This window comes from Oryctolagus cuniculus, chromosome 1, assembly GCF_051225735.1.
Source record: "Oryctolagus cuniculus isolate XC-2025 breed Fujian yellow rabbit chromosome 1, ASM5122573v1, whole genome shotgun sequence".
Classification (NCBI taxonomy): domain Eukaryota; kingdom Metazoa; phylum Chordata; class Mammalia; order Lagomorpha; family Leporidae; genus Oryctolagus; species Oryctolagus cuniculus.
The window spans coordinates 29,386,220-29,498,150 of record NC_142867.1 but is presented as its reverse complement, the minus strand read 5'-3'; the positions used below and the strand labels follow the sequence as shown (position 1 = coordinate 29,498,150).

At 40.7% G+C, this 111,931-nt stretch overlaps 3 protein-coding genes across 10 annotated transcripts; 2 read left to right on the top strand and 1 right to left on the bottom strand.

Annotated features, from left to right (window-relative positions):
- Positions 1-9,634: 9,634 nt before the first annotated feature.
- On the top strand, positions 9,635-23,000 carry RAG1 (recombination activating 1). 2 transcript variants are annotated; one of them, XM_008268573.5, is made up of 2 exons: positions 9,635-9,790; positions 16,489-23,000. In XM_008268573.5, the coding sequence occupies exon 2, from the start codon at positions 16,503-16,505 to the stop codon at positions 19,629-19,631; it is 3,129 nt and encodes a 1,042-aa protein (XP_008266795.3). In that variant the 5' UTR covers positions 9,635-9,790; positions 16,489-16,502; the 3' UTR covers positions 19,632-23,000.
- A 6,500-nt stretch (positions 23,001-29,500) lies between these two features.
- RAG2 (recombination activating 2) lies at positions 29,501-35,245 on the bottom strand. 2 transcript variants are annotated; one of them, XM_089336470.1, is made up of 2 exons: positions 35,108-35,245; positions 29,501-31,257 (listed from the first exon to the last, which is right to left on the bottom strand). In XM_089336470.1, exon 2 carries the CDS (start codon positions 31,227-31,229, stop codon positions 29,646-29,648), a length of 1,584 nt encoding a protein of 527 aa, XP_089192596.1. In that variant the 5' UTR covers positions 31,230-31,257; positions 35,108-35,245; the 3' UTR covers positions 29,501-29,645.
- On the top strand, positions 31,537-111,046 carry IFTAP (intraflagellar transport associated protein). 6 transcript variants are annotated; one of them, XM_089309528.1, is made up of 9 exons: positions 31,558-31,683; positions 33,465-33,646; positions 38,076-38,172; positions 48,174-48,323; positions 75,447-75,601; positions 77,332-77,403; positions 79,857-79,923; positions 92,227-92,348; positions 110,769-111,046. In XM_089309528.1, the coding sequence occupies exons 4-9, from the start codon at positions 48,191-48,193 to the stop codon at positions 110,964-110,966; spliced, it is 747 nt and encodes a 248-aa protein (XP_089165654.1). In that variant the 5' UTR covers positions 31,558-31,683; positions 33,465-33,646; positions 38,076-38,172; positions 48,174-48,190; the 3' UTR covers positions 110,967-111,046. The 6 variants fall into 6 exon arrangements, with proteins under 6 accessions (XP_008268051.2, XP_008268048.2, XP_089165658.1 ...); XM_008269829.5 differs by lacking the exon at positions 33,465-33,646 and having other exon boundaries at positions 31,537-31,683; XM_089309537.1 differs by lacking the exon at positions 92,227-92,348.
- The last annotated feature ends 885 nt before the right edge of the window (positions 111,047-111,931 follow it).

Here is a 111,931-nt window from a genome sequence, read left to right as displayed (position 1 = left end):
AGTGAGTTCTTGGCTTCTGGTTTGGGCCTGGCCCATCTCTTGTGTTGTGGGCATTTAGATAGTGACTCAGAGGATAGAAGATCTGTCCCTATGCCTACATTTCAGATAAAAGTGGAACTGAAAAAAGAGCTTCTTAAATCATAGGGAGGAGAATTATTAACACAGACTGACAAGAGGAAGGTAGTGTGACCATTGAGACACAGATTGGAGTGATGTGGTCATTCTGATGGAATGCAAGACGTATAATTCTAGAGGCTGAAGAAAGTAAGGAAATAATTCTGCTCTGGAACCTTCCAAAATTCAAAAGATCCCAGTGGATTCTAGGAGTTTCCCCCCATGGGGCCGGCACTGTGGCATAGTGGGTAAAGCTGCTGCCTGCAGTGCTGGCATCCCATATAGTCACTGGTTTGAGTCCTGACTGCTCCACTTTCAGTCCAGCTCTCTGCTACGGCCTGGGAAATCAGTGGAAGATGGTCCAAGTCCTTGGGCCCTTACACCTGCATGGGAGACCTGAAAGAAGCAACTGGCTCCTGACTTTGGATCAGCCCTGCTCTGTCCATTGCAGCCATCTGGGGAGGGAACCAGCGAATGGAAGACCTCTTTCTCTCTCTCTCTCTCTTTCTCTCTCTCTCTCTCTATTTCTGACACTGCCTCTCTGTAACTCTGCCCTTAAAATAATCTTAAATAAAAAGAGTTTCTCCCCAGTCCAGTTCCCTTTTCTGAATGTAACCAGTGATACTAGATTCTTAGGTATCTTTCCAAGGATATTTGATGCACATACAAGCAAAATATGTATTTATGTATTCTCCCTCTGTTTTCATAGATGGTATTCTTTACCTACTTTTTGCTTACTAACAAAAACTCTTGAAGACTGTTCCATATAAGTAATTTCCTTTTTCTTTTTTAAATTTAGTATTTAAAAAATTTGAGAGGTGGGGATTGAGAGAGAGAGCAAGCAAGAGGGCAAGAGAGAACTCTCAACTTCTTGCTTTTCCACCAAATACTTGCAACAACCAGAGAGGGCAAAGCCAGCAGCCAGGAACTCAATCCAGATCTCTTCACATGGGTGGCAGAAATCTAATCCTCTCACCCATCACCACCTCTGAGTGTCTGCTTTGTGGGAAGCAGGATTCAGGATCCAAAGCCCAGAGTCAAACCCTGGTACTCCAATTTGGTTTGTGGGCATCCTAACCAGTGTCTTAATCACTAGCCCAAAAGTCCACCCTGTCTTATTCTTCTTTAGGGTTGCATTATATTCCATCGAAAAGATGAATTATAATTTATTTATCTAATGATGACTTTTATTGTTCTCTATATTTTGTCATTATAAATATATAAAAGGGGCTTCAGTGAATAATCTTGTACAATTGTAATTTGTATTAAAATCTATTTGAATATACTTGGGATAAATTAGCAGATGTAGATTTTCTAAATCCAATGGTGAATGCATGGACTGAATTCGGTCTTCCCAAAGTCCATATGTTGAAGCCTTAAACCTCCACTGTGACTGCATTTTGAGAGAGAGTCTTTGAAGAGGTGATTAAGTTTAAATAAGGTCGTCAGTGAAGGCCTTCTACTAATAGAAGTGGTGTCCTTATAAGAAGAGGAAGAATCAGAAGGAGAGCAGGTGCATAGAGAAAAGACCACATGAGTACACAGTGAGAAGGTGGCCAGCTGGCTGCAAGCCAGGGAGAGTGGTCTCACCAAAATCCAACCTGCTGACATCTTGATCTTGAACTTCCAGCTTCCAGAACTGTAAGAAAATCAACTCTGTTGTTTACGTCACCCAGTCTGTGGTGTTTTGTTATGACATCCCTAGAAAACTAATACATCACACATGTAGTTTTGACAATTACTGCAAATTGCTGTCCATACAAGTCAAATAACTTTTCACTTTTCCCAGCCCCTGTTCTGATTATTTGGTTATTTTCAACTATTTATGTTAAGCAGTGCTACAAGGAGCATTACAGACTTTTCAAACAATTATTTTTGCTTTCTAGTTAATAGTGGTACATCTGTTCAAAGACAGATACTTGCTTTAATTAAATACTCAAATTTGATCCATCTTAAGGAAAAAAAAACCACAACAAACTTGTTTAGAGCATCAGGGGTGGCTCTAAAGTTCCACACATGCTATGGATTGAACAAAACTTTTCCTTCTGCTATTGCCTCAAATTCCCAAGAAATGATCATTTCTTCTTCTTTTTTTTGACAGGCAGAGTGGACAGTGAGAGAGAGAGACAGAGAGAAAGGTCTTCCTTTGCTGTTGGTTCACCCTCCAATGGCCGCTGCGGCTGGCGCACTGCGGCCGGCGCACCGTGCTGATCTGATGGCAGGAGCCAGGTACTTCTCCTGGTCTCCCATGGGGTGCAGGGCCCAAGCACTTGGGCCATCCTCCACTGCACTCCCTGGCCACAGCAGAGAGCTGGCCTGGAAGAGGGGCAACCGGGACAGAATCCGGCGCCCCGACTGGGACTAGAACCCTGTGTGCCGGCGCCGCAAGGCGGAGGATTAGCCTAAGGAGCCGTGGCACTGGCCAGATCATTTCTTTTTAATATTTTTTTTTGACAGGCAGAGTTAGACAGTGAGAGAGAGAGACAGAGAGAAAGGTTTCCTTCCGAAGAAACAATCATTTCTAAGGAAGATTCACAATGATGGAAGAACAGAGCTTGGCAATGACTAACCATAACTAAGGGATAGAAATTCAACCTAGCTTTAGCAGAAAATGGAATTTGTTGGCTTTTAGAACTGAAAAGTCTGTGATGTTGGAATTTACTTCAGATATAGCTGGGTGTCACAAGTTTTGCCCTATCATCTCTCTCCTCCTTTTGTCCAGCTGAACTTCACTCTCTTGCAGATTTTAGTCATGAGATAGCCCAGTGCTGTTGTGTAGCTCTAGGTTTATGAGATCCATTAGAGAACAGCCTGGAGAGGAGGTAAGTTCTCTTTCTCTCCGTTGTTCCTTCAAATCCCCCTGAAGTACTCTGCCTACTTGGGTAATGAGGACAACGCTGGACTCATCACCATGTCTAAGGGACTGGGGAACTTTGATTGGCTAGCCTTGGTTCAGTGAGGGGTATAGGGCTAGGGAACTGGCAGCAAGGTCAGATTTATTATGAAAAGATGTTGTCAGGTGACAAAAGTATTGGACAGATGGACTAGTAACTGATATCAATCGTGTGGTTGAAACTGTAGTCAGAATGCTGCTTAATGAGAATGTAACCAAAAAAAGGATTTAGTGGGATGATTAAAAAATGTAATGAGTTCAGACAGTGATGTACCCACTTCAGTGACAGGAAAGTAGCAGTTGTGGGGTCAATAACTCCCTTTCTTTGGTGCATGTATGTGTATATCAGAAGGCTTTTCAGACTCCAATTTTCTATTCCATTAATAACTACTTTAGTTTGAAAGGTTTACACAACAAAGTAGCATAAGATAGATTAAACAAGAAAAAATTATTTCCTCACAATTCTAGAAGCTCTGGCCATTGCAGCCATCTGGGGAGTGAGTCAGCAGATAGAAGACCTCTCTCTCTCTCTGCTTCTTCTTCTCTGTAACTCTGCCTTTCAAATAAAAATAAATAAATAAATCCTTTATCAGTTTCATATTTTGTAACTATTTTCTCCTATTTTGTTGGTTGCCTCCTAACTTTGCTGAGTGTTTCTTTTGCAGCGCAGAAGCTTCTCAGCTTGATGTCATCCCATTTGTCTTTTTTGGCTTTGATTGCCTGTGCTTCTGGCATCTTTTCCAAGAAGTCTTTTACTATGCCAGTGTGTTTCAGAGTTTCCCCAATATTCTACCCTAATAATTTGATAGTATCAAGTCATAGATTTAGATCCTTAAGGCAGGTGTCTTGCTTCATACTTCTGCATGTAGAGATCCAATTTTCCCAGCACCATTTGTTGAAGAGACTGTCCTTTTTCCAGGGATTGATTTTAGTTCTTTTGTCAAAGATTAGTTGGTTGTAGATGTGTGGATTGATTTCTGGAGTTTATATTCTGTTCTGTTAACTCATAGCCTGCAAGTAATTTTATAAAATATTTTAAATATTTTTTGCATGAAATAATGTTTCACGGTATGGAATTTTCCATGTATGGTATTATGTCATTGATCAAAATATATTGAATTTGGAGCATTTTGGATTGCTGTTTTTATATTAGTGATGCTTAACTTGTACTACTGGAAATCAAGATACATATTTTTCTCATTCCTATAATGACAATGGCTTGCAGATGGCAACCTTCTCACTATATCATCAACTGGCATTTCACCTGTACATGTATACCCTTGGTGCTTTATCTGCATTTGGAGGTGTATTATTTGAATGGGAAGAATATCCCAGAAAAATTTTATAATAAGATAATCATTTAAATTATATAAACTATTTTTTGAAAAACTTGTTAAAGTGATCATTTTTGCACAAAATAACCAAAAGTTGATCTTACCTTTCTGTTTCTCTTAAGCATCACTCCTCATAAGTTGATAGAGAATATAGTTTTCAATTCAATTTTATTAAAAACTTAGCAATTGTTCTCATTTGATAGAAAATAAATATCATAATAAGTATCAATAGAAACATTTTAATTAAATTCAGTTAAAGCTCTATTTTTCAAAACATTACTCTTTTCCTACCAAAACATCATTATGAAACTTTGAGAGCAGGAATCTGTAGAGCTTGGGGCACTTGCCCAGTATGGTGTTTTATCAAAACATCTATTGTTGTCTACAATTAGGCTCAGGTCTTTACAATCACTCTAGTCCTGAGAAAGCTCATCCCCCTAGCCTGAAGACTAGCTCAGAGAAATTTAGGTCAAGTTCATTCCACATGACATTGAAATTCTTTCATGGAAACGACACAGCTAAATATGGCAAGAGGCAAAGAAATGCCTTTCTATTGTTGGGTTTGAAATGGGACAGATATCTCTAAATCAGCAGATTTGTTCAATAGAGTCTTATTTCCTGGCTATCACTTGTTAATTCCCCCAAATTCCCTCATGAAGACATCTTTCTTTCATCTTAATTTGAAGAATAATGCTAGGCATTTATTATATATATTCTGGATCCATTCAACAATGAGCTGGAGTTCCATGTTGGACCCTTAACTTTGGTGGAAGATAGAGTTAACTGGCAGGCTGGGTGTTCCTGGGAAAATTACTTTGACTTTATAGTGGGAGAGAGAATCTGTCATCTGTTGGTTTATTCCACAAATGCTCACAACAGCCAGAGCTGCACCAGGCTGAAGCCAGGAGCTGGGAACTCCATCTGGTCTCCCAACTGGGTGGCAGGGGTTGAAGTACTTGAGCCACCACTGCAAGGGGCACATTAGCAAGAAGCTGTAATGAGAATGGAGCCAGGACTTGGACCCAGGCATTCCAATATGGAGATGCTAGCTTCCCAAGTGGTGACTTAACTGCTGCATGAAACACCCAAGCCAAGTTTGACTGTTTAAGCTTTTGGCACTGCTTCCTAATTTACAGGAATTTGGATGAGGAAAATTCCTACAGAGATAGTCAATGGATAGAGACAGGGATAAGAGAAGAAAAAAAGAGAAAAGAAGCAAACTCATGATTCCTTCTCAAATAGTTCACGGATTGACTTAACTTCTTGAAAATTTTTCTAATAGTTTCTTGTGATCCTTTAAGGATGTAGATTTTTGCCCACATGGTGGCAGTAGTTGTTTAGAAAACAGCTCAACTAATCTCAGCAAGGTGTCTGCGGTACTCTAGAATGCGTGGGGAATGAGCAATTAATAATGCATTAGCAAATTTACTAATAATGATAATTCACATTGAATTAATTAGAGAGCAATTTTAAAACTTGGAATGTGTGGGGAGGCGGAGAAACAGGCACCTGAACTTACTGTCTCTTCACAGCCGGAGCCGTATGACAGGTTTGCATGGTTACCCAAGGGTCTCATCTGGCAATGACCTGTTAAGATTCTGCTCTGTTGCCAACTTGAGTTTCATTTGGGCTAAGAGAAGCAAGATGGCATAGGGGCTGGGAGAGGGGAGGGTGTTCCCTTTTTAGTGTAGTGGCAGGAACCTTGTCCTGGGACCCAGGAGACCATGCTTAAAGTGACTTTCTGCTACCAGTTCCCTCCTGTGACATTGAACAGGACATTTTACCTTTCAGGGGCTGTTTCCTGCCTGTAAGATGTATTCATTGGGCCAGATAACCTCCAAGTTCCTAATTCTGGCTTTGGATTTGGTGATGTTGGAAGACAAGAGTTTTGCTAGTTGGAGATCTCCAGATACATGGTTATGTATATAATCACAATGCCAGTAAACAGCATCTGCTGGATTATGATAAGAGCACAAAACACTGTGTTCATACTTAGGCTTAGGCTGCAGGAATAGCTTTTGATTGACATCACAACTAGAGCGCATTGCTTTCTGGGAAGAAACTGAATTTGAAAAGGTCTCTGAGAAGTAAGTGAGACAACCTGCTAAGCAGGGTCTAGGGCTTGGAGTGGGGGAGGGGTCAGGCAGCAGGGACACATGTGTGTGAAGAAGCCCAGCTGGTGAAGGGCCATGGGCTCTTCCAGGACGAACCACAGCTAATCACTCAGCTGGGAAGTCTGTGCCCACGCCTGGAACCTGGCATTGAATCATTGAGGCTCCAGTTTGTTCTTTTTTTTTTATTTTTTTTATTTATTTTTTTATTTTTTGAGAGGCAGAGTGGACAGTGAGAGAGAGAGAGACAGAGAGAAAGGTCTTCCTTTGCTGTTGGTTCACCCTCCAATGGCTGCCGCGGCCGGCGCGCTGATCCGATGGCAGGAGCCAGGTGCTTCTCCTGGTCTCCCATGGGGTGCAGGGCCCAAGCACTTGGGCCATCCTCCACTGCACTCCCGGGCCACAGCAGAGAGCTGGCCTGGAAGAGGGGCAACCGGGACAGAATCCGGCGCCCCAACCGGGACTAGAAGCTGGTGTGCCGGCGCCGCAAGGCGGAGGATTAGCCTAGTGAGCCGCGGCGTCGGCTTCCAGTTTGTTCTTTTCATTCTTTGCCTTCTTTAAATTTGGTCACCTGTCAGCAGTGTTCTATTTTTAATTTGCAAATCTTGTAGTTGCTTTTCCTGTTTATAAAAGTATTATACAGCTGATGTAAAATTAAGCAGTACATAGTCCTATGGTAAATATGGTAAACAGAGAGAGGAAGAGAAAGGGAGAGAGAGAGAGATCCTCTTGTCAGCTCTGAGCTTTGTACTCCTGTTCGCCAAGAGCCAAATACATATTCTTTGATGTGTCTATGGATTTTTGACCAGGTATCTTCCCCAAGAAAAATAGAGAAGGTTTTCACTGATGAACTTCTGAGCACAGAGAAGTCTTGCAACTTTGGTTTAGGACTGATGCATGACCAACTGACCCTGGTGTTATGGGCGAAGCAGTGGTGGTGAAAAGATGACCTCAGTTCTTTGTCTTTCATGGCAGAATTTCCAAGTGGACAAGCAAAGAGAAAAACAAAATGTCTTTAAAAGCAAGATTTCGTTAAGTCAGAGACCTCTAGCCAGAGTGACCTGGGAAGGGGATTGCAAGAGAGGCAAAACCTGAAGGAGCTGTTAGTAATGGGGCTTTAAAGCACAATTTTGGAAAGAGGAAAAAAAAAACCCTCCCATCAGTACAGGACGGGGACAAACCCTTCAAAAGACCTGATCTGCAATCTTTTTACCCTGTCTGGCTTGCTCATGATAAAACAAAAGAGCCATCAGAAGGGTGGGATACCTAATTTGTTTTACCTTAAACTGGGAGCTCAGAAAGGTGGAGTCACCACTCCCTTGCTAGTCCCTTGATAAGACTGAAAGGTCCTAAGGAGTGGGGCAGGTGCTTTGACCTTGCTGAAGATAACTTCTGGGGAAAGAAAACATTTTGTGCCCTAAATTTCCACTGGAACCATACTGACTGCCTATTAACCCATCTGACCCCTCACACTGGCCTTGGATTTTCAATGCTAAACCCAGGGAAGTCCAGAGCTAACCAGGTTCATTGCTGCTGTTAGTTTTGCTCAGTTTGGAAGTGGACCTGGAATACTGATGCCTGATCCTTGCAAGCCAGGACTTTGTTCTAGCTCTTGAGATGCTGCTGCTTTCTTTCTTCCCTCAAGGTGAAGCAAGGGCGTCTGACTCTTTCTTTCCTTTCTGTGAGTCCAGGGAGATGCACGGTTTTGAAGACTTGGAAGAGGGATAAAAAGGGCCCTTCATCTGCGTAAGGCATGCTGTGATGCCTCTCTGCCTGACTCCATGGTGGAAGATCATCAGGGTCATAGTGTCTGCTTCTTAGTGGCCCTAAACATGAAGATAGCATGAACACCCTCTTTAGGAAGTGTTCAGTCTTCGCTTGCCAGTCTCACAACGCCTCCTCAAATAAGAACCTCAGGTGGACACTCCCTTCCCTCAGGCACAAACACTGTGATGCTCTCCCAGCCTCCTCTCCCTTCCGATATTACCCCAATTGTTCTGGCCCTTTCTTAGCTTATTAGGAACATGACTGCTGTGCGGTTGGACAGGCCCATGTACAGAACAGCAGGGATATAAAAGAAGCGTCTAACGAGGGCAGCACAGCACAGGGAAACCCTTGCACCTGTTCCATGGCAGTTTCTGCTGAGGATCCAGTGAGCAAGCTAATCCATCATATAGTAGCTGATCATACAGGTCCTTTGAGGATAAAGTTGGTCTAAGAATTATAAAAGGGACTTGAAACGGAGACACTGCTGGGTGCACTGAAATTTATTCTTGAGTAATCCTCAGACTACTGTTAATGAAGTGGCTTTCATTCTTCTCCTTTAACAGGAGTAATAGTGGAGTAATTAGGAACATGGGCTTTGGAATCCCACTCTACCTTTACTATTTAGTGTCTGGGTGACCATGAACAACTTAAATTAGTCCATTGCTCTAAACTTCTGTTGCTTCTGTCTAGAGATATTAATAGCAAATGCATATAATTCTTGGGAGAATTAGGTAATCTGTCATGTATTTAAAAACCTGGCCCACTGCTCTCAATAATGGGAGCTGATATGATTGATCTTAGGTTGTAGATGAGGAGATAAAGGCACATAAAGTCTAGGTCATGTTCCAAAGGCTGAAATCGAAATTCAAATCCAGGTCTGTTGACTCCAACACTGTAGGAATTTTTAAACAGTGAGCTTTCAGTGAGCACCCACCTTCCCAAGAGCTGAGCAGGTAGAAGTGTCCTGGGACTGCCAGAATACCATTTCAAATCCATAGTAAAAAACTTATCATAGTAAAAAACTTATACTGTTATATTTGATAAGCCTCTACTAAACATTAGGTACCTTTCCAAACATTTTTCTGTAATTCTCCCTGTATAGCCTCATGGACTCTTTCAAGGATTTAGTAAGAATATTTCTATTTTGCAGATGTGAAAACCGAGGTGCAGAGCTGCAGAAGCCTGGCAGAAGCCAGAACTTCTTTTGCAAGCCCTTTTCCAACCTAAGCATTCTTGGGGAGTGAGTGAGCCAGCAGCCAGGACTTCAGCATATACCAGTGCATTGTTGTACACTCAGATCCCCCAGCAAAGCTTCCTGAAGAGCCAGATGTCGGCTGGAGCTGAGGGCTCCTGGCCTGTGATTGGCTGCCATCCTCTGTGGTTAGCCCTCCATGGTGGGGGAGGCTGGGAGGGACAGTGCACACTGATAAATAACACAGCAGTCTGCTCTGAGGGACAAGAGAGCCAGGAGGGAGAAGAGATCACACTTTGCTTTCTCTCTGGTGTGCAGCAATATCAACCAAATTGCAGACATTGCAACAACACTGTGGCCAGGCAGCCTGCTGAGCAAGGTAACTCTTGTACTTTTCATGCCTTGAGCCAAAATATTTATTACATTTTTATGTTTCTAATCAGACATACTTGGGCTTTTTCCCTTGCAGGTGATGAGGGGGAGAAAGTTAGGGAAGCTGACATCAATTTGGCTTTTCTTTCTTTCTTTTTTTTTTAAGATTTATTTATTTATTTGAAAGTCAGAGTTACGCAGAAAGAGAAGGAAAAGCATTGGGCGGGGCGGGGTTGGGGGGGGGTCCTCACATGTGCTGGTTCACTCCCCAGATGGCCGCAACAGCTGGAGCTGCGCCAATCCGAAGCCAGGAGCCAGGAGCCTCCTCCGGGTCTCTCACACAGGTTTAGCAGCCCCAGGACTTGGGTCATCTTCCACTGCTTTCCCAGGCCATTGCAGAGAGCTGGATTGGAAGTGGAGCAGCTGGGACTCGAACCAGTGCCCACATTAGATGCTGGCACTGCAGGAGGCAGCCTTACCCTCTGCACCACAGTGCCGGCCCCAATTTGGTTTTTCTTCCTAGTGTATGAAAATTAAAAAAGGAGTAAGAGATAAAGATCTGAGACATCAAAGATTCATAGAAAAGATGCAAAATTTCTGAATTGCCGTTAGTGAATTCTGTTGGCAGAGGAAGGGTGTAAGCAAATCTGCAAAAGGCAAGTTGTGAGACTCTTGGAAAGAAATTCCACTAGTCCTGTCAAGAAAGGTAATTGAGAGGAAACAAATTCTAGGATAGAAAGAAATGCATAGTTTCCCTGGTACTGCCAAATATCACCAGGCGTTTCCTGAACTTGTTGGACTAAATGGGAGACCAGTGTTTCTTCGAATGTGTCCTGTGGGGTACTCATATCAGGATCACTGGGATGCTTGTTTAAAAATATACTTTCTGGACTCCATCCTGGACAAACTATCAATCTCTCTGGTACCTGATGATCTGCATTTCTTTTCTTTTTCTTTCTTTCTTTCTTTTTTTTTTTTTTGACAGGCAGAGTGGACAGTGAGAGAGAGAGAGAGAGAAAGGTGTTCCTTTTGCTGTTGGTTCACCCTCCAATGGCCGCCGCTGCCGGCGCGCTGCGGCCAGCGCACTGCGCTGATCCAATGGCAGGAGCCAGGTACTTATCCTGGTCTCCCATGGGGTGCAGGGCCCAAGAACTTGGGCCGTCCTCCACTGCACTCCCTGGCCGCAGCAGAGAGCTGGCCTGGAAGAGGGGCAACCAGGACAGAATCCGGCGCCCCGACTGGGACTAGAACCCGGTGTGCCGGTGCCGTAAGGCGGAGGATTAGCCTGTTGAGCCACGGCGCCGGCTGATCTGCATTTCTTAATGAAATGATCTCCCTAGTGATTCTGATTCATGTTAATTTTAAGAATTCCCACAGTAAAGGCCCTAGTTTGAAGTTCTGTTCTTGAGCCAGGCTTCCAGAGCAGGGGTTGTGGCAGTACATTTCTCTTGATGACACAGTTAAAGCAAGAAGTTGTCTGGAGGAAGGATGAGAATCTTAGGGTCATTGGTCTGAGACTTATAGGAAGGCTTTGGATGGTGTCAGCCTTTTAATGGCAAATAGTAGACAATGTATCTGTGGGGTGAATGAATGAATGAATGAGAAGGATAGGTGCGACAGTAAGCATCCCCTTTCTACATGTTTACCAGAAGAGAAAGATAAACTAAGGATGGCAGTCAGACTTGAGACACAGTGGGGACACTTGGGACCAAATCAATGATGTCAAGAGGGGAGATGGTGGGTTGAGTACTAGAAGGTGTGTGTGTTCAGGGGGTGGCTAGAATGGGAATGGGGCTGGTGCTGCTACAGTGGCCCATCCTTCTGAAGTAACAAATGGGCACACTCAACACCAATGTCAGCTTCTGCCTCATCCAAAGCGCTGCAGACAGATTGTTAGAAAGAACCGGTACCCTGTGGAGGGTGGGACCCCTGTGGCACTGATGGCAGTTTGGAGATGGCAGTGTCTGATGGGTTGAGGGCTTACCCAGCATGAGCCCCTCAGCCTTTCAGATTCTGAGGTTGATCTACTGCTGAGACATTTGTCACAGGAGAGGAGAGCAAACATTTGCCAGGTTTCTCAGTGTCAAAAAATGACTACACGATAACTCTCTCAAAATCTTAACTTCATGCTGTGTACAGGTCCATGTCCGAGTTCCTTTTCTATGTGTTTACCAGAAAACAAAGAACATTCAAAGATGCTAATCAGATTTAAGAGTTAGTCAGGTCTCGAATTTTTGTACTAGAAATTTAGAAAAAATGTGGAAGAGCAACTATGGGCATATATAAACCCAGTGTTTAAAATGGTTTTCTATGAAGTGAATTGGTCAAAAATTTCACGTTTGCTGCAAAAAATTCAAAGGACACAAAAATGAGTGAATTTTTTTAAAAATGAAAGAGACCCCTTACCAGTGTCAATTCTATTTTCTGGAGATAAAGTGCTTTTAAGGTCTTGGTGCAGATCCCTCCAGATCCAAGCATACGTCCATGCACACAGGATAGGGGTATACGTGCACACAGGGTCTACTCTGCTTGCTGTTCTACTCTCTGCTTTTTCATGTGGACATCTTTACATATCATCGATGCATTACAAATCACAGCTAGATATCAATGTCAATAGAAAAATTTAATTGTCTGTGTTATTTCCATTGTCTGTTGGCTTATTTTATAATGCCTTTTTTGGTAATTAGATTGTTTCCTATTTGTCCAAAGTAACAAACAATCTTTTAAACAAATCTCTTTCTCTATATTCATATAAATATCACTGTACACCAGTGGGAATGTTTTTACAAAATAACCATGGAATGGTTTTCTAAAAGGAGATTTATTGCACCAAAGATAATGTATTTAAACTTTTAAAAAGATGTTGCTAAATTGTCCACTAGACATTTTATACCAATTTATATTCTGTGCCTTCTTTCATGCTGAGTGATATCAGTAGTTTTAATCTTTACTAATCAGATAGATAAAAAATATGCCACTAGATCTGGTTCTTAAAAGTCATATCTTCTTTGAAAAGTAATGGGTATTTATTTTGAAGAGTGAACACCACAGGTAATGATAAAAAAATCTAAACTTATATACCTCCAACGACAACACCCTTGGCATCTTGGTGCATATTCCCTTTAAAAACAAGAATAACGCATTCCTTCCATGTCTTTCTTGTTTACAGTTTGGATAAACATTTAGCAGCTGAGTTGAGAAAGAATATAATGAACCCATTTGACTTGAATGTCAATAGCTGATAATTGCTTGGTGATGACACTTTCTCATGGCAATATTTCAATGTATTTTGGCAAAATATTTCAGGCCACTGAACATCAGAGGAGGAATGTGTAAGGAGGGGAGTTAGTTCTAGCTGTCTTGTCAACATGCCCTATGGTTTACTTACTCAATGTGAATATTTATATTTTAGTTGGTGAGCTCCGGAGATAGTCATACACTTAAAAAAAAAAAGATTTTATTTATTTATTTGAGAAGTAGAATTACAGGCAGTGAGAGGGAGAGACAGAAAGGTTTTCCTTCCGTTGGTTCACTCCCCAAATGGCCACAATGGTAGGAGCTGCACCGATCCAAAGCCAGGAGCCAAGAGCTTCTTCCTGGTCTCCCTTGTGGGTGCAAGGTCCAAAGGACTTGGGCCATCTTCTACTGCTTTCCCAGGCCATAGTAGAAAGCGGGACTGGAAGAGGAACAGCTGGGACTCGAACCGGTGCTCATATGGGATGCTGGTGCTGCAGGCGGAGGGTTAACTTACTGCACCATGGCACCGGCCCCCTCTTTCTTTCTTCTTCTTCTTTTTTTTAAATCAAGAACTACTCAAAATTTTATCTTGGAATGCCAAGGAATAAGTGCATTAGAAAAAGGCTGGGAAGTGAAACAGTTAAGTAATTAAAAGTCATTTGGGGTTGAGTTCAAGGCTTAGGGCAGAAAAGACAGGGAAAGTCCTAGCACCAGCCTGAGTAGAGAATTAAGGAACATAATCAAGTTGCAAGCATCTCTGATGGTTTTGTTGGGCTGCAGTTGAAATAAGTTTTGAGGGGGCCGGTGCCGTGGCTCACTTGGTTAATCCTCCACCTGCGGCGCCGGCATCCCATATGGGCACCGGGTTCTAGTCCTGGTTGGGGTGCTGGATTCTGTCCAGGCAGCTCCTCTTCCAGGCCAGCTCTCTGCTGTGGCCCAGGAGTGCAGTGGAGGATGGCCCAAGTGCTTGGGCCCTGCACCCGCATGGGAAACCAGGATAAGTACCTGGCTCCTGGCTTCGGATCGGCGCAGCGCCGGCTGTGGCGGCCATTTGGGGGGTGAACCAACGGAAGGAAGACCTTTCTCTCTGTCTCTCTCTGTCTCTCTCTGTCTCTCTCTGTCTCTCTCTCTCTCTCTCTCACACACACACACACACACTATCTATAACTCTACCAGTCAAGTAAGTTAAAAAAAAAAAAAAAAAAAGAAATAGTTTTGAAACTACTGAGACCTTTGAAATGGTTTGGAATTGTGTAACTCTCTCTCTCTCTCTTTTTTTTTTTTTTAAAGATTTTATTTATTTATGTATTTGAAAGAGTTACAGAGCGGTAGAGGCAGAGAGAGTCTTCCATTCACTGGTTCACTCTCCAATTGGCCACAATGGCCAGAGCTGTGCCAATCTGAAACCAGGAGCCAGGAGCTTCTTCTGGGTCTTTCCAGTGAAGGGGCCCAAGCACTTGGACTGTCTTCCACTGCTCTGCCAGGCCATAGCAGAGAGCTGGATCAGAAGTGGAGCAGCCAGGACTAGAACCGGCACCCATATGGGATGCCGGCACTGCAGGTGGCAGCTTTACCTGCCATGCCACAGCACTGGCCCCTTAACTCTTGTACAGTCCTGCTCATGGAATAATGTGAAGCATTTGTCTTTTAACAAAGACTTGGAAATTTGCTTTTCATTTTTATAAAAAATAAACACCCCCCCCCCAAACCATCAGTCTAATGAATAATGCATGCAAGATAGAACAAACTTCACTTGTTTACAGGGACAACCTAAAAAGAAATTTTGCTGATGGTGGTCAGTATTGCTGCCACCACCTTCCTCTTTGCTGCCTCCACTGCCCCAATCCCACCAGTGGTCAGAATGTGTTCATCTGGATATTTTTCTCCATGACTGAAAAAAAATCATCAATTTGGTTAATTAATTGAGAGAATAATATATGCTGCATGATATAATTGGAGATTCCAAATAGGTATCCCAGGCAAAATTGACAGATATAGATAGGCTGATAAGTTTAAAATACAGCTGCTATTTTCCCAATTATATGTACTAAAGGAGTTTTGGCAAGATTAGACTAATTGGGTCCAGTGAGTATCAGATTGCATTGTCAGACTTTTTTCTACATCACTACTGATGCCCACATTACAACCCAGATCAGTAGGGTTCCCCGGCATTTGCAGTTTGTTGTTGTTTTTTTTTTTTTTTTTTTTTTTTTTTTTTTTACCAGAAGAAAGGTGCTCCTCTCACCTCTTCTTATTACAAATGCTCTCAGTTAATGACTCTTGACCAGCAGGGACTCTCAGGATGGCATGTGTGAGTTCTAACTGCAACCACTTGAATTTTTCATCTTAAAAGTCCTTCAGAGTCTTGGCCCAGGCATGCTGTGGTTTGTTGCAGGTTTAGAGCTCAGTACTTTTTGCTTCTCATGTAGACACAGCCTTATAATTTACAGCAGCATTCACTAATTAGAATTGTAAGCATAATTACTATCCATGATACTTATTATTAGTTTGCATCCAGAAAGCTCAAAATTCACTTTATCCTTTCTAGTAAAGAGTAATTAGTTTCCTTGAGTTTGTAGCTCTATCATTCTTTTATGCTCCATTCGGAAGAAAGAAACAACCAAGCTCCCAGAAGTCTTACTTTAAAAAGCTAGAAATATAGTGCCCATGGCGCAGGCGCTGTGGCACAGTGGGTTAATGCCCTGGCCTGAAGTGCTGGCATCCCATATGGGCGCCGGTTCGAGACCCGGCTGCTCCACTTCCTGTCCAGCTCTCTGCTGTGGCCTGGGAAAGCAGTAGAAGGTGGCCCAAGTCCTTGGGACCCTGCACCTGCGTGGGAGATCGGGAAGAAGCTCCTGGCTCCTGGTTTCGGATCGTCACAGCTCCGGCCGTTGCGGCCGTCTGGGGAGTGAACCATCGGGTGGAAGACCTCTCTCTCTGCCTCTGCCTCTGCCTCTCCTCTCTCTGTGTAACTCTGACTTTCAAATAAATAAATAAATAAATCTTTAAAAAAAAAAATATAGTGTCCAGCTAGTGCTATAAGGCTAATACAGTATGGAAAAGCCTGCTTTCTTTTGGTTTCTGTAGCCAGTTTATCATTGCCTTTGCTCAGTATACTAGGAGACTTAGGGACACAAAGATGAATCACTGGAAGGTTCTGTCTTCCAAAGAGGTTTGTGAAGAGAGTAAGACTTCACATACATTCTTCAATATCTATCTGTGTATATATAAACCTACAGAATACCTGTATATGTGATATAAGTGATCATAAGCACTGTCAGAATAGGGAATGCCTCTGTTCTCCGTTCTATGATCAGTATGTAATGTAGTATATTTAAATAGGAGATTTAATAAGTACACCTTGGAAAGAATTTATTAATGAATACTTGAATGCATTGATTTTTATCCAAGATACATCCATGGGATACTGAAATTTTTCCTAACCTTACTTGTTTCCCTTGTACCCAGGTAATTCAGCCATCATGGCTGTGTCTTTGCCACCAACCCTGGGACTCAGCTCTGCCCCAGATGAAATTCAGCATCCACATATTAAATTTTCAGAATGGAAATTTAAGCTATTCAGGGTGCGATCTTTTGAAAAGACCACTGAAGAAAATCAAAAGGAGAAGAATTCCTCTGAGGGGAAGCCCTCCCTTGAGCAATCTCCAGCAGTCCTCGACAAAGCTAGTGGTCAGAAGCCAGAAGTGGCTCCACCAGCATTCAAGGTCCACCCTAAGTTTTCAAAGAAATTCCATGATGATGGGAAAGCGAGAGACAAAGCAATCCACCAAGCCAACCTTCGACATCTTTGCCGCATCTGTGGGAATTCTTTAAAAACTGATGAACACAACAGGAGATACCCTGTCCATGGGCCTGTGGACAGTAAAACCCAAGGCCTTTTACGAAAAAAAGAGAAGAAAGCCACTTCCTGGCCAGACCTCATTGCCAAGGTTTTCCGGATTGATGTGAAGACAGATGTTGACTCGATCCACCCCACTGAGTTCTGCCATAACTGCTGGCGTATCATGCACAGGAAGTTTAGCGGTGCTCCATGTGAGGTTTACTTCCCAAGGAATGCGACCATGGAGTGGCACCCCCATGCACCATCCTGTGACATCTGTTACACTGCCCGTCGGGGTCTCAAGAGGAGGAATCATCAGCCAAATGTGCAGCTTAGCAAAAAACTCAAAACTGTGCTTGACCAAGCGAGACAAGCCCGTCAGCGCAAGAGGAGGGTTCAGGCAAGGATCACCAGCAAGGAGGTCATGAAGAAGATTGCCAACTGCAGTAAGATACATCTTAGTACCAAGCTCCTTGCAGTGGACTTCCCGGCGCACTTTGTGAAATCTATCTCCTGCCAGATTTGTGAGCACATTCTGGCTGATCCTGTGGAGACCAGCTGTAAGCATGTGTTTTGTAGGATCTGCATTCTGAGGTGCCTCAAAGTCATGGGCAGCTATTGCCCTTCTTGTCAATATCCATGCTTCCCTACTGACCTGGAGAGTCCAGTGAAATCCTTTCTGTGTATCTTGAACTCCTTGATAGTGAAATGTTCAGCACCAGAGTGCAATGAGGAGGTCAGCTTGGAAAAATACAATCACCACGTTTCAAGTCACAAAGAATCAAGAGATACTTTTGTGCATATTAATAAAGGGGGCCGGCCCCGTCAACATCTCCTATCGCTGACCCGGAGAGCTCAGAAGCACCGGCTGAGGGAGCTGAAGTTACAAGTCAAGGCTTTTGCTGACAAAGAAGAAGGTGGAGATGTGAAGTCTGTGTGCCTGACCTTGTTCCTTCTGGCCCTGCGGGCAAGGAATGAGCACAGACAAGCTGATGAGCTGGAGGCCATCATGCAGGGTCGGGGATCTGGCCTGCAGCCAGCTGTTTGCTTGGCCATCCGTGTCAACACCTTCCTCAGCTGCAGTCAGTACCACAAGATGTACAGGACTGTGAAAGCCATCACAGGGAGGCAGATTTTTCAGCCCTTGCATGCCCTTCGGAATGCTGAGAAAGTCCTTCTGCCAGGCTACCACCCCTTTGAGTGGCAGCCGCCTCTGAAGAATGTGTCTTCCAGCACTGATGTTGGCATTATCGATGGACTGTCAGGACTCTCCTCCTCTGTGGACGACTACCCGGTGGACACTATTGCAAAGAGGTTCCGCTATGATTCAGCATTGGTGTCAGCTTTGATGGACATGGAAGAAGACATCTTGGAAGGCATGAGGTCCCAAGACCTTGAGGACTACTTGAATGGCCCATTCACCGTGGTGGTGAAAGAGTCTTGTGATGGAATGGGAGACGTGAGTGAGAAGCATGGGAGTGGGCCAGCAGTTCCAGAGAAGGCAGTTCGTTTTTCATTCACAGTCATGAAAATCACCATAGCACACGGCTCACAGAATGTGAAAGTGTTTGAGGAAGCCAAACCTAACTCTGAACTGTGCTGCAAGCCGTTGTGCCTTATGTTGGCAGATGAGTCTGACCATGAGACCCTGACTGCCATCCTGAGCCCTCTGATTGCTGAGCGGGAGGCCATGAAGAGCAGTGAATTGATGCTTGAGATGGGAGGCATTCTCAGGACTTTCAAGTTCATCTTTAGGGGCACTGGATATGATGAAAAACTTGTCCGGGAAGTGGAAGGCCTTGAGGCTTCTGGCTCAGTCTATATTTGTACTCTTTGTGATGCCACCCGCTTGGAAGCCTCTCAAAATCTTGTCTTCCACTCCATAACCAGAAGCCATGCTGAGAATCTGGAACGCTATGAGGTCTGGCGTTCCAACCCCTACCACGAGTCTGTGGAAGAACTGAGGGATCGGGTGAAAGGGGTCTCAGCCAAGCCTTTCATTGAGACAGTCCCTTCCATCGATGCACTCCACTGTGACATTGGCAATGCAGCTGAGTTCTACAAGATTTTCCAGCTAGAGATAGGGGAGGTGTATAAGAATCCCAGTGCTTCCAAGGAGGAAAGGAAAAGATGGCAGGCCACACTGGACAAGCATCTTAGGAAGAAGATGAACCTGAAACCAATCATGAGGATGAATGGCAACTTTGCCAGGAAGCTCATGACCATCGAGACCGTGGAGGCAGTTTGTGAGTTAATTCCTTCCAAGGAGAGGCACGAAGCTCTCCGGGAGCTGATGGAACTATACCTGAAGATGAAACCCGTATGGCGCTCATCATGTCCAGCTAAAGAGTGCCCAGAATCCCTCTGCCAGTACAGTTTCAATTCACAGCGTTTCGCTGAGCTTCTCTCTACCAAGTTCAAGTATAGATATGAGGGCAAAATCACCAATTATTTTCACAAAACCCTGGCGCATGTGCCTGAAATTATTGAGCGGGATGGCTCTATTGGGGCCTGGGCAAGTGAGGGAAATGAGTCAGGCAACAAACTGTTCCGGCGCTTCCGGAAAATGAATGCCAGGCAGTCCAAGTGCTATGAAATGGAAGACGTACTGAAACACCATTGGCTGTACACCTCCAAATACCTCCAGAAGTTTATGAATGCTCACAATGCAGTTAAAAACTCTGGGTTTACCATGAACTCACAAGTGAGCTTAGAAGACCCATTGGGCATAGAGGACTCTCTGGAGAGCCAATATTCAATGGAATTTTAAGGAGGGTTCAACCACTTATGAGTTGGTTTTTACAATTTTCTTTCGGGTTACATTGAGACCTTCTCCTAGCACCCTTCACTACTGTGTGAGGGGCTTTGCCACCCAAGAGGTGGTAGGTTGGAGAGAGAGGTCAAGATGCTGAAACCATGCCAGGAATGGTTAATGATGAGCTGGTTGCTTGGGCTGTTTAGTGAGTTCAGAAAAGCAAAAGGAGATATCAGTTATTTGAAAGCTCACTAACTCAGAGCAGGAGTAGCTGCAGGGGACCAGAGATGAACAAAGATATGTGTGCATGCATGACTGAGTGACATGAAAATCAAAGTCAAGGTTGTCAAACAGCCAGTGAAGCCAGGAAAGGAATTTGTCTTGTGATTTTCATTTTCTTTGCTTGACTTATACATTCTGTATTGTGATATTGTATGTATTTTTATTCCATTTTTGTAGGACTCTTTTTTTTATAAATTTGACATATGCTGGCTTATTCTACAAGACTTAAAAGAGCTTTTTATGATTTTTCTAATAATATCTTACATTTGTATGGCACGAAAACTTTTGCAAGGTGCTCTCAACATATTTTCTCATTTGGTACATTTGTGTAGAAAAATATCCTACACCAAGAAAATTTTTGGAAAAATCAGTCCTTTTCAAAGTTTAAATGATATCTCTGTTGTGACCTTCAGGGTGTAAAAGGACTTTTCTCTCACGGATTTTTTCAATAATGAAGTTAGAAGAATATACTGGTTAGCCACAGCTAGCTAATAAATCTTCTGATAATACTTGTCATGTTTACTTAGTTATTGATAGTAAAATATGATTTTTTTATGTTTACTTTTTAATTTCAAGTAATTTAGAATCTCCAGATTCTTTCCCATACAATCTCAAGGCCACAGAGACTTTTTAAAAATCTGAAATTCTTTTTATAAAATCTGAATTTGTTCACTGCTTATAAACAAATTTAAGAGACTTTCTCTATGTGGAACCTGGGCTGATTTTACTAAACTCAGGTTTCATAGAGTCCTCTCCCTGCAGTGTGTTGTTCTTCCAATTAGGTTGTTTATTTTTTAGCATATTCAGATTTTTGTAGACTTTATTTTATACTGTTTTCTTGCTAAGTTTTGATAGAAACTGCCCAAGGTACAGAGGAAGAGATGACATTTGTACAGTGGTGGTGCTAATTTTTTTGTTTTTTTTGCTTGTTTTGGAGTGTTTTACACTCAATTTAGCCTTTTTTTGCCTCACTATGACTCTGTGGTGTAAGCATTGTTATTATCCCCATTTGAGGAAGAGGTAAAAGATTTTCCCAAAGTCACAGGGATAATAAAAACCTGATTTGGAATTTGAACCATGGCTTTTGGTCTCTAAATTCCATGTTCTTTCTACCACAAAAGCTAATCACTATCTTTGTCTATATGGTTGCATCAGAATTAGTTTAGGATCCGTAATTAGTAACTCCATTCGTAATCTTGGGATTACATTTTTGGGGGGCAGGAGAGGGGTAAGTTTTGAAGTCGTGTGTATGCTGTGGGCCATTGATAGAAGAAAGTAAAGTTAAAGCTGTAAGCAGCCCCCCTAAACTCCTGGTGGCCCCAGTTATTTGGAAACTATTCTCTCTATGTTTAGGAATTTGGGATATGACAGTTGCTGGCACTTTAGAGCAGGCATGGGATTTTATATGCCAGTGAGTCATAATGATATGTTAGTGTTAATTAGTTTTTTTCTTGCTTTGATTTTATTGGCCATAATTGCCACTCTTCATACACAGTATATCAAAGAGCTTTGTAATTTAGTTGTCAAATGCGCATCAGTGACATTATCCTAAGTGTTATGCATTTGGTGCTTTTGCAAGAATTGAACTCAGTAGTTTCCTTTTAAAAATACAGCAATTTCCTTTGCTTTTTATATGCAGAATATCAAAGGCATTTACGATTTAGTCATCTATATATATATTTGAATATCACTTTTTCTTGAAAAAAATCTTAATTTTGCATTTTGAAAAATTAATGGGCTTTTAAGCCACTCCTTCCCTTCATCTCACTTAATCTTTACAGCACGTCTGTGCTCTGCACTAATAAACAGCTTAATTCATATAATCACCCCACTCCTTGAAGTATGCTAGTACTGGTTTGTAGATTCCTCCCTGCCTCCGCCTAGCTCCTTTCCACTTTGTTACTTGATTGGTGGCACTGTACATACTTTCCAGTATTAAATCCCCCTTTTCTAGCATTGTGGGAACTATTTTGAATGCATGGGCCTAAAAGCATGATTTATGGCACAACCTTCCCAATAATCCCTTAATCAGATCACATTCTGACAAATCCCAGGAACATCTGGCCTCAGGAATTTCAATATGTAGAAATGCTGCCTGTGGTTGCTTTCAGCCCTCATTGTTGAGATTGCAATAGCCTAGACCCTGGTTCTATGCTCAAGCTTTATTTTTAACAATGCCCATTGCAAATGCAGCCTAACACCCCAGGGAAATTCACCGCACTGAACAGAGCATTTTTTTTTTGAAGTATGGACTGGGACTTTAGGAGCGCAATGCATTTTTCTCTCGTGAAACCTGATTCTACAAGTTTTCCTGCCAAACCACTGAGGTGCGCTGCAGGGACCAGTGATAATGGCTGATGAAAATTGATGAATGGTTGGTGCGAGGTCAGAAAGCTCCCTGGGATTAATAAACATGCACTGAGAAGTCAGAGCAGGAGGAAAGATGTCTTTTCCTTCCAGGTGAACTGGAATTTAGTTTTGCTTCAATTTGTTTTCAGAAAATATAGATGGAGATAAAGATTTTTTTTTTTTTTTTGCTTGCGAATATGAGTCTCGCATTACATCAAACAGAATTCAAATTCCACACAGCTAGGAGGCAGGATTTGCAAGCCTCAGTGGTGGGTGGGAGAATAAGCCATCATTTGGATACAAGAGGTGTTTGACTGCAGATATGTTTGTGTCTTCAGTTAAGGTATGACAAGAAGTCTGTTTGCTTAATGCTAAGGATTTTAAGTAATGGAGGATACTTTATACACATTTTACTTTTATCTCTTTAAAGCAATCTACATAAATATACCTCAGAATTCATTTTTGATGAGATGTTGCTGTTTGTGGCATTGCACTTCACTTTATTTTCTTACCGAAAAATCTTTATATTTTGTTTCAATGGCTTCCAAGAGCCTTTATTTTTTTTTCTGTTTCAGGGAAAGTTCAGGTACCAGGATGCAATGAATTTATCTGATGCTCAGAGGACCTGTATTTCCATGTCAAACATTTTCAAATTGCAATAATTATCATATTTTAATATTTACACTCATTAATATTATCATTATTGTTAACTTTATGTTTAAGTATTTGAAATAAAAGCTTAAGAACTGAAAATAGTGGGTGTTGTGATTTATATTGTTATACTGTCATTTATCAATAATAGCGAGTGTAGTCCTTGAAAACAAGCATCTGTTTCCTTGCACAATAAATGCGGTGATATTTGGAATAAAGGGCAATAGAATAGGGACATAGAGTATAATTTATCCTAGTTTAGGATGAGACAACTTGTTCCCCTTGGAATAGTAAATGGTAAACCTTTTAATCTGTTTTTTAAAACTCCCTTGTGAATCTGGTGACAATATGGGCCTGTTTTCTAGAAAATTCACACCATTGTATACTTCAGACTGCGGTCAGAATTGTTGACTTGTCCAGGACCACTTAGATAATGGCACATCTGGCTAGAGCCCAGATTCTTTTGTCCAGTGTTTTTAGTAAAAAAAAAAAAAAAATAATAACTACCATTTACTAAGCATGTGTGTGGGGAGCAATCCGGACTAGACTAAGTTACTCGAATTAAGACTTATTCTATGCATCTGCTCTCCCACAATATGGCGCTGGGAGAGAAGTAAACAGCTTCCGCACAGCTGCCTCCAGTTCAACCAATTAACTGTAGGACTTGCTCCTGATTGGAGAGCAGCGTACTCGGCGTGTGGGCAGCCGAGTTGGGATTGGCGGAGGAGGACTATAAAGGAGGAGAGAGACGGCATGCACCGGGAACATCTATGGGGAACATCTAAGGGAACCCGTGCAGCCCCCGAGAAAGCCGGCCGGCGGTGTGCCGCTCCCCTGCGGAAGTGGGGAATGTGGCTAGGGGGAACTGCCCTTCCACGGAGGTGGAAGGGATAGTAGCCAACCCGGGAAGAACCAGCAGCAAACCCGGGGAGGGCCGAGCAGACGAAAGAACAGCGCAGGGTCCTGTGTCGTTCCTCCACGAAGAGGGGGAGCGACATAATGGTGCCGTGACTCGGATATGAAGCCTAGGCAGGGTTTAGTGTCGTTCCTCCACGAAGAGGGGGAGCGACAATGTGTGTGTGGGTGTGGCAAGGTTTTATATGTACTTTCTCATTTAATCCCTCTGGAGTGGGTACTTCCATTTTCCCCAATGTCACTCACGAGCTCATGGAAGCCTCTCTCAATGAGAAAACGATAGATCCACATCTTCACATGTTTCCTTCCAGTCACCTTTGTGTTACTCCTTCACCTCCTCACCATCCACACATTTTCTAGTATCTCAGCCCCTCTTTGCTGGAGGCTTCTGGGCTCCTTTTCAGTGAAGGTTGGGCTTGTCTGACTGAATCACTACAGCTGTAACAATTTGTAAAATACTGAAATCTGCCTGTCCTTGTAGGTAAATAGCCTGCACCCAAGGCCCACATGCCCTTTGCTACACTGGCTGCCCCATCCCATCCTCCAAGAACAAATCCAAAAGGTCAGCTCCTGGCACAGGGAAGAGGACTTTCTGGACCTGGAGTTTTGTCTATTTTAATATTACCCTGCCATTGAGAATGGAGCATCTCATTAGCTTTTAGGGGCAAGCTAAAGTCTGCATCCTTCTCAGTATCCTTTCCAACTACTCCAGCTTCTATTTTAAGCAAATATTAGCAGGGTGCTTTCTATGAGTAGGCACTGGAGACACAGCAATGAACAATATGCTCAAAAGAGCTAGGGAGACATAGACATTAAATCAAGAAACTGTGTAGGTAGGTGTCATGAAGGAAAAACACTATATGTGATCAAAATCCCATAGGTGCACTCTGAAGTACACTAGGACAATAGAATTTAAACTCAGGGGTCAGAGAAAGAAGGAGTATCTGAGTAGAGATGGGTCTCATGACCGGGATGAGGTCAAGTAAGTTCCCCAGGGCGGTAGACCTGGGGCAGATTTAGCCAGTGGGGAGGAGAGCAATTGGTGCTTAGAACAGAAGGAAGCTGGGGCCAATGCTGCGGCATGGTGGGTAAAGTTGCCCCTTGTGGTGCTGACATCTCATGTGGGTGCTTGTTCGTGTCCTGGGTGCTCTACTTCTGACCCAGCTCCCTGCTAAATGTGCTTGGTAAAGCAGCACAGGATAGCCCAAGTGCTTGGGCCTCTTGCATCCATGTGGGAGACACAGAAGAAGCTCCTTTGCTGAAATTATATTTCCAATGTACAGTAAAAAAGATGCATGACATAATGTGAGTTGAGTTATGAAAAAGTGAAGATAGCTTTACTTCTTGTACTTTGGAGTATCTAAGCTAAGACTGTAAGTACTATATTCTAGGAGGGAGAGGGGTTTGGAGAAGGCTTTCTGGAGGAGAGGAAGTATCTAAACAGGAATAGAAAGAATGAATAGGATGGACTAGACTATAAGCAATAGTTTCAAGGTGCAAAAGGGAAGATACTTCCTACAGAAGAGTAGTGAGGCTGAGTGATAACCCAGCAGGGAACAGGTCAAGATGGACCGTATATACTCAAAATGAGTGATTTATCTCTTTGGCAAACGATGTACTTTGTTTTATCAATCTAAAATCTGTCAAAATAGAATAATATCCAAATGATTAAATATCATCTACAAATCTGATCTTACAATTTGACCTTTAACAAAACATGAGATTAAATATCTTTATATCTTCTAAATGAGAATATTTTACTGAGCATTTTTGTAACATTAATTCATGACCTTCTTCCTTTCAACCCATATAGAATATTTTTATGCAGTACTTGGTGATGTTTGGCTTAGAGTCTGTGTTTGTTGCTTGGGATTTATTATATGAAATCTCTGGTAAACAGCAATAAACCCCTCTTCTTAAATAATTGTTACTCAGAGCATCTGGATTTATTTTACAGTGATAGAGAGTAATGAAATGATTTTTTAAAAAATTTTTACTTGTTTGAGAGGTAGGATTACAGACAGAGAGAGGGAGAGACAGAGAGAAAGGTCTCCCATCTGCTAGTTCACTCCCCAAATGGCCGCAACGGCTGGAGTTGGGCTGATCCGAAGCCAGGAGCCAGGAGCTTTCCAGATCTTCTACATAGGTCAAGGGGCCTAAGCACTTGGGCCTTCTACTGTTTTCCCAGGCCATGGCAGAGAGCTGGATTGGAAGTGGAGCAGCCAGAACTCGAACTGGCACCCATATGGGATGCTGGCATTGCAGGCGGAGGCTTTAGCCCACTACACCATAGTACTGGCCCCATGAAATGATTTTAAGCCCATAAATAAAAACTGTATATGTCTATGTTATTTTTTTCCATTTATAGTAATATGTTTGACCCTTATAACTGTTCCCTGAGTGATGCAGAATATGATTTTATTTCACTGGTGAAAAGCTGGTGGCCCTGCCACTTGTCTACTTCCCAGGCTCACGACACCCATATTCCACTCATTTACCATGTTTTAACCAGAGTGGCCTTTCAGTTCCTTAATTTTACAAGTGTCATCTTACCCCAGGGTCTTTGCACTGTTCCTTTTTCATTATTACTTCTCTTCCCCTAAAATCTTAGACTCACCTGTATTTGTGGATGATTGTAGTCTGTTAAAATGATGACCTTAGAAAACCATATACTTTCTCTTGATACTGTTCTTGCACTCCTGTGCCAACAATTTTGGAACTTACCTTTAGAATATATTTATAAGTCATATAAAAAGCAGTTTTTTAGCTTGTACTCATGCTTTGTTCCGACCAAAGATGGTAACATAATACTGAGAGTTATACCCTTCTAAGCTTTGAATGACATTTATTTGTTTCCAGTAATTAAATACTGTAAGGGAGGAAGAGGGACAACTGGTTAACATCTTCACAGAAATAAGCCATAGATTCTGAAGGTGATTGAAACATGAGCCTCTGACAAAAGCAAAATTGTTGGAATAAGTGCTTAGTCTTCTGATGTGACCCATTTGAATATTTGCATGAATGTACAAGAAAAGCAATCTCATGATCTTAGTCACATCTGATGAACTCCCTGGAATGATGACTTAAAAAAAAAGACCTATTTTTTTTTCTGTATTATAAGGTCAGTGTCTTCATTCATTTTCTGTTGCTGTAACAGAAAAGCAGAAAATGGATAGTGTATAGAGAAATTAGATTCATTCTGATTCAAGTTTCTGAGGGCTGGCAGGCTCCTTCACGTACGGCAGAATACAAGGGAGTGATGTGGAAGAGTGCACCTGTGTAGAGAGAATACAGAGATGTCCTGCTCACTTCACAGCCACTCCTCTGTGTTAACCATTTCAGTCCTAAGACAGTGAGAAGGCATTCTTCAGAGCCCTGACTCACTCCCAGGAGAAAAGAAGTAGTTCTTCTTAAAGACCTAACAACCTCTCAAAGACATTACCTCCCAACACTACCACATTGGGGATCAAGTCTCAGCAGAGATTTGGTGGGTCAAATCCTTTTAAAATCCTGGCAGTCAGTAAAGCCATCTCTCTCTCTCTCTCTTTCTCTCTCTCTCTCTCTCACACACACACACAGCTGTGCTTGTAAGATCGGAGTTTGGTTATAAAACTCAGTCATTTCACAATGGAGTCATTTAGGTTACCATATCTTGATCTCACACACACAAAAATATTGGGTGACAATTCTTTTTTTTTATCATTTTTTAAAAACTTTTATTTAGTAAACATAAATTTCCAAAGTACAGTTTATGGATTACAATGGCTCCCCCCCCATAAACATAACTTCCCTCCCACCCACACCCCTCCCATCTCCTGCTCCCTCTCCCATTCCATTCACATCAAGATTCATTTTCAATTATCTTTATATACAGGAGATAGATTTAGTATATATTAAGTAAAGATTTCATCAATTTGCACCCACACAGAACATAAAGTGTCAAATACTGTTTCAGTACAAGTTATAGCATTAATTCACATTGGACAACACATTAAGGACAGAGATCCTATGTGAGGAGTAAGTACACAGTGACTCCTGTTGTTGACTTAACAATTTGACACTCTTGTTTATGACATGAGTAATCTCCCTAGGCTCTAGTCATGAGTTGCCAAGGCTATGGAAGCCTTTTGAGTTTGCTGACTTTGATCTTATTTAGACAAGGTCATAATCAAAGTGGAAGTTCTCTCTTCCCTTCGGGTTACAATTCTTTAGCCACTAAGTCACTGCAGGCAAATCAAGAGAATGCATCTACTTCTCGGGGAAAAATCTCTTTTGGACCCTGTAAAGGATATTTTAGCTCCAATTTAAGCCACTTGCTACTAACAAATAGAAAATAAATCAAAGTGGAGTAAGTCTGAGAAAACTAAATAGGTTGATTCGCCTTTATAGGCAATTCCAAATGTTAATAATTTGAGTAAATCAATATAAACACAAGACTTTATATTTTATTATTTTCTTGTAAGTGATAGAAACAATAAAAATCAAATCTATGTACAACCATTTGTTCAAAAGAAATATTCATCAAGTAACATTATTTAAACATATTAACTGTGATTTAGTTTATTTAAGTTAACTTCATTGTATGGAACACAGCAGTTTTAGCAAAAGAACTTGTACTCCATGGTTTCATCTCTTGAATGGTTCATGTTTCCCTAACCTTGGTAACAGAATCTTACACGTTGTGGGACTCTCAGTAAAGAATGACGAGTAAGAAGCCATGATTGAAGATCTTAGGATAAGGTTAAATGTTTTCCCAAAAAGTCCTCTGGCGGGGGGGGGGGGGGGAGATATTTGTTTCTAAGGTCATCGAATTATCAACTGATGTATTGATGCCTCAAAATTAACAGTCCTTTTAAGAACTCAGCAAGTGTCTAATTGAATGTTGGCAAGTTCACTGATTTTGTAACATTCACTGGCAGCATAACTCCACATTAATGAATACACATACATTTTCCCCATTTAAAATCTCCTGCCTGAATATCTTCTATGAATTTTTAAAAGCTTTTATTATTTTTGGAAATAGTCAATATTATTCTTTTCCGTGAGATTTATTTGATGGTTCCTAGTGCATTGTCACTCATTTCCTTTCTCTAGAGTGCTAAGTTGCAATGGATTTCAGAATCTTTTGGTGACAGTTCTCTCAAATAATTGCACTGGTTTTGGCAAATCATCTGTGCATCACATATTAGGGAGGAGGCAGCTGAAGAAAGTAGATGCATGAAAATGTACTAAACCTCGTATATATTTCTCATTTCTTCCATTCAGTGGATCTATATTTGTATCTGAATCTATCTCCATCTCTATATCTACATTCGCATCACCTGTACATTGGCATAATCCAATGGGATATAGATATATAAAAATCACTAATATGGAATACAATTAATATTAGTTTTAATTTTTTGCAACCACCAACATGCTATACTGTGCAAAATCTGAGTAATTCCTTTGGGGAATTAATTCCTATTGGTTAAATTTGTCTTAACTGTTTCATAGAGTATTTGTTACCAAAAATCATATTAGATATATAAACATAACTTGATTATTACTAATGCTTCTATGTTTAAGATTGCTTGAATGAAAAATTCAGATAAGAAATTTATATTTTGGAAATTTCATATTAAGAGAAATATTTTCAAAATGAATAGGTCCTAGAATGATTATATTTAGCATTGCATTAAAACACTTTTCCTAGAACTAATTCATATAACTAAAAGAAAGCACAGGCATTTCCAATAAACAAAAATACAAATATAATGTTGATCATTGTCAAGGTTTTGAAAGATAGGTTTAAAAGCTTAATGTGCATGGATCTGAAAAGTTTTTGCAAAATTAGTCAAACAATCGTCTAAGAAAGGATTTCTTGGCAGGAGTCAAGATTTTCCCAGAACCTTTCTTGTGGAGGGATTTCATTGGGGGCTTTCTTAAGGGTATGGTTCTTTTGGGAGTTTGTAGCGCTCTTGCTATCTCCACATGCTCATTACAATAATACTTGTTGCTTCCTTCTGACAGATGGATGAGGGTACGTTCTGCCAGATCCATGCACTTGGCATGGACCCAGTGCCCATCTCCATGAGAACAGTAGATCATGGCAGGCTTGTTGAGCTCAGTTGAATAGAATGGCACCCAAGTGTTAATGTCCACATCACAAGTAGGGCAGCAGGTAATCCAGTAGCCTGTCTCAGACTCATCATCTTCATCATCTTCATTATAAGTGTCAAATTCATCATCGCCATCAAAACTATTTGCTTCTGCACTGAAACAAAATTCTTCCGAGTCCTCAAAGGGAGTGGAGTCCCCTGGATCTTCTGTTGATGTCTGACTATTTGTGAAAGTTCTCTGATCTTCATGCACATCATCTTCACTACATTTCAACATATAGAAATAAAATGCTTCTGAAACAATCTGTTTATTGTCTCCTGGGATGCCAAGGAAAACGGATCCATTTCCCATGTTGCTTCCAAACCATATTTTGCTGTGCTTAATATCTGGAGTCCAATCTGGGGTCTCCATCTCTTGAATTTCAATCTTGTTATCCTCTAAAGAGACAATGTTGCAGACCATTCTTTTTTGATTTTCAAGCTGATACCCACCAACGATAACAAATTCATCATTGTTAGTCTGAGTCAGGATTGCACTGGAGACAGAAATTCCTCCTGGCAAAACTGTGCAATTTATGGCTGGGCTACCCAAGGGGAGATCAACCCTGATTCTGTACAGATTGGCAGGGCGGATATTATTGGCAAGAGAATGTCCTCCTAAAATATAAACGGTATCATTTCTGGCAATGGAGACATGAAATGATAGCCCATCCTGAAGCTCTGGAAGAATGTAGGATGTGGCACATCCAAATTCAAAATCCACCAAGAAAACATGGGGCAGGCAATCAGCGACGCTATTCCATTTTTCTGTGGTTCTTTGACTAGAAGGCATGTATGACCGTCCTCCAAAGAGAACTCCCATACTTTTTCCTCGACTGTACACCACATCAAGGGAATGACCATATCTGGCTTCTGGAACATCTCCTACCAAGTCTCTTTCTGTGCAGCGAAAAGTAACTTTTTTGTTGTTTTTGCAAACAACAGACATGACATAAATCTTATCTGAAAGCTCATTGTTTGGTGTTTTCCCTCCGTGGATGATATATTGTTGTTTTTCAGACTCTGAGCTGCCTTGGAATGTGCAAGTGGCTGGGTAACGGAGAGGAGGTAGATAGCAGGAATCCTTAGAGAAAACTGCTGGCTTCAGTTTGAGATGGTTCTGTTTTATATCAAAATGAAAAACTCCAGTGGGGCAGGATCTCTTGGGCCATCCTTTTTGGCCAAAGAAGAAAATTTGCCCATCAAAATTCATCAGTGAGAAGCCTGGTTGAATTAAGGCTATGTTATTCCTGACTGTTATCATCTGCAGCGACATGTTTTCGGATTGTGTGTAGATCTTTTACCTGAAAGATTAACAAAATAAAAAGACTTAGTATCTTTTCATATACATCACTGTGTTTAGATCCCCTCACATGGAGAAATCATGTTAAAAAATAGTGCTCTTCCATGTTTGCAGTGAGCAAAATACAGCTAGTTCGAGGAGCAAAGAGACCCAGAACCTTCCCGCCTAATACAACTTAAGTAGCTGGGACAGGTTTTAGACGTGGACTATCCTCCCTGAGATTTCTGGGAATTGTAGTCTTTTTCCTTAAGGAATCACTACGCATCCGTCGAAAGAACTCCATTTCCCAGGAATCCATTCTCTGTGTGGCTACCATAACTTGTCTTTGTTGCTCCAGGAACGCAGGCTTTTTAGGATGTCTGACTAAAGACGCGAAAAGTGCGAAATGACTAAATGGCAGCCAAGGCGGAAAACTAGGGACTGGGAGGTGAGAGTGACTGACACAGACCGAACGGCCGGGGCACGGGAGGGCTGCCGCACCAGGAGGAGGACGGCCAAACCCTGGCCGGGTGTTGCGGGAGCCCCTCGTGGGGAGCCCTAACAAGGTGACCAAGTAGGCTGCGCGACTGCTGACGGCCGGAGTGCGGTTGCCTGGAAACCGCGCTCTGACCCGACAGCATGGCTGAGGTGTCCGACCTTGGCGCTCAGCTCAGAATTGCTCCCCCGAGGATCCGAGGGCTGCTGGGGCAGGAGGTTGACCGGGCACCGAGGTTACCGAACGTTACAGAGGTTAACGTTGGGTCTCTGAATAGCCAGAGTGCGGCAAGAAATGGCCCGATGATTGATTTTTTTAAACTACTGTATCTAGTAGTTTATCTATCTACAATCTAGACCTTGGCGAGGGACGCTTTATTAACCGTCGTTTCTCCTTTTTTGGATTCTTTTAGGGGAGCAGAGAATGTTCTTAAACACATTTCCCCCTCCTTCTGGTCTTGCTAGGAAAATAGAATTCTTGGTAATTTATTTCAGGCCTCTTTCCAGCCCGAGAACTTAGAGATAATTGGTTAGTAATTCTGTAGTAAGCAGACTCTAAGCAAAGAGGTGCCAGATTCACTCAGGACTTCACGTCTGTATTACAGCATTGAAAAAGGTGTTCATCAGATGAAGTCAGTGTGACAACTGTTTGTTACTTACCAAGTACCCTTCCTGTTTGCAGAGTGAATGACATCTAGGCACAAAGTGTTAAGGGAAGCGAAATAGCACAGATTCCTTGACTCACGAATAGATTGTTAATTTGCTTAAAAGTAGTACAAAACAGCTAAAGAGTGCAAACTGACTAGATTCTGGCTCTCTTACTAACTGCATGTCTTTGGGAAGTTATTTAATCTCTCTGAAGTTGTTTCCTCATCTGTAAAACCATACAATCTTGCCCATCTCATAGATTGATGTTGTTATGATTAGCACTTCAGTATATGGAAACCACTTAGGGCATTGCTCACTGTAAACGCTGGTGATGCGATTATTCTTGAACTTTTCAGAAATAGGGTTTCTGATGCATGATTACCTGCCAGTAGTGGCAGCTGATATTTCTAATGTTAAAGTTGGTTAGAGAGTGTGTTAGGATCTGGGAATAGGACAGTGGGTAAAGAAAGTTAGTCTCTGGAATAATAAGAACTGAATAAATATGTTTACTGACAGTGCTGGAGGGAATTCAGTTTAAATAAGAGGAGCTACCTTGTTCCTCTTGTGATCTGTTCTGTAATCCTTATTACATATGCAGCCCCTAAAATTGGATTCTTTCAATCCAAATCTGGGGCTCTGATAGTGTCACCACCTTGAGCAAATTACTTCCTCTTAGTTCTTTTTTATCTGCAAAATTGGAATAATGCTCGTACCTATCCCTTGGGTTGTTTTGAGTAATAAATGGGATCGTGCATGTAAATCACATAGTATAATGCCTGCCATTTAACAAGTAGTCAATAACTGTTGAGACCATAATTTACTTTAATGCCATCTGAAAAGCTTACATGGTGCATTAAGAATTTGTGGTCTGAGGAGATGGTGGTGGTATTGTTTTTTTCCTTCTGTAGACTAGATGTAATTAATTGCGTAATAATTTCTTGTACTTGTGAGTTTTAGCTTATTTAGAAGAGTCTTCAAAGTGTAATTTTTAAATAATAATCTTATGGATTCTTAAACCAAGTGAGACAGTAATGATTGACAAGGATCATCACTAAAGTCATGCTAGCAAGTCTTTCCCTTCTTCAGACCATGGTAGTCTGTAGGTTCAGCTACTTACCTGCAGTGAAATACTCTGGGAAGATGTTTGTTTGTGGCCTATCCAAATATTCATAAGGGGAGGCATATGAGAAGCTAAGAAAACGTGATCCATAGGAACTGAAAGGAAACAGTGATGAATCTCAGTTCAGTTGGTGGTCACACTCAGCATGGTGAGTGAGCGTGCTCATGATCACCCTGTTTTGGGTGGACAGAGCGCCAAAGCTAAAGCCTGTTTGTTTCAAACATCCACAAAGACCTACAGTGGGCTAAAAATAGGCCATAAAGGGGTAATGGATTCCAAACACAAAGGGGTTATCCAACACTGGCTTTTCAACTGCCAACTTTAAGAAAAAATGTTTTCATTGTAGCCTATTGGCTTCATCTTAAAGTTGGCATAGAGGTTTCAGCTTTTTATCTGTGAAGACATGATTATTGTAGATTAAATAGAAACATTCTTTTGGGCAGGACATAAGAAAGATGGTGTGTTTTTGTAGCTTAGTCCAGATCCATAACTATTTTTAAAATAGAGCTTTGGACCTGTTCTAATGCTCTTTTATCTCATTTTGTAATTTCAGGGCCCTAAATGTGGTGGTAAAGTTTACTAGTGCTGAGATGAGTTACCTCCTCTTGTAACACAGTCTGTGTATTTAATTTTTAGATTATCCTTTTTAACTAGATGTATTATGTATTTAAAGAATAAACAGGAACACTTGTGTTTTCACATTGTTTTGCCATATTTAGTTATTGAAATTTTGTTTTACTGGCTTGAATATGTTTTCAGTGGAACAGCTATTGTATTTGTTCCACGGCTATAATGTGAGCATACTAGTCACATCTTGGTTTTTAAAGAGTTTTTAAAAGATTATCCTAGTCCTAAAATAACCTACTAAAGGGGTTTTCTTTAAATAGACTAGTCAAAGAGTTTTAAAAAATAAGACACTGTTCTTCAGCTCAAGGAAGTTTCAAAGTCAACACATTAAAGATTCTTTTTAAAAGACAGGCATATAGGACCAATAAACTTACACAATTTTCCCAACCCCATGCCAACATCCCTCAGCAGGGAGATTCTCATGTATTCACTCTGAAGCAAGGGCATAGTTGAGAATCAAAAGAGGACTAATGTTGTGAGGGCTGGGTTTGTAGTTTCTTGTGTCTGAACTGACTTCTATTCCCACAGAAAGAGGCTGTACTCTGAAGCCTTGCATCTTACTGATCTGTGTTGCCTATACTTCCAGATTGCTCCAAAAGAGCAAGCAGCCTCATGTAATTGCAGGTATTTAGTGCTTGAATCAACACTGTCTTGCATGGTTAACCAGTTTGGAAGCAAACTAAATTTGATTTTTTTCTGGCATTAAAGCCAGGCCAGGTCTTTCTTCCTACACTTATGTCAGAGAAGAATTTGTGTATGAACATGAATAATACTGTTGTGAAGTCATAGGAATTAATTCCTGGCAGCAGCCTGAGAACAGGAAGCCCCACATTTTCCAAATTCTACATTACCCTTTCCCCATCTAGACACCCAGTCCAGCAGTGACTAGCGCTGCTGAAGTGTGACATCACCGTTCCCTTAAAGTTTACAAACACAGGCTCCCATCTTTTAGCTTTCATAGAAATGAAGGTATTGGACCTACCTGAAGGCCAGAGGGACTGCTCCCCCCTCTCTGAATCTTTGCAGCTAAAGCAGGTATTAAGTATCAGCACTTGGGGAAGATTCACTGAATGCCCACTGTGACTGCAGCAGGCAGAAAGCTGATGGTGAGGAGAGGGTGTGTATGTCTACCAGATGTTCCAGTGAACACTGATCTAATGGGAGTAACTGACTGTGACCTTTTTTTTTTTTTTTTCTCTCACTCTAGATGTTTGAGGGAGATATTCACCGGGGTGTAACCTCAAGGTTTAACCATTTCATTACTTGCAACAATGGAAACACAATTCATTATTTGCAAAGATTAAAAAAAAAAGAGTATGGGTGAGACTTGGTGTATTAAAATTAGAAACATTTTAGAAAAATAGAAAAAATGAAATAATTACCGTGGTTTAAAGAAGCGTTATTGTGACCCTAAAGCAGAGACCACTAATACCAAAGCAGGTCATTTTAACTTTGAATTGCTCTTCTTTGTTCTCATCTTCTTTAATGCTAGACTCAGAAAGAAAGAATTCTGATTATGGGAGGTCTTGTGCTGGCAGCTCCTGTGTATTGATTAAGATCATGAGGTTTGAGGTTTGGTTGACTTGATTTCCTCTGCCAATTCTGCCATTTTCCAGGGATTTTTCTTCACCTGTAAGGCTTTGTTTCTCCGTTTCTGAAATAAGGATAATAGAAATATTTACCTCAAAAGAAGGTTAGGAAAAGATTAAATGAGAAAATATATGGAAAACCCACAGGCAAGGAAGATATCTAGATTGCACAGTGATCATGAGAGCAGAAGTTATCTTTAGGGCCCGGGCTGTGGCATAGTGGGTTAATCTGCTACTTGCAGGGCCGGTATCAGATGTGGGTGCCCATTTGAGTCCCGGATGCTCCACTTCCAATCCAGCTCCATGCTAATGCACCTGGGAAAGCAGCAGAAAGTGGCCCAAGTGCTTGGCCCCTGTACCCAGGTAGGAGATCCAGATGGAGCTCCTGGGTCCTGGCTTTGGTCTGGCCCAGCTGTGGTCATTGCAGCTGTTTGGGGAGTGAACCAGCAGGTGGAAGGCTCTCTCTGCCTCTCCCTCTCTGTAACTCTGCTTTTCAAATAAATAAATAAATCTAAAAAAAGTTATCTTCATAATTTTAATAGTTGTGTGACAATTCACTAAATAAGTGAAGCACAATTTACCTGACCACCCACTATTACTGTTCATTTAATCAGTTTCCATGTGGGCTGAATTATAGTGTGTAGTGATCAGAGGAAAGCAAACTTGGGTTTGAGTCTCAGTTCTGTCACTTACTAGCTGAGTAACCTTTTAAAAAATTATTTGTTCGAAAGGCAGAGAGAGATTGATTGATTGACTTTCTATCTGTTGGTTCAGCCCCAAAAGCTTACAACAGCCAGGGCTGGGCAGGGCTGAAGCTGGGACCTGGGACCTTGATCCAAGTCCCCCACATGGGTGTCAAGGAGCTAACTACTTGAGCCATTATCTGCTGTCTTCCAGAGTGCACATTAGCAGGAAGCAGGAATCAGGAGCAGAGCCAGGCACTCTGATAATGGATGTGGGTGTCCCAAATGGCATCGTAACCGCCGTGCCAAATGCTTACCTCTAGTATAAGTACTGGATATGACATAGCTGGTATATAGTGTTTACATAGCACATCTTGCCTAATGATGCTTTGTGCTTTGGCACCTGTGCTTTATGCCTAATGATGATGCTGTAAACATATTTGTATATGACTACTTTAATGCTGATAAAATTAATTTAAAGTTGACACATTGGATATTTTCAGTCAACATAAAATAAGAAATGCAAAATGGGAACCATAAGTAGGGTTAGGCAAGTGGTTTAGACTTTGGATTTTTTTTTTTTCATTATTTTTTTATTTTTTGACAGGCAGAGTGGACAGTGAGAGAGAGAGACAGAAAGGTCTTCCTTTTTTTCCGTTGGTTCACCCCCCAGTGGCCGCTGTGGCCAGCGCACTGTGGCCAGTGCACTGTGCTGATCTGTAGCCAGGAGCCAGGTGTTTCTCCTGGTCTCCCATGCGGGTGCAGGGCCCAAGCACTTGGGCCATCCTCCACTGCACTCCCGGGCCATAGCAGAGAGCTGGCCTGGAAGAGGACCAACCGGGACAGAATCCAGCGCCCTGACCCGGACTAGAACCTGAGGTGCCGGCGCCGCAGGCGGAGGATTAGCCTATTGAGCCACGGCGCCGGCCTAGACTTTGGATTTTACTAATATCAAAAACCTGGCAACTTGTATATAGAACAATTATTTGCTGAATGGGTTAGTTGTCTTCCCCAGGAGACTGGAAGTTAGGACACTAGTCTCCTGTTATCCATGGCTTCACTTTCAACAGTTCTAGTTATCCTAAGTCATCCGTGTTCTGAAAACATTGCAGTGGGTTGAGTGGAGGCAGAGGAGAAACTGCTCCTGGGGCTCATGACAGTGTGTTTTAAGAGCCACAATGCATGTCTCAAACATTTCCATCTGCATTTAATAAATGGAGGAACCACTTAAGCTTTTCTGTCAATGAGTTAAGTGTTTGGAATAAGGTCAGTGGCAGGTTTTCATAGCATTAGGATAGGCATAAACACTTTATATCCTTTTGATAAGTGGATAATTTTTAAGGAAGTAATGTAGTGTTGGAAAGCAAGGTGTTTGGCTTGTTGAGTGAAGTCCTTAGTAGAAGCCCCAGCTGAAACTGGCAAAGAAGAGAAAAGAGGAAGGAAAAGGAAATAAATAGAAGTAAGCCATCTGCAAGTTAGCATGATGGATTGTCAAGAGAAGAAAATAACACTGACCATTTTCTATATAAAGCAATGAAGTATGGCTCCTGAACAGAATGATTCTTATTTTCCATGCTCTCTGATTTAAGATGGTTTGTTTAAAATAAAATGGAGAAAGGTTTCAGGAGTTTTATAATGTTGTGCTAGGAAAAGTTTACTTACAAATTTTATTTTACAGAAGGAGTGTTTTCTCTCTTTGAGAATAGAAGTTGTATTGGCAAAAAGAAATAATACCAGGGGACTTCAGAAATTTTGTGGGAAAATGGAATTAAAAGGTGAGTCTATTTTGGTGCAAAAAATTTAAATCCATGCATAGTGTCTTAAAAAAGTTCATGGAATGTGCATATTATGAAAGAATTATGATTGGCTCTTAAATTTATTTTTGCACCAAAATAAGGTTGTATATACTGAGGTAAATTGCAAATAAAGTGTTAAGAAAAACTGGAAGCTGGGAAGCACTGTGTTATCTCTTAAAGCCCATTTATTATTCTATAGTCATAGGAATTTAGAATTAAAAATAGATAGGAAACACGTCTCGAATCTTATTTCTTTTAAGAGAATGTCAAATGAAAAGGTCGATTTTATTTGCAAGATCTGACATTTTGAAACACTTAAAAATGAATTCCTATAGGCAGAGTTGATTTAATTCAGTTGGTCTACACCTGCTCCTTACCAGCTGTGTAGGTTTTGCTTTGAAGTAGGCCTTTTGGTTAAAAAAATTTAAAAAAGTTCTGTGCAGTGTGCAGGTGGTTGACATACTCAGGAAGTTGGACAGCAGGGGATAACTTCAGAATGGAAGCCTTTGTTCCATGTTTGTTGCACAATATAGATAAAAAAGCATTAATGGGATATTGCATACCATGTGAAGATGTTATATTTGATCTGATATATCTTGGATGATCAAAATATTATTCTGGGACTCTATGGCTATACACTGCATGCAAAGACCTTACTGCCTGTGGAGTCACAGTTTTATCAAGGCCTTGAGAAAAAGTTCACTGAAATACCGTTATTGTCCATAAATCATCAGTATATTTGGTACATTTCTGACAGGAGATCAGTTTTAAACATGAAGGATACACATGTGTGGTAGATTTTTCTTGATAAATATAATAATCCAGAGGTCCATTAGTATACTTTCAGGAATTTTTTTAGGGGGTGAAGGTATTGTGTTGTGATTATACAAGGCAGTCTTAAAAAAAAAAACTCATAAAATGTGCATTGTCTTTTAGTTCCCCTTTTCCATGAAGCTTTTGAAGTTTACTCACACACAACTCTACATTTCAGAAAAGTAAATGAAGAAACAAGAATGGTGATGATAGGGCAGTTTTCCTGATTTCAGACAGTAAATTTTCTGAGATTTGTTTTATGAATGTATCAACAGATTCACTGTACATAGTTAATTTATTTTTTTAAAATGATAGGCAACAGGTAGAGAGAAAAAGTTCAAATACTTAACTCTTTGCATTTGCCTTTCTTTAATGGGATTTATAACTGTGTAATTGAAAACAATCTAATAGTTAGTTGACCTGCCTTAGTGAGTCAGCACAGACGTCTCTGGATTGACGTAAACAGCTAGGAGGAAGAATATGTTTTGGGGAAATAAAATTGATTTTATGCATTCTGCTGATGAACAGAAAAGCTTAATGAATGATACCCTCAAGAAACCTCATTACAGTAGATTGGATGGATGAACAGGAAAGGGAAGCAAATTTTTGAAGATGAAAATTTTTGCTTAAGCATGTAATTTTTTTTTAGAGCAATGGTGATATAATTGAAAGTATATAGAGATTTTTGTTTCTCAAATACAAATTTTCCTTCTAATATAATAGTTTTTATCAGTAAGTATTGAAATAGCCATATATTCAAATGCAAACAACAGATATTTCTGTATTCCCTATGCTGAGCCCCGTATTGCTCACGTTTGCAAAACTATACATAGCATCAACCTAAGATTATCACCCTGATGCAATTTACATTTTACAATCTTGTTCAGATTTCCACTTTTTTCCATGCTCATTTGTGAGTTTGTGTGGGGCATTCAATTTTATGTGATTTTTCCCCCACATGTGTAGATTGTGTATCCACCACCACAGTCAAAAATACTGAACAGCTCCATCCCAGCAGCCACCCCTCCTGCAAGATCCTAATAATCCTATTCATCTCCCTCCGACAACCCCCACTGCTGTCATGGCGTTTCCAGAAGAGATTAGCATTTGATTCAGGAGACTGACTAAAGGAGATTGCTCTCACCAATGTGGATGGTTATCTTCCGACTGAGGACACACATAGAACAAAAAGATGGAACAAGTGCCAATTTTCTCTTTTTTTTTTTGAGCTGCCTTCCAACACTGGAGCTTTTGATTGTCAGGCCTTTGGAATCTGTAGTTTACAACATTACTCTCTCTCCTGTACTCAGTTCCCCAGTCTCAGAGTTGGCTTCAGGTGGTTATCAGGCCTTTGGACCTGGACTGAGTTGTGCCAACTGCTGACTTGGTTCTCCAGATTATGGGACTTCTCATTTTGTACAATTATGTGAGAAAACTCTCATAGATATCTCTATATGCCTACTGGTTCTATTTTTCTGGGGATCCTTAATGCAGATATTCAAGAATGTAATTTTTTGGAAATGTTGCAAATTATATTGTGTTTTTAATAATTTATTTATTTTCATTTTTATTACATAGAAATGTTAATTGAACTTTTGTGTAGATCATTGTTTGATGCTATCCATAGGTTTATCTAGATTCATTTTTTTCAAATTGAGATAATTCCCCTGTATTCCTATGTTTTAGTAGTAATTTTCTGCACTAGCATTAGTCCCAGCCCCCCGAGCTGTCTGCAGAGGCAAAGCAATCACACAGCTCAGCTCTAATATTCTTGGGAAGTGTGTAGTGATGGTTTTCTCTCCCTAAATCTCTTTTGCCTTGGTTGGCTTGCCCTTCTTCTCCCTTCCCCTTTTTAAACTTCTAATTTGCAGATAATCATAGATTCACCAGAAGTTGCTCAGAAATGTATGCGGAATCCCATCCCATGTGTGCTTCATACAGTCTTCTGCTGTGTTACCATCTTGTGTAACTATAGTAACTATCACAATCGAGAAATTGTTGGTGGTACAATTCATGCAGATGATTAGATTTCCCCAGTTATACTTACGCTCATTAGTGTGTGTCTCAGGTATATCACATATGTAGCCTTGCATAACCATGGGCACAATGGACACACTCACTTATATTCTTTTATATTCATCCCCATCTCCTACCAGTATCTAACCCAGCAACCACTTTAGAATTTTTTTCTTTAAATCACTGAGCGGTATTCCTTGGTGTGATGTACCACAGTTTAACACTTTATCAGTTGAAGGACATTTAGGTGGTTTCCAGATTTCGTTTGTTTTTTTTCTCAATAAAGCTGCAATGAACATTTGTGTACAAGTTCTTGCATGAAAATAAGTCTTTATTTCTCTGGGAAAATATCCAAAAGGGCAATTGTTAGTTCATATATTAAGTCCATATTTGGTTTTAAAAGGAATGTTCAAGCTGTTTTCCAGAGTGGCTGAATCCTTTTACATTCCTGCCAACAATGAATGGGTTATTTAGTTTCTATGCATCCTTGCCAGCATTTGGTGATACCACTGTTTTTCATTATAGCCATTTATATGGTATCTCATTGTGAGTTTAATTTTCATTTCTGTAACATTCAGCATATTTGGTGAAATATCCTGTTTGGTGAAATATTTGTGCCTGTGTTTTGTCCTTTTAAAATTGAATTTGATACTGAGTTTGAGAATTTTTTATAAGTATTCTTGATGCTAGTCTTTTGTTGGATAGGAAATAAATATTTTTCTTTCAGTCTGTAATTTCTATTTTCATCTTTTCATCAGGGTATTTTGTAGAGTAAAATTTTTAAATTTTGACAAAGTTCAGTTTATCAGTTTTTTATGGATCCTGGTTTTTGTGGCAAACTGAACAACTCTACCTAGCCTTGTATACAAAAAATTTTCTGACTTTTTTTTTTTTAAAAATCTTTTATAAAATTCACTATTTTGCCTTCACATTTTAATTTTTTGTTTCTATTCTTTATTTTACAAGGCTTCATTCAATTCCATCTTGTTCTAGTTTTAAACCCTGAAAGATACATCAGAGTCGTTCCTTTATTAAAGTGGAGTCCTGCAGAAGGAATGAGATCTGGTTGTGATATTTGTGTTTGTGGTAATCAAGTCAAGTACTGAACATCCCCCCTGCTTTTTTTTTTTTTTTTTTTTTTTTTTTTTAAGATTTATTTATTTGAAAGGCAGAGTTACAGGGAGGCAGAGTCAGGGAGAGATCTTCCACCTGCTGGTTTACTCTCCAAATGGCTGCAATGGCCAGAGCTGGGCCGATCTGAAGCCAGGAGCTTCTTCTGGGTCTCCCATGTGGTGCAGGGATCTAAGAACTTGGACCATCTTCTGCTGCAAAGACATTGTAGTTCACTTGAGGAAACAGAAATCAGTTCATACTGGGTCTTTTCTTTCATAGAAACAAATCTGGTGGTTACAGTGTAATTTGGTGCATACATATAAAAGGACACCCACTCTGTGAAGGGTTAAGGTTGATGGTTTTGTTTTCTGAGGCAAAGTGAATATTTTGATAAGAAGCAGTAGCTTCTTATTGAGCACTATACCCTTTTGACAAAATGCTGCTTTACTCATGTGTTATTATTTGTTATTTTTAAGTAGAAGTGGTAAACCTCACAATGAAAAAAAAAACCTTGTTGCAGATGTATAATCCTTTGTGCTGTTAAAAAACAGGCATTGGACTTTGAGAGAGGATTCCCATTCATCCCACTCGTGAGTTAGCACTCTTGTCTCTGAAGGTTGAGTTTTATTTGGGTAAATTCATTAGGCAGGAAGCTGAAGAGAAACAGCACAGATGTGTTAAACCAGTGGTGATAATTTCAAATACTATATTTTATAATAATGTCCTTATAGAGAACACAATATTAGCTGGCTTAAGTGGCTGTTGGTTTCATTATTTGATTACAGGAAACAGGACTTGGGAGAGATTATGTGATTTTTTTCTTGCCATTTTTCATTGGCTTAGAGAGGAGAAAACTTGGTTCTTTAACCAGGCTTGGGGTCTTCCAGCAAAGTTTTGTCATCCAAGTAGAGCATGCTCCCTGAATGATTGCGAAGTGTTGCTTATGATTTACGAACAGATACATACATTTTCTTGTCTTTATAATAAGTTCCGGGTCTTTCATGTGGAGCTCAGTGCTTTAAAACATAAAAAGCAAACCAAAACAAAACAAAGAATCTGGTTACCATGGTAAGTGTCCCTCCTCTGCTTTTCTTGTAGAAAAGTACCTCATGATAAAAACACAGAAGCACATGAGTGGTAACTGAAAAGCATTGCTTCCTTTTAGAAAACCACGAGTATTTGCATAACCCACTCTGCTGTCTGGGAAATGATTATCTGCTCTGTCAGCCCCTGAGGACTTTTTTTTTTTTTTTTTTTTTTAAGATTTATTTTATTTGAAAGACAGAGCTAGAAATGGAGAGAGGTTTTCCATCCGCTGGTTTGGAGCTGAGCCAATCTGAAGCCAGGAGCCAGGAGCTTCTTTTGGGTATTCCATGTCGGCACAGAGGCCCGAGAATTTGGGCCATCTTTCTCTGCTTTCCCAGGCCATAAGCAGAGAGCTGGATCAGAAGAGGAGCAGCCAGGACGTGAATCATGTGGGATGCCAGCGCTACATGCTGGGGCTTCAACCTGCTGTGCCATAGCCTCAGATCCAGTCCCTGAGGACTTTTGACATTAGTTTGTTTATATTTTTATAGATGAAGAAAGTTATAAACTTGAAGATGGGTATTTCTTTAATTCTTCAAATAGTGAAAATAGATAGTACAGATCTTTCAAAAGTCAATAGAAACATGACATTTTCTCTTTTTTATTTTTTTTTTAAAGATTGATTTATTTATTTGAAAGTCAGAGTTACACAGAGAGAGAAGAAGAGGCGGGGGTGGGGGGGGTGGGGTCTTCCATCTGCTGGTTCACTCCCCAGTTGGCCGCAATTGCCAGAGTTGTTCCAATCCGAAGCCAGGAGCCAGGAGCCTCCTCTGGGTCTCCCATGCAGGTGCAGGGGCCCAAGGACTTGGGCCATCTTCCACTGCTTTCCCAGGCAATAGCAGAGAGCTGGATTAGACGTGGAGCAGCTGGGATTCAAACCAGCGCCCATAAGGGATGCTGGCACCACAGGCGGTGGCTTTACCCACTACACCACAGTGCTGACTCCTGTTTTGTGTTGTTTTAATCATATGAATGAAATTAAAGACTTTTGTGCTAGCCACATCTGCTAATTCTTTGCCTTTTGTACTACTGAAGTCTATTAAGGGTAAATACTCCAAATAAACTGATTTGAGAATTGGAAAAGAAGTTTACTGGCATTTCTATTGTCACTCTTACAAGATATTTACTGCAGTAGAAGCCATAGCCTGGCTGTTTCTGTTTGTTATTTGTTCAAGTAGATTGCCAGAGATAGTGTGAGCAAGAGATTGATATAATGCATTGTTGTAATTTTGCTGGGCTCCAATCCTGGAAAAGCAGATTGATGTTGAAATTCTTGTAATTAAGTACATGTCTCCCTGATAGTGAAATAATAGCCACCTTCCAGGTTATTTATCGATATTTATTATCTAGCTACTGCAACCATAATTTATTAAGCTTTGCATTGCTGAAGCCTGGCAGTACTTCAGGTAAATTTGCATAAGCCATAGCAGATGATTTTTCATATTCCTTATTTTTCAGGTAGCAATAGCTTGAAACTGTTTCTTTCATTTTAAGTTTATACATAGCTACACATTTTTCCCCCACTCAATCGTCTACCTCACTGTGTTTTATCTGGAGTTGTAATACATGAGGAATTATCTTGACTTATCCTTCTGCAACCTTGTTGCATTCAAAGTCAGAGTGTTCACAGTCACAGCAGATATACTAAGACTGGTGCATCATCATTGCTAATGTTTCTAGGGTGCCACGTATGCTCATTTAATCCTCATAGCAATCCTATGAATACACACATGACTTCGTAATTCTTTATCTGAAACTTGCCATCAGATGTTTTCAGAATTCCACAGTTTTTAGAGTTTAGAAAGGAAATCAATGCATATGCTATGTTTTCTACAAAATTTCCTGGGGGCCTGGGAAAGCAGCTCATAGGTAAGCCCAGCATATTTCTGCAGAGAAATATATGGATAGTCTCACTAAATAGAAGAAATAAAAGCCACGGGTACTCGCCTATTAATTCAGATCAGGTTTTGCCAAAAGATGAGTTTGCGTATCACCTTATGAACATTTGTTTTTTGTGATCTCTTTAGTATTTTGGAATTAAAATTAAGGAATGTATACTCGTACTTTTTTTAAAGATTTATTTATGTATTTGAAAGGCACAGTTACATACAGAGGGAGAGACACACAGAGAGTGCGTCTGTCTGCTGGTTCCCTCCCCAGATGGCTGCATTAGCTGGAACTGGGTGAGGCTGAAGCCAGAAGCTTCTTCTGGGTCTGCCATGTGGGTGAAGTGGTCCTAGGACTTGGGCAACTTAACCCACTGCGCCACAGCACTGGCACTAGCCCTGTACTGTTACAACCCTTTTTATAAATGAAGGGAGACAGGCCCAGATAGGTCAGGTAACTTCTCCCATATTACATAGTAAGTGGCTGAGCTAGGCTGTGACTATGTGGCTATTTAAAAGGATAGGTTAGATCTGTGCATACTGATATCATGATAGGTCCATGATAACTTATTGAATTAAAAAGTTGCAAACAATAATGTATATAATGTCCCATTTTGTGAAAAAAAATTTCTATCATTTTCTGTAAACATAGAGACAGAGTTTACCTTTGATGGGATTTCTGAGACCAGGAGATAATTTGGACTATCTTTACATTTTTACCTTTCATACATTGGTTTGATTGGTATAAAAGTGTGTAAAGGGGGGCCGGTGCTGTGGCATAGTGGATAAAGCCACCGCCTGTGGTGCCGGCATCCCATATAGGTGCTGGTTTGAGTCCCAGATGCTCCACTTCCAACCCTGCTCTCTGCTATTGCCTGGGAAAGCAGTGGAAGATGGCCCAAGTCCTTGGGCCCCTGCACCCATGTGGGAGATCTGGAAGACATTCCTGGCTCCTGGCTTCGGATTAGTGCAGCTCTGGCCGTTGTGGCCATCCGGGGGGTGATCCAGTGGCTGGAAAACTCTCTCTCTCTCTGCCTCTGCCTCTTTGTAACTCTGCCTTTCAAATAAAATCAATTTTTTAAAAAAAGTGTATAAAAGGAATTGGAGAAGAAGAACAGGTAATATATTTTCTCTCGTTTCAGAAAAATAGTAGAAATCTTGGCACTCTCTCTTCCTGCCCTTACAATAATGGAGAACCCCATGTATTATACTGGTCATTTGGGCAGTAATTACTCTTCTGGTTTCAGTAGATAGTCAATTTTCCTCAAAGCTATGTAAGCATAATATTTCATACAGAACAAATGGAGTTTAACAAGATGAAATAGCACAAGTGGAAACAAAGTTCAAACTATGTCAGGATTGAGGCTGACAGACATTTAGCTAGCAGTGTTGTAAATTAACTGACAAAATAGAGCAGCCAACAGGAATGTGAATGGGATCTTCAGCTACATATCAAAAGTACAGTATTTAAAATATGAGGGTTAGTCAACTCTCTCCTAATCCAGGCTGTATCTGGAGTCTTGTCTTCTGGTCTGATGGCATATTTTTTTTTAAAGATTTATTTTATTTATTTGAAAGGTAGAGTTACACAGAGAGAAAAGGAGAGTGGGGGGAGAGAGAGAGAGACAGAAAGAGAGAGATTGTCTGAGACAGTCTTCCATTTGCTGGTTCACTCCCCAATTGGCCTCAACTGCTGGAGCTGTGCCGATCCGAAGCCAGGAGCCAGGAACCAGGAGCCAGGAGCCTCCGCTGGGTCTCCCATGTGGGTGCAAAGGCCCAAGGACTTGGGCCATCTTCCACTGCTTCCCCAGTTCATAGCAGAGAGCTGGATTGGAAGTAGAGCAGCCAGGACTGAAACTGGCGCTGATGGCATATTTTAAAGGGATGCAGAAATGTGAAGTCTTTTCCAGGTAGATTGGTCTAGGACCTCTAAAACACCAGTGAAGTTATTATGCAAGTTTAACGGAGTGTTTGGCCAGCTTCTAGCAATATTTGGCTATTGTGCCTGCTTGAATGAGTAATGTTAGTTCCGGATGCATTGGCTGCCAGCTGCATGCCACATGCTGAACTGTGAAGCATTTGGGATCCAGAGATGAAAGGACATAGACTCTGCCTGTCCAAGTGTAGTAGAGGACACAGATATGTGCATGGCTGTTTCTAATACAGCAGGGTACACAGCACAGGGAAGTCACGTCTAGTTCTCCCTGTGGTGGTGGTGGGAGATGAGAGGGTGAAGCCTGCACAGAGAGCAGGTTCTGAGCTGGGTTGGGAAAGAGAAATTTATCTCAGTAAATGAAATAAGAAGATTAAAAAAGGACAGCATGGATTTTTTCGAACATTTGAAAGGATGCCAGGTATGAGAAGGGTGGAAGTTTCTGAGTACAACCTCAGAGGCTCAGGGACCCACTGGGGTAGGGTACAGGAAGATGGATTTAGCTTCAGTCTTATAACTTTTTAGCAGAACTGTCCAAAGGCATCTTCGGAATGGTCAGAGTTTCCAGTGCCTTGATGTACTAAATCACAGGCAAGGGAACTGCTTGTCAGCTGCCGCGCAGGAGAGGAGGGTGGCGGGGAGCAGAGTGGAATGCTGAAGGGCAGCTCCTAGAACAGACGTTTCCCTCTCCCTGCTCGGTGACTATCTAGGGCTGTTAGGATAGCTAGCATTAAAGAACTCTGAACGGCTCCTGATACAAAGCAAGTGCCAAATGATTTTCCAATAAATACTCGCTCTTATAGTTGGTTGTCATTGGATGGGTGGTTTGTTGAGGTACTCTGTAAAGTTCTTCTCACTTTGAAAGGCTTTGTATTTCTAATCATGTAATCGTATAATGATGTTACTGTGAATTAAGAAGATGGTGATGAGGTAACTGAAACAAAAAACCAAAATCGGGATAGTAATTCAGCAGCAAAGAAATGAGTAAAACCCTGTGTGCTTCATTAGAGTTCTAGTAACTGGATCTGTCCTTTTGGAGCCTTGGAATCCTCCCCCTCCCAGCCCCCATCGGCAGTGTTTAACAAGGGCCTGGCACTCCATGATTCTAGCTCTTGCATTTCTTTGTCTCATAGATAAAGTGGCCTCGTGAATGCCTGCCCAAACATCAGATTTGAAGATAATGGATGAAGATCGCGTAATTGAAGAAGTCTTGGATAAGTTTGTTAATTCTCATGAGCAAACATATGAAGAGTTTCTGAGCACTTTTACTTATCTTTCAAAAGGTAAAATGGGGAAGTAAGTTTTCTACAATAGTAGAGATCAAGAATGTTTAAAGAAATGTGGTTAAAATTTTTTTTTAAAGATTTATTTATTTGAAAGGCAGATTTATGGAGAGGCAGAGGCAGAGGCAGAGAGAGAGAGAGAGAGAGTCTTCTATCTTCTGGTTCACTTCCCAAATGGCTGCCATGGCCGGAGCTGTGCCGATCCAAAGCCAGGAGCCAGGAGCCAGGAGCTTCCTCTGGGTCTCCATCTTCTACTGCTTCCCTAGGCCATAGCAGAGAGCTAGATCAGAAGTGGAGCAGCCGGGACCCAAACTGGTGCCCATATGGGATGCCGGCACCGCAGGTGGTGGCTTTACCTGCTGCACCACAGCACTGGCCCCAGAAGTTTTAACATTTAAAATTTGTACATATTTATGGATTACTTTGTGATGTTTCAGTACATGTATATATTATGTAATGTCCAGTCAGGTTGCATTTATCCTTTCAAACACTTAATATTTCCTTATAGTAAAAACTTCCAAAATTCTATCTTCTAGTTTGTTTATTTTTTCATAGTGAAAGATACAGCACATTAACTTTATTTACAGTCACCATGTTGTGCAACAGAACCCCAGAACTTCTTATTGTTAGCTAGCTATAACCTAGAACTCGTAAATCAATCATTCCCCATTCCTGTCTTCCTCCTTCCCTCCCCAGCCTCTGATAACTTCAATTTTACTTTTAAATTCTATTCTGAGGGTGAGATCATGTGATGTTTGTCTTTGTGTTCTTGTATTATTTCAGCTAACATAATGACTTGTAATTCTTTCTGTGTTGTTGGAAATGACAAGATTTAATCCCCTTAAAAATTTATGTTATTTTATTTATTTACTTATTTAAGAGGTAGAGTTACAGACAGAGAGAGGGAGAGACAGAAAATAAAAGGTCTTCCAAGTGTTGAAGCAGAGCTGAGCCGATCTGAAGCCAGGGACCAGGAGCTTCCTCTGAGTCTCCCACACGGGTGCAGGGGCCCAAGCACTTGGGCCATCCTCCACTGCCTTTTCAGGCCAGAAATAGAGAGCTGGATCAGAAGAGGAGCAGCTGGGACATGAACTGGTGCCCATATGAGATGCTGGCCCTGAGGGTGGAAGCTTGGCCTACTATGCCAACAGCACCAGCTCCCAAGATTTAAATGTTTTTTTGTGAATGGGTAATATTCCCACTGTGTGTATGTGCCACATTTTCAAGATAAAGAATTTGCTATAAATGCATGTCTTTGATGCCATTTCAAGAAGACTATTTCTGAGCATTCAGCCCATTCCTTTAATCAGGTCATTGTTAATATGGCATTTGTAACTAATATATATAAATACCAATGCCTTTATACATCCAAAAATTGCATTATAGACTCAAAGTCATTGAATTTGATAATAAAAATGACCTGAGGGCAGGCATTTTATGTGGCTGATAAGATCCACCTAGGAAGCCCACATCCCGTATTAGAGTACCTGGGTTTGAGTACCAACTCCGCTGCTCCATAGCCCAGCTTCTGGCTAAGGTGACGCTGCGAGGCGGCAGATACTGGCTCAAGTAGTTGGGTCTCTGCCAGCCATGTGGGGAAGCTGGATTGAGTTCCCAACTCCTGGCTTCAGCCTGACACAGTTCTAGCTGTTGGAGGCATTTGAGGGGTGAATGAACGGATGGGAGCTCTCTTCTGTCTGCCTGCCTGTCTCTCCCTGTCATTCTCTCTTTCAAATAAATAAAAATTCAATCAAAAAGTTAAAAAATGACCTGAGAAATAATTTAGTATAATCCTTTTAATTTGGTTTTTTAAGAAATGCAAGTGAAACAGCAGAAGCTTTATTGAAAGCTTAGGAAATATAGGTATGAAGTTATACCGTACACATTTGAATCCCAGCCTCAACCTCATACTATCTGTGTGATCTTGATGAAGTACATATTCAGTGAAGGGGGAATAGAAATAGTGCCGCCATCAAACCTTGATAAAATATTAATTGAGATAATTGGTATAAAGCTGGTTTGCAAGGTGGCCGACACATTGTGAGTACTTCTTAGATGCCAGGTGTTCCTATTGTTATTGTGACGCTGCCGCCGCTGCCGCCGCTGCTGCTGCTCCCTAGGCAGTGGTTTTTACATACCCGAAACAACTGTTCATACTCAAAGTGTTCAGCTGAAGCTGAAACACCAAACCAATATGTGTTTCATTGTGTGCTTTATTGTTTTCTAATTGAGTCAACATTTAAAAGCCGAGTAATTTTGCTTGAAAATCTTGATTTGTCAGTTTTCTCTGCACCAAGTGAGAAGATTGTTGTCTGTTCCTTGTGCAGTGGTAATAGCCACCAGCACTCAGGAGCTCTTGCCCTGTGGGCTCCCTGGTTTGTCATGCACTCCGGCACTTACACTGTCTGAAAATGTGGGCATACGTTTTCTGCTTCATTCACTTAACTGGCTCTGTGGGCATTTGAGTTGTAATCTCTGTTCTGTGTTCTACTGCAGATTGTCATTGGCTTGCTCTCAACTTGGTCCTTTCTGGGTCGTTGATCCCTGTTTCAGGATCCATGTGAAGCTGTTGCTTCTGCACACAGCTGCACTTGTAGCTCACCTGAGGACCTTGAGAATATGTTGGATTCAGAGCCCACCCCACAGCTCAGCTGGGGCCAAAGAATCAGTATTTTGTAAAAACTCTTCTGGTGATTGTAATGTGTACCCAAGGTTGAAAGTAGGGAGTTTCATAATCTCCGAGGTTAGGGCACTCTTTCATGATTTTCATGACATTTCATGATTTCACGTCATGGTTCATGTGCCCTGAACAAATGTGAAAGAAGGGTAGTTAAAATGAAGAAAAGGAAAAATGATTCTGACCTGTTTCATAATGCAAGATATAGGTTGTATATCCCTAATCAAAAAATCCAAAATCTGAAATGCTGTAAAATCCTAGACGTTTTGAAGGTCGATATGATGCCCAGAAGCAGAAAATTCCATATCTGCCCTCATGTGACAGGTGACAGTCAAAATGCATGTGTGCTACAAATATTGTGTAAAGTTACCTTTAGGCTATATGTATCTAGGTAAATGAGAAACATATGTAAATTTTGAGTTTAGACTTAGGTCCCATCGTTGAGATACGTATATGTATATGCAGCTAGTCCAGAATCTTAACTCTGAGATATTTCTGGTCCCAAGCATTTCAGAGAAAGCGTGCTCAGTCTGTAGAATATCATTAATACCTATTTTGTTTATACTTGAAAAACATGGACTGTGGTTTTTGTTTGCATGTAGGCAAATGGAGAATTCAGGAAATATATAATTAACTTGGAGTTGTCTGTTAATGATATGTTTTCACATGATATGTGGATCAAGTTATTCTTGATAATGGCTAACTCATCTTTTAGTCCATGAACTTGGGTTTAGGAAGATGCTTGTTTTGTTGAAGCATAATGATTTATGATTTCTACTTTCTGGACTCAGACATGGCAGTGTGGATGACTGGGGAATGGTGGTAGAAAGAAGGGTAATAGTGACAGAATTTATGGATTTTAGTATGCCAGTGGTATTTTGATACTCCAGATTATTTTGGAAATTATTTGTCAGACTGACTTTATTTTGAGCTAGAACCACAAAATTTTATGTTAGTACTAACTACAGATAAACTCAGTGATATATATATATGTGTGTGTGTGTGTGTGTGTGTGTGTATACATACATACATACACACACAGATGCCAAAGTTGAAAACTGTCAAAATCTGTGCTGTGTTTCCTCTTTGTGTGTCTTTCTCTTGACTCTTGTTCACATGTATCCTACTAACTCCTGAAAGCTTTTCTGCACTGACTTCTAAGTCTGTCAGCACACGTCCTGGCTGGTAGAACAGCCCAGGAGGGATTGAACCTCATCCCTGAGCTTCAGATTGTGCCAAGAGTGACATTTCCAATGTAAAAATAAAAGTGATTTTGTTCTGAGCACTTCAGTCTTTCCTTCTTTATATACATTGCATATGAACATTAGACTAAAAATGTAGAAAGAAAGAGGCAAAAGTAGCAGGTTTGGTACCAGATGAGATGAGATGAGATGAGAGAGAGAGAGAGAGTGAGAGAGACAGAGAGAGGGAGGGAGGAAAAATATGGATTCCAGGAAAAATTCCATTTCAGTGTTTTGGGTTAAATTTACTTAGTTACTGGTAGTCCTGTATATGAGTCTAAGGGAGGAATGAAGAATGTGGTTTTCATTTTGGATTAGTTGAGCTTGAGGTGCCTTCTGGATTAGCTACAAAGAAGCATTCAGCAGAAAGTTGAACATACAGTCCAAGGGCTGGGGAAGCTGTCCAAGCTGGAGAAAAAACAGTTGAGTGTCAGACCACACAGGGCCAAATCTAACTTTATTTTGTACCCTGGAAGAGTAAAAATTTTTTGCAAGGACTTTGATATTTTGAAGGGGGTTACAGTTTATTTGTTTCTGGGGTAAGGAGTCTTCTGTTTTCCGATTCTGGTGAGATCATTGCATGCTGAGAAGGAAACTGTTGCAGAGGCAGTAGCTTCATTTGAATTCAGTTTGGAGCCTCAAATTGAGCTGAAATAAATGATGACGCAAGTCACATAAACTGCATCTCCAAGCATACTAGTTTTTTCCTTTCAAAATATCCCCAGGCGGCACTTCACATTATAAACTAATGACCTGAAAAAATTCCTCTTAAAGCACAGAGTTGTGAGTGCAAAAATATGTCTTAAATCAGTAATCCCCTCCCCTTCCCCGCTGCCAAACATTTAAATACCTTCTGAGAGACCAAACGGGACTTCAGGGCAGGCCTGAGTTGAGTGATAGCCAGCAGAATCGATCTAGTTTAATAAGGTCATCTCTGTTTATGAAAAACGTCAAAGCTATTTCTTCATAGTTCCTGTTTCATGCCCTTCCTCCCAGGCCCTTCATTTGTCTCCATGTGCTTGCTTGTTTTGCTGCTGGGAGTGAATCTTTGCTCCGTGAAAGTGGTTACCACCACGCATACATGTACATTTCTTCAGTAAGTTTGGTTTCTCAAGTCCATTACCATTTCCACTTATGGACTGTTCTATTTATTTTTATAATAGTTATGTGCCAGAATGCTTATGGGATTAATTTTATTTCCAAGACTGTTAAAAGGGTCAGTAATCCTATTAAAAATATTTTCTTAGAAAAATTAAATTATAGCCTTATTGAAAGAAATTCACATTACTGCTTCACACTCTTGGAAAACAGTTGGAAACTGCTAATATTGAAGCATAATTCTCACTACAGTATATTTATGTTCATCATGTTATGGACTTTTTTCTCTTTTAAAGCAATTCTAGGTTTTTTAAACTGTAGTACTTATTAGATAGTAAATACAATGTTCTTTCTTTTTTAAGATTTATTTTATTTATTTGAAAGAGTAACAGAGAGAGGTAGAGAGAGAGACAGAGCGAGAGATCTTCCATCTGCTGGTTCACTCCCCAGATGGCCGCAATGCCGGAGCTGTGCTAATCTGAAGCCAGGAGCCAGGAGATTCTTCTGAGTCTCCCACGAGGGTGCAGGGGCCCAAGGACTTGGGCCATCTTCCACTGCCTTCTCAGGCCACAGAAGAGAGCTGGATTGGAAGAGGAGCAGCCAGGAGTAGAACCGGTGCCCATATGGAATGCTGGTTTTTCAGGCCAGGGCTTCAACCCTCTGTGCCACGGCGCTGGCCCCAAGATAATGTTCTAATACAGTTTTTAAAGACATGTTAATTATTAGTTTTGAACAGTTACTTTTGAATTGTCAGTAATGTCTTCAGTTCAAGAGGACATATTTTTACAAGATGTGTTTAGAAAATCAATAGAAAGATTTTTTATGTATAAAAGCACTAAGCACTTGGGCCATCTTCCACTGCCTTCCCAGGCACATTAGCAGGGAGCTGGATTTGAAGTGGATCAGCCTGGACTTGAACTGACACTCAGATATTGGATTCTAGTGTCGGGGGCAGTAGCTTAACTTACTGTGCCACATGCTAGCGCCCTCTCATTTCTTTCTTAAAATATCTAGAATACAATTTCCCAAATGATTTTCTGAGTTTCTATTATCAACATACAATAGCAACTTTCTATTCACTGTAACGTTTGTCTCCTATAACCTATTTTCTTACATGTAGATCAAAGGTCTTATTTCAGATTTTAATGTGTATTTTTTTTTAGTTTTCTTTGTGTCCTTCTCATTTCAATTGTAATACTTCATGCTTTAGCATTTTATTATCCTTTTACAATGTCTTTGAAAAAAATTTCTATTAATTCAAGCTCTCTTTCTTCCATAATACTTGTTAATGTTTGAATTAAATTTCCCATTAGGTAAACACTGTGTATCTGGAAGTTAAGGACAAATGGCCATGCCAGTGGCTTTATAGAACTGGTGGTGTTTTGGCTTTTGATAGTTGCAAACTCTTGGAGTTCGAATACCCAGAGCTGGACCTGGCTAAAGTGAGGATCCTGGAACTGAATCCCAGGTCCCGCATGTGGGAGGTAGGGATCCACTTGAGCCGTCACCTGATGTCTCCAGGGTACATATTAGTGGCAAGCTGGAATTGAGAACAGAGCTGGGATTTGAACCCAGGTACTCCAATATGCGCAAGCATTCCAAGCGGTGTCTTAACTGCTAGGCCAAACATCTGCCCCTCAAAATCTGAAAGTTTCTGAGTATCATGTTAGTGCTCAGAAGTGTCAAATATGAAAGACTTTCTGATTTTGGGTTTTTGAATTAAGGATGCTCAACCAGATAAAGTCTATGCAAATATTCTAAAATCTTAAAAACTCCACCATCTGAACATTTCTAGACTCTTGACAGTTACTGTACATTATCAGTATCAGCTTGCTGCGGTCAGTTCAAGGATTCAAACTGTAGACAGCTGACCTTCCTCTGTTCCATTTGCTGTCCTCCCTGTGTACCCAGCACTGAGACATTTGGGAGCACAGCACTTGTAGGAAACTGGTGGAGTGGAAGACCGATGGCAGCCCACATTTTCTAAGGAGCGGGAGGGAGGAAATATGAGGGAACCCGCCCACTGCATGTCCGCCAGCACTTACTCAGGCCTGAGTGTTGTGCTTCAATGGATCATCTCAACCTAGGTGAGCGTGTTGGTTTAACATTTTAGTTTCTACTATTCATATTTTACAGAGGAGGAAACCAAGACTTAAGGTTAAAGTGACTTGATGTTATGGACTGAATTGTGGCCTCCCCAGCCTCTAGACTTACATGTTGAAGCCCTAACCCCCAGTGCAACTTTACTGGGAGATAAGGTCCTTAAAGAGATAGTAAGTGTTAACTGAGATCATCAGAGTGGAGCCTTAATTCAGTGTGCCTGATGCCCTTATAGGAAGAGGAAGACAGACAGCAGGGAGGTGCATGTACAAAGAAAAGGCCAAAAGACCCTGGAAGACACTGTGCGAAAGTTGCTGTCTGCATGCCAAGGAGAGAGACCTCAGGACAACCAAAACTGTCCATACCTCAAGCTTGTACTTCCAGTCTCTGGAACTGTGAAGAAATACAATTCTGCTGTTGAAACCACCCAGTTTGTAGTATACTGGCGTGGCAGCCCAAGCATGCCAAGGGTCATGTAACTGGGTGGGAGTCGAGTTGGACTGCGGCTTACTCGGCGTGGTGTCAAAGCCCATGCTCTGAACCTTGGTGTTTTCTGACTTCCTCACAGCACTGAGCAGTTTTCTCAACATCCGGGAGGCACTGGCATGTAGGGATTGTGAGCCGTGGGAATGGGTGCACTGCCTCTGAACATGCTGGTTTTGTCTTCTAGAGTAGGAAGAAGGATGACTTCTCATTGGTTTTGTTCATTACTGTTACTCTACTGCTTAAAACATTGCCTGGTAATGTGGAATGAGTGGATGCTTAATAAAGATTTTTGAATAAATGAATAAAAAGAAAGCAAGAAGGGGGCTGATGTTGTGGCATGGCGGGTTAAGCCACCACCTGCAATGCTGGCATCCCATGTTGGTGCCAGCTGCTCCACTTCTGATCCAGCTCCCTGGTAATGTACTTGGGAAAGCTGTGGAGGATGACCCAAGTCCTTGGGCCCCTGCAACCACATGGCAGACTCAGAAGAAGCTCCTGGCTCCGGGCTTCTGGCTTCAGCCTTGCCCAGTCCCAGCTGTTGTTGCGACCGTCTGGGAAGTGAACCAGTAGATGGAAGATCTCTCTTTGTCTCACTATAACTCTGACTTTCAAATAGATAAATAAATCTTTATAAAAAGAGCAAGAAAAGGTTGAATGCCAGACACAAAGACTCACAAGAGAACCTCTAACCCAGCCCTCAAGAACATCCACATGTAATGGACGGGAACAGAAAGGAGAGCCTGCCAAGGGGGACCATTCCGTTACAATTTGATGTACAAGCTAACTGGAAGACATATTAAAATTTAACAACGATCAAACAGTTTGAAGTTAGAGGCCAAGCAGGAGAAATATCCAGAAGCAGGGAGACCAGCTAGAGGCTGGGCAGAAGTACATAGGTGGAAGTCTGGACTAGGGTAGTGGAAGTGGAAATGGAAAACCAAAGGGCCTGTGAGATGCTGCAAGCTGAGCAGTGACAGTCTGGCTGTAGTAACAGGTGACTGACAGAGGAGCAGGGAGAAGACAGGGTTAAACCCGAGTTTTGAGTATTTTCCCTGGGAGATACTGAGAAGTTCAAATGACTTGTTCAAAGGTACACAATTCTCATTTCAGGAGTCTTTTATTTTATTTTTTTTTCCTTTATAAAGCATATCCTCTGTCAAGAGCTTAGAATCTTGGGTTGGGATTTGGTTTATACTTCTGGACTGATAAATTTTGAGTTATCAATTCAGCCAAAGGAATATCACCACTCATACTTGACAACATCCAAAAAGTATAATTAAAAATGAAACTGGTGACAGCACATAAAACACGTTTCCAAAGCTGACATATTTTCGTCCCCACAGCTATTCCGAAACCGAACGTTAGGATTGTATCTTTCAGCTTCTGTGGGGGTACAAAAAGGGAGGCTTTTCCCAATCTGAGGGATGAATTTAAAATCTGCTGTAGAAAAACACTGCAGAGAAAAATAGAGAAAGCAGCTGGCCCTCTTACCAATTTCAGAGCAGGCAAGGAATTTCAGTAGAGCATAAAAACAGCTTTCTCTCATAAAACACAACAAGAAAAATAATCCTTGCTGTGGAGCCTTCCGCAGTTATTTTCTGTCGAGGACTAGATGGAGACCAGAGGGCTTAACATTGTTGTGATGCCCTTGCACCTGGCAGATTGCCTGCCAGAGGAAGTTGGAACAGAACTGACCAGCTTCCCCTTCCAGGTGGCTTTTCAGCCACAGTTTCAGCATGGCTGGCTGTTACCAGTCACTTCATTCCCTACCCAACATTGAGTGGTGTTTTCAGTTCACAGGCCATTTGCAGTGTCTTTCTGTTTCCTTTTTTTCCGTTAGCCACATTAAAGAAAAAAAAAAAAAAAGGCAACTTGGGAAACACTTTTGTATATATGAAATGAGGAGTGAAGATTAGAATTGAAAATCATACAATAGGCAATAAAGTGATTTAAGAGATAGGCCATTGGTGTAATGCTACTCTCAAGGGAAACTGGGGAAGGCATCATAGGAGGACTTGCTAATGAACTAGGCAATTAAAAAGAAACTGATTTGTCATCCCAATGGAGAGAGTAAGGGAGTAGTGTTATTTTAAAGCTTTTTATTGAAGTGTATTTTGGTGTTGAAAAGGATAAAAAGGCGAGCAAAAAGCTGGTGGTTTCATATTGATCAATTCAGTAGCTATCTGTATGTGACCCCTGTATCACAACCTAACATCAAATTTCACATGGAACACTAAGGAGAAAAACCCGTATCAAACAAATACTCTGATTTATAGCAGGGTCCTATGGAAGACAGTATATTAGCAACATCAACCTGTTTTTTTCTCTTTGGGGGAACATCTGCAGATTGTAATTAAGCAATTTTCATTTGTTTCTCTATTTCTTTTGTCATCACTAAATCACTACACTTAGGGAACAAATTGACAAATTATGAAACACAGAAAACTGCTGGTTCAGTTGTAGCAGGAAATTTCCCTCCTCAAATTATGACCAATTTTGAGCTGATCGAGCCATTTTGTTTTAGATATATTAGCATAAATCTTCAGCTGAGCTTGTTATAATTCATATTCACTGTATACATGAGTATGGTTCATAGATAATTATTTGTTTTCTATGTCTGCTGTAGTTTAGGTTTAAATGGGTAAGGAAAGAAAATGTATTTAAAATGTATGACATCTTGAATTATCATTAAATTTATTTTTGGCAGTGTTTTTAATGCAAATTTTTACAATAAATATCTTTTCTAGTATGCTGTCTCAGAAAGTAATATATGAAAAAAGTTTTTTAAAAATTTGGTTTGCCTACCAATAAAAGAATTATTTTCTTTGGTTCTCTATATTTTTTTATAGAGAAACCATATGTGATGGCATATTTATGTATATATAAGTTAATCAAACTTGTATAGTTAAATGGGATTTTGAACTTTTATGAAATACAAGCAGAGAGCACAAGCCAAGTAAACTTATTTATTTATTTTTTAAACAAGATTTATTTATTTATTTGAAAATCATAGTTATAGAGAGACAGGGAGAGAGAGAGAGTGATCTTCCATCTACTGGTTCACTCCCTAGATGGCCAAAGTGACCAGGGCAGGGCCAGGCTGAAGCCAAGAACCAGGAACTTCTACCGTGTGGGTCGCAGGGGCCCAAATACTTGGGCCATTTTCTACTGCTTTTCCCAGATCATTAGCAGGGAGCTGGTTCGCAAGTGGAGCATCTGGGACTTGAACCAGCGTTCGTATGGGATGTTGGCGTTGCAGGCGGCGGCTTTACCTGCTACGCCACAGCCTCAGCCACAGCCAAGTAAACTTTTAAGATGGTCATTATCAACCTTTAAATAGCCGATCTAAACAATATTAAGTGGGTACGTGCTTGTTTTATATGCATTCTCTTGTAACTTGAGATATTATTTTTACTTATTGTTATAGGTAGTAATTGAAAGAGAAGTCTCAATTGTGCCACTTCAAACTGAGTTGGTTTTAAGACTGTTTCCTTTGATTCAATCCAGTGAGCACATATTCAAATCTGAATGGTTTAGCGAAAATGTTCTTTGAGCCATGGAACAATAATATTTTCTTTGAAATGGTCAGCTAAACCCAAAGGGATACAAACAGGAAACTTTATTTTAACCAAACTCCTGTCTTCCACAAATAAAAATCAAGCCACAGTCTGTCTAGAATGTGATTTTTGCTGTCTTCTTATTTTCTCTTTTATTTGTTCCTCATGAGATAGATTTAAATGACGTTTGCTCTCACTCCTGCAGCCCATTGCTTTCTTTTCACAGGGGGAAATCATTCTTCTATTTTCATGTGTTTTTTAGACTTAGCCTGACTTTGCGTGAATTTTGTATGCCTGAACCACTGATTAGAGAAAAGGGGTTGCAGTCAGTCATCTTATTCTGGATGTTGTGTTAAGTCCCTACTTATAATACCAGTCCAATTCTTCTTGCTAGTGTTGAGATAATTTCAGTATTGACTATTTCTGTTGTATTTTAGATATTGAACTAGAATCTGGGAATACAAAGATGAATGAAACAGAATCCCTGTTTTACCAGAATTCATCAGTTGACATATAATTCTTATTTATTATATATAATAAATATATAATTTATATTTATATATTTATTATGTAGTATAATTGTGATATTCCAAAATGTTCTGTATGTATGAAGGTAAAATAATAATCTGTGTATTTGTTATTGATTGTAGATAACACTGCATTGACTATTCTTTTCATGGTTCTTTTAAACTAATATCAAAAATGTTGTCTTTTCTTTTGAGGTTTCAGTTTTACACTGAATAAACATTCTGTGATTTAAGAAGAGAGCAAGGGTCTAGCATCATGGGTTAAGGTGCCGCCTGCGATGCCAGCATCCCATATGGGTGAAGGTTCGAGCTCTGGCTGTGCTACTTCCAATCCAGCTCCCTGCTAACACACCTGTGAAAGCAGTAGAAGATGGCCCAAAGGCTTGGGCTCCTGCACCCATGTGGGAGACCTGGAAGAAGTTCCTGGCTCCTGGCTTGGGCCTGACCCAGCCCAAGCTATTGGCGGCCATCTGGGGAGTGAACCAGTGGATGGAAGATTGATCTCTCCCACCTCGCTGTCTGTAGCTCTGCCTTTCAAATAAATAAATAAGTCTTCTTAAAAAATAAAAAAGTAATAAGAATGATTAGAACTATGGATTTTGAGACTTTTTAATTTTATTCAAGTTTTTTTTTTCAGATTTATTTGTTTATTTGAAAGGAATAGTTAGAGAGAGAGAGAGATTTTTCATTTGCTGGCTCACTCCCCAAATAGCCTCAACGGCCAGAAATGGGCTGATCTGAAGCCAGGAGCCAGGAGCTTCTTCTGGATCTTCCATGTAGGTGGCAGGTGCCCAAGAATTGGGCCATCTTCCACTGCTTTCCCAGGCTTAGTAGTAGGGAGCTGGATCAGAAGTGGAGCAGCACTCCAACCAGTGCCCATGCGCTGAGGCTTTACCTGCTAGGCCACAGCACCTCCCCAAGCTTTCTTTTTGTTTTAAATGAGGTATATCTTAGAGTTCCCTGAAAAAGTGAGAGTGTGAAAGGCATGTACAATTTGTCTGCTGTTTTTCATTATTTATTTGAAGAAGAGAGAGATTGATGCTACCCTCTGGTTCATTCCCCAAATGCTGCCTACAACATTTGGACTGTGCCTGGCTGAAGCCGGGAACTCAGTTTGGGCTCCCAGGTGGATGACACGAACCCAAGAACCATCACTTGCAGCCGAATAGGGTGCACATTAGCCAGAAACTGCAATCAGAGGCAGAGCTGTGACTCGAACCAAAGCACTCCTAAAAGGGATGTGGGTATATAGGGCGTCTTAACTACTGTGCTGAGTACTTACCCCTGTCTTCTCTTGAATTGCTTTAAGTTGTGTGCCAGTGGTAGAGTCTGAGATTATTACAAGTTTGTGTAAATGTTTGAAAACTCCTAAGAAGCATTTTTTTGCCAAAAGGAGGGAAACTTGTTTCCTTTAAATGTTTCCAACTTAGGATAAAGAGTTTGTCTTGGGCCGGCGCCGCAGCTCAACAGGCTAATCCTCTGCCCAGCAGCTCTGGCACACTGGGTTCTAGTCCCGGTCGGGGCGCCGGATTCTGTCCCGGTTGCCCCTCTTCCAGGCCAGCTCTCTGCTGTGGCCAGGGAGTGCAGTGGAGGATGGCCCAAGTCCTTGGGCCCTGCACCCCATGGGAGACCAGGAGAAGCACCTGGCTTCTGCTTTCGGATCAGTGCGGTGCGCCGGCTGCAGCGCACTGGCCGAGGCGGCCACTGGAGGGTGAACCAACTACAAAGGAAGACCTTTGTCTCTCTCTCAAAAAAAAAAAAAAAAAAAAGTTTGTCTTAAACAGAGGCATTTTTATGCAGGTAGGCAAAAGGGCGTGATCTTTTAGGTTGAAGAAATTTGGCTTTTTGAAGAGCTCATTGCCCTTATGTTTCTCATTTTGACACGGGCAGGGCCAATGCTACAGGAAGGGCACTGTTCTGTTGTTGAATTCATAATGCCTGGATGCTAGCCTAGGCATATACTAATTCCTGAAGACTACAGTCTGCTGCTTCCAACTCTCTAAATCTGTAGCCAGAGATGACTCTGCATGTTCAGTGTGTCTCATGAAATACACATAAAGGCCCTTGGTAGGTTTTAAAGACTTACTCAAGTATAAAATTCTATGATTAAGAGGACTACTTATGATATAAAAGAGGAACATCAAAGTTTGATATTCCAGAAATCTTGAATCTACAATGTAAAAAAATGTAAAATATTGCCAACAATGTTAGTTGCTCACACTCTATTCCTTGAAGTCCTTGAAACCAATCATGTGTTACACATATTATATGGTGAGTCTGTATGAGCATGTTCTACAGTATACTTCAGAAATAATCCTACACTGGCCTCTGGTGGATGGACTAAATACTATGTCACATGCTTTTCCAAATACAGGATATCATATCTCTTTTTATCATTTTCAGCGTTTAGGTTCTACTTCAAGAAATCATGGGAATCTTGCTTATGTTTATGTACAAATGACCCAGGAGATGTTTATTAAAATGCATGTTCTTAGAGATCTGTCCCAAATTCTGATTAAGTAGTTCTAGTGGACAGCCCAGGAGCTTTGGCTTTCAGACCAGCTTTGACAAATATGCCTAAAATCAGATAAAGCAGGAGGTTTAGGGAGACATAAGATTTCTTCAAAGTTTTGTGTTCATTTTGCAAATACTGCACTTTTCTAGGAGTAAGGTCTGCAACTTTTGTGCAACTGTGATTCTCCCCCACCTGAAGTACAAGAGCATTTATTTTACCTTACAGAGTATTTTGCTTAATGTCACTATTTTATATTCTTTAAAAGGCATTTTGACCATGAAAGAGTGGTAACAGTTTATAGGAATAATTATACTGTGACCCTGCAGACCTCTGCCTTGGAGGCTGGGATTTAATAGGTTAGAGAATTTCAAGGTGGGCTTTGGTTCAGCATATATTCTGCCTCAAGTCTGAGGATTATAGTGTATGTGTCTATAGGTCAGCCCTGCACCATCACAGGCAAATGAACTTGCTACTCCTTTGTATTGTTGCAAGAGAAACTATGTCTTTGGGAGCTTTTTGCCATTAACAAGTGTACAGGCAAGAGACCAGGGAGACCACACAGTGTGGAGGCCATCTTGTTACCTACACTTCCAGGAAATGCTCCTCCAATAATTTTGCTGCTTGTGGTAACTTTTCTTCTATATATTTAATATGTGAAGGTACTTGGTAAGTTTTAAAGACTTAATCAAACATAGATTTTTATGATAAGGGTAGCCATTTGTGATTAAAAAGATTGACATCAAAGCTAGTTAAATATTTAAGGACCCATGACATACAATATAAAAATGTTAAAATAGTTTGCATATTTCCTTCTTCATTATTTCTGGGAAAGACTTTTTAAGATGATGCATATAGGTATTCTCCTTAGTGGATTAGAAGAAATTTGTTTAGAGAAAATTATTTTCAAGTAAAACCTACAAATAAAATCTTGATTTTTCAATTTTTTGCTCATGGTAGAAAAGTTAGAAAATATCAAGAGACACCAGCACAAACACACCATACACACACACACACACACACAGCAAATAAAAGCACATATTCTTTCTATGGCAGAAGTGTTATCTACTCAATAGCAACCTGGAGTAAAGATTACATTTCCCAGTCTTCCTTGTAACTGGGTATAGTCTTTTAACTAAGTCTGTGCCAGCGAGATGGGAGGGGAACTGATATGTACAATTGCTGGGTCATGTTCTTAAGTCCTCTGAATTCCTTTTATCCATTTCCCCACTGTCTGGAAGGTGTCAGTCATTAGAGAAGCTACCTTAGGCTCAGAAATGGAAGCAAGCCGTGTGCTTAGGATGGTGGAGCACTCCACCCCAGCCTGGATCCCTAGGTCATCTCATGGAGCAGAGACCACCTACCTGGCCTAAACTTTTGCATGCATCCTCGACCATGTGGAGAGGGGTGGTGCCCAAGGGATGGCAGAACAGAAAGACAGTGGGAGCCTGGGATCTAGGATAACCGTAGACAACCCTACTAGCCCTGTATTACCTGCATCTATCCTGTAGAATACAAGAAGTAAACTTTGATCTTGTGTAAGTTATTAGTACTTTAGGTGTCACTCTCATATAAGCAAAGCTATATCCAATTAACTAATTGATCAAACCATAATCTTCTTAGTGATAAACCATGCATATAAGCATCCTTCTGAATTTTTCTATGTTTAATAATATGTACATTATTAATTAGCACATGTGAATACAATTAGTTAAAAACATGAGAGTTGGGGAAAACCAGAATTTCAATCATAGTTTTGCTATTTTCTAACTAGGTTGTCATGGAAAAGTTAATTAGCATCTCTGAGATTTAGTTTTATAATATATAAAATAGATATGCTAACTTCTACTTCATACACTTGTTAGTAGGAGATTGTTACAAATAAGGGGTCATCAACTAATTCATGGAAAATGAGTATTATGCAAAACCATACATGGATTTCAAAATTTTTTTCATCAAAATAAACTTACCTTTTTTTTTAAGATTTATTTATTTGAAAGGCAGAATTACAGAGAGAGAGAAAGAGAGACACAGAGAGAGATAGAGAGGTCTTCCGTCTGCTGGTTTCATTCCCCAAATGGCTGCAACTACCTGGGCTGGGCCATGCTGAAGCCAGGAATCAGGATCTCTATCCAGGTCTCCCATGTGGGTACAGGGGCCCAAGGACTTGGACCATCTTCTGCTGCTTTCCCAGGTGCATTAGCAGGGAGCTGGATCAGAAGTCGACTAGAACCAGTGCCCATATAGGATTCTAGTGCCACAGGTTGTGGCTTAACCCATTATGCCACAGCGCCAGCCCCAAACTTATCTTCTAATTCTGTTTTTCCATGAACTGTTTGAAGTTCCTTTGTATATATAAAATACATGTACATATTCATTTGCTTATTTCTATTTATAGAACTTGAATTATAGTAAAGGATTGACCTAATGTTTTCATTCCTTTTAGGGATTCAGAAAATTTATTATAATTATTTTATAAAATGTGATCATGCTATAATACTGTTTTTATAACTTGCTTTTTCATATCACGTTATGTTAGCATATATTTTCCTAACAAATATTATCAGTGATTTTATGAATTCATGGAATTCAGTTGTTTGTATGTGCCACTATTTGCATTATCCATCCTCTTTTCCTGGGCTTTTGAATTATTTCCATTTTTTGGCTGCTATATTCATTCAGTTAATGTTTATTGAACACCTCACTGGGAAGGTAAAATTGAATGAAGATTGGGAGGAGGAGTGGGTAGTTGGTCCAATGGTTAAAACATTGCTCTGCTGGGGCTGGCACTGTGGCTTAGTGGGCTAAGCCTCTGCCTGTGGCACCAAGATCCCATATGGGCATCGGTTCATGTTCTGGCTGCTCCTCTTCTGATCCAGCTCCCTGCTAATGTGCCTGGGAAAGCAGTAGAAGATGGCCCAAGTGCTTGGGCTCCTGCAGCTGCGTGAAAGACCTGGAAGAAACTTCTGGCTCCTGGCTTCAGATTTTCTCAGCTCCTACTGTTGCAGCCATTTGGGGAATGAACCAGTGGATAGAAGACCTCTCTCTGTCTCTCCTTCTCTATCTGTAACTCTGCCTCTCAAATAAATACATAAAATCTTGAAAAAAAAAAAAAAACAAACCACATTGCCTGGGATTCTTGCATGTCATATCAGAGGGCTTGAGTTTGGGTTCTGGCTCTGCTTCCAACTCCAGCTTCCTACTAGTGCACACCCTTGGAGATAATAGGTTCAAGTAGTTGGAGCCATGTCATCCATGTACAAGATCCAAATCCTGGTTTTCCTGGCTCCTGGCTTGGATCTGGCCCAGCCCTGACTGTTGCAAGAATTTGTGGAGGCCGGCGCCGCGGCTCACTAGGCTACTCCTCCGCCTAGCGGCGCCGGCACACCGGGTTCTAGTCCCGGTTGGGGCGCCGGATTCTGTCCCGGTTGCCCCTCTTCCAGGCCAGCTCTCTGCTATGGCCAGGGAGTGCAGTGGAGGATGGCCCAAGTGCTTGGACCCTGCACCCCATGGGAGACCAGGAGAAGCACCTGGCTCCTGCTTTTGGATCAGCACGGTGCGCCGGCTGCAGCGCGCCAGCCGCAGCGGCCATTGGAGGGTGAACCAACGGCAAAGGAAGACCTTTGTCTCTCTCTCTCACTGTCCACTCTGCCTGTCAAAAAAAAAAAAAAAAAAAATTTGTGGCGTGAACCAGTGGATATGAAATCTCTGTCTCTGTCTCACTGTGTCTCTGCCTCTGTCTGTCTACCTTTCAAAATAAATAAACAAATAATTTTTAAAAGAGGATTGAAAATAAGTCAGGGAGTTAAGCCTGCAGATAGTTAAGGCCTAGGGAACAGACAGAACAGGGGCCTGGCAATAGTAGTGCCCAGCCTGGGAGAGGAACAGTGCGGAGGCCAGTATGGCTGGAGGGGTATGAGCAAAGGGGAGAGGAACGGAAGCTGAGGTCTGAAGGCATGGAGGTGAGGGCAGCCCAGAGTTGGAGAGACTTGTAGATCCTTTGCACCATTTTTATTTATGGCCTTTAAAAACATTTTTATACATGGAAATGCTGGTTCAAAGATATGCCAAAATTTATGGCTTTGATTAAGCACAAATTTTCTAGGGAATATATTACACAGTTTTGTGGTGTTGTAGTGAAATCTTTATGTACAAACAATCGTTTATTTTGCATAAATTCTTAGACATGGAAATGCTGACTGAAAGATAAGCAAAATGTTATTTCTTTGAGTGAGTAAAACTATTGAGGGAATAGATTAAGTGTTTATTATAGGCAGAGGCATTATCACATAACTTTCTTAACTCCATTTCTAGTCTTCTATCCTGGCAGAGTGTTAAGCTCAGAGTGAACACTGGGTGCAGAACTTGCTGGTTGAAGACTTAAATATCAGTCACTGTCCCAGTCTTAATTGTTGCACATCTTTTGGAGTAGAGAACAAGTATTTTACTTAAGTTAAATATGGGGAGTATTTTCTTGATGGTGATGTCCCTGCTGTCCTCATGCTTACGTTTTAGTAGGAGGAGATAAGCAATGAACAATTTAGGAAGGCAATTTCAGATGATTTCATATAGATTTGAAGAAAAAATCTTACGTAATAAAGAGAGGCCCAGTTCTACAGCTGAGGTGGTACTAGTCGTGGAGATAAAGTGATTACAAAGTTGTAGCCTCAGTGAACACCTGCATTTCTCCTCTTGTCTTGAGGTGGAGAGAAGCTGAAACTCTGTCGTTAACCTCTGGTCTGATTTCATCATGTTGTGGCACTACATGGAACTGGATTAGTGATGATGGTCCTTGGATCAAACTCAATATCATAATCAAGGGGATATGGGAAAAATCCATATGTCTTTCAGTTGGTGGATGGATAAATAAATTGTGTTCTAGTCATACTATGGAATATTTGAAAGTAAAAAGGTGGGAAGTAATAATGTATACCACAACATCGATGAGCTTCCATAATATTATGTTAAGTGCATGAAGTTGGGTTCAAAAGAACACATATTTGGTGATTGGTCTGATAGTTAAGATGCAGGTTAATGAGCCCATGTCCTATATCAGAGTTCCTGGGTTTGATACCTGGCTGAGCTCCTGGTTCCAGATTCCTTCCAATGCAAACCCTCATAGACAGTGGCGATAATTCAATTAATTGACTATGTACCACCCACGTGGAGACCTAAAGTGAGTTCTCATTTCCAAGATTTGAGTTGACCCAGTACTGGCCATTGCTGGCATTTGGAGGGTGAACCATTGGATGGAAACTTGCTCTCTCTCTTACCATCTGTTTGTCTCTTATTGTCTTTCTGCCTCTCAAAGTAATTAAAAATAAAAAAACTAACATATGATTCCATTTGTAGGGAATGCCTAGAGAAGAGAAATCTATAACAACAAAAAGTAGATGAATGAGTGTCTGTGGCTGGGGGTAGGAATGGGGAATGACTACAGATGGTCACTATGCAACTTTTGGGGGGTGATGGCAATGATCTAAAAATTGAACTGTGATTATTGCATAACTCTGTATGTTGACTAAAAAGCATTGAATTGTACACTTACAATGAGTGAATTTCATGATGTATAAATTATATCTTAGTAAAGTTGTGGAGATGTAGAGGTATTGTTCATGAATACGTAGATCTTAGATCCTTCCCCTGGGTTCTCCCTCAGATAAGCATGTAGTCTTGTGACTCTGAGTTTGGCCTCAGAACTAGAGGGATCCTGCTTGTCTAGAGATATTTCTCATCAGGAAAATAAATGTGTAAGTTTTAAGTAGAAAAAGGACTAGTGAAAATTCAAATGCAACAGATTTTACCTTGTGTAGATGTTGTCACGAGCAGCCTTGCCCAGTTCGAGATTCTGGAGCTACAAGAAGTTATGCTCACTTATGCTGCAGCCACTGCCCTCTGGGCCACCTCCTTCTGTGACCTTTTTATTTATTAATTTTTTATTTTTGACAGGCAGAGTGGACAGTGAGAGAGAGAGACAGAGAGAAAGGTCTTCCTTTACCGTTGGTTCACCCTCCAATGGCCGCTGCGGCCGGTGCGCTGCCCGTGCTGATCCTAAGCTGGGAGCCAGGTGCTTCTCCTGGTCTCCCATGCGGGTGCAGGGCCCAAGTACTTGGGCCATCCTCCCCTGCACTTCCGGGCCACAGCACAGAGCTGGCCTGGAAGAGGGGCAACTGGGACAGAATCTGGTGCCCCGACTTGGACTAGAACCCGGTGTGCCGGCGCTGCAAGGTGGAGGATTAGCCTATTGAGCCGCAGCGCCAGCCCTTCTGTGACCTTGAATACATCAGTGGGAAAGGCAAGCTCATCTGATGGGGTGGGTATGTGTGGCCTTTCTGCACTCAATTGTAATCTGCTCAACAGTTTGAAAGCCTGTGGTATTATCCACTTGCACCATCACAGAGGCTGATAGAAAAGTAACACTGGGCATGCCAAATTAAATATAAAAGGATGGTACAGATTGCAGTGGAAAGATAAAGTGAATATTCTGTCATATCTAGAAGGCAGAAACATAACCACCTGGAGATAGTGTCTGCTTTTGTTTTAAACACACACGAAGAACTCACTTTGTAAGTTCTTTTTTCTTTCTTAAACCTTTCCTGTTCTTAGTACCACCTCCATAGCTGCAGTTTCCTTAATTTCTTACCTGAATTATTACCATAGTTCTATACTCTCTGCCTCTTGTCACTGAACCCCTCTGCCCCATTCCATCCCTTTCATCTTCTTAGAGCAGGGCTCTGTTGGAACTCCCAGGACCTGGTCAAGTACAGAGTTTTTGTCAGGCTCTCCAAGTATATCCTATCCACATGTCACTACGTGTGTGTTCCATCTTCCTGGAATATTTGATGATCTCAGGTCCTGTGCTTTCCCACTTTGGGGCTTTGCCTAGGAAATTTTCTCCTTGTGAAATAACCTCTCGACAGCGCTCACCTGCTGAACTTACTGCTATCTTTCAAAGTCTAGCCTGATGCCCCACTCCTGTGTGACACCTCTTATGGTTCTCCCAAACCCATTTTGATTTTCCCATTTTCTGACTTTATACCTCCTGTATGTTGTCTGCCATGGGTGCCTTCTACTTTGGTGATGTGTGTATATGGCTTAACTGCCTGGTTTATAAACCACCCATCTTGGTCACCTTGCACATGGTCGATGCCCCAAAATATAACTTTTTGAATTCAAAATGATCTGTGTAACTCAACTTCATAGATTTGCTTCCTGAAAAATAAACTTTAGCAAGTTGATATTCTTTAAGTGCCTAACATGAGACATTTCAAGAATTTCAACTTGCAGCTCTTCTGTCCCTCATCTAGGGCTTTTGACATACATTTTTCCAGGCCAGGTTTGTGCATTTGTGCCTCGGCAGGTTGATGGCTATGACTGTGAATAATGAGTCAATTATCATCCAGCCTGGGGAAAGCACAATTATTCCTGCCTGGCCAGGCTGAGGTAATCCTCTCCTCCCTGTGCCCTTTCAAATGAAGAACATAAAACAGTTGGAATGCAGAGCATTGTACAGGGAATTCAGACAAAACATTTGTGTGCTGAATTTAGCTACTTTGGATTTATTCTGATTTATGATTGATTGGTTTTTAAATTGCTTATTTAATCCTAATGACTGTCACTCCAGGGGAGACCACATCTCAAGGAAGCATGTGACCGAGAAGTGGTGGAAAGAAGTTATTCTGGACAAATCAAGAGCAAATATTATTGTCCAGAGAAACATTGCTCTAGGCTAGGAGTATAATGTGGGAAGCACCTCCTGACTTTCAAAGTACCCAGTCTTGTTACAAGCGTGATTGCTTATCCCCTATTCTCTTTGCAAAAGCCTTGTTGCAGCTGCCCACTGTGGCACAGAATTTCCCCTCCCATGAATTTTTCTTCCCTTCCAGCAACATATTCAATATCTCATCGTGACTGAGAGCATGCTCTTGATTTATATTGCTATTGACTGTAGCACTGAAGAACACACACTCTGAGGTCGCTGGTAGGATTGGGTCTTGAATTCTGATGCCACCTGTGCCGAACTGAACACTCTGCCACAAGTGTGGTAATGTTTCTCAGCTCACAGGCACTAGTTCAGTAGTAGTAGGGATGAATTTGAATGTTTTTGTAAGAAAAGTTTCTTTCAAACTTGAGTGCTCTGAAAATAATCACTTTTATCTGGAAGATACGTAATCAATCTTTGGTTATCATCTAATTTCTTAAGGCATCAAGAGTTGCAACCTTTTCAAGGAGTGTAACCTTTTTCTTTGGTCTGAAATTAGACATCATAGGCGTTGTGGTGGCCTCGCAAGGCAGATCTGTTGGAAGCTTGTCTGTTTGGTTTCAAAAGAAAATTGAAATTCCATTGCTTCAGTATAACGAAACCTTTAAAAACCTTTAGAAAAACTTTTGTCTCATCTGTATTGAAGTTTTGACTCAGAAATGCCCAAAGAAATGCTCTTTCAGGTCTCAATAACCTACTTGTTCTCTGAAATATTGCTGTTAAATTTCTAAACTGTATTATGTCTGACACTTATTTCAAAGCAAGAAGCATTAGGGATAAGATGAAAGGGTGGAAAAGGACTCTCATGAAAAAACAGAAGCAGAGGAAGCTGAGCCGAGCAGCTGGGTGGCACATTTGGATCGCTACTGGGGTAACCCTGGGAGCAGCATGTGGCTCTCTAATCAGCTTTCGGCCACTTCGGATTCTGTGCTGCACCAACATCTGCCTTTTAGACATTATCATATTGAAAAAGAACTTTTCTACCCTATCTCCTTCTGCCAAGATATTTATTATTTACTGGCTTTAAAAAATGATAAAAGCCACCATAAGGAGCTCTTCAAGCTCTTTGGAGGGATAGAGTATGTATTCTTGTGAAACTAATTTCAAAGTTTAGGAAGAAGCTTTAAACCGAGTTTAATCACAAAGAGAAAGTTCTTTCGTGCATCTCCTGGTATTTATGTTTACAAAAGAGAGAATTTAAAGAGTGGACAGACTTTTATTAGATCTGAGACCCCAACTAATAGTTCACCATCACCATAAGCAGCTGGGACTTAGTTTATATTTCAAAGGAGTTCGATCTTGTTGCCTGTCAAATGTCCTGGATGTTTTACTGGAAAAGGCAGAGGAATACCTTGAGTGACTGTGAGGAAAAAGCAGAATTCATGCTTACAGAACATCTGTTATTTTCAGACATCTCTGTGCTTTTCAAGTATGTGAGGAGGTAGACTATTGCAGCAGTGTTCTGTTGGAGAATATGTTCTATCCTAGATTTAGGTTGTGCTTAACTTTAAGGATAAGCATAGAGAATTGAAGTCTCTTATTAGAGCAGTGCACTGAGGAATGGAGGTAGCCATAGGAAGTTTTCTTCCTTTCCAATTTTGATGAAGTTTGAGGAGTCCTCTCATTCCTTAGTTAACTCAAGCATCTCCACACCTGCCTTGCTGCACCATGCTGCCACTGCTTATCTTAGAACTAAGATTGTTTCAGCATATCTTTGTGGCTGTAGAACAGGAAGAAGCCGAGGAGCCAAGTCCTAGGACCATTTCTTCCTCTTACCTGATCCTCATGGCTCTAGTTACTCCAGCAGTTGTCTTAGCAACCTTCCCAATACTTTATGTAGTCTCTCCATCCTCTCCACCTCCAGCAACCAAAGCTGTGTGGTGTCTCCACCAGAGTTTCTAGAGATTTGTTCAGGTAAAATGCAGGGGCCACTTCTGCCAAGTGTACCTAGTTAGGAATCACTGGTGTTGGTGCAGTAGATAGCAGTAGACAGTGGGCCTGTGTGTGTGTTGTTTATAGATAGGATCTTTTTATCTTATTTTTTTTAGTTTTTACTTAATGAATGCATTTTTTCATAGATACAACTTTAGGAATACAGTGGTTCTTTCCCCCATGCCCCCCAAACTCCCATCCCACCTCCCTCTCCCTCTCCCATCTCCTTCTTCATTATGATTCATTTTTAGTTTGACTTTATATACAGAGGACCAACTCCATGCTAAGCATAGACTTCAACAGTTTGCACCCACGCACACACACAACATGTAGAGTACAGTTTGGGAACAAAATTTGCAGGGATATGACCTTTTTAAAGAAAAAGTGATGCATTCAATATTTGTATTTCCCTTCTCTGGCTTATTTATTTATTTATTTTAAAGATTTATTTATTTGAAAGGCAGAGTTACAGAGACAGAGAAAGAGGTCTTCCATCCACTGGTTCACTCCCCAAGTAGCCGCAATGGCCGGAGCTAGGCCAATCCTAAACCAGGATCCAGGAATTTCTTCCTGGTCTCCCATGTAGGTGTAGGGGCCCTGCTATGGTCTGCTTTCCCAGACCATAGCAGAAAGCTGGATTGGAAGTGGAGCACCCAGGACTTGAACTGGTGCCCATATGGGATGCTGGCTCTGCAGGTGGCAGCTTTACCCACTACACTACAGTGCTAGCCCCACTGGCTTATTTTTAAGAAAGTGTTTGGTGATTTACTTTAATGTGGCCAAAAGAGAGAGAGAGGTAGAGATAAGATTGTCCATCTACTGGTTTACCTCCCAAATGCCCACAACAGCCAGGCCTGGGCCAGGCTGAAGCCAGGAGCCTGGTACTCCATCTGGGTGTCCCATATAGGTAGTAGAGGTCCAAGCACTTGAGCCATCATCTGCTGCCTCCTAGTATCCATTAGCAAGAAGCTGGACTGGAAGCAGAGCAGCTGGGACTTGAACTGGCACTACCATAGGGGATGTGGATAAAGAAAGCAGCTGTTTAACCCACTGCACCACAATGCCTGCTCCCTCTCAGAATTATTAATGATATATTATAGACTATATTATAGCTGTTCCCCAACAGTATTTCTGTGTTAGTGTTCTGAAGAGATCTGCACAAGACTTAATACTATCAATGATGGGACATTCAGAAGCAAACAAGAGATTCCAATTTGAATTTGCACCAGGCTGTGATCATTAGCACCAAATAAACCTCAATGATTTTGATGCCATGTAACTGACAGCTCTAGAGAAACAAATACGGCTGCTTTTCTAGTCTAGGCTGCCTTATAACCCCTTCAGTTATGGATCTGGATAAGGAGTTCACAGATAAACCAATCCCTCAGGGGCCAGCGCTGTAGGCTAAGCTGGTTCACGTCCTGGCTGCTCCTCTTCTGATCAGCTCTCTGTTTACGGTCTGGGAAAGCAGAAGATGGCCCAGGTGCTTGGGCCCTGGTATCCACATGGGAGACCCCAAAGAAACTCCTGGTTCCTGGCTTCTGATTGGCCATTGCAGCCATTTGGGGGAGTAAAACAGTGGATGGAGGACCTTTCCTCTCTCTATCCCTCTCTCTCTGTAACTCTCTCTCTCTTAAATGAATAAATAAACTCTATCTCTTAAATAAATAAATAAATCTTAAAAAAAAATTTCTGTTTCTCTGAAATATTTTCATGGTAGAGACTAGAAAGAGAAGGGGTTGGATTCCCCAGACTAAGGATCACTTGATTTATGCCACTTGCCTTCTTTTGAGTTTCTTCAACACTCCACTGGCATAGATTCCTGACTGTTATTGTCAATTGCAGCACGCAAATTCCTTTTTGGAATGTATCCTACAGCCCTGGTCCCTCTTTAACTATCGTAAACTTTTATTCTTTATTTCCTTTCAAGGATTTCTTCTTCTGTTTTCTGCTTCTTTCTTTTTCTGTTTTCTCAGGACCTTTCCTAGTCATCTGCTATATTATTATAGATAACAATGATAGATTCTAGGGTCAGAAGGCCTGGGTTCATAGCCCCATCCTGCTACTTTCCAGGTTCATAACCTTGAACGAGTTACTTAATTGTTTGCTTTGGTTTCCTTGTCTGTAAAGTGGGGGTAGTAACACTACCTGTCTCTAAGAATGTTACCATGCTTAAATGAAATGATTCTTGAGATGCTCATAAAAGGGTAACACTCAATGAATGTTAACTCATATTATTAATATTACTACTGATTTTAAAAATAATTTTATGGCTTAAGCCATTTCCTCCATGTAATTGATAATTGATACTTATCTATAACTATGACATCTTCCCCACACTTTAGCCTACATTTGCAGCTACCTTCCGGTCATTTTCACCATGGTTTCTGCTTGCTCTGCAAATGCATTGTGGCCAAACTCAATTCATTATCTTGTACCAAGCTTATCCTATTTTATTTTCCCCCCATGTTTTTGTTAATAACATCATGATATCACAATTTTTGCAGTGTCTTAATTTAGGATTAATCTTAGACTTCTTCCTTAGCTCAGGAGATAATCATGAGTATGTATGGATTTAGTGTAAAAATATTCATTTTTAATCATTTTAAACAGTTGAGAATAAGGGATTTTTAATTTACAAGAAATTCTCTATAAATATTATAATTGCACAGAAGAAAGTTCAATGACAAGAAGAAAAAAGATATTGCTGATAATTGATTTATAATATAATATATTCAGTGTGATCCCATTTTGATTTTTAGAAGTTCATGGATGCAAAAGAAAAGATTAGGAAGAGTAATGGGAAAAATTTTGTTCTGTCTTTTCTGGCTTATAGGATTATGAATGTTTTTCACAATTGCTTTTTCTTCCTCTTAAAATATTTTGAAAATCATCCATTCTTCCACATAAATAAGAAACCCCTCAAGTTTAGAAAAGAAAATGGGATACAGTCATGCAAGTACTAAATTGACCTTTTAATAATGGCCAGGAACAGTGATGAACAGACATGTAGTAGGCATTCAATAAATATTTTGAATGAAATAGTGTTATTTTTCTATGCAGGTTTTGAAGTAGGTTTTTACAGCAAAGAATGCTTAATGCTTTTAGCATTTACTTGTAGAGTGCTTTGCAAACTATTCTTTTTTGTTTGAAGGAAGTTTTTCAATAAATGAAATAAGCCAGACTGAATGTAGTAGATGTTTTCTAATACTATATTGCTAATTATTTCAGAGGATAATGGGATCACAAGGGGAGCATTTGGCACCAGTTCTTCAGAAAAACTTCCTTCAGTAAAATGTACTCATGAAAATGAACCAAATGACCACCACCATCTGGGAAGTAAAACCATATTTCTTCGTACTTCCTCACAATGTTTGGAAGAACAGGTAATGCCATACACATTTATAGAAACAGTCTGAAAAAAAACTTTATGAATTATAAAAGAGACCCTAAGAAACATTGTTCAGCTATTGGTTGGTAATTCCTAATTCTAGAAGGAGTGCTATTGAAAATCACCATTACATTTCATCAACAGCTTTTCTTATGGTAGCTTGCTGATTCTCAGTTTTCATTAGAAACCTCTGAAACACCTTCCATTTATAAATTGTTGTTGAAATGATTTAAATCCTTTAGACCATTCTTTATTTTGGACAAAAGAACTCTTTTTTTTTTTTTTTTTTTTTTTTTTTTTTTTTTTTAATTTGACAAATAGAGTTAGACAGTGAGAGAGAGAGAGAGACAGAGAGAAAGGTCTTCCTTCCGTTGGTTCACTCCCCAAATGGCCACTACGGTCGGAGTTATGCCAATCTGAAGCCAGGAGCCAGGTGCTTCTTCCTGGTATCCCATGCAGGTGCAGGGGCCCAAGCACTTGGGCCATCCTCCACTGCCTTCCTGGGCCACAGCAGAGAGCTGGACTGGAAGAGGAGCAACTGGGACTAGAACCCGGCACCAAAAGAACTTCTTAAAAATTGTTTTGGTAAAATGAGACTTTCTCTGATCTATCATAGATTTGCCTCTTTAAAACATAAAGTAGAATCTGTTCTCTTGGTTTTTCTAATATTTGGTCCATAAATGTTGATTTATCTCTTACCAATTTTCAAGACTTTATAGACTCTATTCATGTTTTACTTTTTTTTCCCAAGATTTATTTATTTATTTGAAAGTCACTGTTACAAAGAGAGAGGGAGAGACACCCACAGAGAGATCTTCCATCTGCTGATTCACTCCCCAGATGACTACAACGGCCAGGACTGGATCAGGTTGAACCCAGGATCCAGAAGCTTCTTCCATGCCTCCCACCAGGTGGCAGGGTCCCAAACACTTGGACCATTTTTGCCACTTTTCCCAGATCATTACCAGAGAGCTGGATGGGAAGTGGAGCAGCGAGGGCATGAACTGGTGCCCATATGGGATGCTGGCATTGTAGGTTGCACCTTTGCCTGCTACGCTACAATTCTGATACCCTCATTTGGTTTCTAATTATCAAGGAATCATAGTGGAAGTTGTACTGTTAAGGCAATTTGAGTTTGTAGTTGCTGCTTAATCATGTCTTCCCTCCAATACTAGTGACAAAATTTAAGAGGTTGCAGTTTTATACAAGGGGATAAAAGCATCTGTGCTGGAAATGTGCTTATATGTGCAGAGGTCTGCAATTCTTTATTTCTAGAGCCTGCATCCTATGATATGATTATGAAATATGAACTTTTGTTTTTCCTGGCAATTATTGGCCATTGGTATTATTGTCTATTTATTGAGTGTTTGGTCAGAATGTGAGAGGCAAAGAATTGTTGAATGGAATTCTTTTATAATGACTCAAAAATGTTATATTAATGTTCCCTGATTTGTTCATTGGAGGTTCGTTGGAATGAGAAAGGAGGTGGAGAATTCTCCTGTATTACACATGAGAACACTAGAGTTAAGTAATCTGCTCCATCTAGGTTGTATTATGGATGAGTTTAGAGCTCAGAAGTAGAAGCCAGACCTTTGGAAGGCTATTCGCTGACCACTATGGCTTAGTGAATCTAGGCTGTCATGCATCATTTAGTCAACATAGCTACAAGATCAGCTTCTTTTTTTTTTTTCAATTTCCCATCAATGTATTCTCACTGTGTTTCAGATAGTGGTGGAAGAAGGCCAAAAAGTTGTCAGTTTCCTTCAAGGTGATCTGAATCGGGCAGGAAAGGTGAAGGTAAGGCATGATTCATTTTTCTTTCGTGGAAAAACCTAACACACACCAAACAAAAAACACACACTCATTTGCTATCTCTCTCCATTATATGTTTGAAAGGTAGAGTTACAGAGAGAGAGAAGGAGAGACAGGAAGAGAAAGAGAGGTCTTCCATCAACTGGTTCATTCCCAACTGGCAGTAATAACTGGTACTGGGCCAGGCAGAAGCCAAGAACTTCAATGTTTCTTCCATATGGGTGGCAGGGACTTGAGCACCTGAGTCATCTTCTGCTTTCCCAGGCACATTAACAGGGAGCTTGATCTGATGTGGCACAGTAGGACTCGAACTTGTGCCCATATGGAATGCTGACGATGTAGGCGACAGCTTAACCCACTGTGTCATAGCTCTAACCCTGGTTTGCTGTCTCTTATAGAAAACTGGAAGATTCAGCAGATTTTGTCCTTCCAGTTTTTTTTTTTTTTTTTTTTTTTTGTAAATTGATTGAATATCTTAAACTAACCTTGGTTGGCTAGGTTCTCTGATTCTTTTTTTCTTAAATCTTAGCAAATGGAAGGGGATGCTTTGATAGAGAAATGTGATTCTAGTCCCTTTCAGGGTTTGCCATTCACAAAAAATGACAATATAATTTAAGATTCTCAGATTTTAGTAATGAAACCATCATATGGCAGATCAACTTTCGCTGTGGCCTGGAAGCCAAGTGGTGACTATAGTTAGGTACTTCTAAGCAATGGAAGCTTCCATATTACATTCCTGAGTAATAGCCATGGTCTGGTAGATAGAGCCAAAGGACAGAACACCTAACCTATCTTTTGAATTCAAATTATGAAATCTAAATTTGTAATTCAAAGGTGTTTTATTTAGTGCGTGTTTAGATCGTTGAGCATAAGAGGCACTGCAGGCTGGCACCGCAGCTCACTAGGCTAATCCTCCGCCTTGCGGCGCTGGCACACTGGGTTCTAGTCCCGGTCGGGGCGCCGGATTCTGTCCCGGTTGCCCCTCTTCCAGGCCAGCTCTCTGCTGTGGCCAGGGAGTGCAGTGGAGGATGGCCCGAGTCCTTGGGCCCTGCACCTGCATGGGAGACCAGGATAAGTACCTGGCTCCTGCCATTGGATCAGCGTGGTGCGCTGGCCGCGGCGGCCATTGGAGGGTGAACCAACGGCAAAGGAAGACCTTTCTCTCTGTCTCTCTCACTGTCCACTCTGGCTGTCAAAAAAAAAAAAAAAAAAAAAAATAGCCGGCGCCGCGGCTCACTAGGCTAATCCTCCGCCTAGCGGCGCCGGCACACCGGGTTCTAGTCCCGGTCGGGGCGCCGGATTCTGTCCCGGTTGCCCCTCTTCCAGGCCAGCCCTCTGCTGTGGCCAGGGAGTGCAGTGGAGGATGGCCCGGGTGCTTGGGCCCTGCACCCCATGGGAGACCAGGAAAAGCACCTGGCTCCTGGCTCCTGCCATCGGATCAGCGCGGTGCGCCGGCCGCAGCGCGCCGGCCGCGGCGGCCATTGGAGGGTGAACCAACGGCAAAAGGAAGACCTTTCTCTCTGTCTCTCTCTCTCACTGTCCACTCTGCCTGTCAAAAAAATAAAAAATAAAAATAAAAAAAAAAAAAAAAAAAAAAAAGAGGCATAAGAGGCATTGCAATGTTATTCCTTTGCTAGGCATCATTTGTACCAGTGGTGAAATCATTTCCTTATTTATTCTCTTTGATATTCGCCTGAGATGAATTAGTTCACGACTGAAATGTTACCATTTTGTTAATCTAAAATATCTCATTGTCAGCTTGCCGTGGAAAGCAGTATTCCATGTGGAATAGCTTTTCATTGAAATGCTGCTATTGTGTCTGCAAAGGTCATTTGCTCTGCTTTTTAACTTTGAAGTAATTTTCAGTTTTATTTGCTCAAAAGAGAGAACACTTGATTTTTTGCCCTACTCACCTCTCTTGTGATTTACCCAAGGCAGAATGATTTTGTTTTGAATGAACCTTTCTGTCCTGCTTTCTTTAATTTCTTCTTTTTGGCTCTTCAGAGTGCTATAAGAAAGCATGCTGTTAGAATAACAGCCAGAACCACCACCACCAGTTTCTTGGGAAGCAAAATCCGTAAAACAAAACCAAAAAAGAAAAAGAGTGTTTGGATTGTCTAGGTGGTACACGATGTGTCCTGGGACAGAGTCCGGAATGAAGTCCCTTTTCAAAGCTCCCAGACTGTTTTTCCTCTTTCATTATAGTGATCTGACTGTGGGGCCTATAGAAACTCAGAGAAGCTTCCACATTCACAGCTGCTTTCAGACGTCTCTGGGAAAGCACAGCGAACACAAAGGCTTGGAGCCGGGACTCAGTGGTTCAGGAGGGAGGTAGTTTCAGCTGCTCAGCTGAGCGTTGTAGAAGTGGATTCACTGACTCTTCATTGTGTTTGTTTCAAGCCTAACATACATAAAAAATGCCGTTAATCCTATTCTAGGTAGACCCTCTCCTAGACCTAGAAGATTTGGATGTGGATGAAGAGATTAAGCCTCGCATGAGCAAGGGTATGATTTCTATTTCTTCTCTATACTGTTTGTCCTCTTTCAAGAAACTAGAAAATGCTTTTTTTTTTTTTAATGATCTTAGCTCCATCTCCCCTGAGCTAAGTCCTGCAATTTCTGTTTTAACAACAAAGATTTCAGATGAAAAATCAAAACCTTGTGAAGATTATAAAACCTTTGGTCATAAATGAAATAAACCCTCTGCTCAGTTTACCATGTGATTGATTCTGGGCTCGTTATCTGAAGTCTAAAGAGCATAACAGGTTATTTTCAAGGGACACATAAAGAATCAATTAATAATAAAAATCATAAAATAATGATCCATTGTAAATGTTTCTTCTAGGGTAATTTTCACATGTGCTGGACTAAAAGAGGGTTACTGGCAATGCATTGATGTTTATACACATGGTGATCTCTTTCTTTTCCTGGCTAATGTTTCTATGTAAGCATGTATGCCCTTTGTAATGCAGAGAACTTTGACATATGTTCAAAATTGGGTTTATTTGTTTTGAGAACACTCATTCCTGATTCCTTATGCAGGAGTATCTCAACATCAATGTTAAGTTTTAGGGAAGAGGCAGTTTCTTTCTTTTTTTTCTTTTAAAAGATTTATTTTGTATTTGAAAGGTAGAGTTACAGAGAGGCAGAGGCAGACAGAGAGAGAGAGATTTTCCATCCACTGGTTCACTCCCCAGATGACTACAACATCTGGAGCTGAGCTGCTCCAAAGTCAGGAGCCAAGAGTTTCTTCTGGGTTTCCTATGCGGGTGCAGGGGCCCAAGGACTTGGGACATCTTCTACTGCTTTCCCAGGCCATAGCAGAGAGTTGGGTCGGAAGTGGAGCAGCTGGGACTTGAACTGGTGCCCATATGGGATGCTGGCACTGCAGGCAGCGGCTCTACCTGCTATTCCACAGTGTTGGCCCCTGTTATTTTTTGATTTTTGGATGATAGTCATTCTAATTGGGGTAAAGTGATAACTCATTATGGTTTTTCTTTGCATTTCACTGGTGGCTAGTGATTCTGAACATTTTTTCATGTTTCTGTTGGGCATTTGTATTTCATCCTTTGAAAAATGCCTATTCATGTCCTTTGCCCATTTCATTGCTTTTTTTTGAGTTTCTTGAGCTCCTTATGTATTCTGGGTATTAATCCTTTGTCAGATGCATAGTTTGCAAATATGGAATACTGCTGAGTCATAAAAAACATTAAATCCTGTTTTTTGCAACAAAATGGATGGAACTGGAAACCATTATGCTTAGTGAAATAAATCAGACTCAAAAAGAGAAGAATCACATTTTCACTGATTTGTGGTATTTAATGTATACAGTACAAAGTAAAACTTAATGTATGTGAGTGAAATTGACATTTTGGGATTTGATTATTTTATTTAGTGGAGCATTAAGCTTGTGTCTATAAAGTAAATGCAATATATGTTATTGCAAAAATTAAGAAAGAAAGAGAAGTGGAGAGTAGGGTAGTATCATTATATTTTTAGAATTGGATCTATGAACTACATGAAATCTGTTCTTGTTATAGTAATAAAAATAAATCACCTAAAATTAAGAAAATTCAGATAGTATGATGTGCTTGTGTCTTGAACACTCTATTAACCAAAAGACTTTGAAGTTTTTTTTAAAAATTATTTATTTGGTTTAAGTGAGACCAGAGATTTTCCAAAGCAGGGTCTCTAGATTTAATATCCCAGGTGACTGAATTCCTATAAGAGCAGTGTAGGGGGCCAGCTGGATTAGAAGGCAGAGCTAAGGACTTTTCAGAAAGCTACACTGGTAGGGCAAGCACACTGTTTTGAGTTTTGGGTGATTTGGGGAAGGAAGTTTGTTAAAAATGTAGATTCCTGGGTCTTGCTCCTAATAGTCTAATTCAGAAGGTCTCTGTAGTGCCTGGTGATAATGCCTTTTAACCAGCTTCCCAAGGGATTTGGATAGCATCAGTTTGAGGGTGATACTTGGAGAAAAGTGATTCTAATCTGCATGTAATACATTTGTAATATAAAATCAATTTTATAGGAAAAGAAAAAAGTGAATGTATTGGGAATTTTTGTGATGGTTTAAATTTTTTCTTGCCAGCAGTGAAGTGGTATGAATACCACCATAAAACAACATAGGCAAAAAAAAAAAAAAAAAAAAAAAAAAAATCGGAATTTTGTTATATCAGTCTTTTAAATTGGCCCTTTTGCCTTTTCCATTATTGTTTTCTAAAAACATTTTTCAAGTTATATTTTACAGTTACTGGATTTGATTTTAAAAATTTGAATGAAAATGTGTTACTAGTATTTTTCTAGAAATCCAATAACAGGTGGTCTTGTATTAAAAGTTGTTGAGGTTGAACCTAGCCTCAGTGGACTTGAATAAAGTAGTCATGCCTGTCCCACATGTAAAATAATATGCAAAAAGCTGAAGCTGAAAACTGACACAGGCTCTAGTGGTCTATTTTAATTACCAGGAAGACCACCAGGGTTTCACATTTTTCATAATGCACAATCTGGGTCACTTGAAAGGAAAAAAGAAATTAAATAGTTTGTGCCAAGGTGAATTTTAATTTGGGCCTAATTTGTATTACACTTCAGGAATGTGAGCAGAAGGCAAATATTTATATCAGATGGGAAATGTGACATTTTAAATAGGCAAGTTGCTTGTATAATTTTGGCAGCTGGGAGGTTTACTGATTAGATTCTGTTGTTATTGGTGAAGCAGCAGATTTGCCTGGGGCAACCGAGAAGTGGGTTGTATATTGTTTTTCTACCATTGAGTTTGTTTATTCACTTTATTCACTCTCAAAAATATTCTCCAGGATTCAGAAGCATAATTCTTGCCCAATATTTGGTTTATATGTTTGGCAGTGCAGGTGGAGAAAGTGAAGACGGTTCTTCAGTGGAGCCAAGTTTGTGTGGTGGTACTGAGCAGTTGTTTGAGCGATTAAGCTTTGCCACTAGTTTGGTGCCAAGTGTTTACTTGAGATCAAGTTTTAACTACTTTTTTCTTCCTTTGAATTTGAGATAAGATAGTTAACCTGGTGATTGTCTTGCCTCAGACAACCTGGCTTGAATTGTGATCCAGCAAAGCTGTTATTATTTGGACTAGTTATTATGCTGAGGCCATTATATGAGGACAAGTCACCTGCTTATTACTTTGTGCCTCCTCAATTTGTTTTGGGAATATGATTCCAGGTTGTTTTATTCCAGGCTCTTGCCCCTCATGAGATAAGCATTCAAAGGGACTTGAGTAAAGCACAAAAATGGGAACAGGATTTATTTAAATAGAGAGTGAATACACATTCAGGCAGGAGTGCAGATGACCAAAAGAGGAGAGATGCTCGCGGTGAGAGAGCTGGAGAGAGTATGTTGATGAAGGGAGAGAGAGGGTGAGAGAGAGCTGGCTGCCCACTCCAGTCCAGTGGACCCTTTGTGGGGCAGGAGTGGTGCCTTAATTGAACATACAAACAGGGTGGGGTTTGGCCCGGGTTCAGTGTGTGTGTGATGTCATCTGGGGAAGTTTTCATGGCATCCCTGCTTGAAGCTCAACTCACTGTGTTCATGGCATCCTCTTGGTTCTGGAGGAAATGCAAATACATCGTGGGAAAGTGAGTGTGCTGGGTTGGCATGCAAAGGGGTGGGGTTATGGTGCCTGGCTAGAGACTCAAACTGCAGAAAGTCTTCCAGCTCCATTGTTCCCTGACTTACTCCTTGCCTAGCCTGTAGCAAGTTGGCTCAGCTTCTCTGGCTGCGTGTAGCTGGTTGAAGAGATTATTTTTTGACATCTTGTTCTCAGAATCATGCTATTTTATTAACATCTCCTGGTCAGCAGGTGTACTTAAGCCAAGGTTGATTATGTTGAATGAGAATTTTCAGTGATCCCTTTTTAAAGAGTGGCAGCTTTGTACAATTTTTATTTTCAAGTTCTCCAGTACTCCCAATGATTTCTAATTAAGTAATGGGCCAGTACATACAAATGAGGGCATCAGTAGTCTATTTATTTTATTTATTTATATTTAAAATTCTTTTCTTGTCTGCAACTTAAAGCAGCATCAGACCAGGACCTCCTATTCAACAAATATTTAAGAACTATACTTGTGCCTGGAATAAAGAAGACTAAAATAGACAAGTTCTTGGCTTTGTACAATTCTTAATTTTTCAGAAAAATAAGACTTTAATCATATAATCACAAATACATGATTATAAAGTATTCTAGATTTCACGAGAGCTTGTAGCAGGGGAACTTTTCTTTGGCACTGGGATCAGAGAAAGTTCTGAGAGCCTGAGATTGAAAGGAAGAGTAATCTTGACTAGATGATGGGAATGGGAGTGAATATAAGGGGCGGATAGTACAGGAACAAGCATAAGGAACAGCATGTGTAAAATCCTGAGCTAGGTGAAAATGGCATATTTCAAGCAACTTAAAGTTCAGACGTGTCATTGATTTCCACTTAGGACTGTTTCCAAATTGTTCCTTCATTGCTTCAATGATCACTAAAACCTTTGAGGGAAAACCCTGTGCTTCAAGATGTTCCTGTATTCCTACTTCTCCAGTCTTTATGTTTTATTAAGGGCCAACTGGAAAGGCACGTCGTCCATAGAGACACATCTTCTGCCCAGTCTTCAGGGTAATATGAGGAAACTTGCATTCTTCAGAATAGATTCTACCCATCTTCCCCAAGGGAAAAGGAATAATTTATCGTATTTTAGAGATTGGGAAAATACACTGAATGTTTGTGGATCCGTGTCTTTGTGCCTTTTTTTTTGGCAGGCAGAGTGGACAGTGAGAGAGACAGAGAGAAAGGTCTTCCTTTTCCATTGATTCACCCTGCAATGGCCTCTGCGGCCGGCGCACCGCGCGGATCCGAAGCCAGGAGCCAGGTGCTTCTCCTGGTCTCCCATGCGGGTACAGGGCCAAGCACTTGGGCCGTGCTCCACTGCACTCTCGGGCCATAGCAGAGTGCTGGACTGGAAGAGGAGCAACTGGGACAGAATCTGGCACCCTGACTGGGACTAGAACCCAGTGTGCCGGCGCTGTAGGCGGAGGATTAGCCTATTGAGCCGCGGCGCTGGCCCGTCTTTGTGTCTTACTCATATGCTGTTTGGATGTTGTATGTCTTCTGTATCTGCACCTCCTTTAGACATGGCTCAGGTCCACCTTAGGCAGTGGTTTTCAACCCTAGAGACTCATTGTAGTTACCTGGGCAGCTTTAAACTTACTCATTCCTGGCCCTCCTTTGGGGGTTCTGTTCTGGTAGTCAGGTGTGTGTCCTGGCCCATGACCATTTCAGGAGTTCCCTAAATGACTTTAACGTGTGTCTAAGGCTGAGAATCATCTGTAGACAGAAAAAGGCCCTAGGAATGTGAAGAGGTCCTCCTAACACTTGACTGGATCAGAGTCAGCAGGCTTTCTCTTGGGGTGGGGGCGGGGGTCATCCAACATTAGACTTGGACAGAGAGCTTGTTATATAGGAAGTTCGGTTGTGACTGTGAACCAAGCCCCATTTTCAAAACAGTCCTATCAGGATAAAGCTCATATTTTAATTTCTGTCCTTCTGGCCTGTATATATTTCTCACTTATTTTTATTCTTGGAGAACACAGGATTTGATTTAGTGTTGCTGTCAAATGCTGTATCCGTGAAGCAGGGCATCTCTGATAATCCCCGCCTTCTCACTGGATGAGCAGTAATCTTTTGACTTCTACACTTTTATTTTCATTTATTATGCTTTTTTCTACTTAAAGTAGTTTTTAGTTTATGTGTCTTATGTAAGCAGCATAGGGTATATATCCTATACAAACACATGTACAGTCTAAAACCCTTGTGTTCAATTGGAGTTTGTTCATCCACTTACACTTAATATAGTTATTAATATATTTGACTTTAAATCTGTTATCTCACTATTTCATTTTCCACTTAACTTGCCAGTTCTGTGTATTTCCTGTCATTGCTTTCTAATTTTGGGTTAATCAAGTATTATTATTTTATATTATCGTATTTATGCTAGATTTTTTATCTTACCATTTTAAAGATGTTATTCCATTCTTTTCTAATATTTATTGTTGAAAGCTGTGGAAAAATCACATATCAATCTGAATGTGTTCCTTTGAAGATAATGTTTTCTCCCTCATTTGGCTTCTTTTTAGGATTTTGTCTTTATTTTTCTGTAATCCACTATGATGTGCTATAGTGCTGTTGTCTTCACATTTATTTTGCTTGGGTTTATAGAGTCTTGTAAGTGTTGGGCGATTATCAGCGATTATCTCTTCAAATATTAGCAATACTGGGATCATTTCACTATACACCATGTAACTTATTTTTTCCTTTATTTTCCATTGATTTTATTACCTTTCTTGCTTCAATCTATATTTTTTTTGCTGTCTATATTCTACATTTTAAAGATTTATTTATTTATTTGAAATGCAGAGTTATAGAGAGGCAGAGAGAGAGAGAGGTCGGTCGGTCTTCCATCTGCTGGTTCACTCCCCAGATGGCTGCAACGACCAAAGCTGTGCCGATCCAAAGCCAGGAGCCAGCGCCCATGTGGGATGCTGGCACTGCATGCGGTGGCTTTACTTGCTACGCCACAATGCTGGCCCCATATATTCTAGCTTATTAACTTTTTCTTGACTGCCATCTAATTTGCTGTTAAAGTAATCAACATTTCAGTTATTAAAACAACTGGAATATCCATATTACAGATTTCAGTTCTCTGCTAAAAATCTCCCTTTATTGTAATGTGTTTTTGAACATCTGAAAACATTATTGTAAAATTTATGTCTTTTTTTAAAGAGATTTATTTAGCTGAGAGTCAGAATTACAGACAGAGAGGGAGGGAGGGAGGGAGAAGGAGAGAGAGAGAAAGACCTTCCGTCTGTTGTTTCACTCCCCAAATGGCTGCAACTACCAGAGCTGGGCCTATCCCAAGCCAGGAGCTTCTTCCGGGTCAACCACATAGGTGCAGGGGCCCAAGTAATTGGGCCATCTTCCACTACTTTTCCAGGTGCATTAGCAGGAGCTGGATTGGAAGTGGAGCAGCTGGGACTTGAACTGGTGCCCATATGGAATGCCAGTAACACAGGTGGAGGTTTAACCTACTATGCCACAGCGTTAGCCCCAAAGTTCATGTCTTACAACTCTAGTACCTGAGGTCTCCTGTGGGTGAATTTTTATTATCAGTTTCCCTTTTTAATATGTCTTTGTATACCTGGTAATTTTGGTTGAATACTGAACATTGTGTATGAAAAAATTGTGTGGCCTCCAGATGATGTGATTTTCAGAAGCTTTTCTTTATCATTTTACTAGCAATTAGATTACCTAATCCAATCTAGGACTAGGATGATTTTGGAGTGAGTTTTTAGCTTTGTGGGAGCTATTCTTTTTGCCTTCTTCTAGGGATAGCCCTTCAAGGTAAGTGGTAGCCCTTCCTTCTTGGAAGCACTAAAGCCTAATACCCCTATTTATCGTCACAGCACCGTGAACCTGTTGGTAGCTCGCCTAAGATTTTCAGGCTCTTAGCACTTTGTTTTTAGCTTCTCAGCTTCTAAGCCTCTGCTGCCAGCAGTCAGTGCCATGAGTTGATAAGCAGCCTGGATTCTCAGGCTTAATTCTCAGTGCTTGCTTTCTCCCTAGGATCTTGGCCTCTCAATTTCTGGGATTTTCTAGTGGCTTTCCAATGTCTTTAAATAGTTGATTTCTGCAATTTATCCAGCTCCTCTAGTATTTCTTGGTGGAAGGGTTGGACTGATTATTATCTAGGCCAGTCGATAATGGAAAATGTAGTCTGGATGCCTCTGGAAGACCTTCAGGTCTGCACATCAAGTGTGTTGCAAAAGCAATGATGGCTGAAGATGTTGATTCCTTAGTATCAGTCAAGGTAGTGGCACCTAACTACCATACTAGCAATTATAATCTTCACTGTCATCAAATCATTGTTAAAAAAAAGGCTAGTTTCCAATGAAGTAGTAAAAATTAGTAATTTTATTACATCTTGATCCTTAAATACAGCTATTTTTAATGATTTGTGTGCCCAAATGGTAAGAACTCATAAAGCATTTCTGCTAACTATTGAAATACAATGGTTGACTTATGGAAAAACATTTGATTATTTGAGTGATGTGCTGAATGAATGTATTTTTCTGTTTCATATGGATCCTCATTTTTGCTTGAAAGAATGATTGACAAACAAACTGCAGTTCTCAAAAATGAATGATGTGAACCCATCTCTTCAAGGCAAACCATTGATAGTATTCATTGCCAATGATAAAATTGGCAATGGATCAAGTGAAAATTAGATTTTTAGAAAACTTGTGTCCACTATTGTGAGCTTGATAGGTTCTCAATATTTAAAGGCCTCTCTGGTAAAATTGGTGGTGTTACCTAAGATGATTTTTGTTTTGGGTAATGAAATATGTCAATATTTGGAAGATCTGTATAACACAGTGAACCACTATTTTCCAAATGACCAAATCATCATGTTATAAAATCACACGTAGGAGAAAGCCCCATTCAATGTGCAAGATAGACTAATGGACTTTAATATAATACTATGAAAAATTCACTGATGTAAGTATGGTTTCAGATTGCATGTTGAAGCCAACCTTTAGAAAATGTTATCATTTGTCAGTTTCTGGTGTAGTATCAAAGAATATCCACAATTACAATTACGTAAAAAGACTGAAACTCCTCCTTCCCTGGGGCAGGCATTTAGCCTGGTGTTTAAGGTGCTAGTTTAGATGCCCACACTCCACACTGAGGTATATGGGTTTCATTCCCAGCTCTGGCTCCTGATTTCAGTTTCCTGCTAAGGAACCCCTAAAGCAGCAATGATGGTTCAGGTAGTTGGCTTTCTGCCCCCAATGTGAGAAACCAAGGCCAAGTTCTGGCTGCCACCTTTGACCTGGCCCAGCCCTGGCTTATTCAGCATTTGGGGAGTGAACCAGAAGATGGGAACTGTCTTTCTATTTCTCTGAAATAAGTAAATAAATAAATAAATTTTAGAATTCCTCCATTTCCCAACTATATATGTGTGTGAGACTGGAATTTCTTCATCTGACACAGCATATTTCCAAACTCGAATGCTGCAGAAAATACAGAAGCCAGCTTTCTTCTAAGCCGTACATGAGCATGGATTTGAAGAAAGTGTAAAACAATGCTTTTGTGCTATTTCCTTTGTTTTTGAAAAGTAGGCTTGTCGTAAAAATAATATAATATGTAACGGGATTATTTTAATGATTTAAGAAGTGCATTTTGGAATTTATGATAGTTTTAAATTGCAGTATGTCAGATGTTGACGGATATAACATGTAAGCAAGAGCTGTCTGGGGTCTTCAGAAATTTTTAAGAAACAATAACCACTGGGTTAATGGGTGACTACAGCATTTCTGATGCACATCCATTTTGGGTGTAGATGCCCAAAACTTTCAGGAAACTTTGGCCATTTTGCATGGCAACAAATGAACAGATGAATTAAATTTTATAACTGTATGAGCAGCTTAAATATTAATTATTTTAGTCTGAAGTATCAGAAGTCAGGTTGATTACTCCCTTTTTAGTGTTGTGTTCGATTCCATGGTTATAGCTTTTGAGTTGCTGATCAGTGATTGAATAAAGACAAATGACATGAATAGGTAGTTTATAAATATTAGAAATTCTTAACACGTAGTGAGAAGGAAGAGATTAAAGTGTTTAAAGTTGTGTCATCCAGTGTCAGTGTTCAGTTTTCAAAGTTGTCTGACTCTACAGTGCACATCAGCCAAGATAGTGACATTTAGTTAAAATAAAAATAAGGCCTTTGATTGTTTTAGACACAACAATAAGATCAGATTAAGTTTCTTAAAGCGTTCAAGTTTTAGAAAGTTTTACAGGGACCATCAGAAATGCCATTCTTCACAATCAGTGAATACAATATTTTGTTTCTCCTGGGGAGAATTTGAGTAAATAAATAACCACCCATGACTATGAAATGAGTAAAAGATAGCAGTGGTTTGCTTTATAACATGTACCTTTGGGGGCTGTTCTCATCCATATTGTTTCTGCCCTTTTATAAATCTGTCATCTTGAGGGTTAGAACTATGCAATTTTTTCTTGATTATTCTCTGAGCTTTTCTTGATTATTCTCTTATCAGTATTTAGTTTTTGAGGGTAGAGACTACACTTATCTTCTACAGTGTCCTGTTGGCAGGTAGACTTGATACATGCTGTTCAGTTTAAAACTTGAGATGCAGAAAATTAGTTTTCTCTCTCCAAGTATTTATTAAGAATTCACTATGGTAATGGTAAGGTGGGGTGTTAGATACCAATAGATATGCCTTGATGCATTTTACCATCACACTGGAGAAACAAGTGACAAGAATTTAAAATGTGGGGGATAAGGAGTCTTGTTCTCAAAGAATTGTTCCCATGGCAGTAGAATTACGAAAGAAACCAATTTTTGTTGAAAATCCTTTCTTTGGAAACAGATTAGGGAAGTGCACAGTTTCAGCAAAGGAACGGCAGAATTGTACTCCTGGCTGCACAATTTGTCAGTCAGAGAAATGATTTTAAATAGCTCTGAAAGCAGAATTGATTTTGATTTCACATTTGAACTGATGTTTTCACTGGCGGCCAATGGGCCTTGTAGGTATTGGTTTTCACATTGAGAGGCCTGAACCTCTGTCCTCTTGCCTTTATTGTTGGCAGGCCCCTCACCAGTTTTGTGCCAGTCCTAGGCCATTGCACAAGGGAGCTGAGCTTTGAACTCTGAAATAGATACACTAGAAAGCCAATCTTCCCACCAACCTTATTGAGTTCAGAAATATTACTTCTTTGAGTATAAAGTGTTTGGGAGATACATTTAATGGTGCCTTGCAATGACAATGTGCTGTGGTTAGTGACATTTCTTGGTGCCCCCAGTTATGCATAATCTAATTGGGTTAAATAAAATGTGTAACAAATGCCTATTTAAAAGAAGTCTATGATGCGACATGAAGGGCTAAGTGCAGGCTCTTAGGCTACACTGCCCAGCTTTGCCCTTTCTAGCCAATGGGTCTTGAATGAGGTCATTGTCAGTGCTAAAAGCTGACTGCCTGTCAAAGGGAACTAATAGAGCTGTTGAGAGGACATGCTGAGTTAATGCCTGGAAAATGTTGACTACTATTATTGTTTTTATTTCTGCTAATTAATAAGATCATATTTTAGGATTTCAGTAATTAAGCAGAATAGAACTACCATCTCCGCACTGCTGTTCTGTTTCCAGATCCTCTGATTATGTTCTCTGCTGCCAAAGTCTTAACAGTTTTGTTATTTTTTTTTGTGAAGGTGATGTCTACAATGGAGAGAGGTGGTGCATTTCAACTAAGTTTCAGTTTTTGAATATCAATACCTGCTCAATTATCTCCCTGTATTTGCTGCCATTGGCATCAGCCAAGGCATGCCGGTTGTTAATTAATCACTTCCACTGAGAACTTAATTAGTGACTTAATTAGGATCATCCTTGAGTGTCAGGCAGTTTCATCCTGAGCCAGCTGCAGGTTATTGGCTAGCTGCAGTAAGCCCTTCTGGTTCTCTGAACACTTAGACTGGGGAGGAAACCTGAAGTGCTTCTGTTTTGTTTTAATTTTTTTGTCATCCTTTAGAAAGGCTGTGGAAGATCATCTGTCGTCTGTGATGCATTCATGCACTGTCACACGCACGCAAATAAAGGAACATGACCACTTACAATGGGCCGATCAGAAAACCAAGATTGGTTATTGAATTCTTGTGATTGTGCTCAACGAGCAGGAAACACGTTGTTGTTTGCAAGTGTTGAAAATGAGAATGTGCATTCTGAATATGACAGAGTATTTCATTTTTCTGCTGAGTTAAAGTGCTTTCCTTCTGGCATCATTGTTTCTTTATATAAATATATATATATATATGAAATATTGCCATATTGTCTAAGTACGAGGTCAGCACTCTATTTTCTTTCTCTTCAACCCCTCAGGAAAATATGGGAAAATGAGGCAAAACTGCCCTCCTCTTGTCTTGTTTTCCTATAAAAGTGGAAACTGGGTTGAGAGTGAGAAGCATAGTCAAGTTACTCCATTTTCGTGAAACCTTTTGGATGGGTGGTAACTTTGCAAGAAGAGGACAAAACTAATGCCCCAATGGCTTCTATTTTATGGCACAGGGAATCCCTCAAGTTAAATTCCCTGATGAGGACAGGCGTAGTAGAATGGATTTACTTTACTTAAGCATATTTGCTACATTCTCTTGATTATTATTGGCTTTTAGATAGTTTAGGTAAGTTGTAAACTTGGTGAAAGGAACGATTGAGATATTTTGTGTTCAACAGATTTGCTGCTGCTTCCAGGAGAAGTAGAACAGGACGTACAAGCCAGTGTTCCTTCCATGGACCAGCCTCTCAGCCCTCATGTGAAGCCAAGGCCCACTGTAAAAGGAACAGACGTGGAAGAGGTACTCCACAGGAAATTCAGTTGTTCTTGACACTGCCTGGATTTTGTAATTTGTCATTTCAGAAAATTGCTATTATACCTGTGTGCTTTTGTATTTTTTCTCATCTTTGGGAGAATTTAAAATTCAAGTTGTTTACTTGGTACCTCTCACTAACTTCTATCTCTTAGGTATTTATTTCTTTTAAAACACATGGCACAATCATGTTTTTTATGTGTAAACTACTACTGTTCATTTGTGCCATGCAGCAGGACAATGCTACCTAGGCATTATGCAATAGAAAGGATGGAAAGTTTTACGTCTTTTAGTCTATACTGACTGGTTTTTTAAAAATTTTTATTTCTGAGGTCCTAGAAACCTTTTGTATTTGTTGAAGTTAGGCTGGGCTGCTATAACAGAATCCCAATAAAAAGTCAGTGACTGAAAGGAAATAAGGATTTTTTTTTATCTTATTTAACAATCTGTAGAGGGTCCTTAAAGTGAGCAGTTGACTTGGTTCCCTGGGGTTATGGGGACCCAAGTTCCTTCCCCGTGGATGTGTACCATGTCTTGTGACACTGTCCACAGATCACATCACCCTCATGCCCTGGAGGGGTCGGGGCTGAGGATAGGGGCCAACATGTCCCCCTATGTGTATGAGTCAGGGCTCTTCACTTCTGCCCACATACCATTGGCAACCCCTTGGCCATGTGTCTTTATCTAGCCACAAGGGAGTGTGGGAACTGTTGCCCTGCCATTTTTGCCACACTCTTACTTTCCCAACTCTGCAACTTGAAAATCATCTTTTGCTATCTCTTTGAAACTTTTATTTTTAGAGATCTATTTATTTGAAAGGCAGAGTTACAAAGAGAGCAAGAGAGAGAGAGAGAGAAAGAAACAGAGTCTTCCATCTGCTTGTTCACTCCCCAAATGGCTGCAGTGGCTGGGGGTAGGCCAGGCCAAAGCCAGGAGCCTATAACTCCATCCAGGTCTCCTACAAGGGTGGCAGGGGCCCAAGTACTCGGGCCATCTTCTGCTGCTTCCCCAGGTACTTTAGCAGGGAGCTGGATCAGAAGTGGAGCACCCAGGATTCCAAGTGACATTCATATGGGATGTCAGAATCAACAGGCATTGGCTCAACTCACTGCACCACCACACTGGCCCCTATTTTGCAACTGTTCTACAGTTAACCAGTGTGTACCAACCAAGGCTGGTGGTAAGGCAAAGTGACCTTTCTTACCTTCTTCAATGAACATAAAGGGGGACCAACTGGCTCTTTATTATTGCTTCCTAATACAGTCCATGGGGTCTCTCTTGATAATTTAGTTGTACAAATACTAATTTTGTCACTGAAAGATAATTCTGTTATGGTACTGGTTTTTCAATCAGAAATAATCCATGCATTTCAATTGTAAATTGTCCTTTTTTTTAATAGTACTTTTTCCACCGATGTCACAAAAGAATATTCAGAGCTTATATTAAACTTCCAAATTGCTTACCAGATAAATTGATTGGAACAGATTTTTTCAATATGTTTTTTTCACTTGTAGATTGCTTTCTCTGAGTTGTCAGATGCTAAATTGCAAGGTTATTCTTAGCAGGAATCAGTTTCAATTGTGACCATACAAGTTATTGGACCAGCCATGGCACCTCATAGAAATAAAATTAGGGGCTGGCACTGTGGCACAGCAGGTTAAAGCCTTGGCCTGAAGTGCCAGCATCCCATATGGGTGCCAGTTCTAGTCCTGGCTGCTCCTCTTCCGATCCAGTTCTCTGCTATGGCCTAGGAAAGCAGTAGAAGATGGCCCAAGTCCTTGGGCCCCTGCACCCATGTGGGAGACCCGGAAGAAGCTCCTGGCTCCTGGCTTCGGATCAGTGCAGCTCTGGCTGTTGCGGCCATTTGGGGAGTGAACCAGCAGATGGAAGACCTCTCTTTCTGTCTCTACCTCTTTCTGTAACGCTGTATTTCAAATAAATAAAATAGATCTTTTAAAAAAATTATGTTGCAATACAATTATAGAATATATATATTTGAGTACAATTATGGATATTGTTATGAAAAGTTTCAGTTAATCGGTTAAAAAAGGTTGAATGATTTGTGGAATCTATTATATAGCCAGAAAAATGAAAGTTAAAACTCCATATAAAGTTGTTTCTTTAAAAGGAATATTGATTTCTTAAATTTACAGAAAATGTGAACATTTTTAAATACTGGAATTAAAATGATATGAGCAATTTTCATGTAGGCAAACTCTTGAGCCATAGATGACTAACTTTAGCTAGTAAATATCCAAAGTAACAGTTTGTTTGAGATTTTAATTTATTTTTTAAAGATTTTTTTTATTTATTTGAAAAGCAGAGTTATAGAGAGACAGAGGGAGAGACAGAGAGAGAGATATCTTCCATCTGCTGGTTCTTTCCCCAAATGGCTGCAATAGTGGATTGAGCTGGTCTGAGTCCAGGAGCCAGGAGATTCTTCTGAGTCTCCCATGTAGACTGCAGGGGCCCAAGTACTTGGGCCATCTTGTGTTGCTTTCCCAGGTACATTAGCGGGGAGCTGGATTGGAAGTGGAGCAGCTGGAACTCAAACTGCCACCCGTATGGGATTCCAGTGTTGCAGGCAGTGGCTTTGCCCACTATACCACTATGCTGGCCTCTGGGACTTTAATTTCTAATCATTATTTATTGGATAAACTTTTCAGAACTGTTTAGAGTCACAGCACTGCACCAACTCTGCCTCATTTAAAACTATTAATAGTATTAGTCTTATTTTTAAAATAAGCAGTGTCAGTAAAAGAACATAATTATTGATTTCCAGCAAATGTGTGCTATGAGGGTCTACTAGATGGCTATTTGGGCCCAGAGCTAGTAGTTGCTTTCTGTGACTTCAGTCTGAACACATAAAAATATATTCTGGAAGCTCTGACCTCCTCTTAATTTTCTGTTAAGAATCCATCACTTTCTGAAATGAATTGGACCATTTTTCCCCCTAATTTATCACTGGTTTAATTCATGTGTATTTTCAAAGTCAAACATTTTCCAATTTCTATTTGTGAATTACTTCTTGCCTTGTTGACTGTTGGGAACTTTGAACTGCTTTACTAAGCATGAGTTCACATTAGAAAGATGAAAAATTGTGTTTCTCCCTTCCTGCCCAAACCATAGAAGAGGTCATAGAAGAAACTTGTGTAGAGTTTCAGTAGATGTCCTGTGTCAAATAATGGGACTTAAAATTTTTCACCTATAAAGATGGTATATCTACCGTATTACTTTGTACAGTAGCCTACAGCTAAACACTGCAAATTATTGATTTGAGCATTAGTTCTGTTTTCTTTAATTTGCCTACATGGTACTATGAATGAAAATGATTCTTCTTTTAACAGTGTTTCTGTTAGAATAAGTCACATGAGTAATTTTAAGGAAACTTGAAGTTTTCTAATAGGATACAAATTCTATTCCCTGAAAGGCTACAAAAATTTTTCAATTAGATTTGAAATTAGGCACCTGAAATCCACATCTTTCTCTCAGCTCCTCAGGCAAAAATAACAAGTTAATAACTTAATTCACGGTTGTTTTCTGGTTAGCAACAGGGGATTTAGTGTTCCATTGCACACATTTTCACATGAAATAAATCAGAATTTCAGTTTGTAATCTAAAAACCTTGGAGTCTTAGAGCTTAGAACCCTAAAATGAACCTAAGAAGAAAGAAAAGAATCCCCAAAGTGTGTTACAACAGCCAACAACTGAAACAGAAATTCCAACAGTTTTCATTTGGAAGAGCCCAGCAATGTTTTCTGAATTGCATATATACCCAGTCTCACTTCGAATTGCATTCATGTGTCACTTAATGGCAGGGATAGGTTCTGAGAGATGTGTTGTTGGGTGATTTTGTGTGAACTAAATGAACCTAGATGGCGTGGGCTAAGCACTTGATGTGGCTCTTGATGCAATCAATAGATGAGGTAGACACGAGTATGAGGCTGCTGCCAGGGTAACACAGCATAAATTTTTTTTCACCAATTGTTTCATATTTATTATTATTATTTTTGAAATGTGTGAGTCCAGAATATGCTGCTGGCTAGCAAAGGCTTTATTTCTACTTCACCACGTCCTCACAGAGATGCTGAGGCACTGTCGTGAGTTTCCATTTGATATGTTGGTGCCTGTGTTAGTGCTTTTTATTAACAAGAAACTTTTGCCTACACTCTGTACATTACCAGTTCATTTCTTAACAATAATCTTAAAAAGGTGGTTGCTATTGTTTGGTCCATGCCAGAGGATTGAAGATAAAGGTACAGGACAAGAGGAGTCACAATGGACAACAGTGGGACAGACCAACTCACGTAGGGAGGGTGGGGACACAGCACAGTATGTACATGGACCTGAAATTGGGCGTGGGGCCCAGAGAAGAGCAGGTGGATTACATGGCCAGCAAGTGCTCCAGGCCCACCTGAGGGCTGGGCGCCTCTCCTCTAGTACAGACCACCTGTCTGCTCTATTGGCTTCACAGCTTTTTCAACAAAAAAAGTTCACTGAATCAGAATAGTCTAAAGCATTTAAAAAATTCTTAAAAAATAACACTGACAAAATGAAATTAACTTAAACCATGCTGATTCAACAGTTCCATATTTTTAATGCTATGCTTATTCCCAAATAACTAGAAGAGAGGATTTTTAACCTGCTAACCATAGAGAAATTATGAAAGTTTTAGGTGACAGATCTGCTAATTTCTCTGATTCAGACATTGCTGAGTATATATGTGAAACAGAACGTTATATTTCACCCTGTAACTGCATGCAATTATTACATGCCAATCAAAAAAATAAAAAATATAAAACATCAATAACAGTAATAATAAACTGAAAAGATCAACAAAAGTCTAGTCAGATTTTTTTTTTCAAAAATAGAGAAGTTACTGAGTACATGTATTAGAAATGATAAGGGGTGACATCACCTTAGATATTACACATGTTATGACCAATTTCATATATATAAATTCTATAATTTATGTGCTATGGGTAATTTCTTTTAATTTTTAAATTTTAATTTTATTTGAAAGGCAAAGAGAAACTTTCATCCTCTGGTCCACTGCCCACATATACTCAACAACCAGGGCTGGGCCTGGCCAAAGCCAGGAGGCAAAAACTCAGTCCAAGTCACACATGTTGGTGGCAGGGACCTAACTCCTCAAGACATTGCCTGCTGCCTCCCAGGATGGATGTGTATTAGCAGGAAACTGAATCAGCAGCAGAGGAGCCAGGACCCCGACTCTACACTCCCAAATGGGATATCAGCATCCCAAATGGCATCTTCACTGTCAAACACCCACCCTGAAATGGACAGTTTCTTTTTTTTTTTTCCTTCAGAAAACTTTTATTTAAGGAATACAAACTTCATGCTTTTCATAAATACAACTTTAGGAATACAGTGATTCTTCCCACTGTACCAACCCTCACACCCACAATCCCACCCTTCATCCTCCTTCTCCTATTCTCATTATTTTTTACTAAGATCTATTTTCAATTAACTTTATACACATACAATTAATTCCACACTAAGTAAAGGGTTCAACCAATTGTATGGAAAAAATACTGAACAGTTGGGGCAAGGGCTGTTCAAAGTCATAGCATCTCAAAGTGTCAATTTCACTTCTACAGATTACCTGTTAGGTGCTCTGTTAGTTATCACAGATGAGGGAGAACATATGGTATTTGTTTTTTGGGGGATTGGCTTATTTCACTAAGTATGATGTTTTCCAATTTTCATCCATTTTGTTGCAAATGACAAGATTTCATGTTTTTACCACTATGTAGTATTCCATGGTATATATATCCCATAATTTCTTTATCCAGTATTCAGCTGATGGGCATTTGAGTTGATTCCATATCTTAGCTATTGTGAATTGAGCTGCAATAAACATGGGGGTACAGATAAACTTTCATGTGCTGATTTCATTTCCCTTGGGTAAATTCCCAGGAGTGACATGGCTGGGTCATATGGTAGATCTACATTCAGATTTCTGAGGTATCTCTATACTGTTTTCCACAGTGGCTGTACCAGTTTACATTCACACCAACAGTGGATTAGGGTACTATTTTCCCCACATCTTTTCCAGCATTTATTACTTACGGATTTCTGTATGAAAGCCGTTCTAAGGGGAGTGAGGTGAAACCTCATTGTGGTTTTGATTTGCATTTCCCTGATGACTAGTGAACCTGAGCATTTTTTTCATGTAACTGTTTGCCATTTGGATTTCCTCTTTTGAAAATGCCTGTTTAAGTCCTTTCCCCATTTCTTAACTAGGTTGTTTGTTTGCTGTTTTAGATTTTCTTGATTTCTTTATATATTCTGGTTATTGATCCTTTATCAGCTGCATAGTTTGCAAATAATTTCTTCAGTTCTGTTCATTGTGTCTTCACATTGTAAGTGTTTCTTCTGCATTTCAGAAGCTTATCAATTTGTTGTAATCCCATTTGATAATTTTGGCTTTGATTGCCTATGCCTCTGGGGTCTTTTCCAAGAACTCTTTTCCTATGCCAATGTTGTGCAGGGTTTCCCCAACGTTCTTTAATAATTTGATGGTATCAGGTTGTAGATTTACTTCGTTAAACCATGTTGAGTGGATTTTTGTATAAGGTGTAAGGTAGGGGTCTTACTTCATACTTTTGTATGTGGAAATACAGTTTTCCCAGCACTGTTTGCCGAAGAGACTGTCTTTGTTCCAGGGATTGATTTTAGCTTCTGTGTCAAATATATATTGGTTGTAGATGGATGGGTTGATTTTTGGCATTTCTATTCTGCTCAACTGGCCCATCCATCTGTTTTTGTATGAGTACCAGGCTGTTTTGATTATAACTGCCCTGTACTATGTCTTTTTTTTTTTTTTTTTGACAGGCAGAGTGGACAGTGAGAGAGAGAGACAGAGAGAGAGAGACAGAGAGAAAGGTCTTCCTTTGCCGTTGGTTCGCCCTCCAATGGCCGCTGCGGCTGGTGCACCGCGCTGATCTGAAGGCAGGAGCCAGGTGCTTCTCCTGGTCTCCCATGGGGTGCAGGACCCAAGTACCCGGGCTATCCTCCACTGCACTTCCCTGGCCACAGCAGAGAGCTGGCCTGGAAGAGGGGCAACCAGGACAGAATCCGGCGCCCCGACTGGGACTAGAATCTGGTGTGCCGGCGCCGCAAGGCAGAGGATTAGCCTAGTGAGCCGCGGTGCCGGCCCTGTAGTATGTCTTGAAATCTGTTACTGTGATGCCTCCAGGTTTGTTTTTGTTGTATAAGATTGTTTTAGCTATTTGGGGTCTCTTATGTTTCTATATGAATTTCAGCATCATGTTTTCTATATCTGAGAAGAATGTCCTTGGTATTTTGGTTGGTCTAGCATTGATCTGTAAATTGCTTTTCATAGTATGGACATTTTAATGATATTGATTCTTTATACATGTACGTGGAAGATTTTTCCATTTTTTGTGTCTTCTTCTATTTCTTCCTTTAATGTTTTGTGATTCTCATCTTAGAGATCTTGAACATCCTTGGTTAAATTTTCCAAGGTATTTGATTATTTTGTAGCTATTGTGAATGGGATTAATCTTAGAAGTTCTTTCTTAGCTGTGACATTGTGTATACAAAATGTGTGTTGATTTTATATCCTGCCACATTACCAAATTCTTCCATGAGTTCCAATAGTCTCTTAGTGGAGTCTGTTGGCCCCATATGTATAGAATCATGTCATCTGCAAATAGGGATAGTTTGGCTTTCTCCATCCCAATTTGTATCCCTTTGATTTCCTTTTCTTGCTTAATGGCTCTAGTTACAACTTCCAGGACTATATTGAATGGCAATGATGAGAGTGGGCATCTTTCTCTGGTTCCATATCTCAGTGAAATTCAGCTTCCAACTTTTCCCCATTCGATAGGATGCTGGCCATGGGCTTGCCATTAATTGCTTTGATTTTGTTGAGAAATGTTCCTTCTATTCCCAATTTGCTTAAAGTTTTCATCATAAAAGTTATTGTATTTTATCAAATGCTTCCTCTGCATCTATTGAGATAATTATATGATTTTTCTTCTTCAGTTTGTTAATGTGATGTATTACATTGATTGATTTGTGAATGTTGAACCATCCCTGTGTATCAGGGATAAATCCCACTTGGTCTGGGTGAATGATCTTTCTGATATGTTGTTGGATTTGATTGGCTAGTATTTTTTTGAGGATTTTTGTGTCTATGTTCATTAGAGAAATTGGTCTATAGTTTTCTTTCTCTGTTATATCATTTTCAGGTTTAGGGATTAAGGTGATGCTGGCTTCCTAGAAGGAGTTTGAGTGGATTTCCTCCCTTTTAATTGTTTTGAATAGCTTGAGAAGAATTGGTGTTAGTTCTTCTTTAAATGTCTGGTAGAATTCAGTGAAGCCATGCCGTCTTGTGCTTTTCTTTGCTGAGAAGGTTTTTATTACTAATTCACTTTTTGTCTTGGTTATTGGTCTGTTTAGGTTTTCCTCATCATGATTCAATTTAGGTAGTTCGTATTTGTCCAGAAATCTATCCATTTTTTCTAGGTTTCCTGATTTGTTGGCATACAAGTCCTTGTAGTAATTTCTGATGATTCTTTTTATTTCTGTGTTGTCTGTTGTTACATTCCCTTTTTCATGTCTAATTTTATTGATTTGGGTCTTCTCCCTCCTTTTTTTTTTTTTGGTGAGTTGGGTCAATGTGTGTCAGTTTTTTATTTTTTCAAAAAATGAGCTTTTCATTTTGCTAATCTTTTATATTGTTTTTTTTTTTTTAAATCCAGTTTTGTTTATTTCTTCTCTATTTTTAATTATTTCTTTTCTCCTACTAGTTTCGGGTTTGGTTTGTTGTATTTCTAGGTCCTTGGAGATATATTTATAACTCATTTATTTGGTGCCTTTCCAATTTCTTAATGTAGGCACCAATTATTATAGACTTTCCTCTTGACACTGCTTTTGCTGTATCCCAAAAGTTTTGGTATGTTGCGTTATTGTCTTCATTAGTTTTCAGAAATTTTTTTATTTCTCAGTGACCCACTGTTCATTCAGGAGCATGTTGTTCAGTCTCCGTGTGTTTACAAATGTTCTAAAGATTCTTGAATTGTTGATTTCCACCTTCATTCCATGTGGTCAGAGAAGATACATGGTATGATTTTGATTTTTTTGAATTTGCTGAGACTTGCTTTATGGCCTAGCATGTCGTCTATCCTAGAGAAAGTTCCATGTGCTGGTGAGAATGTGTATTCTGTGGCTGTAGGATGGAAAGTTTTGTAGATATCTGTTGGATCCGTTTTGTCTATAGTATTGATTAACTCTGTTGTTTCCTTGCTGATTTTCTGTCTGGTTGATCTGCTCATTGTTGAAAGTGAGATATTGAAGTCACCCATTACTACTGTGTTGGTGTCTATGTCTCCCTTTAGATCCCTTAATATTTCTTTTAAATAGGTGCCCTGTTTAGGTGTATATAAATTCATAATAGTCACATTGTCCTGTTGAATTGATCCCTTAAGATTCTTTTATTAAAGATTTATTTATTTATGTGAAGTCTGAGTTACATAGAGGGGGAAGGAGAGGCAGAGAGAGAGAGACCTTCTATCCGCTAGTTTACTCCCTAGTTGGCTGCAATGGCTGGAGAAACTGCACTGATCCGAAACCAGGAGCCAGAATCTTCTTCCTGGTCTCCCACGTGGGTACAGGGACCCAAGGAGTTGGGCCACTTCCACTGCTTTCCCAGGCCATAGCAGAGAGCCAGCTAGGAAGTGGAGCAGCTGGGATTTGAACCGGCACCCATATGGGATGCTGGCACTGGAGGCGGTGGCTTTATCCGCTACGCCACAGCGCTGGCCCCCACAGTGTCCTAATTTGTGTGGAGTTTCCTCTGCCATTTTCTCCCTACCTCTTCCCTGAGACTACCCTCTCTCCACTTTTTAAACTATCTTCCCCTAGACTAGAGCAGTAAACTCCCTCTCTATTAGCATACATTTTTTAAATATTTTTAACTTTATTTAATAAATATAAAGTTTCAAAGTACAGTTTATGGATTACAACGGCTTTTCCCCCCCATAAATTCCCTCCCACCCGCAACCCTCCCATCTCCCGCTCCTTTCCTATTCCATTTGCATCAAGATTCATTTTAAATTATCTTTATATAAAGAAGATCAATTTAGTATATATTAAGTAAAAATTTCAAAAGTTTGCACCCACACCAAAACACAAAGTGTAAAATATTGTTTGAGTATTAGTTATAGCATTAATTCACATTGGACAACACATTAAGGACAGAGATCCTACATGAGGAGTAAGTGCACAGTGACTCCTGTTGTTGACTTAACAAACTGACACTCTTGTTTATGGCATCAGTACTCACCCTAGGCTCTTATCATGAGTTGCCAAGGCTATGGAAGCATTTTGAGTTCGCTGACTCCGATCTTATTTAGACAAGGTCATAGTCAAAGTGGAAGTTCTCTCCTCCCTTCAGAGCAAGGTACCTCCATCTTTTTTTTTTTTTCTTTTTTTTTTTTTAATTTTTTGACAGGCAGAGTGGACAGTGAGAGAGAGAGACAGAGAGAAAGGTCTTCCTTTGCTGTTGGTTCACCCTCCAATGGCCGCCGCGGCCAGCGCGCTGCGGCCGGCGCACTGCGCTGATCCGATGGCAGGAGCCAGGTGCTTCTCCTGGTCTCCCACGGGGTGCAGGGCCCAAGGACTTGGACCATCCTCCACTGCACTCCCTGGCCACAGCAGAGAGCTGGCCTGGAAGAGGGGCAACCGGGACAGAATCCGGCACCCCGACTGGGACTAGAACCCAGTGTGCCGGCGCCGCAAGGCGGAGGATTAGCCTAGTGAGCCGTGGTGCCGGCCAGGTACCTCCATCTTTGATGGCCCGTTTTTTCCACTGGGATCTCAGTCACAGAGATCTTTCATTTAGGTGTTTTCTTTTTTCTTTTTTTTTTTGCCAGAGTGTTTTGGCTTTCCATGCCTAAAATACTCTCATGGGCTCTTCAGCCAGATCCGAATGCCTTAAGGGCTAATTTTGAGGCCAGAGTATATTAGCATACATTTTTACAGTAAACTTTTTTTTTTAAAGATTTATTTGTGGGTCCAGCACTGTGGCATAGTAGGCTAATCCTCTGCCTGTGGCTCTGGCATCCCATATGGGTGCCGTTTTGTGTCCTGGGATCTCCTCTTCTGATCCAGCTCTCTGCTATGGCCTGAGAAAGCAGTGGAAGATGACCCAAGTGCTTTGGCCCTTGCACTCACATAGGAGACCTGGAAGAAATTCCTGGCTCATGGCTTTGGATCAGCCCAGCTCTGATCATTGTGGCCATTTGGGGAGTGAACCAGCAGATAGAAGACCTTTCTCTCTATCTCTTTCTCTCTCTTTATGTGACTGCCTCTCAAATAGATGAATAAATATCTTATAAAAAAAGTTTGTTTGGGAGGCAGAGTTACATATAGAGAGAACGAGGGAGAAAGGGAGAGAGATCTTTCATCCACAGGTTCAATCTCCAGAAGGCCTCAATAGCCTGGACTGGGCCAGGAACGAAGCCAGGAGCCAGGAACTTCCTCCAGGTCTCACACAAGGGTGGCAGGGTCCCAAACACTTGGACTTTCTTCTGCTGCTTTTTGCAGGCCATCAGCAGGGAGCTGGATCAGAAGCGAAGCAACCAGGAATTGAACTCACCCCTACATGGGATGCCGGCATCACAGGCAGCTCCTTTATCCACTATACCACAGTGCTGGCCCCAACTTTTTTTTTTTTTTTAATAAGTAGAAGGAGCACTATAAAATTTGGTTAAAAAGTATACATGGGCCGGCGCCGCGGCTCACTAGGCTAATCCTCCGCCTTGCGGCGCTGGCACACCAGGTTCTAGTCCCGGTCGGGGCACCGGATTCTGTCCCGGTTGCCCCTCTTCCAGGCCAGCTCTCTGCTGTGGCCAGGGAGTGCAGTGGAGGATGGCCCAAGTACTTGGGCCCTGCACCCCATGGGAGACCAGGATAAGCACCTGGCTCCTGCCATCGGATCAGCGCGGTGCACTGGCCGCAGCGCGCTGGCCGTGGCGGCCATTGGAGGGTGAACCAACGGCAAAGGAAGACCTTTTTCTCTGTTTCTCTCACTGTCCACTCTGCCTGTCAAAAAATAAAAAAAATAAAAAATTAAAAAAGCCTACATGGTAAATATGTAAACCAGAAGCAAAGTTATTTACTGTCATTGTCAAGTGTTTTGTCCTTTCCTTAACTGTATGTGCTGTACTATGTGTATGTGTGCACTTTATTTTTATATGGCTGGGAGGAAGATAGACTTGTTCACACCAGCATTGCCACAAACATTAGCAAGAATATACAACATTAACTACAACATCACCAGGCAGTAGGAATATTTCTTAGTTCTCGTGTAATCTTTTGTGACTACCATCATGTGTGTGATCCACTGCTGAGCAAAACGTGGTTATGTGGTACATGATTGTACATATGTGTCTCTTTCTTGGAAAACTACGTTGACTTAGACCTATCTTTGTAAGTTTACTTGATTTAAAGTGCAGAAAGTCAGAACTGGTACTGAAGTCAGTACCATGCATATAGTAGACATGCAATAAATATTTATGGAATGAACACTCTTTTTTAAAATATTTTATTATTTATTTGAAAGACCAATTTACAGAGAGAAGTGGAGACAGAAAAAGAGAGAGGTCTTCCATCCACTGGTTTATTTCCCAAATGGCCACAATAGCTGGAGCTGAGCTGATGTGAAGCCAGGAGCCAGGAGCTTCTTCTGGGTCTCCCATGTGGATGCAGGGACCTATAGGTCTTGGGCCATCTTCTACTGCTTTCTCAGGCACATTAGCAGGGAGCTGGATTGAAAATGGAGCAACCGGGACACGAGCCAGCGCTCATGTGGCATGCTGGCACTGCAGGCTGGGGCCTTAACCCACTGCACCACAGGGCAGGCCCTTAACAAACGCTCTTAAGGTAAAGAACTTCACTACTTATTGGGAATGATTCTCTGACAAACATGGTTGGGGTCATTTTCTTTTCTTTTTTCTTTTTTGACAGGCAGAGTTAGTGAGAGAGAGAGAGAGAAAGAGAGAGAGAGAGAGAGAGAGAGAAAGGTCTTCCTTCCGTTGGTTCACCCCCAAATGGCCACTACAGTTGGCACGTTGCACCAATCTGAAGTCATGAGCCAGGTGCTTCCTCCTTGTCTCCCATGGGGGTGCAGGGCCCAAGCACTTGGGCCATCCTCCACTGCACTCCCTGGCCACAGCAGAGAGCTGGCCTGGAAGAGGAGCAACCGGGACAGAATCTGGTGCCCCAACCAGGACTAGAACCCGGGGTGCCGGCGCCACAGGCAGAGGATTAGCCAAGTGAGCCATGGCACTGGCCGGGGTCATTTTCTTTTCTCTGTTGGCTCAGTCCCATCAACATGTAAATGTGTTCAAGTCTTTTTCATCTTTAACGAAATGAAACAAAACAAGGAAAAACAACCTTTCCTTCATCTTAGACTCCTTTGATGACTATTTTTTGCTTTCTCTTTCCTTCCCAACTCCATAAACCATTAGACCTGACTCTATAACTGGCCTCTCGTTCCTTATTCAACGTGCTGCAGTGGTTCCTTGGCTCTGATCATTTACCTGAACATATTCATCATGAAAGCACCACTTACTTAACAGTTGCCCAATCAGTCAGACACTTTCCAAAAAAAAAAAATCTTTATTTCTGGGATCTCTCTCATGGGTCTGACAGCGCTGTTCTTCCCCAGACGTTCTTTCTCCGCTCCTTCTCATTAAACTATTCTTCGGCTCTTTGTGTATTTCTCTAATTGTTCTTTCCTTACTTCCTTTGGGGATTTTTCCTTCCAACCATCCCTAAGGAGTTGGCATTCACCAGGGTTTCTTGCTCAACCTGTGGATCCTGCCATCCAACATACACGGATCCATTTTCATCTTTCAATTAGTCTCTAGATCCATTTTCATCTTTAAGGTACTACCTTTTATGCCTGTTTCTCCAAACTGGTATCTCTAGCTTCACAGCCTCCTTTCTCCTGAACTTGAACTTTGTAGATTTAGCTGCCTGTTGACTCCTCCATTATTTCCTTCAGGTTACTGACAAATGCAACGCTGTAAAAGCCAAGCTCATCTTTGCTTGCCCTTCTGTGTTCTCCCTCTTCTTCCATTCTCATAGCACTGCCAGTTTTACTGTGTAAATATTTTTTAGATCTCTCCTTCCAGTGCCCTGCTCTCATTATCTCTTGCCTGCCCTTCCTCAGCGGGATTCTGAGTAGTCTTCTGCTCCAGGTTCATTCCTTGCAAATCTGCCCTCTGTCTCATCTTCAAAGTGGCCTGTCTAGATACTGCTCCAAGAGAGAGGGCAGATGTCTCTCTCCTTTGTAGTCTAGTACCTGCTTGATTGTAGGTGCTCAGTAAAAATTTGAATGAGTGAAGGAATTTATATGAAATGTATGGATGATTGTCCATGTCTGCTCTGCTCTTGAAAAATTCTTAATGGACTTCTTATCGTCTCCAGGATGATTCGGCGCCATGGTCTTCCCTTGCCACTCTCTGCACATTTGCCGACTCACAGATCTGAAACTCTGTATCTTCTTTCTTAAGCCTGCCCAGCACACTCCCCCTTTCTGCAAGGCTCTTCTTCCTTAACTGTATTAACTAATATGCCTGATGTTACCCGGGAATATGAAATAACGTTCATAACTAGGTTTATGGTTTTTGCCTAGATATCACCTCTTCCAAGAAGCCTTCTCTGATTCCTTCTCAATACCCTCAGCCTGGTCTGGGGGTTTGATACACCGTTTCTATTCCCATTACTTCTTCTCTATATCGTTTGTACTTACCACATTTTACTATAGTGATATGTTTATCTTATATGTGTGTCTTCATATAAGGTCTTCATCTTTGTATCCCTAGCACCTACTACAATGCCTAGAATTTAATAGGAATACAGAGGTTTGGGAAAGGAACAGAGCATACCTCAATGACTGTGTGAGGCTATCGTGTTGACATTTCGACTCTAGGATGTACTGGCCACATTGCATCGCAGCCCTCAAAAGTTTTAAGATAGCCTCAGTAGCCTGTTCTGGCACTGCACATGTGAAATTATTTCTGCTTTTGGTTTCTTGCTTTTCTGTTTCAGTATTTAATTCCCTGAAAATGCCTAGGAAATTAATACAACAATAGCTGCTGTTAATAGCTCTTAGTTTCTAAATGAAGGCAGCTATATATTTAACTATTTATTTTGTATGTATTATATTGTGTATTTATAAGTGAGTAATCTTTGTGTTGGCATTATATTTATTGGATGACTGAAAACTTTATTCTTTGCAATTGTTGTGGTTAATACCAAGTTACTGATGAAGAAAATCATGTTCCAAAACAGAGAAATATTCAAGTATATGAAGAAAAAAAGAGGGAAATACTTTTTTTTTTTTTTACATTTAAGGATGAATTTCTATCTCTAGGACCATAGTGTTGGGTATGATAGCCACAGGTATATTGGGACCTCAGGAGAGGGAAAGGGTAAGAAGGCAATGAGTTCAGCCATATTTAGGTGATACTAACTTAGCCATCGGAGTTAACCCTTTTCAGAGTTGACAAGTCCAGAATGCAAGGTTTACTTAATCTGGGTTGCTAAAACCAGGGGGGTAGTAAATGGAGGTGATGTCAGGGAAGGCTGGTCAGAGAGAGGCAATATTCAGTTGAAAGTCATTTTTTTTTTTTCACTTCCTGTTCCCCTCCATGCCTCCATTTCCCTTTTGTTTTGCTCTATTGAGGAACATGGCATATGATAGAAATCATTTGTTTAATTCTGTCTTCTGCTGGAAGTTTTGAAACATTGTACACACAGATTTTGCAATATTTGTTTTGTGTTCCCAGTATCTAATACTTTATTGTTTATTGAGTGAACAAGTAAAGGAAAACAGTGTAGGAATATGAGGGCTGTTTGTGCTGTGTAGAAGGAGGGTGGTGGTGGTGGGGGCATGAGATAGTATCATTGGGATTTTAGCACAGCAGAGGAGATTTGCCTAATTTATAACTGCATCCCAGCCTAAGTGAGAAGTGGATGAAGGCAGTGGCTACATGAGAATGGCTAGTAGGGTCTAGGCAGGTGTTAGAGGCCAGGGTCCTAGTGCAGTAGGCATGCATTGGTGTGGCAGCCTGAATCTTGTAGGCATGGTGATGACATGGCATGAAAGGGCAGTAAAAATCCCATCAGACTTCACAGGTGGAGGTGGGGGCTCCTCCTTGTACTCTGCCAGGATCAGTTAGAATCAACTCAGGATGGGGTTGTGGCCAAGCCTGCAGGCCCTAGTATTTAATGCTGAGTGGAGTTGAGGATGGCACAGATGCTTCTATTCAGGAAATGAACATCATGTGTCATTTGTGTGTGTTTCTTCATTTGAGTTGGTGTTAGCAGTATTACCCCACTGTCACTTTGGCTGCGGTGATGATAAATTTAATCCTAGAAAGTGATCAGAATGGACAGACCAGTCACTCTGCAGGCTGATTTGCTTCCTGTGTACAGCTGCTCTTTTAAAGACAGTAAATGTACTACATGTAGCCTTGAGTATGCTTTTTTTTTTCTTTTAATGGTAAGCTATGGGAATTGTTCAGCTTACTCAGAAAACATCTTTTCTTCCCAAGAGCTATGGCTAGGCTTACTGCGAACTTCAAGGTTGATTTTTCCTTTGCTGGTGCTTTTGTGGAACAGGTAAAGCTTTATCAGAAGCACATGGTGCTGAATTCCAATGTTGTTTCTCTTCCTTGGTAATCATGTACCCCTTGGCAGTTACTTATGACCTTCCAGAGCTCTGCAAAACAGGAGCTAACTATGACTGCTGGGCAGATTGAAGATTACTGCTATTGTCCGCTTGGTTCCTAGGCCTAGGGCTGGCTCATAGTGGGCACTCACGCCATGGCAGTTCCCATCTCTGCCTGTGTCAGGAAAGCACATAGACACTTTCCACCAAAGAGGAAATGAATAGGCCTCTGAGATCTGTTCTCTGGCTGGTTTTATTACGAAAGGAAGAAAAATGACTGGGTGTTTACCATTAGCGCTGCACACATAACTATAAGTATGATTTGCCAAACAGATAGGAGATACCTACTTTTCTTGATTTCTTTTTCACTGTTAATACTGGCCTGTGTATGCTACATTTTTATAAACATTGCGAAAGCCACCTGCAAGAATGTTTAAAACTGATTTTATATTAAAGATTTTTTTCATTCTTGCATAAATCATAGTTGTCAATTTTCAGTGTCACCATGTATATTATAGAACTACATAGAGGTGCTGGATATTATCAAATTACACACTATTTGGTTTTGATGAGGCTTTTAAGTGACTGGTACAATTTGATCTAAGGCATTCTGTTTACTGGAAAATATGCTTTTTGTCTACCTTCCTTTAGGAAAACTTTAAAACTCACACATTATAAATAAATACCTACTAAATTATTGTATCATTTTGTAGTTACTCTGACTTGTACATAAACTATAATTTTTTTTGGCAGGGATCTTGGATTCCAAGTGCAAGATGATGCTATGTACTTTTATTTATTTATTTGAAAGGAAGAGTTACAGAGAGGCAGATGCAGACAATGAGAGAGAGACAAAGAGAGAGAGAGAGAGAGAGAGAGAGGTCTGCCATCCACTGGTTCACTCCCCAGATGGCCACAATGGATGGAGCTGCACTGATCCAAAGCCAGGAGCCAGGAGCTTTTTCTGGGTCTCCCCTGTGGGTGCAGGGGCCCAAGGCTTGTGCCATCTTCTACCGCTTTCCCAGGCCACAGCAGAGAGCTGGGTTGGATGTGGAGCAGCCAGAACTCAAACCGGTGCTCACATGGGATGCCAGCACTGCAGGTGGCGGCTTTAAGTGCTACACCATAGCACCGGCCCTGATGCTATGTAGTTTAATCCCTGTTGTTATTACCCAGAAATACAGGTATTATCTGAAGGAGTATATTAAGTATAGAGTATTTTTATCTTAGAAAATTGTGTTTTATTAATGCAGATCTGTTTTTAGTAAATGGTAAAAATGTATTTAAAGTGGATCTAAATCTCAAGGTGTGTTTTCTCACATTTTAATATAACTCTTAACTTTTCTATATGTCTCTAGGTTTGACGCTTTAAGTGGTGAAAAAATGCAATGAACGTGTGTAGGGGAGACTTTCTGATTCTTGCCTGGGGCAGAATTAGCTAATGATACTCATTCAGATACAGCAGAGTACAAATGGGGCATATTAAGAGGCTTAAATTAGGTCAGATTGAATAATTGAATTTATTTCTTTACTTAAAAGCAACTTAATCAGCTGAGGGTGCTGAAATCTAAAAAAACTGTTTAATTAAATATTAATGGAGAGTTTATGTTGTCTACTTTATTTTCACTTGCAATGATTGTATTTATTTTTTCCTCCTCTGTTACCTTTTGTAGATACCCAGAGCTGAAGTTCAGTCCTCCTCGCCTGATGAAGGAGATGAAGTTCAAACTTTCTGTCTCGATGAAGAATTTGATTATGACAGCGTGACCCTAACCCCGAAGTTCACTCCTGCGGAGATAGAGAGCATCAAAGAGCTATCCAAGCAAAGGACAGAGAACACTAACTTAAACTTAGAGGAAGCCAGCGACTGATTCACTAAGGCATTTTTGCTTTATTTTGTTCTTGCACAAGCAACTTTAGAATAAACCTACCATCATTACCTTTGTGGAAATTTACATGTGTGCATTCATTTATCCAAGTCAAGTATCAAAAGATCGGCTAGTGGGAGACTGCCCTTACAGAATTCTCTTCTGTTGTATTATTGAGGCATCCTGTGATGCTTCAAGCAGATGTGGACAGGAAGCGATAGCTGCTGAAGGGTCTCTTGAGAGAGCACCGTGCTACGCGATGATGTGGGTAGTGTCACAAAGACTGGAAACAGGACCCTACATTCTTGGGTTTGGGGGAAAATCATTCATACAAAACACATCAGGGTCAGGTGTTTGGCCTAGCCATTAAGACTCTGATTAGGATGCAAGCATCCCATATCTAAGTGCCTGGGTTTGAGTCCTGGCTCCACCCCTAATTCCAGCTTCCTGCTAATGCAGGCTCTGGGAGATAGCAGGTGATGACTCAAGTACTTGGGTCCCTGTGACAAACATGGGAGACCCAAATTGAGTTCCTGGCTCCTGACTGTCTCATGGATTAGCCCTGGCTATGCCAGACATTTGTGGAGTGAACCAGCAGATGGGAGATCTCTTTCTATTTTTCTGTATCTCTGCTTTTCCAATAACTAAATTAAAACCCCACTAACCCCACAAAGCACATTGTCACACGTAGAAAAAAATTGCTTACATGCGTAGGTTGCTGATCCCAGCTGTCCAGAGGCAGTGGTGTCAGTGTGAGTGTTGAGAGGTTGGGCATGTGGGATTGATTGGGAAAGGCTTCACTGAAAAAAGAAGGCATCTGAGAATTGATTATGTGTCATGTGTTGGATCCTTGCGTTGTGTTATTACCATTTCACTGTGTGTGATGATAGTTATACTGCACAAGGAATGATCTGTCTGCAGGAGCTTGAAATACAATCAGAGAAGGCAAGACAACCAGTGAATGCAAA

Excerpts from the sequence above, each read along its gene's own strand:
- RAG2 (XM_089336470.1), bottom strand. The coding sequence starts at position 31,229 with ATGTCGCTGCAGATGATAACAGTCAGGAATAACATAGCCTTAATTCAA.
- RAG1 (XM_008268573.5), top strand. The coding sequence starts at position 16,503 with ATGGCTGTGTCTTTGCCACCAACCCTGGGACTCAGCTCTGCCCCAGAT.
- IFTAP (XM_008269826.5), top strand. The coding sequence starts at position 48,191 with ATGCCTGCCCAAACATCAGATTTGAAGATAATGGATGAAGATCGCGTA. Across the intron at positions 77,404-79,856 it reads ATCGGGCAGGAAAGGTGAAG|GTAGACCCTCTCCTAGACCT; the intron begins GTAAGGCATGAT and ends ATCCTATTCTAG. Across the intron at positions 92,349-110,768 it reads AAGGAACAGACGTGGAAGAG|ATACCCAGAGCTGAAGTTCA; the intron begins GTACTCCACAGG and ends TACCTTTTGTAG.